This window comes from Bos javanicus, chromosome 6 (genome assembly GCF_032452875.1).
Source record: "Bos javanicus breed banteng chromosome 6, ARS-OSU_banteng_1.0, whole genome shotgun sequence".
Classification (NCBI taxonomy): Eukaryota; Metazoa; Chordata; class Mammalia; order Artiodactyla; family Bovidae; genus Bos; species Bos javanicus.
Window position 1 is genome coordinate 15,267,460 of NC_083873.1, and position 144,179 is coordinate 15,411,638.

At 38.5% G+C, this 144,179-nt stretch overlaps 2 protein-coding genes, 1 long non-coding RNA gene and 2 other non-coding genes across 5 annotated transcripts; 3 read left to right on the top strand and 2 right to left on the bottom strand.

Moving 5' to 3' along the window:
- Positions 1-3,776: 3,776 nt before the first annotated feature.
- On the bottom strand, positions 3,777-83,141 carry ENPEP (glutamyl aminopeptidase). Its single transcript, XM_061419392.1, has 20 exons — positions 82,213-83,141; positions 70,103-70,244; positions 66,962-67,093; positions 55,197-55,317; positions 53,740-53,894; positions 53,447-53,560; positions 50,544-50,678; positions 48,169-48,234; positions 45,400-45,465; positions 45,106-45,257; positions 35,730-35,809; positions 26,137-26,270; positions 25,954-26,009; positions 17,169-17,319; positions 15,938-16,011; positions 15,726-15,830; positions 15,468-15,638; positions 12,529-12,669; positions 5,606-5,684; positions 3,777-4,576 (listed from the first exon to the last, which is right to left on the bottom strand). The coding sequence occupies exons 1-20, from the start codon at positions 82,860-82,862 to the stop codon at positions 4,430-4,432; spliced, it is 2,871 nt and encodes a 956-aa protein (XP_061275376.1). The 5' UTR covers positions 82,863-83,141; the 3' UTR covers positions 3,777-4,429.
- LOC133249258 (uncharacterized) lies at positions 45,462-94,895 on the top strand. The gene is made up of 7 exons (XR_009736895.1): positions 45,462-48,252; positions 50,554-50,647; positions 58,036-58,157; positions 64,608-64,688; positions 65,018-67,024; positions 93,689-93,835; positions 94,149-94,895. It is a non-coding gene; the product is annotated as an uncharacterized LOC133249258 (long non-coding RNA).
- LOC133249257 (cytochrome c oxidase assembly factor 6 homolog) lies at positions 58,210-58,985 on the top strand. The gene has a single exon (XM_061419393.1). The coding sequence runs from the start codon at positions 58,601-58,603 to the stop codon at positions 58,838-58,840; it is 240 nt and encodes a 79-aa protein (XP_061275377.1). The 5' UTR covers positions 58,210-58,600; the 3' UTR covers positions 58,841-58,985.
- TRNAS-GGA (transfer RNA serine (anticodon GGA)) lies at positions 60,374-60,445 on the top strand. The gene has a single exon. It is a non-coding gene; the product is annotated as a tRNA-Ser (tRNA).
- Positions 94,896-129,573: 34,678 nt separating the features above from the next.
- On the bottom strand, positions 129,574-129,681 carry LOC133250129 (U6 spliceosomal RNA). Its single transcript, XR_009737243.1, has one exon. It is a non-coding gene; the product is annotated as a U6 spliceosomal RNA (small nuclear RNA).
- Between the last annotated feature and the right edge of the window lie 14,498 nt (positions 129,682-144,179).

Here is a 144,179-nt window from a genome sequence, read left to right on the forward strand (position 1 = left end):
TCCATGGTCTTTAATTGTTTTTCTTTGTTGCCAGATTTGGTTTGTTAGTAAAAGTATTTTGTTGAGAGTCTTTGTGCATATATTAAAAAAGGATATTGATCTGTAGTTTGGGGGATTTTTTTCTTGTGATGTCTTTGCCTGGTTTTGGTATCATTGTGTTAATGACCTCGTAGAATTGAGAAGTGTTCCCTCCTTGTCTATTTTTTGCAAGTTTGTGAAGGATTGGTGCTAATTTTTCTTTAAATATTTGGTAAAATTCCTGAAGGAAGCCATCTGGTCCTGGGCTTTTCTTTGTGGCAAGTTTTTGTTTTTAACGACTAAATCAATCTCTTTAGTTGTTATAGGTCTGTTTAGATTGTCTGTTTCTTCTTGAGTCAGTTTGATAGTTTGTGTTTTTCTAGGAATTCTTTCATTTAATCTAAGTTATCTGACTTGTTGGTGTATGGCTATGCATAGAGTTCTCTTTAATTCTTCTTATCTCTGTAAATTTGATAGTGATGCCTCCTCTTTCATTCCTAATTTCAGTAATTTAAGTTTTCTCACTTTGTTCTTGATCATACTAGCTAAAGGTTTGTCTGTGTTTTTTTTTGTTCTTTTCAAAGAACTGATTTTTGGTTTTATTGTTTTCCTCCTGAAATTCAGGCAAACAGAACAGCCTCTATCTGGAACATTGCTGGATCTAGTGGCAGAAGAAAAATGGAGAATGTGGCAAACCATGTGCTGACTCTGCACATTTCAGCCTGAGATTGACACACATCAATTTCATCAATATTTGACCAGCCAAAGTAAGTCACATACCTATGTTGAACTATCTCACAATGGGGTAAGATAATGGAATCTCTTCAGGGATTTCTACTTTAATATGTGGGTATGTATGTTGATTCTGGTGATAAACTAGGTTCAAGTCATGCCTCATGCCAGACACTAACTTTTTGGCCTTGGGCAAGTTGTGTGACTTCTCTGTCTGTTTCTCCATCTGTAAAATGGGGATATTAACAGTACCGACCTCATGGGTTTTTGTAAAGTTCAAATATAGAAATTGATGTATGTGGAGTACTTGTGTTTAGAATAGGGCTTGGTATTGGAAAGGAACTTGTTATTATTGTTACTGTCACTATTATTTAGCAGTTTTGGAAGTTTCATTGGTTATTCTACTCTTCTTCCTCTGTTCCCTGCTTATTCTCCTTTTGAGAATTACCATTTGAGATTTCTCTTCCCACCTTGTATTTATCTATTTTTGGAATAACACTTTATCTACATGAAGGGTAAACTGTAGGAGTAACATTGCCTTCAACCTAGCTGTATATCTCTGCTCCCCAGAACTTCCCTGCTTGCTACTTATATGTCCTAGTTTATTATATAAGCTCCTAGTTTACACTTGTGTGGGTGCACAGCAGTGATCTGCAATATAGGAATAAACTGCCTAGAAAGAGGCAATAATTATTACTGGCCCTGCTTCTTGCTACATGACTTTGCTGATCATTTCTTCCTGTTAATTCTTTAAAGTTGATGGTTTATTGTGGTTTAATTTTGGATACAACATACTAAAAATTTTCCCTGTAAAAATCATGACAAAATCAAAAAAACACAGTAGCAAACTCTTCTTGGCATAGATCTATCTATTGGTTATCAGCCTTTAAAAACCAGACATTGTTTGTGAAGGGCCTGATTGGCTACTGGAGTTATAACGAAGTGTGCACAGTTCTTTTTCATATGGGGTAAATAGAACTAAACAATTCATTCTCAGTTTTAATGCTTAGAGTGGAATGAGGCAGAATGACTTATAGGCAAGTTGGGAATCTGTTTCATGTACCATCTCCTTCAAATTTTTTAAAGAATTTATTGCATAAAGCAGAAGGATAAAACATCCCACTTCCTTATTTATCCACTTGGAACAATACATAGACTTCAAGTGCTGGTTTTGATTGTGGTCAATTTGAAGTTAGGGTGTTAATCCCCATGAGGATAGTGGGATTTTTTTTTTGTTGTTGTTCCTGATGATTTATGATGTTAATGTGGTTTTCTTCTGAAGTAATTTAAAACAATAATTTAAAAGTTTTAGCCTGAAAATATCGTCTTTTTTTGTCTTCCCCCTCCTCCCCCCAGTCTACATTTGACTTTGACAGTTTAACTATGTGGATTGAGAAGTAAAAATTAAGAGACAGCAATAGGAAAGTTTACAAAGTTTGAGAGTCCTTGATTAGGGAATATTTTTTATGTAAAGTCAAAGCTAGGGTTTTGATTGTTTCCATATGTTTCAATTATCATCAAACCAATCTTAAATTATACTTCTGAAGGTTCCAAATAAATTTAGATTTTCTAGATATAGCAGATTGGAACATACTAATTTACTACCTTTTCTGTCTATTGGACTTGTGTTGTGGATCTACTAGGCATCAAGTGCCATGTTAAACATGTTCTTGCCACCAGCTCCTACAAAATTGATGTCTTTAGTCAAATCACGAATATAAATTTGATCAGTGCTATTCTGTATGCTCAACATTCAGAAAACGAAGATCATGGCATCCGGTCCCACCATTTCATGGGAAATACATGGGGAAACAGTGGAAACAGTGTCAGACTTTATTTTTCTGGGCTCCAAAATCACTGCAGATGGTGACTGCAGCCATGAAATTAAAAGACGCTTACTCCTTGGAAGGAAAGTTATGACCAACCTAGATAGCATATTCAAAAGCAGAGACATTACTTTGCCAACAAAGGTTCGTCTAGTCAAGGCTATGGTTTTTCCTGTGGTCATGTGAGAGTTGGACTGTGAAGAAGGCTGAGCACCGAAGAATTGATGCTTTTGAACTGTGGTGTTGGAGAAGACTCTTGAGAGTCCCTTGGACTGCAAGGAGATCCAACCAGTCCATTCTGAAGGAGATCAGCCCTGGGATTTCTTTGGAAGAAATGATGCTAAAGCTGAAACTCCAGTACTTTGGCCACCTCATGAGAAGAGTTGACTCATTGGAAAAGACTCTGATGCTGGGAGGGACTGGGGGCAAGAGGAGAAGGGGACAACAGAGGATGAGATGGCTGGATGGCATCACTGACTTGATGGACGTGGGTCTGAGTGAACTCCGGGAGTTGGTGATGGACAGGAAGGCCTGGCGTGCTGCGATTCATGGGGTCACAGAGTCAGACACGACTGAGCGACTGATCTAATCTGATCTGATCTGATTCTGTATGAATTGGTGATGGACAAGGAGGCCTGGAGTGTTCCTGTCCATGGGGTCGCAAAGAGTCGGACACGACTGAGCGACTGAAGTGAACTGAACTGATTCTGTATGGATTAGGATATAAGGGTTTACACATTAAAGTTATATCTAAGAAGATATATCCTCAGATATGCAGAGTCATGTTGGAAACATCCATGGGTTTCCTTATATTCACACTTAAGGATTGCTAGGTAAGATCAAAGCTAAGTTCTAATTCCATTTAGTTTTATGGAATGATCACCCTTCTCTGTTTCCTAATAAGTTTCCAATTATTTAGCCCTTTTCCTCTAAAATCCATGTAGGATTTAAGCAGTATCTTCCCCTTAATTTCATAGCTTATTTGAAGGAACTTTGTAGGGAATGGAGCAGGATGACAAAAAACTAAGCATGAAAAAGACTTGGTTCTTGAATCTTATTGCCTCCTGCTGAAGTATTTGACATGCTGAGATTCATGAGGTTGCAAAGAGCCGGACACGACTGAGCGACAGAACTGAACTGAAAGTATTTGGGGAGTGCTACAGTCATTATTCAAGAGTAAAGGAACACTGGAAAACAATGCATTTTTTCAAGGTAATCATTCAGATTTATTTTAAAAAGGAGAGGAAAATTCTTTTGTTGATTTTATAACAAAGGTAAGAGTCAGGTATTTCTTTGGTTAATTCATGCAATCCTTGAGTAAAATTTAACCCCAGGTTACTTTGATAGGATTTAAAAGAGTAAAACATGTGTGAATACAATGATGTTAGATCTGTGTAATTCTGAATAATAAGATAAAGATTAAGATGGTAATATTGGTCCCTCAGTACTGGTATTTAAACTTTAAAAATCATTCAAGACAGAAGATTAAGTGGTGCTTCTTTGGTACTAAAAATATAAAGCTAAGACCAAATTGTTCTATTTTCACAGATTTAGGATACAAAGAATGATATTTAAAGACCTTAAAATGGCTATTAAATTATCTTCAGTTTGTAAAGAATCTCCTATGAAGTATGCTTAGAAGAAATCCCTGAGTACATTAACTACTCCATTAGTATCTTCCTTCATAAACAAAATGGGACAATTTAAAAGCTTTGCAAGACATATAAACACAGTACTTGGTGAAAGCAGTATCTATATATAAAACTCCCTCCATAGTGCTTGTAAATTAGGCCACCAAATATTTAACAGAGAAACAATAGAGTCACAAAATTAAAATATGATATTTGGACACATTAACCATTCAAATCAAGAAACCAGTTTCTTATGGTGTCCCTGTTTTGTTTTAGCCACTCGATATTGTTTTTCACTGTTTCCAGTACTTGCTCCCTAGGTTTTTGTCCCGCTCCAGCTTCAGGATATCTTTCGAAAAAGCTCTTGATCTATAAAAGAGAAAGCAATGATTAAGAAAGTAATTTTAAGCCCACGTATTCTTCGGGGATTTTATTTACATTCTGGGTTTGTTTCCTTCTTTGCTGGAAATTCAGTATCACTGAACAACATTAAGATACATCTTCTGATGCATCATTCAGATTGAGCCCATCTCTCAGATTGGTAGTCATTACCCATGGCTTTGGATGCCAGGCAGCATGTGCCGCAAAAGAGGCCCTGCTGTACTGGGGAAGGAGAGCAGCACAGTGGTGGCTGGCATGCTCTCTTTGCTTTTGCAAGTTTCTCAGTTTTCTGCACGTTCTCCCAAGGTGTTTCCTGGGAAGTCTGTACTGTGGAATGATGGCTTTATTAGCCTTTTGTTCCAAGAGTCTGGAGTGTTTTATATACTTTCAGTTCACTCACTGAGGGCTCATCAAAAAATCTCTATTAAATTTGGTTTGTTTTCCCTCTTCCCTCCAAAACCCTCTCCCAAACTTAACCATAGTAGTATCTGCTATTTACAAAAATAAGAATTATTTTGTTTTACAGAAGGATGTAACATTCCAATATCTTAAACAGATACTGAAAATTCATACAATCTCTGTCTAACGTTAACGAACATGCCCTTACCCCTCCACCCCACAGGAATTGAGGTATCCGAAATCTGAAAGATTTGGGCTTAGTTTTGAAATTCCAAAACTATGAGTTCTGAAAGGAATCAAATCTTGACCAGCTTATCCCAGGATTACACTTACCTGGAAAGGGGAGATGGACTGCTCATGGCTTGCTAAACTGTATGGTCTCAAGGACTATGAGCCTAAGCCTCCCCAGGCTTCACCTTTCTCAACTTTTAAACTTTATCTCTTGGTTATTTGAAATTTTTTTAGTTTAGAAAAAAATAGATGTACATTTAATTATATATAAGAATTATTACTTTTTCCCAGTCTTCTGGGATCTGAATAGAGAAAATATCATTTCTACTTGAAAAAAAATTAATTCTGTTCCTTCCCTGACAAGTATAGAGGAATTTATCTTCCTACCTGCCAGAGTTGTAGTTCAGTGTTGAATGGCTCTGCTATAGTGACAATCCGGCCAAGGTTTCTGTTATTGAGTGTATACCTGAAGAGAAATTTAGGGGAGGAAAAGGCTACATAAGTTCTCAGAACTTTAAATCTTTCCTCTAGATGCAGACATGTCCTTTTTAGTTTGAGAGTTTTTTTAAAGTAATTTTCAAAGTACAGTAAGTATAAAACAGTAAGTAAACATATTTAATTTAAAATAATTCTATTCAGGAGAAATTCGCAGCAACTTCTTCACTTTTTTTTTTTTGTAGACAGATCCACACCACTTTCCCAGAAATGGTAGGCTGGTTGTTATATTCCCCAAATCTGTTCTCCTTTTTCCTACACACATGAGAACCGTAGTCAGATTACTTGTCTCAGCCTTCCTCCTAGCTAGGTGCAAACAGGTGATCCAGTTCTCATCAATGGAACATAAACAGAAGTGGTAGGTGCAACTTCCATCTTCTGCTTAGGGAAGTAAAGGAAAATTGCTTGCCTTCGATCTTCTTTTTTTCCTTCCCCTTCTTCCAGATTTCAACTACACAGAATAAGGCCTTAGGCTTCATGGAGCACAACCACCCTAACACCTTGGAATGCTCACTTCAGGAGACCGATCCAAATGAGAAATAATTACTTATGTCATTTAAGCTGCTGTATTTCTGTGTTTCTGTTACAGCAGAATAGCTCTGTCACCTTTATCTTAACTAATAATTGATGTGTCTTCCTACAGATACAGAAATTTGAATATAGGCTATTTATTCTGCTTCCATAAAGCTTTATTGGCTACTTGCATATTTGGCATTATGATCTATATCAGCCCGCTAAGCAAAGACATTTGAAGCTAAGTGCAAAGATAGCACTTTAGCGATTATATTCTATTCCTATACCTTTTGCATTTTTCTCTCTTAAAAAGTAAGAATCACAAGTATCCTTACAAACCAAAATGCAAATGACAGTGATTCAGGTAAAATTTCATCCCAGTTAATCACAGTGTAAAAAAAACAATCACAAGAATTATCTATAAACCTTGAATGTTTGGAATGTTGGGAAAGGATAAAGGCAATATATCAACATATAAAGAATTAAACAGGAGGAGAAATTTTACATTTAAAAAGTATCACATAAAAAGCAGAAACCATGAAGATAAAAACTAATAGTTTGTCACATACACATTAAAAAATTTATGTGAAAGGAAGCCTGCCATAAAATTAAAAGTAAAAATTTATTATTTTGTTGTTAAAAGAGCAAATATTTTGACTATATTAAAGAGCCCTTTCAGATTGGTGAAAGTCACTCAGTCGTGTCTGACTCTTTGTGACCCCATGGACTATACAGTCCATGGAATTCTCCAGGCCAGAATACTGGAGTGGGTAGTCATTCCCTTCTCCAGGGGCTCTTCCCAACCCAGGGATCAAACCCAGGTCTCCCTCATTGCAGCTGGATTCTTTACCAACTGAGGCACGAGGGAAGCCCTTTCAGATTGGTAATAGGGAGAAATATGCCAACATGAAATTAGCAAAGGAATGAATCATCAGTTTGCAAAAGAAATGTAAAGAGAAAATGTACCCAATGGAAATAGATGAAATGTTCTAATGATTATCCACAATTTTGGTATCCTAGGTCCAGTGATCACTCTTATCACAGACACCACTGAATTTAAATCCATTATGTCTTTTGTCTTTATTTTCTTAGAAGTCTAAGGCAAACAATTTCCCTTTACTTATGCTTTTGAACTGTGGTGTTGGAGAAGACTCTTGAGAGTCCCTTGGACTGCAAGGAGATCCAACCAGTCCATTCTGAAGGAGATCAGCCCTGGGATTTCTTTGGAAGGAATGATGCTAAAAGCTGAAACTCCAGTACTTTGGCCACCTTATGTGAAGAGTTGACTCATTGGAAAAGACTCTGATGCTGGGAGGGATTGGGGGCAGGAGGAGAAGGGGACGACAGAGGATGAGAAGGCTGGATGGCATCACTGACTCGATGGACTTGAGTCTGAGTGAACTCCAGGAGTTAGTGAGGGACAGGGAGGCCTGGTGTACTGTGATTCATGGCGTTGCAAATAGTCGAACACGACTGAGTAACTGAACTGAACTGAATATCATGAGTCATTATCCAAAATGTAAGACTCAGGCATGACACTGCACCTGTCATATATGTACCTCCTTGCCCCTGACTTGGCCTTCTAGCGTCACCCAACCTCTCAAACCCTTCACCTAGCCCTTTGGAACTACCCCTTTACAGGGAATACCACTACTCATTTGGAGAATGTTTCTTTTCCTGTATCCTCCATAGCACCAGGTCAGAAAAGGAATTGGTGTGATCATGCTCCCTGTTATGGATTACAAACCATTATTCCTTCACTCTTTAAGACCCTCTGCTTCTTCAGGTTATTCCCCTTCATCTCACTTATGATACACTTTGGCATCTGACTCCTAGTTGTCTTTTCTACTCCAGGTTATGACTTCAAGGTCCACTTAGATGAAGATAAAACAGCTTACCTCCTTAGTTTCTTGACCTCCTGATTTCCAATGCTATTTTCTCCACTCAACTCCAGCCACCAATTTCCATCATCATACTTTGTGATCATCCATAAGTACTCTACCTCTAAAATCATTAATTTATGTATGCTCCATGACATAATTTACCCTCATTCTTTGACTTTATCTGGATTTCTGTTCCATTGAGCATCTCTATCCCTACTTTCTTCAGGATCATCAGCTTTTCCTTTGCTTTCACTTTTTTCCTAAAATAGTTTAAATTCCATGATATACCACTTTCAATAACATTTTCACCTAAGCCCTAAGCTTCCTTATAGTTCAGTAATGTGTGTATATATGTGTATATATATACACATACACACACACACACACATACCTGAACTCACTGTTCTTCTGAAAACTTTATCTTTTCTAGAAATCTAGACATTTTATTTTTGTCACCTCGCTTGCCTCCCATTATTAATCTCAGTCAGTTCAGTGGATCAGTTGTGTCCAACTCTTTGCGACCTCATGGACTGCAGCATGCCAGGCTTCCCTGTCCATCACCAACTCCCGGAGCTTGCTCAAACTCATGTCCATCAAGTTGGTGATGCCATCCAACCATCTCATCCTCGGTTATCCCCTTTTCCTCCTGCCTTCAATCTTTCCCAGCATCAGGGTCTTTTCCAATGAGTCAGTTCTTCACATCAGGTGGCCAAAGTATTGGAGTTTCAGCTTCAACATCAGTCCTTCCAATGAATATTCAGGACTGATTTCCTTTAGGATTGACTGGTTTGATTGCCTTGAAATCCAAGGGACTCTCAAGAGTCTTCACCAATGCCACAGTTCAGGAGCATCAATTCTTCAGCACTCAGATTTCTTTATGGTCCAACTCTCACATCCATACATGACCACTGGAAAAACCATAGCTTTGACTAGACAGACCTTTGTCGGCAAAACAATGTCTCTGCTTTTTATTATGCTGTCTAGGTTGGTCATAGCTTTTCTTCTAAGGAGCAAGCATCTTTTAATTTCATGGCTGCAGACACCATCTGCAGTGATTTTGCAACTCAAGAAAATAAGGTCTCTTACTGTTTCCATTGTTTCCCCATCTGTTTGCCATGAAGTGATGGGACCAGATGCCATGATCTTAGTTTTCTGAATGTTGAGCTTTAAGCCAGAATTTTCACTCTCCTCTTTCACTTTCATCAAGAGACTCTTTAGTTCCTCTTTGCTTTCTGCCATAAGGGTGGTGTCATCTGCATATCTGAGGTTATTAATATTTCTCCCGGCAATCTTGATTCCAGCCTGTGCTTCATCCAGCCCAGCATTTTGCATGATGTATTCTGCATATAAGTTGAATAAGCTTTCTAACTTCTAATCTACCTTTCTAACTTTCTAACTTCTAATTCTAAAGGTTGTTCTTATCTTTTCATCTTTATCATTATATCCACAGTATAATCTACCAACCATCTTTTATTAGGATTACTCCAGTAGCTCTATAATTGCTTTCCTCATGTTTCCCATTTAGGCTTTACCACTAGAGCTTTCTTTTGAAAACAAAATTGATAATTTTTACTTTTTTACTTAAAACTCAGTAGTGACTTATCATTGCTGTTAGAACAAAAGTCCAAATCTTAATGTGATCCCCAAAAGCTTAGCCCTTAGCTTTCTTCTTTTCAGCCAGGAACGCTCACCTCCTGTTCATCTAATTTACTCCTGCCCATCTTTCAGAATTCAGCTCAGTCATCACTCCCTTAGGGAAGCCCTTAACCTCCAACTTCTCCTGACTTGGTCAGTTTCCCCATTACACTCTTTCAGTGTACCCAGAAACTTTTCTATCTGTAGTTATTACAGTTTTAATTATACATGTATTTATTTGATTCTTTGCTTACTATTAGGGGCTTCCCTGGTGGCTCAGATGGTAAAGGATCAGCCTGCAGTGCAGGAGACCTGGGTTTGATCCCTGGGTTGAGAAGATCCTTTGGAGAAGGGAATGGCTACCTGCTTCAGTATTCTTGCCTGGAGAATTCCATGGACAGAGGAACCTGGTGGGCTACAGTCCATGGGGTCACAAAGAGTCGAACACGACTGAATGACTAACACTTTCACTTTACTTAATATTGCTCTTCATCATTAGACTCTAAACTCCATGAAAACAGAGAACCAGATCTTTTTCTCCTTGTACACTATTGTACCTTTAGTGCCAAGCACGGAGCCTAGCACATAGTATATGCTCCATAATATTTATTGAATGAAAGAATTATTTAAAATGAGATACCAGTTTTCATGTACTCAATTAATAAGAATATTTTTAAATGATAGCACTGAGTATTGGCAAGGGTTGGAAAATAGGCCAAGTTAATAGTAAAGTTTGTTCTAGAAGACAGTTTTGCAATATTCATCAGAAAATCGAAAAATGAATCCATCCTTTAACTCAGCAGTATTGTTTCTATTATTATTTGTATCCTAAGGAAATTGTCAAGGACGTTCAAAGACAACAAATAAGTTCAGTTTCAAAGATGTTCATTAGTACATTATTTATACAGTGGAAAATTTCAAACAATTTTATTATCCAACAGATGGAGATTAGCTAAATAAACTAAGATGTATTTACATGTTGAAATATGACTGAGAATTTATATAGGTAGTTGCAGTTTTTATTCAATCTATTCATTGCTAGTTTCTAAATATATTCTTTAATTTTTAGTCACAAAGAATAAAACAGAAGAGAAATGTTGTAGAAATTATAGAAAATCACTGGAAAAACCGTTAGCTGTAATAACAGACTTTCTTCAAATCTGTAAAATATCATTACAGGAACTTAATGTGATTTCCTTTTTTAAAATTTCAATTTTCTTATCATAAAATGGGTGTATATTATTTTGCAAAAAATACAGAGAAGTAAAAATAAGGATACAGAAATCACCCATAATCACACCACCTAAAAATAATCCCTTTTGTCACATAGCTGTTTTCCCTTGAGTCATGTTTGTTTATTTACAGAAATGGAGTGATATTAAACATATGTTTTTATAATCTGCTGTTTTTTACATTATCCTATATTGTGGATATCTTTTTATGTCTTTGAGTAGGCTTCTTTGATGTTATTTTTAATTCTCAGTCATATTTCAACATTTAATATAACTATGTTTATTCCAAGAAACTAATACCATATAGAATGTACCATTTAAGGGGAAATATGCTGTATATTTATCATATTGATTATTTTAAAAACTAAAAAAAGGATTTAATTATATCTTAAATATTTTGAAAAATAATTATATAAAAATAATATCTGATTTAATATTTGTTTAGTGGAATAAATAAAAGCAAATAATAATTTCTGAAGTGTTTTTGGAACTTTGTGGTTAAGTCTCAAACTGGAAAGGACATTAGTGGTTGGTCATCAGCTGTCATAAAAATCATGAAGCAAAAGCTTTATAAAAAAGCAGACTATTTTAAGATGACTATAAATTATTTAGAAATAGAGGCAGTAAAACCACTCATTTTGAAGTCTGGAAAATGTTTAAGAGTTTGAAAATATTTGACTGAAGCTTATGTCATTTCTGTTTAATTTGTCTTATCCAATTTTAATGGGGAAATTATACTTTTTCAAATTAACCATAATTAATACTGGGCTTTTTTGTTTGTGTCTGACATATGGTTATTATATGATTTTATGTTTTAGGCTACTTGAAATAATATCACATGAGAATTAGATTATCAGATTATGAAGAAATATTAAAAGCCTTGGGAGAGGGTTTAGAACTAGCATTGGAAATAGTCATTAACTTATTTGTCCTGAAAAAATTAAACTTCATATCTAATAGATTTAAGGTCAACTGTTTTTGACTTTTATGATAATACAAACCTGTTTTTTTCTATTTCTTAATTTTTTAAGAGGTATAACAATGAACTAACTTTTAAAATGAAATATGCATTATTTGAAATAAATCACATGTGTGTGCTTAGTTGCTCAGTCATGTCCAACTCTTTGTGAGTCAATGGACTGTAGCCCGCCAGGCTCCTCTGTCCATGGGATTCTCCAGGCAAGAACACTGGAGTGGGTTGCCATTCCCTTCTCCAGAGGACCTTCCTGACCCAGGGATCAAACCTGGGTCTTATGAGCTACAGGGAAATTCCTTTAGGGGCTTCCCTGATGACTCAGATGCAATTTAGGCATGTTTGAAGATTTCAGAAATCTATTGATCAGTTGGAAACACTACTTTCCAAGAAAGGAATTATAAACTATAATAAACTAGCATATTGCTTTCCTAGAGGGAAAATACCATGATCCTTTACTTCTGATAATACGGCATTTCAGATTTGTATAGATGTCAGAGAAAGCACAAAAAAGAGAAAAAAGAACTTGCAGATGGTATCAGACAAAGAGAACAACAAATCATTATCTAATCACCTCACCTGTTGACTAGATATTCCCAGTTGAGTTGTATCCAATTCCAGGCCATAGTCTTCCCATAGCTGTTGTATGAGATGTATTGAATGACTGTAAACACATCCTGCGTTTTAATAAGGTTTGAGTCCTTGAGTAAATCCAAATACCTAAAAGAAGTCAAATGGAAAAGCAATTCAAAATGAACCTTCAGTGTTCACCCTTAACTAAATTCCAATAGAACTTAGCTTTCATTCCAGTAATTTAATTATTGAGTCATCTACTGAAACAATTAAATAAGAAAAATAATAAAACACAATTTAATATTTTCTAAGATACTTAACTGTTTTTAATTTTGAGGACTAGTGAAGTGTAAACTGTATGAAAATTTCAGTTATTTTGGAAGTACTACAACAGTTAAAACCCACAATTTTAACTATTAATTTAAAAAATTAATTGTATTTATTTAATAGAAGCACTCCATCCATTTGCCTATTATTCCATGAAACTAAAAAAGGAACTAATAAATTAAATTACTGATATTCTTTCTTTTTCATAATTTTATAAATTATAAAATTTTGGCTGTGCTGAGTCTTCGTTGCTACACAGGTTTTTCTCTAGTAGTAGGGGCTACTCTCTACTTGCGGTGCGTGGGCTTCTCATTGTGGTGGCTTCTCTCGTTGTGGGGCACGGGCTCTAGGGCATGTGGGCTTCGGTACTTGTAGGGTGTGGGGTCAGTAATTGTGCCTCCAGGACGCTAGAGGACAGGCTCAGTAGCTGTGGTACATGAGCTTAGCTGCTCTGCAGCTTGTGAGGTCTTCCTGGATCAGGGATCAAATCCACATCTCCCACATTGGCAGGCAGATTCTTCACCCCTGCACCACCAGGGAGATCCTTATATTCTTCTTTTATATGGGACCACAGTTAAGTCTTAATTGATGCTTTTGAACTGTGGTGTTGGAGAAGACTCTTGAGAGTCCCTTGGACTGCAAGGAGATCCAATCAGTCCATCCTAAAGGAAATCAGTCCTGGATATTCATTGGAAGGACTGATGTTGAAACTGAAACTCCAATACTTTGGCCACCTGATGTGAAGAACTGACTCATTTGAAAATACCCTGATGCTGGGAAAGACTGAGGTGGGAGGAGAAGGGGACGACAGAGGATGAGATGGCTGGATGGCATCTCATGGCTGATGGCACCGACTCAATGGACATGAGTTTAAGTAAACTCTGGGAGTTGGTGATGGACAGGGAGGCCTGGTGTGCTTCAGTCCATGGGGTCGCAAAGAATCAGACATGACTGAGCAATTGAACTGAAGATTGTAAAAAACAACTTTCTAATATAATCTGTATGGTTAGATTAGTTGGCTATAATTAGAGTATAAAACAAGATAAATTAAGTGACCAAATAGATTTTTATTCACTTTATTCCATGGCTATACCCAGAGGGAATATCTGAGCATGCTCTAATAAACTTCTGCACTGGAGTGGGGCACTCCTAAATTTTGTACAATTTATCTTTTATCCTCTAGTTCGTAAGAATCTTAGTAAGGCATCTAAGTGGAGCTTCCCAGGTGGCACGGTGGTAAAGAATCTGCCTGCCAGTGCAGGAGATCCAAGAGACGTGGTTTGATCCTTGGGTCAGGAAAATCCCCTGGAGTCGGAAGTGGCAACCCATCCCAGTATTCTTGCCTGGAAAATTCTGTGGACAGAGGAGCCTGGTGCGCTACAGTCCATGGGGTTGAAAAGAATTGGGCATAACTGGACACGCACACAAGGCATCTAAGTACTTGCTAATTTTCTCATCATATACAACAATTAGCACAATGACAACCAAGTAATGAGTCAATATGATGTTTTGTGGAATGTCAAGATGATCAAGTTCTGGGTAGATAGACTATCTTAGGCCAGAGAGAAGGAGACTTCACATATAGCCCTGAGGTGAGATAGTGAAAATATATTGTTGGCCCTGCTAAGTAAAAGCAAACTGTTTCTGGTAGCTCTTACAAATTCATTATTGCACTATAATTTACTATTTATATTCTGCCTCTCCCATGAACCTGTAAGTTTCTCAAGGATAGATATTATTCTTTTTCATTTTTATTCCCACAATCTACATACCTATACATAGAAGGGATATCTTAAGTGTTGGTTAAATGAATGAAGCAAGTAACTCAGAATCTATATAAGCAAAATATGAATAAGGCAGAAACTAGTTGATTTGGGACATAGGTGTGAAGCGGGAGAACATTCATAGATGGGCTTCAAGTGGTCTTTGTATCTTTTGAGTATAATATAAATAACTATTTGTGTGTTCATGCATGTTGTGGTGGACAGTCCTCTGCTGACAGAGACCAGTTTCGTTCTGGGTTTGGATCAAGGTATCCTTGATTCTAGGGAAGGCAAATTGCTACCCCATCCTCAGAGTACCATGGTTGGCCCAAGTCAAAGGAACTCAAGTTCATCGCAGTCAGCAAGTGATCAAGTGGTAAATCCAGAGAATCACCCAGAATGATCAAGGGTGACCTAGTGCTAGATAATGAGAGAAGTGGAGATAACTGACCTCTTATCATAAAAGACAGAGTCTTGTGAGGAGGAGCTCTTTTGCCCCTGTCTTTCTTCCATTGAACATATTTATGTGAAGACAAAATATATGGAGCTCTGGAAGTCATAAAACATCCAACATGTTGAAGATGGCAGAAAAGAAAGAGAAAGAGCCTAGGTCTTGGATAAAATGTTGAATCACTGTACATGACTGGAATTCTACCTCTAGAATTTTTTATATGAGATAATGAGTCTTTATTTTTTAAGCCACTCTTACATGGATATTATGTTTCTTGCCAGGAAAATAATTTTTTAATAGACTTTCTTGGAAATGTATCTTCCATTAATTAGCATTTTAAAGAGACCGTGACATGTAAACTATCGAGTACCATTCATGTAATTTTTTAAAAAGTTCCAGCTTACCTTGACAAAAGAGTAACATTCTTCACTGATGCTAATCCATACAGTAGCTTTTCTTTTTCTTGAGCTAATGAAGTTTTCTGGTATTGCTCGAGAGTGTAATTCCATGAAGTCTCATTGCCAGAGTTCTGCATACCATACCGATATACCAGAAGCCTGAGATTTACAGGAAGACTAGAAGAAGAAACAGTGTTTCAGAGATTTTAATTCCTCATTTCTCAGTTTAAAGTCTTCTATATATGAAAACCTGGGAACAGTCACCTTACAGTCCCAGTTAGCCACTCCTGAAACAACTGGGAAGCGTTGTTCAAGGCATCGCTGTCTCCCATCTTGCACGCCAGTCCTAATACAGAGGCACGGAGTAATCTAAGAAATCAAACACACAGAGCTGGGGCTTTGAGCATTTTTCAACTTATCTTAACACACACAAATATTAAACAAATATTAATTTTTAAAAAGGTAAAAAAAATAACTTTGTGAGGTGGTCTCCAACATCATTCCATCCCAGAGAATCTGCAATGGGCTTCACTTGATCTCGGAAGTATTTCTGAAATAAAAGCACCATGTGCAGTGAGTAATAATTTACTATTTAGCAACAGTCTCCCATTTATTATTATCTACAGTTCCCAGTGGTAATCTTTTCCCCTACTAGTTCAGAGAACTTTGGGCCTGTACTTCAGTTCAGAAAGGTATATATTCCAGTTATTATCACATAGCAATTTTACTTCAGTCCTGAACATAAGAACATTCTGGATCACTCTCTAATGTTTTATAGAACTTTGGGTCATCCCCTTTTAACCTCGACTTCTTAGCTGACATTTTAATAAATAGAGTAACACCTGATAGACTTACCATACTAAAGATTGCTCATGTATTAATGAAATAGTAACTAACATTTGTATATTGCCTTAAGATCTACAAAGTATATTTTTATTATATGATTCTTACTATCCCATTACCATGGGAAGTCAAGTACTAACTTCCTATTGTACAAAGAAAATAAAGAAATATGAAATCATTTGTCCAATTTCTTTCATAAAGAAAATGGAAGAGCTAGAAATTGGAATCCAGAATTTGTTTAAAATTACAAGTGTTCTTGTAATCAGAAAGTGCTACAGAAATCACAAAGCCAAGAAAAGTAGTCTGAATGACTGTCATAATAAAATCTCAATGTGGAAATAACAGCAGTAATAATAAGGAAAATGATGTTATATTTTGATAAGAATAAATTCATTTTAACATAGATAAATCCATTAAAAATAGGATCTAGTTTGTATCTATGGTTTAAAATGTTGTTTTAAATAAAATATTAACTATTATATTTCTTCTAACACTAAAATACACCTTTAAATGGTATACTGAACCAGAAATACTGATACACTTCAAGCTGAAAGAAAATAGCATCTCTTTGATTTGATTAGTCAAGTCATTATAATTTCCTTTGATTTTACTTGGTAGTCAAGATATGCTTTTGTGTTTCCCAGGAGCTCCTTCTCTCAGAAATCTTCCTGTTCTACCAATGGGACTGCTGCTGCTGCTGCTAAGTTGCGTCAGTCGTGTCTGACTCTTAGCGACCCCATGGACTATAGCCTACCAGGCTCCTCCATCCATGGGATTCTAGAGGCAAGAGTACTGGGTTGCCATTGCCTTCTCTGACCAATGGGACTAAACATCTACTTTCATGAAATATAGCATTAGCATTACCTCAATCACAGGGTATAGCTCTTTATCATCTTCAAACATGCTAATAATATAGGTTACAGCTGAAATGACTCTGTGCCATGGTAAATATTCCTTTTCTTCCTTGAGATACTTGGTCAAGTTCAGAGCCTCCTTATAATTTAGAAGCTGAGCTCTAAGAAAGAAAAAAAATTCCACAGTAAATTAAAACCAATAGATTGGTTTCCTTTGACTGAAAGTACTAACATGGGCATCATAGACTTCAACGTTAATGAGAATCCTTCAATTAAACAATTAAGAAAATGCATTACTATAAAGGTCCAATCAAAGAGGTTTGTTCACAATGATGTATTAGTGTTTTCATATGTTCAACAATAAAGGGGAGACAAAACATTAAGGTATGCATTGAAAAATTTCTGTGGCAGAATTTTAGATAAAACAAAAGTCATTTAGTTGTATGGTTAATATTGACAAATAGAAACTTTTAAACATTAAGTTCACTAGCTCATTATAATATACAAATGCACCATCATAAATATACCTTATTGAATTTTTTATATTTGATATGAATAAGAAATATAAAAGTACTTGTGAATCATTAATGCTTAAAACATTTCAATTGAACTTATATTCCCCATAAAACATCTCCTTTTTAATACATTTCCCAGTAATATTTATAAATAAAAATGGATTTTATTCCTCAAAACAATGTGAAATTACTATTGACACTTTATTTTAAAGAGTCTGACTTATTCCTCCTTAGAAAAGATTTTGGAACCTTTCGAAATAATATTCTCAGAAATCTGTTATGCCTCAAATTTTAGCCTAGGTTTTGTAAAGACTCTTAGGTGGGAATCCTGTCTTTCTAAACTACATTTTGAAAGTTTAGGTTAAATAATAAACTTCTTGAGATCATTTTTTGTGAATGAGAAATAATGTAATCATACCTTGATTTCTCCCCTGAATTGATAAGAAGATAAATGGTATTGGAGATCTAGGTAAGAATAAACACTTTCGGCATCATATGATTTATACTAATGTGATATGATATAGAGTTTGTTTTCAGTTCAGAGAGCCGATTTCTCCTATTTTCTCAGATCTTGATCTTATTTGTTGTTGTTCAGTCACTCAGTTGTGTCCAACTCTTTGTGACCCCGTGGACTGCAGCACGCCAGGCTTCCCTGTCCTTTACCATCTCCCAGAACTTGTTCAAACTCATGTCCATTGAGTCGGTGATGCCATCCAACCATCTAATCCTCTGTCATCCCCTTTTCCTCCTGCCTTAAATCCTTCCCAGAATGAGGGTCTTTTTCAGTGGGTTGGCTCTTTGCATCAGGTGACCAAAATACTGGAGCTTCGGTTTCATCAGTCCTTCCAATGAATATTCAGGGTTGGTTTCCTGTAGGATTGACTGGTTTGATTTCCTTGCTGTCCAAGGGACTCTCAAGAGTCTTCTCCAGCACCACAGTTCAAAAGCATCAATTCTTCAGTGCTCAGCTTTCTTTATGGTGCTCAACCTTCTTTATGATCTTTTTAAAAGGATTTATATTTTGGAACATTCAACTTGTCTTAATAGAAGTATAACTAATATTGAGAAATGGAGTACTTTATTGAGAATGTTGAGTAGAAAGTGATTGTAGAATTTTATGTTGCAATTTGAAACTTGAGAATTTTCTAATTTTAATAATTCTCTAGTTTTCTAGGTGGATAGAGCAACAGCTTTGTCCCGTAAGTATTTTCTTAGAATAACTATGAATAGTTGTTGCTCTGAGGATCAAATTGGTGAAGGCTAATGAAAGTTTATGAATAATAGGTAATTCAGAAACCTGAATTGTGGGCTGCACATTTATAACAGGTGAAGTTTAGAGGCCCATTTTATAAATATATATAAATACTCTATATAATGTATATTTTATAAATATATATAAATACTATATATTTATCTTCCCTGGTGGCTCAGACAGTAAAAGCGTCTGCCTGCAATGTGGAAGACCTGGGTTCAATCCCTGGGTCGGGAAGATCCCCTGGAGAAGGAAATGGCACCCCAATCCAGTATTGTTGCCTGGAGAATCCCATGGACAGAGGAGCCTGATGGGTTACAGTCCATGGGGTCGCAAAGAGTCGGACACGACTGAGCGACTTCACTTTCACTTTCACTGTATATTTTATGTTGAAAAATCGATATCCTATCCTAGTGCCTTGTTTTTTCAACATATTTGATAGCCGTGCAATCACTGCACTAGTATCACTTGTTTTTTTAAAGCTGAGTCACTTGGTCAGAATGCTGGGCTGACAATAAATTTTTTTTTGTCAGTTATTATAGGGATAATGCTTCCCTGATGGCTCAGACGGTAAAGTGTCTGCCTGCAGTGCGGGAGACCAGGTTCAATCCCTGGGTTGGGAAGATCCCCTGGAGAAGGAAATGGCAATCCACTCCAGTACTCTTGCCTGGAAAATTCCATGGACTGAGGAGCCTGGTGGGCTACAGTCCATGGGGTCGCAAAGAGTTGGACATGACTGAGCGACTTCACTCTACTCTCTACTCTATAGGGATAATATTTGGAGAATTAAGTTGATGCCCTTTTCATTTCCCACACATCATTGCTATTTTGTGGTATTCGATACTTCCATGGAAGAGTGGTATCATTTAGGATCATGATTCTCAAGTTTGAGCGTGTATCAGTTAGTCAATTCAGTCACTCAGTCGTGTCCAACTCTTTGCAACCCCATGAATTACAGCACGCCAGGCCTCCCTGTCCATCACCAACTCCCGGAGTTCACTCAGACTCACGTCCATCGAGTCAGTGATGCCATCCAGCCATCTTATCCTCTGTCGTCTCCTTTTCCTCCTGCCCCCAATCCCTCCCAGCATCAGAGTCTTTTCCAATGAGTCAACTCTTCACATGAGGTGCCCAAAGTACTGGAGTTTCAGCTTTAGCATCATTCCTTCCAATGAACACCCAGGACTGATCTCCTTCAGAATGGACTGGTTGGATCTCCTTGCAGTCCAAGGGAGTCTCAAGAGTCTTCTCCAATACCACAGTTCAAAAGCATCAATTCTTTGGTGCTCAGCTTTCTTCACAGTCCAACTCTCACATCCATACATGACCACTGGAAAAACCATAGCCTTGACTAGATGAACCTTTGTTGGCAAAGTAATGTCTCTGCTTTTGAATATGCTATCTAGTTGGTCATAACTTTCCTTCCAAGGAGTAAGCATATTTTAATTTCATGGCTGCGGTCACCATCTGCAGTGATTTTGGAGCCCCAAAAAATAAAGTCTGACACTGTTTCCACTGTTTCCCCATCTATTTCCCATGAAGTGATGGGCCCAGATGCCATGATCTTCGTTTTCTGAATGTTGAGCTTTAAGCCAACTTTTTCACTCTCTTCTTTCACTTTGATCAAGAGGCTTTTTAGTTCCTCTTCACTTTCTGCCATAAGGGTGGTGTCATCTGCATATCTGAGGTTACATATTTCTCCCGGCAATCTTGATTCCAGCTTGTGCTTCTTCCAGCCTGTATCAGAGCATGTGTCAGCAACACCTGGAAGGTTTTTTTTTTTTAACACTTGGGCCCCATCTCTAGAATTTCTGACTCAGTAGGTCTGGTGTAGGGCCTAAGAATTCTCATTTCTCACAAGTTCCCAGCAATGCTGATACTACTGGGACCATGTGTGAAGAATCAGTTTTTAATAAAGACATCTACAGTGCCCTTCCCTCCAAGGTCCCCTTACAGTGCTGTTTTGGCTCGTAGCTGCAGTTTTTCTTCAGAGAATAGCCCTTGACCAAATACACCCATCTTGCTTAAAAGGTTATGCGACCCCTCCCCCTGGTCATTGATTGTCTGATCAAGGAATGCAACAGGCCAGCCTGCTTCCCTCAAGCTGGGTCACTGTGTAGTACAACTCATGGATGGCTTCCTACTGGAATCTGGCAAAGCTAAACTCCAGCTAAGCTTTTCCCCTGCCCCACCCTGCTTCTCACACTCCCTACCTCATGAGAATCCTCTCTCAGTAAACCACGTGTTCACGAACCTCCATTTCAGACTCTGCTTTGAGGGAACTCAACGTAAGACAGCATTTTTACTCACTTTGAGCCTCCAACCCTATTTATTAAATCTGTAGACCAACAGCAGTTCTGAAAGCCAGATTTGGTTGAGAATTTTCCTTATTCAAAAATCTTCCATTTATAGTAAGAGTCCAGCCTGAGGAACTTTGAGCCTAGAATTGACCTACAGTCTATATTGTGGGGAGGATGGAGGCTATAATGTAAAGTTCCCACAAAATGCTATGAAGAAGAAAACAAAAAAGGTCTTTTGAGGAAATTCTTGCTCTCCTATCTTAGGCTGAAGTACTCAGAAGTTTGGGGAATCTTGGAACAAAAGGTTTGGTTTTGCTTTCCTGGGTGTGACCTGGAAAGACTGCATAGTCCTCAAAGAAGGTCAAGTTCAGCACAATGTCTTATCAAAGAATGGCTTTTGAATGGGACAGGAGAAATGGTTGAGAGAGGTGGTTAGGTAGAGAGATCTGATGCTATGGGAACTTTTGAAAACTTTTGAAAACTTCCCATGTTAACTTTCGAATTAAATTCAGATTTCTGGCTTAAAACAGTCTCCTTGCAATCAACTAGATCCCTTTTGGAGTCTCCCCAGCAACTCACTTCTCCCTTCTTTAAAAGGCAGTCCTCAGTAGGGTGGGAGAAGTTACTTATCTAGTTCTATGCTGTGGTCTGGTCAGCTCTGTAAGCACCTATAAAGAGGTAATCTGGTGCGCCTAGAGGTCTGTAACTTTGGCATGGCCCATGGCCACTTTGTGGTCTTTATTATTTGCTAACCTGGCCCTCGCCTTGGACATGGTTGGAGCCTCAGTACCTGGAAGTCTGGCAAAAGTCCGTTTACAGCATTAGTTTAGGTGGCCCTGGAAACTGCCTCCTCTGCCATCCTTTCCTCAGCTAGAAACTCCTGCTCCCTTCCGTGTGCTTGCCAGCACTCTCTGCTTTCACTGGTGCTATTCCTGGCCCCTGTCCTGGCTTTGGCACACAGTGGGCTGCAAAGTGCCAAATAAGCTACTGAAAAGATAAAACTCTACTGCAACAGGTAGACAAAAAAGGATTCTTTCTGTCTCAGTTTTGGCAAGGCCCCCAAACCAAGCCCCTTGGCCTATACTCTAAAGTAAGATGTGGGCCCACCCAATCGGGATTGACATGGTCAGGAGGGTCAGCTTTTTGTGACCCTCAGCTGATAGCCCACTACAGCCTGTGAAAGAGATTGGAATGCCTAACAGAGAGAGAGAGGCATTTTAGAAGAGGGCTTTTGGAGAAGGAAATGCCTACCCACTCCAGCATTCTTGCCTGGAGAATTCCATGGACAGAGGAGCCTGGCAGGCTACAGTCCATGGGGTTGCAAAGAGTTGGACACGACTGAACGACTGACACACAGTTTTGGAGGATTCCATCAGTGTACTGCATGCGCTGTCCCTCACAGAGGACAGAGTGAAGGGTGCTTTCCCCTCATACCAGCCTAGAAAAGAGGTTTTAATGCAACCACTTGAAGAGTTTTATCTGTGTATCCTGGAACTCATGTGGACACAGTGGCCTGGTATCTGATCCCCAAGAAATCTAAAGGATGAGAGACTGTAGTTGACTACTGCTTTAACATCAGAGTGAAGAGATAGGACTGCATGAGGTGGCCCGTCTCTCCAGACTTTGTCAGGGGAAAGGATATATGAAAACTTGCTATAGACTAGTTGTGGTTTGGAAATTTTCACTTCCTCACCTCAGGGAACTACAGAAGAAAAGACTGTTGGCCATGGAATGGGCCATAAGATAGCACATATTCCATGAAAGCACCAGACAAGGGAAAGCATCAGTGTTAAACATGTCCAGAGTTCAGAGAGGACCAGAAGTAGACAGCATGTCAGGATCTTCCTTCATCTGCCCTCTCTGTGCTCCTTGCAGTAGAGAATCAGAGGCGACATGGTGAGAAGTAGGAGCTCCTTGTAGCAAAACGGAGAGGAGGTCAGGCACCTTGTTCTCATTGCAGGTGGCTGACCTGAAACTAGCCTGTGTGGGGGCTGGCGGAAACTTTAAATGAACTTAAAAACTTTGAGGGTGTAACTAGGCAGGGCATATGGTTGAGCTGAGCCTGTCGTGGGGACTCAAAGTGACTGGGTGAATTCTTACTCCTTGTCTTCAGCAAATGTGCCCAGCTGGAGAGCAGTAAGACTCCTGGCTCCTCATATTTGGGGGCAGGGAAATCAAGAATATATTTATTTTTAGATCTGTCCTTTTACTGATGAAACATAGTAGTTCATTTCTTTTTGAATATCAAAGTAGAGCTGTGTAAATTCTAATCCTCCCTCATGCACTTACCTATCTATGCAGTTCTATTTTTCTCTGAGTGATTTGGGACAGACTCTAACTAATACAGGTGGGGGTCTGTTTCTCTCTGAGTCCGTTTTTCCTCATGTGTTGCAGACAGAAATTGAGTGATAACTCAATAGTTCAGGCAATGTTTCAGATGACAGCTCAGGTGTTTTCTGGATTGATTGCTGTGTGATTCTACATGCTTTTTGACTTTCAAATTTGTTTCACTTTCTTCCTTTCTGAAGCTCTTCAAAATTTGATGGGGCTATAGTCAAGCAGCTGAACAAATGCAGGAAGATTGTTCAATTGTGTGAGTTATCCACTTTGTATACCATTCCTCAGAGAAAGCTGGTCAAGAGGCTTTCACTTCGTAAAGCAAAACTGTCTGCATTGTGTTATGATGGAAATTAAATGGTAAAGATATTATAATATCTTTATAATCTTTACAGACAAGATTCTAAGCTTTGGAAAAGATCACAGTGCATTCACAGGAGAGTTTTCCTGAAAAAAAATAATCTAATAGTCCTATTATGTTTAAAAAAGATTTTTTTTTTTTTTTTTGGCCACACCATGCAGCTTTCAATTTCTTAATTCCCGGACCAGGGATTGAACCCATGTCCTCAGCAGTGAAAGTGCAGAGTTCTAACCAATGCATTGCCAGGGAATTCCCTAAAAAGTGGATCATTTTCTTTCACCATATCACCACTTAATTTCCCCAATCTACATAGTGCCAGGAACAGAGTAGGTGCTCAATAAATATTCATAAATGAGGGATTGACATACCATAACATAAATAATCTGTTACATAGCCAGGAGATTAAACCTGGAGGTTCACCAAAGAGAATCAAGTTCTATTACCTGCAATAGAGTCTATATTACAAATTTAGAAGAGCTTGTCTAAATGCTTCTTTTGTTTAGTTGCTAAATCATGTCCAACTCTGTGCAAAACCAGGGAATGTAGTCTGCCAGGCTTCTCTGTCCATGAGGTTTCTGAGGCAAGAATACTGGAGTGGGCTGTCATTTCCTTCTCCAGGGGATCTTCCTGACCCAGGGATCAAACCCATGTTTCCTGCATTGACAGGTGGATTCTTCACCACTGAGCTACCAAATGCTTCTTTGCTGCTGCTGATCAATGGTGCGTGCCTTTTTTGGTCAAGCACTATGATCTATTGAGCACTTCCTAAAGACTGGACAACGGTTGGGGTCTTTTGTGCACGTTCTCTCACTTATTCCTCACAAGAGTCTTGTAAGTTCATATCCATTTTACTAATAAGGAAACTAACTGAAGCAGAGACAAGTTAAGAAACTCTCTCAAGGTTATACAGAGCCAGGATTTTAATGTGGTTTGATAACTTGTTTTTAATTCCCTATAAATTCCTCCCTTAAAAATGTCACAAAGGGTTTCTAACTTGCTCTATCTAGGGAGTCCATGTAAAATAGTTCTCCCATGCCTTTAGCGCTGTTATACTATCCTTCCAGCCATATATTCAGTTCCTATTTAATGAGCGTCTACTAGGGGCCAGGCACAGTTAGGAGCTGGGGATAAAATGAAGAGGAGCACGATCCAGGTGCCTACCTTCATGAAACTTATAATTTGATGGGTGAGATGGATAATTAATAAGCAATGACAATTAATATTATTGGAAACACAGGGGCCCTAAAAGGGACACCCAGCTCAGACAAGGGGAACTAGCATCTCATTGTCAGTACGTTGCTTGTGTCTAAATGAGGCTACAGCAAAACAAGCTGGGTGTGCCCCTAGCTCCTACAGAAGGGCCAGAGATTCAGAAAATACTGGTCAAATTACTAGTGTTAGCCTATCTGAAAAAAGAGTCTCAAAGGTGCTATCGTTACTACTCCTACATTACCCCAATCTATGTTGATTTTTTTTTTTTTCAAGGTATAGGTTGTTTTTTTCTAAGTGTAACTACCCTTAGGCCATGAGAAAAAAGTCAAATTTCTGAAATGACACTTTAATTCTATCAATCCTAGAGCACCATGTCTCATTCTTCTTACCCCAGTGACCTGAATGATATTTGGGAACTCTAGCCATAAAATCTTACAATGGGTTTGGGCTCACAGAGATGAGTTCATGAAACACATTGTTTGTCTTTTTATTAAATCAAATTATAACGGTGCACTTTTGAGCATTTGTAAGTGTCGCTTCTAATTAGCTCAAGAACTCAGATTAGTCAAACCTCACTTAAAGTCAATGGGGTAGGTGAGGTTTTTGCGTCTGTTAAGGGCTTGATATCAGTATTTTGGCTATAAGGCTCATATTAGTTTTAAAGAAGAAAGTTATGCAAAATAATAATGTTGTAAATAGTGGTTTTGGATACTTTAAACTATAAATTAATACTCAAACTTTGTTGTAATTGATTTTAAAAAAAATTTATGACAAGATCCGTAGTATTTTAAATAATTGAATCTCATTCTGAAACCTACCGTGCCAAGGCAAAAGCATCATCAATAAAACTTGCACGATCAGCAGAAGAAAAGTCCTGGGAAGAGAAAGAAAAAAAGGTAGGAAACATGAATCTTAAAGCAAAATATATTGAAAAATTAATATCATTAAGGCGCTGTTCTTAGAACAAAAGTAAAACAATTCACAACCATTTCTACTCTTACCGTGTGGTTGACGGAAAGATTCGTAGCTATCCATTCCCAAGTTGACACTTCGTAATTTACACGATAAAAGCCAATATGATCAGGGTTTATTTTGAGAAAAGCATTCCCACTAAGAGTAGATTCCAAAGTGATTCCTGTGGTAGTAAATAAACACTAATGAGAAACATGTTTGCACATATTGTAAACACATAGAAATTAGACCCAGCGGGCAAAAAGAAAAGAAATGTTAGTTTGAGGAGTCAAGTTTGATTTGGATCCAAAGCCCCAAAGTCTAATTCTTATTATTCTTATTGCCTAACTTTAACATGTCATTGTAGTGTGTGAGCTGAAAAAGAAATAATTACAGGGCACTTATTTTTATTAAGTGCCCTGTAATTTGTGACTCATTATTATTTCTTACTTTCAGAAGCTTGTCATATGGGTGAAATAATTTTGTGCTTGTCCATCCCTCAATAAAAATACTAAAAAAAAACAATACTTAAAGACAGAGAAGTCCATACCCTTTGGGGGTAATCCATATATTCTTAATTATGATGGATTAATTACACAAAGAATATTCACTGGGATAGCCTAGGAAGGATATAAAAATGTAAACATTCAAAAGAATACTATGTTTATTTAAAATCAATATTCTAATTGATGGATATGGTAATTGCTAAGCAGAATAATGATTTGAGAGTCAGTAACAATTTTCAAATGTCAAGAAGGCTTGCAATAGGACTAAAATCCAAATACAGCATTTTTGATCTTGTAGTCCATTTCATACTTGTTCTCCCAACTTTATTTATTTTTGTAAAGCCTTCTACTTCCATATTTCAACTGATTATATCAATGTTTTTTCATCAATGGATTTACCAAATTAACTTTATTTCTAAAGTAGTATTTAAAATTTACATAAGGCTCTAGGATATAGATTTTGGAAGCTCAACATTGAAGGAACAAAGACTTACGTTTCAAGTAAAAACTACTCAAAATAAGGCAGGAAGAGAAGGGATCGACAGAGGATAAGATGGTTGGAGGGTATCACTAACTCAGTGGACATGAGTTTGAGCAAGCTCCAGGAGTTGGTGAAGAACAGGGAAGCCTGGCATACTGCAGTCCATGGGGTCCCAAAGAGTTGGACACTGAGCAATTGAACTGAACTGAACTCCAAAAGGAGATCCAAGCAGTCCATTCTGAAGGAGATCAGCCCTGGGATTTCTTTGGAAGGAATGATGCTAAAGCTGAAACTCCAGTACTTTGGCCACCTCATGCGAAGAGTTGACTCATTGGAAAAGACTCTGATGCTGGGAGGGACTGGGGGCAGGAGGAGAAGGGGACGACAGAGGGCGAGATGGCTGGATGGCATCACTGACTCGATGGACATGAGTCTGAGTGAACTCCGGGAGTTGGTGATGGACAGGGAGGCCTGGTGTGCTGCGATTCGTGGGGTCGCAAAGAGTCGGACACGACTGAGCGACTGATCTGATCTGATCTGAACTCCAAATAGTATTTATGCTCTGATATGACCAGTGTTTGTTTAGCATAGCTCATATACTTTTTAACTCCTATACTCCTGTCTGTATGGACAATATGCAACTTAAATAATGATGTGGGAATACTTAGTATATTTAAATAACTTCAGATAGTTTAATGTAATAATAACAATGGATATGATATTAGAAAATTGGATATGAGGCTGGAAGTAAAAGTGGGGCTTCAATGTGAAGAGCCACAGGCTGTATTAAGTCCATCTTCTGAGAGATGGCAAGAAAAGAGAAGATTTTTAGGTAGGTAAATAATACACTCAGGTCTGTTTCTAGAAAGATAATTTTGATGGTAGCATGGGAAGGAGATATTGGAAGGAGATTCTAGAGTCTACTATGTTAATCTAGGGCAAGAGAAAATGAGGGCTTACCTTAATGTGGAGATGATGAAAATAGATGATGTGTTCAAGAGACACATCACCAGTAAAATCAACACTATCTTTTCTGACTTGATGTGGACAGTTAGAGGGGAAAATGGCGTGCATGACTGAATGAATAATGGTGTTGCCATTACAGAAGGAATAGAGGAAGATGAGTCAGTTTGGGAGGAAAGGTGATTTACATTTTGGAAGTGCTCACAAGGTTTGGAAGATGTCCAACGACACAGTAGTTTTTCATAATACATGAGTAAACACTTCAACAAGACAATAAGTTTCTTTAGGAACATTCATAGTAGGTTCTTGACAAATTGTAAACCTTTACCTCACTCATGTAGTATTTATCTTTCTTTGTCATTCTCCCATGGACAGGTTGTTGAAAGGAAGCTAATCTTTTGGCAGCCATACACTTCGAATGTTTGCATCAGGAGGAGAGCCTCTTGCTAAGTACAGAGCCATATGTTACGGGAGAAAGAGCGTGAACTTTCGAATCTGACAGATCTAGGATACAGTCATTGCTCTCTGACTTACTAGCTGTGTGATCTTGGCCAAATCACTTGACCTCTCTGTGTCCCAGTTCACCATGAGGGAAATGGATAAAAATCCCTGACAGGGCTATTGTGAAGATTAAATAAGATAACATAGGCAAAGTGTTGGCTACATAGTTATGTGTCCAACAGGTGGTAGCTATCCCCATTATTATGAAAGGGGATATGCCGCCAGTTCTATAAATAGCAAAGCAAATATAAATAACATTGAGAAGTTCCTGGCAATCCATCTCAATACAGCAGTATTTTAGTGTGCTTTATATATACCTAGTTAAGCCTGTCTAGAGTTACTGTGATTTTTCTCACTTTATGGATGAGGAAGCTGAGGTCCAGGAAGTCAGTAGTTACTGGACTTTCCAAGTTCATGCTACTTCTGGAACAGCTGTCAACAACAAAATACTGTTGGGTTGTTTAGTTGCATAATGAAGTAAGTAGGATAAAATACTGATGCCTGTTCCAGGCAGTACATAGAAGTAAAGGGTGCATGATTCATTCTGTTTCTCCAGTTACTAATACAATTTTTCTGATTATAACAGTAGTATGTGTTCTTTATGGTTTCAAATATGTATTTGGAAAATAAAAAAAGAGTATAATGAAGAATACAAAGATTATCCACCACTGGTTGACATTACATTTTTATCTTGTGTGTATATGTATATGTGTATTTATCTTCCAAATATATGCACATGTGAAGACACAATACATATAGAGAAATTTATTGTGTTTTTGATTGTTAACCCTTTTCACTTGAAATTATATTGAAAACACTTTGCAATTTCATTATATATATATGAAGATGTAGATTTAATGGCCACATAGTAATCATAGAATTTATAAATTGTTTTGTACCACTTCTTGCTAGTTTTATGCATAAGAGTGGTAAATGGATTCTTTCTGGGTAGGAACTCTTTCTAATTTTTTTTTTCCTGTTGTCTGTTAATTCAAAATTTCATCCAGAGGCTAATTTCAACTTAGATAGATTTCAATATCAAAGCATGCATACTAGTTTTTAATATACTGTTTTGTGTAAATAATTATAACAAAATTCAGTCAACTAGACAGCTTGTGATAGCCTAGAAATTTCTCTAGAAATTTCTAGAGAAAGAAACATTTTTCTTTGGTGACATAAATACTGTGTTCCATCAATCCTTTAAGCAAATTATCTTTCTGTGTAAAATTACAGTTCGTATCTATTTTATTAAGTTTGTGTATCTCTTAGTAGTAAAACAGCTGAAAGGTATAAGAATACTATTTTTTACTAATGACATACAAATTATATGTGGAGATCTAAAAATTTCAAGTAGGATGCACTACTTGGAATTTGGGGTAAGGAAGAAAAGTTTAATCTCTGAAACCAACACTAACATGATCCATTCATTGTAAAATTGATTGGTTATCCATTTGTGACAATGTTTTCAACAAATTACTTATTCAAAGAAATAATCATATAATTATTGTAATAGTAATAATTACAGAGTCCCATCTAAATCTAAGCAAGAAGCCTAGAGAACCTCCCTGAAAAGAAAGATATAGGATTAATACATAATACATAATAAGCAGGAATTCTGGAAAAATGCATTGTGACTGTCATGATGAAGAGTTATCATGGGCAGTGGTTTTGGTGACTGGGAAGAAATAACTGCAAAAGAGAGTTGGATAGTGAAGGTCTGTTGATGTGTGCCTAGGGAAGCAGGTACCCAACTAAGCTGGTACATGTGTTCCAGATCATTTGACAGATCTGCTCTTACAGAAAACAGTGTATGTGGAGAAATCTGTTGGTTGTTTACCACACTGTTCCCTTTTCTTCTAGGTACACAGCTAGACTATATTTATTAGCCTCCCTTGCAGTTAGGTGGCAACATATGATTGACACTGGGGCATAAAGTGTGGGCAGAAATAATAGATGGACTTCTAGGTCTGGTCCCTCCATTATCTTCTTCTGTCCTCTGATCAGATGCAAAATATCCAGCACAGAAGTCTAATATTAGTTTGGAGAGAGAGAGGAAGTGGAGCCATAAGAAGGAAAAAGACAGGAATTCTAAGTCATTATCTGGGAGTGAGCTACCTAGGAGAGATGGCAGTCAGGAACATCTCCATTGGACTGTTGCATGAATAAGAAATTTTTATTGCATTGAACTACTACTGATAGCCAATATATGCAATAATTAGGCTTCCCTGGTTAATGCAGTATACAAAGCTGTCACAGCTTGATTGACATCTTTAAAGTAATTGATGTAACTTAGCTCTCCCTTTACCCTAATTAAGTAAACTTTCTTCCTGGAAGAGATACCTAATTAGCTGAAGTGAATATTCTAGTTGACGTTAACCAATATGTTTTTATTTGTGTAAATTAACAAATTAGCATTCTTATATGTATGGTTCATGTGAATAAGCCTTTCAAGATTTTGTTAACCAGTGCTGAATTAAACAAACTGAGCTTCTGAATCTGCAAATCTGAATCCATAATGAATGATTATGGATTTCTTTTCTTTTTGTTTTCTTTCTCTCTCTCTCATTAAATTAGAAAAATATATGTCCATCATTATTTTGATATGAAATATTTAAATATAACTACCATAAAATTTTAGGAATATTTATATGATAGAATTTGGTTATCTAATAATACATAATCTGAAAGAGTTGTGAAAACAGTCATCACAAAGTCTATTCTACATCCTATGCCCTAAAACTGTCTTTTAGACCTTATATGCTCATGAATGCCTATTTTTAAATGTGTTTTAGCAAGATTGGTTGTCTGATATCATATGCTAATCTACAAGTCTTCTAAATGTTGGAAAGCAGCAGATTAAAAACAAAAAGGTGGTATAATACTAAATGTAGATGCGTTGACAGTAGACAGTATAGCAGCTGATGCTAAAGATAGAGGCATTCACTATACATAGGCACCCTCTAGAAGCACAGTAGTCTTCAGACAAACAAGCCTTAATTAAGAAAGGACTTGCTGAATTCTTAGTACATCTTAAGATGTACACAGTGCCTTGAGGGAATAGGGTGAACAGGAGACAGGGAGTATGATATGCAGTGTGTATCTTCAAAGAGCTTATAATTTACATAAAAAGAAAAGACAGAGAATATGAACCTTAATAATGATGTTGCTTAAAATCTAAGGACTAATACTAAGGACTGATGAAACTAATAGCATAAAATATGCTCTCAACAATAAGAGGAGCGATTATTCAGGGTAGGTTAGAATTGCCAGAGAAGGCCCTGAGATGGAGATCTTCTTTTGTTAAAAAGTACATGATTAACTGTTTTCATGTTTAAAATACTGTGCACAACACAAATGTGAATAAAAGACCTTAGGGGAAGCCCCACTATTGCCTGGGAAATTTCTAGCTGATGAATCACCAAAGAAACCAAGAAGGAGGAGGTGGGGCTGGTAACCTGAGCTGGTTGCCCATTCAGTACCCTCAGGACGTGCTGTCATCTGCGCTCTGAGCTGGGAGTTGAAGATGTCCCTAAACAGGAAACAGGAACTTATTGCATAGCCTAAAAATGGAGCAGGCACTTTGAAGTAGGAAGAGATGTCTAATTTGCTTCTGGCTAAATGACCAGTCATGATTCTGAAATTGCAGATAAAGATAGATTTGTCATCAAAGCTCTGTGGACATTAGAGCCACTTCATTCATTCCTTCAATTAACAATTACTAGGTATCTGCTGGAGATATGGAACAACCACACAACAAAAAATAAGCTTCATTCTCAAGGAATATTCTACAGGGAGGGGAGGGACAGATAAAAGTCGGTAGTTACAGCAAAAGAAATGTCTCAAATCTAATGACAGAGGGATTGAGGTTGCCCTGCAAGCCTTTGCTCTCTCCCTTTCATACTAACATTTTCTGTCCATAGCACTGTTTGAGTCTATACGCAGTCCTATTATCCACATAAACTCTACCTGTAGTCCCCCTAACCCTCAGACAGATGTCCCTTTCTTTACTAACTTTTCTCAACTTCCAGATCTCCACTTGTATTTCTCCTGTGAGCCCCTTTGGCTCTTACCACACCAGGCCCTTATGACATGGTGTTATATTTGCCTGCTGACTCGTCCACACCCTCCCTAGACAGTAAGTGCTGCTGCTGCTGCTAAGTCGTTTCAGTCGTGTCCAACTCTGTGCGACCCCATGGATGGCAGCCCACCAGGCTCCCCCATCCCTGGGATTCTCCGGGCAAGAACACTGGAGTGGATTGCCATTTCCTACTCCAATGCGTGAAAGTGAAGTTGCTCAGTCGTGTCTGACTCAGCGACCCCATGGACTGCAGCCCATCAGGTTCCTCCATCCATGGGATTTTCCAGGCAAGAGTACTGGAGTGGGGTGCCATTGCCTTCTCCGAGACAGTAAGTGCTACAAAGTAAGAATTGTGAGGATTTTTCCCTCGGCATTGTCTCTATACCTACCCCTGTGTCTGGCCCATTAGTTAATGTTCAGTAAATACTTGTTTGAAAGTTATTTCAAATTAATATTTTAATTAATTAAGGACTAAGTTCATTATTAAAATATTGTGTCTAATAAGGACATAATACATATAAGAAAAATATTTATTATTAACTCCTGAAATCTATTTTCTGGACCACTGGAATTTTCTGGACCACTGGAATAAACTTCAGTTACCTGGAAGTTTTTCTTTTATGAAAACCTCAGTTTATGAAAATTCTGGAAAGATAGTGTTAGTGAAAATATATTATCCATGCTTTTAAATTTGTAAACATCAAATCAAGAAGATTCCCAGATGTTCCTCCAATCTTCAGTTAACCAGTGGTGACCAATGGGGAAAATATGTAGTAATATTTCAGCCAAATCCACTGAAAATTTCCCAAGGGTATCCTAGCCTCGTTATGTTGTTTATTGGTGCTATCGAACATTTTTTTTTTTACTGTATTTTTTTCTGTCTCCATTTTCCTTTGGCTTACGTAAGAAAAAGGTCAGAAAAGATCTTGGTATGCAAACAAAATTATCCTATATAAAATACTCATCTGGGTATTCTAGAAGAATTTCGGAGAAATTGCTGACTACATCAATTAAAGTTAGTATAAATGACCAAGAGAAAGTTTTTGTCGTAAAGGCAACAGTAAAGGGTCTTACCTTGACAATAGCAAAGCTGGTAGAGCTTTCAGTACAAACTAAAAATCACAAAATAGGGCTTCCCTGGTGGCTCAGTGGTAAAGCATCTGCCTGCCAATGCAGGAAACACAGGTTGGATCCGTGATCCGGGGAAAATCCCACGTGCCGTGGAGTAATGAAGCCTGTGGGTCACAACTAGTGAGCCTGTGCTCTAGAGCTGGAGAGCCAAAACTATCGAAGCCATGAGCTGCAACTACAGAAGCCCGAGAGCCCTAGATCCCCTGCTTTGCAATAGGAGAAGCCACCACAGTGAGAAGCCCACACGCTGCAACCAGAGAGCAGCCCTGCTCAACGCAGCTGGAGAAAAGCCTTGCAGCAATGAAGACCCAGCTCAGCCAAACATACACAAATAAATAACATTATTTTTAAAATCACAAATAATTTATAATAAAAATAAAAAAAGAAACAAAGCTGAAAGAACCTTATGGGAGCCACATAGAAACTTGTACACAAATGTTTATAGAAATATTATTCACAATAGCCAAAAGACAGAAACAATCCATATGCTCATCAACTGATGAACAGATAAACAAAAGGTGGTGTATCAATATGATATGACTATAACTTGGCAATAAAAAGGAATGAAGTACTGATACATGCTATGACATAGATGAATTTGAAAGCAAGCTAGGTGAAAGAAGCCACTCACAAAATGCTATAGATACCATTCCATTTATATGAAATGTCCAAAATAGCCAAAGCTATGAAGATAAAAAAATAGATTAGTTGGTGCTTAGGGCTGGGAGTATAGGAGATTAGAGGAGTTGATAGCTAAAGGGTGTGGAATTTCTTTTTGAGGTGACTGAAATGCTGTAAAATTGATTGTGGTGATAGTTACACGTATCTGTGAATGTAAGAAAAACTGGATTGCACACTTTAAATGGGGGGATTTTATAGTACATGAATTGTATCTCAATAAAGGTGTTTTTTTTTTTATTTTTAATCTGCTGGAAATAGGGTAAAAATTTACTTGCCAGAGGAAATGAATTACTATTTTAGAATATTTTGCAGGAGCAAACAGGCATATGTAAATAGAGGGTAGATGATCTGCTTTTATTCTTGAGAAGCAATGGGTGAAAGTCCATGCCAAATGCTATTTGGAAACCAAGTCCTCATGGGATGGGGTGAAGAGTCTCATTTTGATTTAGATAAGAAGCGACTTTGAAACACAAAACAAGCACAATAGCAGAAGTATAGAAAGCAGGATTCTTCTTGGATAGTTGCTAAAACTTGCCTTTTTTTTATTATTTTTTCAGCGATCTGTAGTAGAAAACATGTGGTAAGGTCTTGTTTTCATATAACTCTAAAATTTTTCAAGAAAAGAAAATACAAATGAATGGAGATAGAATACAGAAATATATTTCTAGTTGACTTAAGTGGGTGGAACAGTCACAGCTGAACTTTAACACAGGCCAGGGCCAATGCATTCACTTAGGGATGCGGATGGGTGGATGGGTAGATGAATGGATATAGATATAGATAGTCCCTTGAGCTACTGGTGACAACTTACAGCTTAGAAAAAATAATTCAGTGTCATTAAAAATTCTAGTGTCATGCTGGTTTGAGGAAAACATTAGGTCTGATTTAATGGCAGTATTTAAAAAGTCAGGCTTGTCACATAACATTTTAAGAAATTCAGTGACATTTGATATTTAAAAAAAGAAAGGAAGAGAGAAGGAAAAAAGAAGGAAAAAGAGGGAAGAGAGGAAAGGAAAGAAGAGAACTGATATACTGATCTTCTAGTGGTTGGGTGTATGACGCTTCTCTTTGAATGTAGGTATTTATTATTGTGTCAGTTATGGTAAATCGTTACAAAGAATTTCTTAAGGCAAAAAATTCTCATTATTATAGATAAGGATTTGGGCTCATCAGTTAATTAAGAGATTTCTTTTAGCTGAAATGTACATCATAAGTTCCAGTTTTATTGTTGTTTCTTTACACATACTTATTTAATGTAGTACTTTAATTCAAGGAAGAAATAAATCAATTGACGATATTTACCTCCTGTTTCTGACCTATTGTATAATGTAATCCTTTGTTCATCATCTTCAGTCCATTTAATTGGAATATTCCATGTGTAACTAGTTTTTAAAAAGAAAAATTTAACTTTGATTACTAAAACATAAAAACATTTCCCAAGTAAAAATAGACAAGCATAAAAGGCAATAGACAAGCATATTTTCCTCATAAGCAATTATCTAGTGTATAGTATACAATTAACACAGTTAATACATTATACTCTTTTATGGTAAGGATAGGCTATGTAATTGCTTTCAATTTATATACATCTTTAAAATTTGGAAATCTGTTTCAGAAAATTAGCTAAGGTGAAGAAGATTATTTCAATAAAATGCCTTGAGACTTTGGGATAGAGGTATTGCATAAATATAAGAATTATATATATTATGTAAGAAAACTGAACATTCACATACATATTCGTATTCACTCTAATATGCTATAGTTCCCATCAAGGAACATAATACATTGTTAGAATTCAGAAGACAATCTTAAAATGCTGTAAAGGAAATAAAACATTTTAGAAATTACATTGAAATGACACTACCACCATCATCCCTTAAAATGTCTCATGCTCTTTAAATATCTCCTATTTAGAATCATGTGAACCAGTGTGCTGCAAAGAAAATCACTGGGCAAGCATGTTTCAGGGATTTTTAGTGTTTTCTTTAGCTCCTTAGTATTTTCTCATGGTGCCAAGGGAGGAGATGAGCTTTGTATTTTGATACAATATGTACACCTAATATTTACTCTTGAAATCTCTTAAGAGAGATCATAAGTATCTTTTTGGTTGTTCTCATTATCATACCTTACCAGTCGAAAAATACAGGAAATCTAGAGAAAAGATGAATCTGAGTTTGGGTTTAGGTTTCACCTCATAGTTGACCAATGATCTGTGGTCATTCAAGTCCCTAACAGAGAATGGGGGAATGATATTTCTCCCTTTCAAGATATAATAAAATGTATATAATTCAGAGAGATGTGTTTGTCATCTGCATGAAAGAAGTAATCCTTTGTTTTATAATTAGTGAAATGTTTTATAGATTGAGCTTTTACTAGCTTTCTTGAAGGATTTTTTTTGCATTTGAATATTTTCGGCTGTAAGTTTCACAGAACCAATACATGAACTGTTTCTTGGATCTTAGACATTGTCAGTGGTCCATCCTTATCCCCTTGAATCCCTTTGTCGTGTTTGTACTTCCAGTTGTAGATCCCAACGTGCTTTCCCTGCCAACAGCCAGCACCGGCTCTGTCTGTCCGAGGACTGCCCTCTGGCTGCCTGATCAAGGAAAGCCAGAAGTTCCTGAAAATGTACATCCTTGGGTGCAGTCTTTAGCCAATGATGGCTGGGCGTGAGAGTGTTCTTTGCCCCATCTTGGCAGGACCACGCTGAAGCACGGTCTAGAAGTTCCTTACAGGGTAGTTGCCTTGGACAGCACCTACCTGTTGTATTTTGCTGTTTGATAGCCCACCGCCCAATCCCCCACCAGCCTTTCCTAGATTTCCTTATGAGTCACTCTCACTTGAATGATCAGAGTCTGATTTTAGTGAACCTAAGAATGATACCTTATAACTTCTTGACAGATAGACAAAGAAACGTTTTTTAAAAGTCATATCCTACCTACAGATTTCACTCTCACTGCTCTGCTGATTTGGTGTTGCTATGTAGACTAACATTGCATTCTCCTCAGCTTTCCCCCTTGCCAACCCAACTGAAACAACTGATTCTGCAGTGTCTGGATACCCTATGTATACAGTTAGGATTTCACACTTCCACTGTCCCCTCTAAGACATGGTGTTTGGGACTAGGCTGTGCCTGAGAGTAAGCATAAGACATATTACTAAGGTCATATAAAAAAATATTACTCTGAGGTCTGTAAGAGCATCATAAGACAAAAAAGTTTAGAGGGTTGAGGCTATATAATTTTATAGTTTTGGAACCACTTGCAGGATCTAATATAATCTGAGTAAAACAATAGATTTGAGAGTACAAAATATCAAGAAATAGAAATTACATAAATGAAATGATAGAGTTTCTTATATGTTATCTAAACTTCAAAAGTATATTTTTAAAGGTATAATTCACTTTTTAAAAGACTGGCTGATATGCTTAGTTCCATTGGCAATAATGTTTTTTTTTGTTGTTGTTTGTTTGGAGAGGGATCCATAATGCAGGAGTAGTTTTAAAGAATCCAATTCCACAGGTTTAAAAACACCATTGGCTGCCTTTGACTTAACAAATCAGTGGATGTGAATGAGAGAAGGGAACAACTACTGTGAAACTTTCCCAATGGCAGTTTGTTTCTCAAGAAAGAAGTATATTTAAAAAATTTTATATGTGCAAAGACTATTAAATAGCAGTATTAAAGATAGCCAATCTGATCTGCTAGAACATAAACAGTAACTGTAAAAAAAACAATTTATGGTTAATAAAATGATCACATAAATTATGTAGGTTTATATAATTGAACTGTCACCTGATAACAGATCAGGTCTAAGTATCAAATCATTCACGTATTATGAAGAGGAAAGGATGAAAAACAAAGTCTTCTCCATCATAATCTGTCCTCTCCAAAATAAAGCATATACAGACACTCCCTGACTGACTTCATTGGGCCTAAAAACTCAAATTTTCCTATATTTTGGCGTGAACTATTAATTTTCAGAACCTGCACTCCAGCAAGATATCCAGTTTCTCTGAATTTCATTTATGGTGGGAGAGCTGAGTGTCTGAGGCTTTCAGGGGGTTGTGGGGGTGGGGAGGCTGGTAACAGGTTTCAACAAGGTGACCACCACTGGCTTCTCCAGTTTAAGTGCCAATCAGTTTATTGGAAGTAGCTTATTTAATAATTCTGAGTGTTCTTCATCCTCCATGCCTTAGACAGAAAGTTTTTGGCAATTTGAATTTTTGGAAACACCTGAGGTGCTACTCATGTGACTTAATTCCCAAAGTCCTGAATTGGAAGCCAGGAAACAGATTATGTTCCCTACTACATGGAATATGTATCATAAAGTGGGTCTATAAAGCTTTTTCAGTTCTCTAGAAATATGGCTATGACCCCTATAAACATGATGAAAACAATGTTCTAAAAGGAGATTGTTCTTTGCAAATTCATCTGAATCAATTCCCTGTACACTGTTTATTCTTTAACTGGAAATTTTAGCTCAAGTCAATCTTTGGAACATCTGCCACATGCCCCCAGCCCTAGCCCCTCTCCTGGTGCAGGCCCCAGCAACTCCATCACCTCTCACAGGGGTCACCCGCTATAATATGATCCTAACAGGTCTCCCTGAATCCACACTGGCCCCACGTGATCTGTCCTCCATAGGACACTAGAGGGGAACTTTGAAAAATGTAAACGTGATCCTGCCTGTTCTTGCCTTAACTTCCTTGAATTTGCACACTCTTTTGTTCAGAATCTTTAACGTGCTCTGCACGCCTGGCCCCCGCCTTCCTCTCCAGCTTTATCCCACCACCCCCCCGCCCAACTCTTCCCAGGGCCTCTTTGTCACCCAGTTCTTGGAGCCAGACTGCCTGCATTCAAATTGAGGGTCCATCACTTGCACTCTGTGCAACCTTGAATAAGCTGTTTAATCATGTTCTGCCTAAATTTCTCCATCTGTTATAATAAAATACTCTAAAGGACTTAAGATTGTGGCAGCTACTTAGTAAACACCCGATCAGTATTGCATATCATATGTATAATGCTCCTTTTCAACGTTAGAGACTTCATACGTGTTTTCTACTTTGACAACCCTGACAGTCACCCTCAACATCAATTTTTACTCAGTTTAAGAATCACTTCCTCAAGACAGAAAGTCTTCTGTAGCCTTCTCTACTCCACCACACCTCTTGCCTCAGGCTCAGTGTATCAGTGGACACATATGGCAGGAGAGAATAATTACTGTGAAACTTCCAAATGCAAGCTTGTTTTGCGAGAGAGAAATGTTTCTAAAATTTTAATATCCAGAGGCTCTAGCAGTATTAAAATGGGCCAATCTATTGATAATTTGCTGGAACATACAACTAACTATAAAAGAACCAGCTTACGGTTATTAAATTAAACACTTCCTGAGACACTTTCTTTGCACTCTGTAATTCTCCTTCCTCATATTATCCTAATTGCTATTGAATAACTGATCTTGTGATGCTTTACATATGTGACTGTAAGATAAGGTCAGTGAGACTATTCAAAATGAGAGGAAGAAGGTGAAGGGTCTTTACAATAGAAATCAGGCAGTGGCGATTAGAAGCCACCTGGAGTGTGGTGGGTACAAAATTGTCTCCACCCAAAGCAAGTGTTAAGCTAAAAGACAATTAAAATCAGCATGGATGAAATTTGAATGGTGTCTAGGGGATTTAGTGTATGGCTTTGGAGAAGGCAATGGCACCCCACTCCAGTACTCTTGCCTGGAAAATCCCATGGACAGAGAAACCTGGTAGGCTGCAGTCTATGGGTTGCAAAGAGTCGGACACGACTGAGCGACTTCACTTTCACTTTATTTAGCCAGAATCCTGTCTAGGAGGCGCTTCAGTTGGGTAGGGGGTCAGTGGCTGGGAGATCCTACGGTTGTGGTTTTGTTCTCTTCAGTTGGGAGCAGTTGGTACTCCATTAATGTCTACAAAAATAACTAATTATACAGCAATGGCTATAGTATTAACTCTTTTGTAAAAGTTGTTGTCATACAAGGGTGATAAGTTTGGAAACCACTGGCTGTGTGGCTCATATTTTGTCAGCTTTTACAATAGTTGAGATGTTTAAGAAATCTGGCAAATTAGAGGGAATGACATATTGGATTTGTAATTTTAACTGAAATTCTTAGAATATCTTAACGCAGTAGTCATGTGTAAATGTCTAGAAAAATCTGATTTTGCTGGGGTTTTTTTGTTATTGTAATTCTATTGGACTGTAATTGACTTACAATGTCAGTTTCAGGTATATAGCATAATGATTCAGTAATATATATGCATATATCATTCTTTTTCAGATTCTTTTCCCATATAGGTTATTGTAGAATATTGAGTAGAGTTCCCTGTGCTATACAGTAGGCCCCTGTTGGCCATCTGTTTTATAGAGTGTGTGTAAGTTAATCCCAAGCCCCTAATTTATACTCCACCACCGTGTTTCCCCTTTAGTAACCCTAAGTGTATTTTTGAAACATGTGAGTCTGTTCCAAATATAATTCCATATATGTGTGATATCATATGATATTTGTCTTTCTCTGAATTCACTTCACTTCGTATGATAATCTCTAGGTCTGTCCACGTTGCTTCAAATGGCACTATTTTGTTCCTTTTTATGGCTGAGTAGTATTCCATTGTATACACATACCACATGTTCTTTATCCATTCTTCTGTTGATGGACATTTAGATTGCTTCCGTGTCTTGGCTATTATAAACAGTGCTGATGAACACTGGGGTACATGTGTCTTTTCAAATTACGGTTTTCTCCAGATATATGCCCAGTAGTAGGATTGTTGGATCATCTGGTAGTTCTATGTTTAGTTTAAGAAAACTTCATACTGTTCTCCATAGTATTTGTACCAATTTATGTTCCCACCAAGAGCATAAGAGCATTCCCATTTCTCCATACCCTCTCCAGCATTTATTGTTTGTAGGGTTTTTGCTGCTTGTCATTCTGACCAGTGTGAAGTGATACCTCACTGTAGTTTTGACTTGCATTTCTCTGATATTTAGTAATGTTGAGCATCTCTTTATGTGCTAGAAGAGTCTCATTATGTAAAGTTAAAGGTTTGAGGATTCCCTGGTGGCTCAGACGGTAAAGCGTCTGCCCGCAATGTGGGAGACCCAGGTTCTATCCCCGGGTCGGGATGATCCCCTGGAGAAGGAAATGGCAACCCACTCCAGTATTCTTGCCTAGAAAATTCCATGAATGGAGGAGTCTGGTGGGCTATAGTCCATAGGGTTGCAAAGAGTCGGACATGACTGAGCAACTTTTCACTCACTCACTCTTTTTGTTGTTGTTGTTTTTAAAGCTTAATGTGTTGAAAATGTCCAAGAAATTTGATATGCCATATTTATGAATTTTAATTTGTTATGTCCATAAAAATGTATAGAAAAGTATTTTTAATTAGATTTATAAATCTGTGTCTTTAGGTGTTTATATTTGAAATTGTAAATGGAATTTAATAACATTTTCAGTAGTATTGGGGGCTTCTCTGATAGCACAGTTGGTAAAGAGTCTGCCTGCAATGCAGGAGACCTGGGTTGGGAAGGTCCCCTGGAGAAGGGAAAGGCTACCCACTCCAGAATTCTGGCCTGAAGAATTCCATGGACTGTATTCTCCATGGGGTCGCAAAGAGCAGGACACAACTGAGGGACTCTCACTTTCACTTCACTAAGTAGTGTTGTTTAGAAGTTTCTTATAAATGAAATATACAAAATAATTTGATTGATTGAGTTTGTAATTGTTAAAATGTTCAGGAGAATTTCATTTATGCATTGTAAATAAAGACATCCTCAATCAAAAACTAGGGAAACTGCTATTGAAAAGTCTCCTCTACTCTACCCACAGGCCAGCACCTCTCTCAGAAGCACCCCCTTCTAAATACTTCTGGTTTTGGTTCTTCGGATGTCTAATCCCGTAACTGTAAATACCTCTATATTTTTTAGGTAGTATTTATTAACTCACCCACGAAAGAGGGTGATTTAATTCACTTTCACTGCTTTCTTTTTCATTCTCCCTTTAACAGTCAAATTTTAATAAAGCAAAATTGTTATTGTTATTAGACTGTGTATAAGTTACAGTTGTTCCTTTAGATAATATACTCATACTGCCGTTTCTTGTTTTATAAATTTTAGAATTGCTACTCTCTCCTAACTGTAGAATAAGGTTCTCTTGTGCAGTGCTGGTAAATGCTCAATAACTGGTTCTCAGGGTGGAGTGGAAGGTGGGATGTATTATTTGCTGATTTCTATTAACTCACATCATGACCAATTTCAGGCTACTGGAATGACATCTCTGAGTTGGGATTAAAACCAGCTTCAGTCCACCACTGAATCAGTATACCAACATTCTTCTACCCTTTCTTCCTTTTCCACCTCCTTTCTTCTGTCAACTATTTTTTTTTTCTTGTTACAGTGTTAAAACTGTACAATCTAACCTGCCACCAGAACAGAATTTTAACATGTTATCCATTGGTTGATTATAAAAACTAAAAGACAATAAATAACATATATGGAGTTAAGCTGTATACCTATTGTTGGCCAAGAAGTGTGTTGAGTTATATTTCCTTTTCTATGGTTTGATTTCATGGCCCTTGAGTCACTTAAGTAAAAATTTCCCCTAAGAGTAAAATAGACTCCTTGTTGGGTTTCCCTGGTAGCTCAGTGGTAAAGAATCCACCTGTCAGTGCAGGAGACTCCTTTTCCTTATACTTTATCAGTGGCATAAAATCATTCTACCTACTTCTTTTTTTTTTTTTTTTTGGATCACAATTTTTACATACGGCCTTGATTTTTTTTTTTTCTAATTTTTCTTCTTTATGGTTGACCACACTGATAAGCCTTCACCAACTCCTCAATTTTGCCATCCTCCCAATCATACTGTCTTTTTTCCTGCAGATCACCTAACTCAGCTCCAGTCCTCCTGCTCTTAGGGCACTGTGAGCCCACTGGATGGGTGCTGGTCTGCATTTCCTTTCATGGATCTCCTAGGACAGATACACTGTTTCCTGGTTCCTGTGTCTTCCTCTTTTTTTATATATTCGTATTTTTTCTCTCCCTGCTCCAGTTCACCTGGAGTGTAGCCTTAGTAACTTTCTAAGTGCTGTGTGGAAAGCATTTTCTGGGGCTGCATGTCAGAAAATGTCTTCACTATGCTGTTACATTTGGTTTAGGGACTGGGTAGAGAATCGGAGGTTGAAAATATTTTTTGCATCTACATTTCAGATGTCTGCTTTATTTTCTTCTTGTGTTCAGAGTTGTTGTGAAGAATTCTAATGTCACAGTAACTCATGTACCCTTATTCTCTGAAATTTCATGAGGCTGTAGCTAAGAATGTTTTGGTTTTTATCATTTTGTGCTATGGACTCAATGGGGCTTTTTAATCAGAATCCTTGTGTCTTTTATTATTTCTTTGATATAATATGCCCATTAAGTTTCTCTGTTTTCCTTTTTTGAGAGACTTCTATTAGTTGGTGCTAGGGTTTTTTCATATTTATCTTCTCTTTCACATTTGCCAGTTCTGTGTATGCTTGTTCTGTACTTTTAGAGAATTCTCCAAATTTATTTCGAATTGGTCTATTAATTTCTTTGACAACTGAAATTTTAATCTTTTTCATAGCTCTTTTATATTTTTAGTTTGTCCTTTCAAAAACAATCTGCTCTTAGTTAATGTGTATAAGAGCTTTGATCTCAATATATTTCATAAATTTTTTATTTCAATTATGTCTCTTATTGAGATGGGTTTATTGTTTATTCATGTAAGATTTTAACTTTTATGTTTTTTAGATTTTTTTCATGCATCTTGTTATCTTTGATCATTCATGTTTAAGAAGGACTAAATTGATTATTCTTGGTGTCTTGTATGTAACCCCTCTACTGTTGAGAAGAGAGGTGTATTTTTGAGACAGACTTTTCCGCTGAACAGGAAGTCTGACTAGAGGCTCTGTGTATGTATGAGTGGAGCTGGCAGCTCCAGCCCATTCATCCTACAAATGCCACAAGGAGGAAAGCTTTACTCTGAGTGTACCCACCAAATGGAAATTCTTAGCTTTCCTCCACTGTTTTAGTCAATTTGTTCAGGGGAAAAAAAAGCCCTCTGGGTTTCGCTGGGTCATTGCCAGACTTTTGAGAGCTCTGTGCAGAGGAAAGAAGGGCAGTCAGTGAAGGGAAAGTGGAGGGAGAGGGGTCTGGCTAATGCAATGGTCCCGAGTGCAGACTTCAAGTTAACGTCCCTTCTTTCAACCTCGCTTTCACTCCTGCCATCCACTCAGTGCTGACACTGAGCCCAGGCCCATCTAGGGTAGGGGAAGTCAGCTTCCACCTCTGCTCAAGCCTCTTTTCATCTGGCTGCACCTTCTCAGTTTGTTTTCTGTCTATATTCCTCCCTCTACTTTTCTTCATCTAGGAACTTCAGAGTTCCTCTCTGTTTTCTTTACTTCTCTATTTCTTTTAGTACTTCTATTTCCTTTTTCAGTCATTTCCGGGAAGAATAAGACTTGCATGCACATGCTCAGTCCACCATTTTGAACCAGAGATGACTGAGCTATTTCTAAATGTCTATTTCCATAAAGACACTGTGCTTATGAATCAGGTACCAAAGAACAAGTTCTAAATGAATTGCTGGTATTTCCATCAAATTTCTGCTTCCCCTGAAGTGCATTATAGAGTCTTACCCAAAAGCTGAATGTGGCTCAGAAGCATTAGCTCTCGGGTCCAATAGAAAGCGTTTCTGTGTGATGTTCTTCATATTGTCCACATTAAGTACAGGGTAACCCATCTGATTGGTCCAGGTGTCCATTACTTCTTTCACTGGGAGATTACTTGCCTAAGATTAAAAAAAAAAAAGAAAATAGAGAACAATCAATCAACAAATAAGGGGAAATAAAAGGATAGAATAATCAGATAAAGAAATGATTGATAAATCATTTGTTAATCAAAGAAATTTTTGAGGATATACTTCTCATTACCTCTTCAAGTGCTGCCCAGAAATCTGAAGTTTTGGCATTCTCAAATTTGTGTTTTTTCAAGTAATTCTGCATGTGAAAGATAAATATTTCAGAAGTCAGTGTTTGCTTTTTCCATACCTTCACAACATGAGTGAACCTTTCAACAATCTCATTCTAATGTATAATATAGCAAGTATACCTGGAATGAAAATCGAATGATATTCTGTATGTAAAACATTTCATAACCTATAAAAACACTGTACAAATAATGATTTATTTGTAAAGCATAAGAAATACTTTTATTATTAATGAGATAATTTTTTTTTTTTAGTCTAATGGAATTGTGAACAGGAGAGGGAAAGTTTAATTTGTTCAGGATATACAATGCAAGGTACTCAGCAGACAGTCAGCAGACCGTAACATTTTTGATCTGCTAGGGAAAAAAGACTCATGATTCTGTGATGTTCACTTATTAGTGTTAAACTGTCCACTACCAGCTGTATCCCTTACCTTTATTTACACCAGTAGGGTTTTCTCATCTCAGACACTAGACGGCCCCATCACTCATGAGTGGTTTAAGTGATATGCAAAGATAAAAACTGGTAAGCTTGGCTGTAAGCCAGGGCTCTCAGCAAACTTCTTCCATAAAAAGCTGTAAAGATTTTAAGTGTTGTGAGCCATATAAGTCTCTGTCACAACTACTCAACTCTGCCTCCATAGCCCCAAAGCAGCCAAGATAATATGTAAGTGAGTAATCATGGCTGTCTTCCAGTGAAGCATTTATGCACTGATATTTGAATTCCATGCAATGTTCACATGTCATGAAATATGCTTCTTTTGATTTTTGCCAGTCATTTAAAAATGTAGAAATGATTTTCATTTGCAGACCTTACAAAAATGGGTGGTGGACTGGATTTGGCCCAGAAGCTGTATTAGTGCTTTGCAGATTTTTGTTCTAAAGAAATGAATATACAGTCTTTGGAATAATAATCATCATGATGATAATGGATAAATTGGGGAAATTACTCACTGTAAAGTGTAAGCCTTCATTTTTCAAATACTTTTACAGTACAGATACAAAATATTTTTAACTAGAAGGTCCCCCTTTTGTCAGTTCTGGTCCCCAAAGCTCTCTGCATATGAGTTTTCAGGGATACTGTGATATCCCTAAAGAAAATTCCTAGTCTTCTAATCTCATAATTGGGCACTACTTGTGGTTCTCCAGGAAACCTTCCAAAATTCCTGCTGTAATTACTTCTGTTATGCTCTAGAATTGTCCTGTTTAAAATATGGATGTCTTTGATGGAAACAGAACCTTCTTAAGTGGTCTTTGAATCTTCAAAGAAAACAAACCAGTGGTTGACTTTGCACATAATCATTTTCACTCTAAGTTGCTCTAACTTTCAAGACATGCTATTCCTAAGTCATGTTATCTTCTAAATTCCTTTTTTAGCCATGGAGAGATACTACAATATTACCAGGACTGCTCCAAGATACCTGGGAGAGGGTTGAAAACAGTTTGAAACACTGCCTTCCTGTTTGTTCTTTTGGTTGGTTGCCTGCTCAGCACTGCCGCTGGAGGGCAGGCAAAGGAAGGGAGAGGAAATGAAAGGCACATCAGTTCAGTTCAGTCAGTTAAGTCGCTCAGTCATGTCCGACTCTTTGCGACCCCATGAATCGCAGCACACCAGGCCTCCCTGTCCATCACCAACTCCCAGAGTTCACTCAAACTCGTCCATCGAGTCGGTGATGCCATCCAGCCATCTCATTCTCTGTCGTCCCCTTTTCTTCCTGCCCCCAATCCCTCCCAGCATCAGTCTTTTCCAATGAGTCAACTCTTCGCATGAGGTGGCCAAAGTACTGGAGTTTCAGCTTTAGCATCATTCCTTCCAAAGAAAGGCGCATGTTCTTTATCAAATTCGTTCCAGAGTTTTGTATAGATCATTCTTTCTTAGTAAAATAATTGGATCCTTGAAATGGTAATGAATATAATCGTAGCTACCTGTTGATGATTTTTAGTGAATAGTATCTTCTTAAAATTAATTTAGAGGAACTTCTTTGTATAGTCACAGTGTCTTGTGCTGAGAAACGTGCAATCTTGGGACTGAAAGGAACCTTAAATACTATTTTATACAACTCTCACATTTTGGGGGTGAAGGAAACTGGTGTCTAGAGAGGAGAAGAGATTTACCTGAGATTACAGTGAAGAGACTTCTGAGTCCTGGATCAGTTTGTGTGGTTTTCATCACTGTTGTTACTGTTTTTTAAATTAGTTCCTTGCTTCTTCTGAGTGAGAGGATTACAGCTTATAGTATACTAAAAGTAACTAATTTTACCTAGATTAGTGCTTTTGACTATTCTATACTGACATTTTCTTCTTCACTTTAAATAATCACAATATAGTCATTCTAGTCAAAAGTTCATGATGACCTCGATCTCTCGATAATAGTCCCTCAGTTGTTACTGGTAAGAACAAAATGAAACAAACAGTGTTTCTACTACTAATATCTTAGGAAGGGAAAGGGCATTTTCCAAGCCCTAGCTCTGTAAAGGATATCAAAAATAACTAGGTAATTTAACTTCTCTGTGAAACTTTGGCTAAATGACAGTTACAGACCCAATGTATGTAACAGACTGTATGTAAAATCGCCTTTTTTGAGTTTGTAATATTATCTATTCCTGAACGAGGAAAGTAAAAGGGGAATTGTCCTTAATTAATCACATATCTTAACATTCATCAGCCACATACCAGTGTAGTTTTTTCATAGTATTAAAAGTAATAAATCATACCTGACATCCTATTTGAAATGTCTCTCGTGTTATCCAGTTTTCAAGCATTCTCAGAATGGAAGCTCCCTATGATGTAAAAGAATGGTAAGTAAAACTAATATAGGATATATAAAAGAAACAAATATCAGTGATCTCTATTGGGACCAGTATCCCATGACCATATTTGTGGGATAATGTCTTCAAGATGACTCTGCTAAATGGTTATCAATCTGTGATTCTAGGGTGAAAATACCATCTGGCATACCTCCATATCTATGCTTCTGAAATAACTAAAGGGCAGGAAGAAAAGGATACAAGGGCCATCCTTTCACGAACCTGAGGTTCAAATAATTATTGCACTTCACCACATGAACCAGTAGATGGGGCTTTCCTAATGAAAGAGAAACTTGGGGGAAAAGTATTAAGTCATCTTTGAACAAGGAAAGCATAAAATTCTGGATAAAATTCAGGATAAAATTCTGGCTGCTTCTTACGTATATTGGAATATTTGGGGAAATTATATTTAACAGAGGGGAATAAACAGTTGAGGGATTAATCAGGTCATATAGTTTAATATAGATTAGACATATAATTTCTAATATAGATTAGACATATAATTTACTGAAGCCCAGGTGGTGCAGTGGTAAAGAATCTGCCTGCCAATGCAGGAGACACAAGAGACGCAAGTTTAACCCCTGGGTTGGGAAGATTCCCCGGAGAAGGAAATGGCAACCCACTCCAGTATTCTTGCTGGAAACATCCATGGATAGCAGAGCCTGGAGAGTCTATGGAATCGCAAAGAGTCGGACACAACTGAGCACTATCCACACACAAAGACACATGATTTAGAAATCCTTCTCTTCCAAAATGGTTTCTCTCACTTGGTTTTATTTAGTCTGAAGTATCTGATGAATACCTCTGCTCTCTACTTGCTTTTCATATGTTATAAGATTAACTCTAAAACACTTTATTGGTAGATTTAAATGGCTTCCTGGTGGCTTAGTAGTAAAGAATCCACCTGCCACTGCAGGAGACCCGGGTTCGTTCCCTGTGTTGGGAAGATCCCCTGGAGAAGGAAATGACATCCCACATCAATATTCTTGCCTGGGAAATCCCAGGGACAGAGGAGGCTGGCGGGCTATAGTCCATGGGGTTGTAAAGAGTCGGACACAACTTAGTGACTAAACAACAACAATAGCCAAAATAGATTTAAAAATCAATTTTCAAGTAGCTGACCAGAGAAACATTGCTTCCTTATTTAAATTAGCAATTTTTACTGTAATTTATTAAAATATAAGTTATTTTTGTACCTAGTGGAAGGCTAAAGGCTTAGAAACATGTATTTATTTCTGACCTAATACCTTAAACCCATGGAATATCTGGGACTTAGGAAGAAGGTCATTTAATAAATATAAATGTCTCTCCATGAACTATTAGAATATACTATAAATAGATTCAAAGTTTTCATTTTAACTGAAAGATAAAAAGAATCATTGACAATGTAAAAGAAAAATGAATAAAGGAAGCCTAAAAATGCCATGAAAATATATGAGAGGGAAAGCCAAAAAATATGGTGCTGTATGCCTCAAATACTAATATATGGTATTTTTCACTCAAGCCAATTTTATCTACTATTCATTTTAATAATTATCATAGTTTGTCTTAAGTAAAACTTTGGGTATCTCCTAGAACAATAAAATGTATTAGTTTACAGAGGTTTTTGGACAACTTAGTATAGTTGGTAAACCATGAGAAGCTGAGGTAGAAAATTGACTAAAATATGCTGCATACAGCTGTGGAATATGTTTAGAGGAGAAGCTACAGGAGAAAAAGTTGAAAGAGAAAATGGGTAGCATGAAACTGCATCACTGTGGATTTTCAACACCTTTCATGGAATATTAATGGATAAAAATGCCCCATCTATGACATGCTAACAAAAGTCATTCATCTTTACATCTTATATGAAACTGGATGAAAGTAATTCCTTAAATGGACTTGGATTTAAATACTTACTGGAAGCACTCTACTAGAAAAGCTGTCCATGTATATGGCATTTCTCATTGACTACAGAAAAAGATTTATTGTCATTCAAATAATCAAATCAAATAATTTTAAGTTGGACGTTTAAAGTATAAATGTTCAGTTATCAGAATGAGAGCCATTTTAAGCAAAAGTGAAAAGAGAAACTTTAAAAAAAAATCTGATTCAGAATTCTGTGACTATGACCAGCATTGATCATTTCCACTGAAAATTGCAAACTGTGGAATATTCAGCACTGGCATAAGCTCTACACTATTTCCCCAAACACATTAACATAATCTATCCATTCTTACCATTTTTAGGCATTTGCTAAGGAAAAAACAGGAAGACATTCAAAACAGTGTCATTTTCCCCACCTTACTATAGGAAATTCCATCAAAAACAGATGTTATTTCATCAGGAGTTGCTACAGTGACTACTATTGGGTGTGAAGACATCAAAGAATCATCCTCTTGCACAGGTAATACATCATCAAGTATCATCTGATCACGCTGAAATGACAATGAACCAAAGAAATATAGCACTTTATACTGGTTTATATATAAAAATATGTATATAACACAGATTGACTCATGTTATTTAAAGGAAGCATTAGGTGTTCAAGTAATCATATTTTGCATTGATTTTTCTACACTGATTCCATTCCCTTCCCTTACATATAATTCCTTTGACTTTGCCCCTATATGGCTGGCCAAGAAGACACAAGCATTTATAAATTCTGTTTCTGCTATTTCTTTATGACTTTCAGACATGTGCCAAACTTTTCAGGCTCTGTTTCCATATCTGTGCAACAGGAATGATGGTATCACCTCACAAATTTGTCTGAGAAGTAAGGAAGAATATTGATTTGCCAAAAATGGATGTTTTAGGAGTCTTTTCTGCCAACTTATCGTTGGAATTTGGATGATTCATTGTTGAAGAAAATACTAACTTTTGCATTAGTTCTAATAGTTACCTTCTCATTCCAACCCTAGGTTTTCACAGCAAAATAGAGTGGTTGAGAAGTCTAGCCCTATAGTCAAGCTTTGTGGATTCAAAGCTCATTTTTCTCGACATGTAAGCTTAAGTAATTTCCCTCACTCATTAAATAGGAGTAATGATGGCAGCTACTTTTCAGAAACGTGCAGAGGATTTGATGAGACAATGCATGCAAGCATTTGACATGGTACCTGGCACAGAGTGAAATCTTAGCACATTAGCTGCTATTATCATTTTGATTCTTAGAATCTGAAATCTAGCTCTAATAAACCACGACTAATAAAAAATCAAAAGCTTTATTGGTCTTACTTAATCAAAAAATATTTCCAAAAGGGAGGATGCTATATTAGTGTACATTTTCCAAGGTTGTGAATTCCATTTATAATAGGCAGGATACTATCGTCAAATGATGACTGTCAATCAAGGTAATTTGATTTAAATTTTGATTTTTGTGCCCCTAAAATGTTTTGGTAAGAAGAAAGAATCTTATTCTCAATGTCAGTAAATTTGACTCTAGTCTTGGTCGTGTTACCAATTGTCTATGTAATATTGCAAACTTATATTACTTCCTGGGCATCAGAGTTTTCACCTGTGAAATGAGGCTCCGCTGTTGTGGTACTTAGCAAGCTTTCTTACAATGCATCTTTGTTCATCTATCCCTTCCACCACCTAAATTGGGAGTGTTTATAAGGGCAGGAAGTGTGTGTGTTTTATTTAGTTTTGGGTCCTCTATAGTGTTCATTGAATGAAGAATGAATGAATGGATGAAGAATGAATGAGTTGGATCATATGATTACATTTCATTTAAGAACTGAGTACTAAATTCTTCTAATATTTAATTGGTGTTTTTGAAACATTAAAAATTAAATGTTAAAATATTACATATTATGCATAATATAGCAATATTAAAATGTTATAATTTCTTATATCTTGATATACAGAGGGTTACTTTATAAAAAGTAAAGGAGAAAATAACTTTTAATTTATATAGTTTAATTTCAACAAATTACAAAATCAGCATTTTTCAACATAAATGAATGGTCTTCAGCTAGGGGAATTTTGTCCCCTAGCTGACATATGAAAATATGTGGGGAAATTTTGGTTTTACAACTGGGATGGAGAGTTACTTGAATCTAGTAGATACAGGCCAGGGATGCTGCTAAATAGCCTACAATACACAGAACACCCTCACTACAAAGAAATATCTGGCCCTATAGTTCCAGATGAAAAATCCTGATGTAGATTAAATTTTAAGGAAGCAATTGTTGCAAATTAACTTTTTTAGTTTTTAAACCAGGTTATGCAAAGTTAGACTTCAAGCATAAAACGGTCTTCTCATTCTGTCCAGGAGAGGGCAGTAGTCTACACAGTAGACAGCCTTGTGTAACTTCTTTCACATATCTACATGTTTATGCTTTTATATATACAAACTGATAAGCATACGCTTCCCTGGTGGCTCAGATGGTAAAGCGTCTGCCTGCAATGTGGGAGACCCAGGTTTGATTCCTGGGTCGGGAAGATCCCCTGGAGATGCTTACACCATCTAAATACACTTGAAAACAGATATAGCTTTTCAGGAAAGCAGTATCTGTAGAGTTCATAGAAGGCTCTGTTCCAGGCCCCGCGGGGACACACAGTTAATGTATAACACACAGGTAATTAATAGTACCTGTATAACACACAGGTAATTATAGTAGTTACCTGTACATTTTTCGGGCGCTTTTAAGCCTACAAAATAGAGAACAATGTTCTTCTTTAATGGAAGAGAGAACGGACTCAGAGAGCGTATGTAACTTGCTCCAGGTCACATTCCCTGTAACACACCTTAAAATGACGCATCCAGGATTTAAGCCTGAGTCTAACTACTACGTTTATGTGCTTATCTCTTCGCCACATCATTTCAGCAAACTGTGTAAGGGAAGTCATTTTTAAAATTAGGCTTAGACGTTTTTCAAAGGGTTAGACCTACAGATACTTTCTTGAACACACAGTTCACATCGTTTAAGCTAGATATTTTTTCCTGCCTTGGTGTATGTTCTTGAATGACTCTACCAATGACATCCTAGGCTTGTGGTGTTCAGTTGCTCTCTAGTGCTTGGGTGTAGGCTCTGAGCATGGTATAGTCACGGGAGCCAGCTGGCTCCACCCCATCCTCCCAGTACAATTCCCAGTTCAGTACCGCACATGGTCCCTAACTCAGGGCCACTGTCATAGTCCAAAGTCTCCAGTCTGCTTGGCACGAGCATAATAGAGATTTGAAGTTTATGTGTTTCAAGCTCACCATTTGCCAGTCTTTTTCTGCATAGGCTACTCCCAGGTACTCAAAGAAAGAAGCAAATCCTTCATTTAGCCACAAGTCGTCCCACCATTCCATGGTCACAATATTTCCAAACCACTGCAATTATAAGCAATAAAGAGATAGTTAAATTCCCACGCCTGTGGTACAGAGGCTGAGAAATTTTCAATATAATAATTTGTTCATGTAAGTTTTGTGATGACACAGAAGTAGCAGACATCATACTCAGCATTTATTTCCTGCTTTATTTCTCCCTAGTTGATGCTAAGATTCTATACCTGATGCACAAGCTCATGGGCTATCACAGCAGCTACCCTCTGTTTGTTTGATGAGGCAGATTCATCAGGGTCATAAAGCAGGTTTGTTTCTCTGTAAGTGATGAGTCCCCAGTTCTCCATAGCCCCAGTGCCGAAATCTGGAATAGCAATTTTATCTATGGAAAAAGAGTCCAGTGAGAAATACATTCTTTCCATTTTGTTCATAACATTTCTTACCAAATTAAGTTCTTTAGATGAATGTTTTTTAACAGGCTAAAAATAATTTTTCAGAGTGAAAAACAATCATCTATTTGTATAACTTTTTAGTCTTTAATGTGCTCAAAATTTCCATGGAACTTTTCCTGTTGACTCCAGAAATCAGTGTCTTTTATTTTTTAAGAATATGATTGGCAATGCTCTTTTCAAGTCCTCTATAATTTTATGTCTTCTGTTTCTTTCTGTATTTCATTTTTATTTGCTTTTTTCCCAAGCGTCTGTTTTGGAGGATATGCTGTAAGAAATAAATTGGTGAGAATTCCACTTTCCAGGTTATCAAGAGTGGTACAAGAGAAATAAACAGAAAAAGACTTTTAAATTAATGTGCTTAATATTTTATTAGATATTAAGCTGATTTTTGTGAAGTATTTCTCTTTCTGTCTCCTTCTCTGATAGTTGTGAAGCAATCAAAAGAAAGTGGGGAGGAGCTTTCACAAAGTTTTTCACAACCATAGCCATTCCCATGTAGAGAATTTGGCATTCCAATTGCTTTGCATTGGTAATTTATTAAAGTAAAGGCAGAAACAGAAAAAGAGAAAGTCAGTTGTTGGTGGTTGGTTTTTTTGTTATTGTCTTCATTTCATCCCTATAGTCATCTGTATGGGTGTTACATTTACAGTCTTTGCTGATACCGCCCAAACTTACTAATAAAGAGTTTCTGATTATAGCACTGTTTTTATTTTCAAAAGAAAACATGTTCCCCTATCCTTCATATTAGAAAAAATATTTATAGTAGGAGCACCAGTTCATTTTAACTGCTGGAGAATCTAGAATTAGTCTTGTACAATAATGGAAAGACTGGAAGTCCATAAGACTGACTTATGTATTTATCCCTATTATTTATTAACTCACTGATGGTAGACAGGCAATGTAAGCTATTGGGATGGGTACTAATTTTGAAATCAACAAATCTAGGTTGTTCTTTCTGGCTCCACCATTATCAGTGTCTGTAGTTTAATCTTTATTTGGAAATAAAATACTGTACATTTATCAGGTAAGAAGAGAGAATAGACATTACTCTTGGAGGAATCCAGAATGAATCTTTCAGCATCCAGTAAATATTAGACAAAGAGTGTAGGCATATGATAAAAAGACTAACGAATAACCATTAACTCAGGATGCTAAAAGTGGAGGAAGTGAGTTAACTTAGATGAAAACAAAGGTAATATTAAAAATAAGAAAATAAAAAAAATGGTTCTCACCTAATTTAGGAAGAGAATAACTCATAGCAAAGTAGTCTTCAAAATAGTCAAACACACTTTTAGTTATGTTTGCAGCATATTCAGCTGTGTGCTTTTGCTCTGGCTGGACATATATAGTGAGCTATTAAAAAACAGAAAAATTCAGTGAAAATTCTTCATTTGGTAAAACACAAAAACTATGATACATGACATAGTAGAAAGAAGGTGGGCTTTGGAGCCAGACAAGTCTAATTGAATCCACGTTCTGCATGGCCTTGGGCAAATCACTTCACATCTCTGAGACTCGGGTGTAAAGGAGAAGAATACTGCCTAACTCACTGAGTAATTTCATCAAGGACTGTAAATAACGTAAGACACAATGGTTGGCGTAGTGTATGATATATTTGTAAAATATTATTACTTTTTTTCCACTTAGAGCATATATTGTCATCTTAATATTTATGTATCTATCTATGTATCTCTGTGTAATTTGTCTTTGAGGAAATAAGGCATATGATTTTTCTTATCTAAAGAGGCCTTACATACATGTTTTCCATTTATGCTTTTCTTGGCCACCAAATTACCCTTTTGATATTTTAACTGCTCTACTCCCAGAGTCCAAAATACAGTGATTCAAAATTTTCTTGAGAGGGAGGCATCTTGATAAGCTACATCTCTAAATACCCAGGATATTATTTTATGCCATGACATAATTTATAAATCAAACCAAGGATAGACTTTTGACTCCCCAGTTCTAAGCATGTATAACCCAGAGTAGCCAGCACAATATTGGAGGAGAAAAACAATATTGAAAAATTGAAACTATCTGACTTCAAGACTTACTGTAATGCTACAGTAATCAAGACAACGTGGTATTAACAAAACAATAGAAAAATAGATCAGTACAACACAATAGAGAGCCTAGAAATAGACCCACACAAAAATAGTCAGCTGTAGTTTGACAGAGGAGTAAAGGCAATACATCAGAGCACAGATAGTCTCCAAGAAATGATGCTGGAATAACTGAATATCCACATGGAAAAAAGTGAATCCGGACACAGCCCTTACGCCCTTCACAAATATTAACTTAAAATTGATCGCACACCTAAATATAAAACTTCTTAAAGATAACATACAAAGTCTATCAATAGATGATGTTGGATATGAAGGTGATTTCTTAGCTTCAACAGCAAAGGCATCATCTATGAAAGGAAAACTGATCAGCTAGGCTTCGTTAAAAGTTTTGCTCTGTGAAAGGCAGTGTCAAGAGAATGAGAAGACAAGGCATCGACCGGCAGGAAATATTTATGAAAGGTCCACCTGATAATTAATTATTATCCAAAATATACAAAGAACTCTTAAAGCTCAACAAGAAGAAAGCAAACAACCTGATTTTAAAAAATGGGTCAAAGGCCTTAATGGACACCTCGTCAGGGAAGACATACATATGGCAAGTAAGTATGTGAAAAGCTGATTCATATCATATTCATCAAGGAGATGCAAATTAAAATAACAATGAGATACCACTACAAACTTACTAAAAAGCCAAAATTCAAAACACCGACAGCACCAAATACTGATGCGGATGTGGAACAATAGGAACTCCTATACGTTGCTGGTGAGAATGCAAAATAGTACAGCCGCTTTGGAAGACAGTTTTGGCAGTTTCTTATAAAATTAAACATACTTTTACCATATGGCCCAACAATTGTGCTCCTTTGTGTTTACCCAAAGGAGTTAAAACATACCTTGCACAAAAATGTTTATATCAGCATTAGTCATAATTGCCAAAACTTGGAAGCACCCAAGATGTCTCTCACATACCACATAAACTGTGAACAATGGAATATTATACAGTGCTAAAAAGAAACTAACTATGAAACCGTCACAGAAAAACAGTGAGGAACCTTAAATGCATATTTCTAAATGAAAGAAACCAATCTGAAAGGGCTACACACTGTATGATTCCAACTATATGACATTTTGGAAGAGTCAAAGCTATGGAGACAGTAAAGAGATCAGTAGTGGGCAGGCTGAGGGGTGAAGGGTGGAGAGATGAATAGGTAGAGCACAAATTTTTAGAGCAGTGAAAATACTCTGCATGATACAGTAATGTTGGATATTTGTTATTATACATTTGTCCAAATACATAGAATATACAACACCAAGAATGACCCGTAAGGTAAACTATGGACTTTGGGTATTATGATGGTTCGATATAGCTTCATCCTTGGTAGCAAATGTAGTGTTTGGAGGAGGCGTATTAATAATGAGGAAGGGTATGCATGTGTGGGAGCTGGTGGCAGGGGAGGTTATATAAAATCTTTGTACCTTCCTCTTCATTTAGTTGTAAACCTAAAACTGCTCTAAGAAAGCAGTCTTTTTAACAAAGTTTGTGAGGAATTCAAATGAACTGTATTTGTTGAACTTGAGGCCTGATTCTAAAACCTCAAATAAAGCAAAAGATGCAGTCATCTGGTAAGTTTAAGCCTGTCTACCTAACTAGAACTGGGGCCTCATCACTCTTTAATAAGGAAAAATGAAAAATTATGCCTACTCTTTTCCTTTTTTATTATTTCAAATGCATTGTTAGTTTTGCTCTTCTTTTAGGCTCACCCCTTTAGCCGTCTTTTCTTAGAAGTGAACAATAAGAAAGATCCAATAATTTAAGGGGTGAGTTTCTAAAATCATCTTAAATTACCAGTGGTTAGTGTTCTCCCAGATACTGGGTGATTAACATGCTTGCTTTATATGCATAAAGTTGTATTCATCTTCATCTCCAAAGCCTACAAAGTTCACTCATTTATCATCCTTTCTTTTAAATTTCATTTTTATTTATTTTTAAGTTTTTGTTTTCCAGAAGAGGTGGTACATTTCCTTACTGCCACTGCCCTCCTGTTCTCTTTGTGAACAACGGCACGCGTTTTCCAAAATGTTAAGTAAAACCGAGGATCCCGCTGGTGGTCACTGAACAAAGCGAAGGTAATTGCCCCCTATGAAATCAAAACCATCATGTTCATATAGCATGACCATGTCATAAACTGAGATTCTCAGAATTTTTCACCGGTGAACTGATTAGTACGTCAGGACTTCCTCAGACTTTCTGTTCTCTTATGTTAAAAAATTTCAGAAATGGTAGTTTCTCTTGACTCACTCTGCTGTCATCTACACACTCTGGACATTTATGTTCCCATAATATTTGGAGAGTGAAAGAGGGTTGAAAAAGAGGAAAAGGAGATAATAGGCAGGTCTCCCCGTTAGGAGGAGAAAGGCTCTGTGGTTTTTCTGCCAGTATGTTCCTACTGCCCATGCTGGTAAATTGACTGCCTTCAATCAGAAGGCTTCTGAGACCCTCCTGGAACAGAACGGTAGCCCGTAAGGGTCATTCCAAGGCCAGCGAATTCACTAGCTAGAGCCCGCTAGGAATGGCAGCCCCATCTATGAAAGAAAGGCAGGCTTGTTGGGGAGCCCGCGATGAGTACTGGAAGTGTTTAGATGAGAACACAGAGGATGCTTCTAAGTGCAAGAAGTTAAGAAGCTCATTTGAATCAAGTTGTCCCCAACAGTGGATAAAATATTTTGATAATAGAAGAGACTACTTAAAATTCAAAGAAAAATTTGAAGCAGGAGATTTCCAGCCTTCAAAAATGACTGCAAAGTCCTAGGCTGTTCCTGAACACTTCAGAAAGGTTGAAATTACTTTTTCTGGACATTCAAAAATACTTTGACTCTGGGACAATAGTAGTTTGAAAGATGGCAGACACCAAAACCTGTTTCATATATATGGTTCTTAATTTAAATGATCAAATAACAAGATTCCATTATTCAAAGTATGAAGAATTGAAATAAAATGATATGAAATATGCTTAATTTAGTAAATATATATTTTAAGAAAAAATTAAACGTAATTATAAAAAAAAAGAAACCTTCTGAGACAATGTAATCAGGTTTTCCTTACTCTCCATATTTCTCTTGTCAGCAGCAACAGGAATGCAGTGTCCTTTAATAGAGTTGTGTTCATGTAAATCCAATAAAAATAAAAGTAACACCTTCTTTTGTTTCTGAGAAACTCAGTATCACAGAGAAGTATGTTCTGTCTTTACAGTCTTGCCAGTCTGCAGATCACCTGTGATTGATGACCTTTATTTTGATGCGTCATCTTTTGTGACCACAGAGATATGGTCATATTTGATCAACTTTGATCAACTGAGATAAGCAATTTGATCAACTGAGATAAGCAATCACAGAATATAAAGACATTAACCTTGTAAGAGTATTAGCCAGAGCATATCTGTGTGTCCTATCTGCTATATATCACAAACATATTTTTATTTTAAAGAGTCCTTTCTGCAGGCTTTGGTAGGAGTAGCTAACTCCCCTCCACCATCTGCTAAGCCTCAGCACTTCTGTCATGACAAAGTTCAGTCAGTTACTCCCGAATTGTCATTGCTTTGTAATAAACTATTGTTCTAAGTTTACATGCTTGCTTCACTGAGAGGATTTTTTTTAAGCATGTGACTAGCCATATTGAAATAGCATGGGTGAGGAAGGAGATATGCATGTATATTCTTTCTTCTTAACTTCTAAAAAGTCACAATGCCTTTATTATTTAAAGATTTTATTAAAGGTTAAATATAAAGGTTTTATATTAGCTTAGTAACTATAACTATCTATGAAGTTTGTAAGTCTTCAAGAACCTACCTAACTTGAATGCATATATTTAGTTTTTAGATACTAAATCCTCTAAGTGGACTAAATTACTGAGATATACCACCGTTGGATACTATTGGTGTAGTAGTGTTAATCGCTCAGTCGTGTCCGATTCTTTGCAACCCCATGGACTGTAGCCCACCAGGCTCCTCTGTCCATGGGATTTCCCAGGCAAAAATACTGGAGTGGGTTGCCATTTCCTTCTCCAGGGATCTTCCCAACCCAGGGATCAAACCTGGATCTCCTGCATTGCAGGCAGATTCTTTACCATTTGATCTACAGGGAAGACCTGTTGGATACTATTAGGCATAACTCAAAGCACTGAATCTATTGAGCTAGCATCAGATGTAAAATCTATGCTTCCTGAAGCCTGGATGCAGTTGATTATTCTTTTGGGAGGTGTGCTTCATCTGTTTTATCAGTGTTGTTCTTGTTGCTTTTCTCTTATCACATGGGAAGCCTACCCAAGAAGGCTTTTAGAGGGGGCTTCCCTGGTGGCTCAGAGGTTAAAGTGTCTGCCTGGAATGCAGGAGGCCTGGGTTCAATCCCTGGGTTGGGAAGATTCCCTGGAGAAGGAGATGGCAACCCACTCCAGTACTCTTGCCTGGAGAATCCCATGGAGGGAGGAGCCTGGTGGGCTACAGTCCATGGGGTTGCAAAGAGTCGGACACAACTGACCGACTTCACGACACGACAGGAATTTGAGAGATGGACTTTGAGTCCACAAGAATTTATTCTAATTGGTTGCCGTTACTTCTTTTTTTTTTTTTTAATTTTTTTTAACTTTTTTTACTTCTTTTATGTGTAATCATTATGGTTAATTATTAGTCTTACTGAGTACTTAAAAATTTCCAGGTAATGTGACACTTACCATGCACATCAATCCTATTAATCTGGCACTATTAATAATAATAATAATAATAATAATAATAAGTATAGTATTTCGCATCAGTAATGATATCTTTACTCCAATGCTTTCATTAGCCCAGTTTGCACGATTACAGAATCCAACGAGTTTTGAAAATCCAAAGTTTTTTTTTTAATATGTTCTCAGCAAATTAATTTGGTGGTATCATCTGACCTGAACTGAGAGAAATTTTTAAAAAATAACTTATTTTACTACAAAAGTATTGCTGTAGAAATACTACTATTTGATTATAAGGAGCTGCCCCAAGATCCCACTGCAGTTACTCAATAATACTCAATATGTGTACATATTTCTGAAAATTTCACAAATCTGAAAATTTCTGAATTCCAACATACAACTAATCACAAAGATTTTAGATAAGGATTGTAAACGTCTATCTCAAATTTTAGAGTTTGAAGAGTTTTGAAAGTAAACTTCCAGTTGTATGTATGAGGAAAATGTATACACAAGAAAAATTACGACAAAACGGCCACTAAACTTCAGCACAAAGTTTGTTTTTTACTATATTGTACTGCTTCTTTTCTCTGCTCCTAAGAATGACGCCTGACTTTCCCGAGTTACAAAATAGAGACAACAACAGTACGTAACTAATAGTTGATATGAGCGTTAAATAAGCTACTGCATAAGCAATACTTGACATGTAATAGTTTTTATGTGTTCCATCAAGAACATTAGTATCATCAGAGATAATACATTGAATGATTATCCCCTGTAATTTTCCTTGTCCGTACTTCCTTGTATGTGGGATATCCACACTGTGGTACCCACGTTACCATTAGGAATACTAGGAGAATGAAGAGGGAAAAAATAAAATGTTAAGTTTTTGAAGTCCAGAATAGGCTTTTCACACCCACACAAATAAATCTGAAAGCCAAAACCTTTTGATTTGCAAGAGCCTGGTTGGAAAAGGCTTTAGCAATAAAAACAGAAGGCAAGAAAAAAAGTAAACCACAGAGTTTATGCTTTAACAATAGATCGGAAGGAGAGTGGAGGCAAGTCCAGAGGGCTGTGTGTCAATAAATGAGCACCCCAGGAGAGGGGTAGTAAGGTTGAAGGGGCAAGACTCTGGAAGGGTGTCTTAGAGTCTGAGATAAAGGCACCGAACTTGGAAAGACCATGTGAACAAAGAGGAATCAAACTGAACAGATGCTACTAGCCACTGCCACCTAGTCAGAAGTCCAGCCAGTGCCTGCCGGGTCCCCACCGCCACGTGTGAGCCCTGCAGCCGCTGGGCCTGGGACCGTGTTTCTGTTGTCCTTGTCTGCTGAGTGTCTTCTCTGGACAGAGGTGACCCAATATCCAAGTTTGCCCAGAAATGTCCCGGGATTCTAAGTCTGTTGTTTATCTATTTACACCTCTTACCCCAGCATAATTAATAACACTTCTATTATTTATATTCTATAAATAATAAAATATTTGGTCACTCTACCCATTGACAACAGCCTGCCTTTCCACTGCCAATCATCCGTCAGACTTAGCGCCTGTTCATCTCTTGAGGTTTTTCCATCTTATCTGAATTGTCCCAAATAGACACACTCCTTTATGTGGCCCATGACTCTTGCAGAGCCCCCTGTTTCTGTGTTTTCTGTTTTAGAAGGTGAGATCTTTGGCACCAAAGGGATGGTGTGATCAAAGACCTTAAAACGCAGTTGGGTGATGGTGGACAGTGGTGACCACCTATGTTTCACATGTCCATTGAGGCACAGATGTCTTAGCATAGTTCACTCCCTTTAGGACCTAGCATACTATTTGTGCACATAGTAGGTGCTCAATAAAGACTGACAAAATGTGGGGGAACCTCAGTTTTATTATCAATGCTGATGTAGCCAGGATGAGAAAGAGAAAAGAATTTGGTATTGTTTTTAATTCTGTAAATGCATGTTTAAGTTAGTATTACTGGATGCCATCAATGTGTTTAATTTTATAACTTTGCATGTGTGCTAATTTGCTTCAGTCATGTCCAGCTCTTTGTGACCCTGTGGACTGTAGCCTGCCAGGTTCCTCTGTCCATGGGATTTTCCAGGCAAGAATACTGGAGTGGGTTGCTTGCCATGCCATTCTCCAGGGGATCTTCCCAACCCAGGGATCTAAGCCATGTCTCTTAGTCACCTGCATTGGCAGGTGGGTTCTTTACCACTAGCACCACCCGGGAAGCATGTCCTTCTAAATATTCTTCCAGCAGTAGATAGAAATTTGGGGAGGAGGAATACTTAGTAGAAAGGAATTGTGATATTTTGGTTCTTTTCAAGTTTTGGTTGTGATCCTGTTTTATCACAGGAATGTGACAAATTCTTCCTAAATTTTAGATTGTCCCTTATCCATCGATAAATTATTATAAATATGGAAAACCTTGGCTTGAAGTCTGGGTGACTTAGGACTATATTTTTGCTATGGCTTTGCAGTTTCAACGTGTATTCAGATCGTTGAGTCCCAGAGCTCAGCAGTCATGAGGTACTGTTTGAGAAACAGCCCAGCATCATCACTTAGGTTACACGGAACACTTACTGGCAGCTCACTTCTCATTCAAGTCAAAATTTGAGTAGTTTGATGCGTGGTGATTATCATGACTGCAGTAGAGTTTTTTTCCAAACAAATAACGTTAAAAAATCTAACTTCACAGAATCTTATATACTTCTTTGTTCATATTATTTTTGTAAATTTAAGAATAAGAATCATTAGCAATCTTCTGTGGCTTCCTGAATTAAATGCATTCTTTCAGGGAAGATTGATAGCCCTTAATTTAGAATAGTCCTTCCAGGAAAGAAATAAAAAAAAAAAACATTGAAATAAAAATGTTGTAATAATCAAACTCATTCTGAAAATGTACCACAAATAGCAAATATTTTTGAGAACGTGGAGAAAAGAGAAGCGTTGTTCACTGTTGGTGGGAATGTGAGTTGGAGCAGCCACTGTGAAAAACAGTGTGGAGATTCCTCAAAAAACTAAAGATAGGGTCACCATATGGCCAGCCATTACACTGCTGGGCATGCAGTCAAAGAAGACAAAAGCATTGATTCAAAAATATATACGCACCACAGTTTTCATAGTAGCTTATTTACAATAGCCAAGATATGGAAGCAAACTAAGTGGCCAGCAACAGATGAATGGAGACTGTGTGGTGTATGTGAAAGTGAAGTCGCTCAGTTGTGTCCGACTCTTTGCGACCCCATGGACGGTAGCCTACCAGGCTCCTCCATCCATGGGATTTGCCAGGCAAGAGTACTGGAGTGGGGTGCCATCACCTTCTCCGATATCTGTATCTGTATCTATATACAATGAAATACTACTCAGCCGAAAAGGAAAGAAATTTTGACATTTGCAACAACATGGATGGATTGGAGCGTATTATGCTTAGTGAAATGAGTCAGACAGAGGGAGACAAATACTATCTGATATCACTTACATGTGGAATCTGAAAAATGAAACAAACGTGAATATAAGAGAAAAGAAACAGACTCACAGATATAGAAAACAAATTAGTGGTTACCAGTGGGGAGAGAGAAAAAGGGAGGGGCAAAATATAGGTAGGGGATTAAATGGTACAAACAACTATATATAAAATAAATATTGTACAAACCCCAGGAATATAGCCAATATTTTATAATAACCACAGAGTATAACCTTTAAAATTATGAGTTGCTATGTTGTACATCTGAACTTTATATGGTATTATAAACCAACTATACCTCAATAAAAGTGTAATGCAACTGACAGTGACAAAAGGAAATATGCAGAGTTAAGTCTTTTGAACTACATTCCAAACTTGGTTACCTTTTTCCCTAACAATTTTTTAGGATTGGATCGCTAATCTTCATGAGCAACAAGGACATTTTAAACATAGTGAGTGGCTCAGGTACTAATATCTGCCATTACAGGTAAGCAATTAAGAAGAACATAGGCTTCGATTTGGTTTTTATTGATGTAAAGTAGTTCTTGCCAGAATGGTGACTTCAGTCAGGGTATTATAGAGTCTTGGATTGCACAGTGTAACCTGACTGTGAAAACAGGTGATACATGTTACCAGAATAATACTGTCAGAAGTGGAGTGGATAAGAATGGTTTTCTGATTTATGAAATTTCTACTAAAAATGTTGTATTACACAAAAACCAACTTCATTTGTTAGGGGGACCAGTAATATGGAGACTTTGGTTCTAGAGCATACAGCATATTAATGCTTTAATATACCCCTCCTTCTCCTGACAGACTTCCCTGGTGGCCCAGCAGTAAAGAATCCACCTGCCAATGCGGGGGACGTGGGTTCAATCCCTGGGTCGGGAAAATCCCCTGGAAGAAGAAGTGGTAACCCACTCCAGTATTCTTGCCTGGAGAATCCCATGGACAGAGGAGCCTGGTGGGCTACAGTCCCTGGGGTCGGAAAGAGTCAGACGGGACTTAGCAACTAAACAGGAACAACACTGCTCCTACCAAACAGAAATGACAGTTGCAACATAAAAGTGGAAAGCCCACAAGACATATCGGGGCTTAAAACAACATAAGCATCTCCGTGGAGTGGATAAAAATACAGAGCAGTTGGCAGGAACTAAACCTATCGGCCTATTGGGCTCTGGGTTTGGAAGGAATTCACAACGAGCTCCTGGGGGTTAGAGCCATGTCATGCTTTGAAAGTTATGTTCTTAAACTCTGACTACTATTTCTGATTGTTTTCTCATAGTTTTCTGTTTTTATTTTATGGTGGTCATATCTTCTTGAATCTCTGAGGGTAATAATTAAAGGTTGGGTGTGTGAGAATGTTTAATCTTTACGGCTTTTTTGGTTTCTAACTATTACTATTTATTCACACTGTGCTTGGCTGTTTATTTGTCTTGGATTTTTCTCTTTTATGTTGCTTGTTTTCCTCATATGTTGTTTGTCTTAGGTTGTCTGTTTAGCTATAAGAATGTAGTACTGTGAGAATAGTGTGGGTTCCCACTGATGTTACTTTTAAGTAGATAAAAGTGGTGTGGTTTTCTTGTAATTCTCTCTGTAGTGGGAAATTGTACTGGAGCATCTGTGCTTGGGTGTTAAGTGCTAGATTTCAATCTAGAGTGAATGGGTAGGGAGCCAGTCAAATGCCAAAGAAGCAGAATTTACCTTGAATTGACATTCACACTAGATGCCTTTAAGTTCTCCTGCAAGGTTCTGTTCAATTTTGAAGAAAAGAGTCCCACAGGTTTTTGCAGGAGGGAAAACTCTGGCTACCTGTCTTCTATAGATAGGATGGAAGAAGTACCTCTTCCCTCCAGTGACTGGTGAAGAGGTAAAGGTATTTTTCAGGATATCATATTTCAGAAGGTTTACAGCAGAGTACATTGTTTGAAAAGAATTTGGAATTTGAGTCTCCACACTTGCTGGTTGTGTGATTTTGAGCAAATTACTTAAACTCATTATTTCAGTTTTCTCAATTGTAAAGTGGGAGTGATGGTTTCTTCCTTATAAAATTATATTACACAGAATAAAATGTTTCATATGTATAATATATAGCACAGAGGCAGACTAACCATTAGATAGCAAGTTTAGGCCATGAGCAGAATGGGGGCCTCCCAAAAGAGAAAAATAATTAGGTAATAATTAGGTTAAAGTATTTAGTACTTAATTTTTCAAGAGAAAATTATTAAGTTCATCATATTGATTTTTTTAAAAAAAAGCTTATTTGTATTTTCTTACATTTTTAAGAAGATGCTTTTTGAGACCTCGCTGCTGTCTTATGTTGAATTACATATTGGGATGGCACCACAAACGTCTCAGTGCTTAGCTACTTGAAGGATATTCATCTACCTCTGATCTCCTCCTTTCCCTCTGGCCTCCATCTTGGACGCCACCCAAACACAGAAACCCAATCATTTTACTGAACTGAGCATGCTCAAATATTTAATACCTTTGTGCTGATATCCTTAGAAACTAGCTTTGGATTTATAGTGAATTTTCTCCTGAAATAATTCAAGGTCATTCATTCCTGTGGCTATTTTGTTTATTTTTCACCTGGGTCCTCTCAGCTTACATTTTTCTATATTGTTCAGTGTTTCATCAGACTCACAGACCTTAGTGACTAATGGGCTTTTCTAGTGTGGGGTTAAAAAAGACTGTTAAAAAAAGTAGACAATCACAAATGCATAGGTGGTAAATTTTAAAAAATATAATGGTACTCACAGGTATCCCCCTGTTTGATATTCTCGTTACAGAGTCAAACTGATGCACTGCAAAGCACACCAGGTAAGTACTCATGGGAACAGACTTCTGGAAAGTTGTCCGACTCCATATATCATCCACCGACTCTTCTTTCTATTGAAAGCAAAAGATAATCTTTTATTTATAAAACGATCAATCATGGACAAGACAAACAAATAGTTACTCTAAACCTGGCTTTCCAGTGAGGAAAAAAAAGCTTGTCAGAGCTTAATGGTAGAAAGAAATTTTACCCCTAAATGGTGATGTTGAAAAGACTGGAGGAAAATTCATTTTATTTTTAGTACTGTGAGAGTGTGATTGAGCTATATACTGTATGAGGTTTTCTTAGGGAGAGATTCAACTTTGTGATATAAACTAGACAGGAGTTTATCTTTCTGCATTAAACACAAAATCCTGACCATAATATTTGAGCATGCACTATGACCCCTTAATGGAGAATAGGCTAGTGCTCACTCCAGTGTTCTTGCCTGGAGAATCCCAGGGATGAGGGAGCCTGGTGGGCTGTCATCTATGGGGTCGCACAGAGTTGGACATGACTGAAGCGACTTAGCAGCAGCAGCAGCACACAGGTCTTGCACACAGGAAGAACTAAGCAGGTATTTGCTAATATGACTACATGCAAGAGGGCAATAGCTGTGCCAGGCATAGCAGGAGGTCAGGATGTCTTTTCCATCTCTGGTTGTCTCCATCAGAGACCTAAGGTATGGTCACTAAAGTCACTGCCTTGGTTACCATGGAGAGAGAAGATTGTATTACTTGCTGCAGCTACCAACTCCATCAGTCTGTTTTTCTGTCCATGCCACTTTGCCTTCCTCACTGCCAATCACCAGTCCTAATACTTCATCCATGAATACTTGCCTAATTCCTGCTGCCCATTGTGTAAACACTTCCACATGCCCTGCAGACACCCAGTGAGTCACTCTACAGTGGGAAGCTTTAGAAAAGGATTAAGAGAGGGAGGCTGCATTAGAGCTTGATGTGCTTGTAGAGTGGAGAAGGCAATGGCACCCCACTCCAGTACTCTTGCCTGGAAAATCCCATGGACGGAGGAGCCTGGTGGGCTGCAGTCCATGGGGTCGCTAAGAGTCAGACACGACTGAGCAACTTCACTTTCCCTTTTCACTTTCATGCATTGGAGAAGGAAATGGCAACCCACTCCAGTGTTCTTGCCTGGAGAATCCCAGGGATAGGGGAGCCTGGTGGGCTGCCATCTATGGGATCTCAGAGTTGGACACCACTGAAGCGACTTAGCAGCAGCAGCAGCAGTGCTTGTATAGAAGAGTTGAAGCCCCAGCAGTTACTCTATGATAAAAACCTAGTAGCAATTCTGATCCCCTAAGGCTATTCACCCTCCTCCAGGGCTAGTTTCTGGAACTAGGTGAAGGTGAAGAAGTGTGTACTCAGCAAGACAAAAAGGTAAAAGTTTGCTTTCTTCCTCCTCCCACCCTCACTTTATCTGTTCCATGCCAAGAATCCTGACTGCATTGTACTCTGACCCAGTCGTCTGGATGAGTGTGTCCTTTGAGTTCATCTTTTCCTCTTTCTTCTCCAGTCAAAACCCCCAGTTGCCTAAGAGTCTGACACTAGAAGAAAATTTGATAAGCTTACATTAACCTTTTTAAGCTTACATTTACTTTTTAACCTTAAAGCTTTTGTTTGCTTTTTTGAGGAATATTTGTAATTAAAGAGGATGATTTTAGTGATCATATTTCAGATAGTGGATCAGAAAGATCCACGTTCTTTTCTGGTATCAGGTAGGTATCTGCTTTTCTGGTATTGGGTGCTGCTGCTGCTGCTGCTAAGTCGCTTTAGTCATATCTGACTCTGTGCGACCCCATAGACAGCAGCCCACCAGGCTCCCCGGTCCCTGGGATTCTCCAGGCAAGAATACTGGAGTGGGTTGCCATTTCCTTCTCCAATTTTGGTATTGGGTAGGTGACAATTATATCTAAGGATGAGCTTCACCCTTTTACATGTCAAAGATATAAGGCATAATTAACCTTAACCTTGAGGTAATGATACTGTGTTACCCAGTATAGGGTTGAGGAGCAGGAACAGAGGGAAGAGTCATGTTAATAATTATACAAACAGAATTTATGGTAGCCTGTTTTTTTTTTTTTTTTTTTTTTACCTTTAATGAGTACTTCTTGTTCACTAGAATACCTATGGGCATGGTGATCCCTGGAGTTGGTAGCTGTACTGCAACATTTAAGTGATGATTTTTTTGTAGAAGCCTGGTGGGCTACAGTCCATGGGATCTCGAAGAGTCGGACAGGACTGAGCGACTTCACTTCACTCACTTTTTTTGTAGAAACCAAGATGACTAGGCCCCTGAGTATTTTAAAATCTTTAATTCCATTCATTTGCCTTTAATTTGTCATGATTAGGGGATTCTTATTGGAGAAGGAAATGGCAACCCACTCCAGTATTCTTGCCTGGAGAATCCCAGGGACAGAGGAGCCTAGTGGGCTGCAGTCTATGGGATCGCACAGAGTCAGACATGACTGAAGCGACTTAGCAGCAGCAGCAGTAGGCAATTCTTTCATTTAAGCAGAGCCTAGCTGACATATGTCTACTGTATCCATTCTTGCTTAGAAAACCCAACATGGTATTTTGACTAGATTGTAAAATCTTGAATTAAAGACTTCTAGTACTCAAAGCGGAGAAGGCACTGGCACCCCACTCCAGTACTCTTGCCTGGAAGATCCCATGGATGGAGGAGCCTGGTAGGCTGCAGTCCATGAGGTCGCTAGGAGTCGGACGAGACTGAGCGACTTCACCTTCACTTTTCACTTTCATGCACTGGAGAAGGAAATGGCAACCCACTCCAGTGTTCTTGTCTGGAGAATCCCAGGGATGCGGGAGCCTGGTGGGCTACCATCTCTGGGGTCACACAGAGTCAGACACGACTGAAGTGACTTAGCAGCAGCAGCAGTACTCAAAGACAAGAGGTTGCCCAAATGTATTTTCAAGCCTCTAAATAAGCTATTAGAGCACATTTATTTTAGAATTCAGTAGGTTCTCTCATAACAAATTAGGAAATTTACCTGATATTATAAACAAACTATCTGCATTAATTTTAAAAGAATTTAAAATACTCACCTCCACTGGCATATTCGAAAGCGCCTTATATTCTTTGGAGTGGACAATGGATATTGTATACGTTGCCTTTTTGTTGGGCTCATCAAAACAAGGGAAGGATTTCCTGGCATCTGTTGGTTCATGATCAGTGGCTGCTATGCTCCTTGGAAACAAACACACAAACAAAATATATGTTGCCTCTTCTGACAGCCTCTATTCTTATAGAAAACAATCAACTATGTAATCAACTCTTGCATTTCTTAAAGCAAGTGTCCATCCAGAAATCTATCAAATAGTTGTCAAAGTCTTTACTGGAATTTTTAGGTTAACAAATGAAAATTCAGAAACTGCTTTGGGCATTTTATATGAATAGTTAAGTATTTTGGTCCCATAACTAAAAATCTGTGATGAGCAAAAATCAATCCAATTTATGTGCTATCATTCTTTCCATCCTACAGCTATCAAGTGACAAGTAGATAAACACAAAGCCAAACTCAAAGGCGTGCTTGTAGCTGCCCTTGTAAGTGTGAACAGCTGTGTTCTGTCATGGAGTAGAGGAGTATATTCTGGAGTCTACAGATCCTGTCCCTAACAGCACATTCTTTCTTACTTATGTTACACCAGGGACAAAACCCTTAGTTTCATTTCCATGCAAAGCAGTCCCTGAACAACCTCCCAGTGAAGCAACCTTTGGCCAGATTTAAAACCCTTTTTGGAAAGAGACAGTGTTCTTTTATGGCTCTAACTAGGCATATGCGTTATTAAACTAAAATGTTACTTTATAATCTTTCCATCATTTCAAAGTGGGACTATTTTTTTGAGTAATTGCTCAAAAAAAATCAATGAATATATACTTTTTATATGTAGTTATAGTACAGTAAGATTGTACATTTGCTCACTTGAAGACTAAGCAGAGTACAAAGTGTAAAATAGAAATGTTGACATATTCATTAATAATTTGTATAAGAAAAATATTTTGTGCTTCAGAATTCTCCAGGACTAATTGGAGGTATTTCATAGAGAATAACAAATTATTACATCCTTCATTCATCCAGTAAATATTTGTTGAACCCACTCTTTCATATTCAGACACACACACATTTACCAGGTATCATTCTACATACTGAGGAAATAACAAAGAATAGATAGACAAGGAGAGTGATAAGAGCTGTGTAGGAAATAAAACAAGGGAAGTGACAAAGAATGACCCAGGAAAAGTGGTGGGCAATATTAGGTAGAATAGTCAGGGACAGTCTCTTGCAGTAAGTGATGAGAAAACCCCAGATAGTTGAAGATTAAGGAAAATATGTTTCTTTATGAACAACAAGTACATAGTTGCTAAAGTGGAAAAGAATTGACTGTGGTTGAGGACCTGAAAGATGTCCAGAGTAGCTGAAGTACAGGGAACTGGAGGGACTAAATGATCAGCAGAGGCCATGGTAAAAGTCTGCACTTTATTTGGATTCAAGGATGCAATATATACATAATTTATCTAAAAACGAATATGTCATAGGTCAACATTCATCTACAAGACATTAAAATATTTTTGAAGTTCCTTTAAAAACCCTCTGGATATAAAAATTACTTGTTAAAAACTTAGCCAAGAAAACTAATCTGTGAAAAATAAAACTGGAAAAGGGCTGTCTTTTGGGATACTATTGACTGATGGGGACAACTTTCTGGTATGATTGAAAAAAATCTATATTATGGGGTGTGATTAACAAAGATCTGTCCATTCCTCAAAATTCATTAAATTAGTTCCCATTAGATTTGTGCATTTAATATATATAAAATCTATCTTAAAATAACTGTAGATCAATATTCAGTTCCAGTAAGTAGATTTGGATTGTTGCAGTGATATGAATTAATGAAAAAACAAACTTTTCTGTGTTCTGAGCTTGAGCAAATGAAAAAAAAAAAAATGAAGATAACAGAAGGCAGGTTTCTCACTGTTGGGGAAGAGAGTTATAAATTTGTTTTAAAAAAGAAAGGAGACTAGACCTTGATACTGAACTGTAACTGAAGGATCTGTGTAAATTCAATGATTTTTTGGTAAATATGTAAATGGATATAAAAATATACAAGACATGTATTCCCTATCTTTGTCTGCTGAACAGGACTAGAAGAAATAACACACGTGTAGCAGTGAGCACTGGACAAGGAAATGGCAACCCACTCCATTGTTCTTGCCTGGAGAATCCCAGGGACGGGGAAGCCTGGTGGGCTTCCGTCTATGGGGTCGCGCAGAGTTGGACACGACTGAAGCGACTTAGCAGCCGCAGCAGCAGTGAGCACAACTAGTTCCCCGTCAGTTCAGTTCAGTCTCTCAGTCGTGTCTGACTCTTTGTGACCCCTTACCACTCTCCAATAAAAGGAACCAGAACACGTCACAAAAATTATATCAATGCTGTGGTTTATGTTAGAAAATGTTCTGTACTTAAAAAATATATACTGAATGTGAAGAGGTAAAGAGAGACAATGTTGCAAATAGTCTAAAGAGAGAGACAGAGATGTGGGGCTGTGGGGAAGAGAAAATAGGACAAAAAGTAAACCATTGGTTGTGTTCCTACAATTCCTTGTATTATTGTTGTAACTTTCCTGTTAAGTTTAAAATTATTGCAAAACAGAAAGTTATCTAAAAAGTCCCAGTATTACTGATTAGTTTTTGTGATGATAACAGTTTAACTAGTCAATTGAAGTTTCTAACACCTGAGACTGTTAAGTGTTAGTAGCTCAGTCGTGCCCGACTCTTTGCGACCCCATGGACTGCAGCCCACCAGGCTCCTCTGTCCATGAGATTTTCCAGGCAAGGATACTGGAGTGGGTTGCCATTTCCTTCTCCAGGGGATTTTCCCAATCCAGGGATCGAACCTGGGTCTCCTGCACTGCAGGCAGATTCTTTACTGTCTGAGCTACAAGGGAAGCGTGAACCTCAAATACATCAGAACATATGGAAACCTATACACTTTCCCAGAGTACTGAGGGTTTATAATAAGATGCATTAGCTCCAACTCCACGTTTAGTCAGCTGCTTTTTTCTTCTGAATTCTTCTGGATTCTGATTTCTTTCTCAGACAAAAGAAAAGGAAAAGTTACCCTCTGCAAGAATGTTTCAGTTTAGTCATATCTCAGAAATAAGCCAGCCCACTAGTTTGGGAATATGAGAGAGAGAGAGAGACCGTGTGTGTGTGCACATGTGAGCATGTGCGTGTGCATGCACCTTCATGTGTGTGGGAGGTGACGTGATGAAGGAGTAGAATAATACTGTTCTAAGCAACAGCCATTGGGTAGGTTTTCAAATACTTGGTTTCAGTGTCTGTGCTACAGTGTGTACTCCTAAGCATCTAAGAGAAAGAAGAATTTTCCATCCTTTAAAAGAGATTGTGCTTGGTTGTAGGGGAAAGATGCCTTATTAGATTACAGTACCTCAGAGCCTACCTTTGGAAATGGAATGGGACGGTATTGGTGAGATCTCTGTGTGGTATGCTTGATCCATGTTGGTGGTCCTGTCAGCAAATGTTAATTACAGCAAGTCCCACTCAATCATAGTGATCTGGACTTACACTGGTATACATATAGTGACATTCATCAACCAGAAGGGCTATGAAATGTGGATTTTTTTGGTTTGTTTTTTAAGTTCAGAGCCTATGTGATTTTATGGGGAAAACCCTCTTCTAAAAGTAAAAATTCCTAGATTCAACGGACAGTCATTCAGATAGGATCATTAGAAAACCATTAAGAAATCAGTGATCTTAAATGACACCTTGTACTAGTTGTGCTTAATATGTATCCGTAGGCCATTACATCCAAAAACAGGAACACGTTCTTCTCAAGAGTACATGCAATGTTCTTCAGGATGTAGTTAGGCCACAAAACAAGACTAAACAAATTTAAGAGGACAGAAATTATATCGAGCATTTTTTCTGACTACAGCATTATGAAACTATAGGTATAATTTACAGGAATAAGAATGAGAAAAAAACACAAACAGGTGGAGACTAAAAAACATGCTACTAAAAAACCCCCAATATTTCAATCAGGAAATCAAAGAGGAAATCAGAAAATACCTTGAGACAGTGAAAATAAAAACTATCTAAAGTCTATGGGATATAGCAAAAACTGTTCTAAGATAGAAGTTTATAGAAACACATGCCTGCCTCAAGAAACAAGAAAAGTCTCAAATAAACAACCTGAAAGAAAAAGAACAAACAGAGCCCAATGTCAGCGAAAGAAGGAAATAATAAAGATGGAAAGGAAATAAATAGAACCTAAAAATATAGAAAAGATCAAGAAAACCAAGAGCTGTTCCTTGGAAAGATAAACAAAATTTATAAATGTTTAGCCAGATTCACCAAGAAAAAGAGAGAGGACACAAATTAACAAAGTAAGAAATGAAAGAAGAGAAATTATAACCAATATAACAGAGATTAAAAAACATGAGAGAATATTATGAACAGCTATAAAGCATAAAGCAATAAATTGGACAACCTAGAAGAAATGGATAAATTTCTAGAGACATACAATCTTCCAGACTGAATCAGGAACAAATAGTCTGAACAGACTAAAAAAACTCCTGGCAAACAAAAATCCAGGACTAGACAGCTTCACAGGGGAATTCTACCAATATAGAATATATATATATATATATATATATATATGAATAGAATATTCTCAAAATATTCTAAAAAAATTAAAGAGGAGGGAACACTTCCAAATTCATTCCACAAAGCCAGCATTAATTTGATACTGAAAATAGGCAAAAACAGTACAAAAAAGAAAATTATAAGCCAATATCTCAGATGAATATAGATACAAAAATCCGCAACAAAATATTAGCAAACTGAATTCAACAATAAATTAAAAAGATTAGACACCATCATAAAGTAGGATTTATTCTAGGGATGGAAGGATGGCTCAAGATCCATAAATCAATCAATGTGATACACCACATTGACAACAGGAATACAAAAAATACAAATAATAAATGTTGGTAAGGATGTGGAGAAAAGGGAACTCTGGTAAGACTTTGGAGGGAATGTAAATTGGTACAGTCACTATGGAAAGCAGTATGGAGGTTCCTCAAAACAATAAAAATAGAACTACCATATGTTCCAGTAACTTCAGTCCTGGGTATTTATCTGGAAAAAAAGTGAAAACACCAGTTCGAAAAGATAGATGCACTTCAATGTTCATAGCCAAGATATGGAAACAGCCTAAGAGTCATCAACAAATGAGTGGATAAAGATGATGTAGTGTGTGTGGATACAGTGAATGTTGTTCAACCGTTAAAAAGGATGAGAGCCTGCTATTTGCAACAACAAATACAACAAAACAGAAACAGACTCACAGATACAGAGAACAAACTAGTGGTTACCAGAGGGAAGAGGGAAGCAGGGAGAGGCAAGACAAGGGTAGGGGATTCAGAGGTGTAAACCACTATGAATAAAACAGGCTCTCAGGATATATTGTACAGCACAGGGAATATAGCCAGTATTTTATAGTAACTTTACATGGAGTATAATCCATAAAAATATCGAATCTCTATACTATAAACCTGAAACTAATGTTATAAATCAAGTATTCTTCAGTTTTTTAAAAAGACCCTATTTGTATATGCTAAATTCCACCAGAGTTACTAAAGTTTTCTAAATATATGCAAATTTGAAAACAATGTGTATGAGCTAGCCGTACAAAACCATTTCGGACAATGACTTCTTTGGAGGGGTTTTATTTAGCAATAAAAGCTTCTTTTTAAAATTAGATGAATTGTTTTGCAAATTTAATGGAAAAAGCCTGGCTAATCACAGTATGTTTAGGAGTAACTCTTGGGTATGTCCTGAATAATTATAATACTAGGCAAATGTGCTGAGGTAAAGCGTTTTTCTACAGGGGCCTCTCCACGTCATGTTAATAAGTCACTTACTAGACCCAGCCCATTAAAAATATAATTCTGTGTTGCTTGTTAGTTTTACAAAAAGGAAGGCATTCCTCTGACTTCTCTGAGTGCGTGAGATTAAGGTAACCTCAGAGAAAGCTGAAGGGAGAGGAAGTGACGATGCAAGCACCAAGCCGTTCACTTGGAATCAACTTAAAACAACTGCTTGACTGCCTCATAAATCATCTGGCACACTGTTTCCAATGAAGACTCTCAGGCTACCTTCAGTTGTTTAATAACTTGAGCCAGCAAATGAACAGCAAGGTCTGGGTGAAAACTTAAACAAAGGACTTCTGATGCAGGTGAGGCCGCCACAACTAAGTATCATTGCAGACTTAGTACGGGGTTCCAGAGTTAAGTACGGGAGCTGATCGGTGCAAAACAACCCATTTAGATTATTATCCAGACTCCAACCTATTTTTATGGTGGTTTGAACCAGTTAATTATTTTAATTTATTTGCCAACAGCTCTTTTTCTAAGTGGAGGATACTCAAGTAAAATTTCTTTTTGTTTCCTTGCTTCCGACATAAAGGAAATTACTATGCATCCTGCAACAAGTAAACAAGGCCTCCCCCCACCCCGCCCCCACCAAATCTGTTCTTTATTGATAATGGGCATACCCATAACTTGATGTATCAATCTAAGAATATAATGACTAAACTGACATACAGTTAAAATTTCAAGATCAGAACTACAGTGAGGATACATATCCATGTGTGAGGATATCACACACATACACACGCACCCTTAATTATGACCATCCCACTAATTTCTTTTCTGCCATGTTTCCACTTAACTCTTACATCTTTATCCCAAGTCCTAACCTTGTGCTTCAGATTTATTTATGCAGATGCCTTCTAGACATCTCTTCCTAGATATGTAACATTCAGCACATCTGACACCAAACTCATGACCTCCCCTTCTAAACCTGGTTCTTCTATTTCTAATATCAGTGAAAGGTGGGCTATCAGATCAGACTTCTGGAGCGTCCTTGATCTGTAACTTTAACTCATCTCTTCCCCATAGCCAGTTAGTCTGCCAATCCTGACTATGTTTCTCCAGACCGTTTCCTTCATTGTATTCTCTTCTGTCTGTCCTGAAGTCACTGTCCTACCTGATCCTTATCTCTTTCCTGGATACCTGCAGTTTCTCTCATATACTCATGTATAGATTTAGTTCTTTTCTCCCCATGTAAATAGTCATGGGTTAACCTTTTCTGCATAATGCTTTTCATTAATTAATTATCCTTACTTTTTTTCCCAATGGGTTTTCCAGACTTATCTCTAGATAGCATCTTCAAATAAACCTCTCCTACAAAGGTATTTCTTCTTCTTAATCTGCTTTTTTGACGTAGTGCCTTTCCTTTTTGCCTGCTTTTTACATTACTTGTTACTGCCTATTGAAATCCCACCATTACATCAAAATTCAGCTTCAATCCCAGAAATACTGTTGTTTTTCAGTCGTGTCCGACTCTCTGCAACCCCATGGACTGCAGCACGCCAGGCTCCCCTGTCCTTCACTGTCTCCCACAGTTTGCTCAAACTCATGTCCATTGAGCCAGTGATGCTGTCTGTCTCATCCTCTGCCAAAACCCCAGAAAACCCAAACTGAAAACTGTCCTTCTTTTAAGTTCTTGTTGTAATTCCTATCAATTCCAATGATTCTCAGTCCTTAAAGTATGAAGATGACATTCCTAAGTCAAAAAAAGAGATTTTACCAGCTCCTCTTGCCTTTGACATGAGATGGGGAGAAAAAGAACCAAAAGAAGTTTTCCATGCTTAGTGGGAAAGTGAAGGTGTCATTGGTGGAAACTGGATTCCTCTACAGGAAAGAAGCTGTGGCGATGGATCCCAATATTTGCCAGAGCATGCTAGTCATGTGACAGTCTACATGAAAATGCTTCTATATATTCATTCAATAATAGTTAAGTTCTCTCTGTGGGCTAGGTTGTGAACAAGAGACACACAGAGACCCTACTGTCAGGGACCACGGAAGATTCCACAGTCATGTGGTTGGGAAACGGCATACTGTGGCAGCTTCTAGAGGTTTGTCATGAACTTTATCATATAAAAGTCTCTGAAGAGTCCCACCATTAAAAAAAAAAATCATTTTGTATTCAGTATTATTTCCCAAACAACCTTGGCCACAGAATAACTCCTCTGCTTTTTTCTGGCAATATCTATGAATACCTTCATGCAACTAGAACTCTGTGGAACTGATAATTAGGAAATGCTGTATAAGAGCAATCCAGATGTAGAGAAGGAAATGCTGAACCTTCGAGAGAAGGGAATGTTGTTATGTACTTTGGAGATGTGAGTAGAGGGGAACTCTGACAAGAGAATAACTGGGAATTCTACGTAACTGTTGAGAGTGTTAAGATGGTTTAGTGGTGTGGGCAGGAAACCATTCCAAAGATTTCAATCCTTTGAAGTGGTTTTCCTCAGACCCAAAGGAACAGACCAGACGGTAGAAAAAGTGGCTGTCAAGTTTCTCAAACTTTCTCCGCCCAAGCCTCACTACAACTCTGTCCCCAGTGAGATGGTATGGTTATTATAGCTAGGGAACTCTGAACTGGTTCTACCTTCTTCTCCAAGTCTCCATTTGCCTCTGAATTTTGACAGAAAGAAGCTCAGATAGTTGTCTCCTTTCTGTGAAGTCCAAGTCTCAGTTGTATTTACAGAAATCAAGTAATTTTGGTTACTATTGAGTGCACTTACGTTTAGTTTGCACTGTGGTTCCAACAGTAATATCCCATACCACACATACTCAATCCCAGAGTTAATTTTACGATAAGGCAGAAAAGCTAGAAAATATAATCTTGACAGTATACATAAAAATGTATTGCTCTGATGGCATTTGAAACTGTATGAGCATCAAATATTACAAAGTTCACTATATGATATGAAAAAGAATGCTGCTATTCCCCCTGAACTCACTGTTGTGGCTCTTCTCTGCATTTTGTAGATGAAACCCACTGGAGACCTGCATTGTCAAAACGTTATTCACAAGCTTGAAAGAAAACAATACATTTTTCTCATATGCTTGAAATATTTCATAATAAGAAAAACAAAAAGTATTCCATTGAGCCTAAATGAGGTTACCGAGTATGTGCCAGAATCGTTCCAAAACTATGAATGCAGTACAGAACTGGCTGCATCCTGTGTAATGTGAGAGCCTCAACTGCTACCAATGAAAACAGACAAACTCGGGGACACCAGTCCTCCAAGGGAGCCTAACTGACCACTGGCCTTCCCCCACCTTGCTGTCACTTAGTATTTCAGAGTATTTTCTCAACTAAAACAGCTAAGTTTCAAAACATCAGCTCTCAAGTGTATATTTTATCATAAAATTAACTCATATGGTAAAATAATCCAAAGAGTTATACTTATGAAATACATAACAGAAACTTATGAATGGAACTGTGTTCCTTATTTTTTGCCTTCCTATAGTGTATAGAATTTTTATAAAGTATTTTGATGGCTTTACTCAGATGCAATTTTTGTTGTTTTCACAACCCAAGAAGCAGTTTTAAACTCTTAGCAATAATCATTTAAAAGTTTTGACTTGTTTTCACTTTACACTAACAGATTTTTAGAATCTCTTGAAGGTAGATATTCTTTAGAGGTAGATATATCTTTAGATATTCCTTTTCCTCTACCAAATTGCAAACACTTAAATCATTTTATTGTTAGAGAAATAGGTATTTTATTGTTTGTGAAAATGTAATTTGGAACATATTTGTGAAAGTCAGTTTGGAGATACATACATATACATAAGTACATGCACATGTGTTATATATGTGTAGATGTGTGTATATACACACACGCATATGCTCATACATATTTTGAGCCAATTTCCTAAGAATTTTCCTGTAGAAATATGAGAAAATATTATTCCTAGTTTTTTAAAAGGCTGTTTACTACATTTTATAGGTGTTTATAGGTAAAAAAGTGGGAGCAATTTAAGCACCCAAATCTAATGGGAAAGTTGAATAAATTACATTATATTCATATCATGGACTATCATGTATCCGTTAAGTCATTTGCAGAAAAACACCAAATAACATGGTAAAGTGTTGATATATTGTAAAAACATGTTACACAACACTATATAAAGCATAATAATGCTATGTATGTGTCCAGAAAAAAATGACTAGAAAACTATCTGCCTAAATACTAACAATTACTATACTTGAGTGATGGGGTTATAGATGGATTTTTTTTCTTATAATTTTTTTGCTTCTCGAGTTTTCTGTAGTGAATGTCTCATTAATATATTTTATGAAATAACTAACCAAAATAAATGTTACAAGTTTCTTGACATATTTATACTTTGACCCAGCAATTTTATTTTTCAGACTACATCCTAATATAAGGAAATACACTGTAAGTACACTTACAGATGTACTTACAGCTTTGTTCTTTCTGACTTGTTTATAGTAATAAAATACTGGAATCTACTCAAATGTCTAGCATTAGTGAATTGGTTTTAAAAAATAACAATGCATTCATGCAATGGAATATTGCTCAGTCTTTAAAATCAGATTCTTGAAAATATTTAATAAATGGAAATGCTTACAATATATTCAGTTAAAAGGCATATGGATAGAGAGATAAGTAGAGATAATTTAATTACAATTTTGATTACCTAAAAAAATTAGAATATCCATTAGCATGTTAACAGGGCTTACCAATGGATGGTGAAATTATTTATACGTTCTTTTGATTTCCCTTTTTATAATTTCTATGCTTTCAACATTTGTAATTTTTATAAACAGAAAAATATGTAAACAATAAAGAAACTTTATTCTATAGTGTATAGAATTGTTTTATTGCTAGTAATATTAATATATGCTATCTATATAAACATGATCCCTCCAAATATTTTTTCAAACTATCATTTCTAGTCTACTCAGTTTAATACTATACCACACAATAAGAATGTTGAAATATTTTATTGTAATCCCTTGGTCTTTCTGATAAACAGCAGGTAGCATTTTGACCTAAAGATTTGCTTTGCTCTATAAAATGCTTCAAACAACATAGGGATATTCAGAGGGCTGGCCTTAAACTTTCTCTAAACAGTGACATAAGGTTTCTTTTTTTTTTTTTAGAATATAAATACTTTTTATTGTATATACCAAGTTTGATTGAGTGTCAAAGATTTGCTTGTACGTTTTTAGTTGCCAACTTTAGTTTGAGTTGCCAAATTTTAAGGTTTCTCCATTCTTCACTTGTTCAGAATCTAAGTAGGTAAAAGTCAAAACAGTTTCAAGTTCAGTGGTGCCTCAGGTGTAACCTTCCTCTTCTGATGCAAGAACCATACCCACAGGGTGAAGTTTTTTTAATTCATTGAGAGAGTTTATGTCTTTGACATAGCTCTAAGTAATGGCCTCTGACTAAACGAAAGACAAGTAACTATTTGTCTCAGGGAATGCAAATATATATATACAGGTGTACTTGGAGGGCTCTTTGTGTGGGGATATTTTTATGTCTTTAATTGCTTGATATATCTTTTTTGTCACAAAAGACTGAGCATAACTACTGCATACTGCATGATAGATAATAAGCCCAAAGATTTATCCATGTGCTGCTACTGATGCATGGACTCAATGAGTATTTATTGAGTAAAACATAGTTCTGGCCATTTGAGATAAAAAAGACACAGCTGTTCCTTTCTTAAGTGAAAACACAAAGACAGTTACATGAATTTTATATACTCTTTTTCAATGTTTAGTCTCCAATAAAACAAAAAATTATAATTGATATTTACTGATTTTCACTTAAATTTAGTATGATATCATTTTAAAAGTTCAGCTTAAAATCATTGCCATATAACCCACAAATATCACCAGTGAAAGTTACCAAAAACATATTTTTAAAGGTTCAGGTAGTTTATATAAATATTAAGGATAAAATGCAGTATATTATGATTTTTCCTGATGAAAAGAAGGACTTACACTGATTTTTTGGACTCCGTGCAGCTCATTCAATAGTTTCAAATTTTGTGATAGGCTTTGAAAATACAACAGGGCAAGAGTTTTTGCTTCCCAGAGGAACAGGCAGAAATGAAGTCAGGTTTAGATAAAGATCAGACCATGAAAATAATTGAAAGGTGAAAAGAGAAAAGGAAAGGAAGAGAAACGGAAAGCAAAGATAAAAGCTTTGGAAGAACAAAGCAAAAAAATTTTTGTTTACTTGGTTTGTCCTTTCTCCACGTATGTCGTTCTGTAAAATCCCACGAGCGAGCCGTTCAGCCAGCCGGCGAACTCCAGGATCAGGTGGTAGGGACCCTCGCCAGTGTTGGGCTCAAGCTCTTCTTCTGCTTCCACCACCACATACTCCTGCTTCTTGTATTCGAAGCACTGCCTGACTTGAACCTGCTCCCCAGACGGCCTCCTCAGCACCGGGAGCCTGGTGATCCTCGTCTCCCGGAGATGTAGCCACAGGTACCGGGTGGATGAGCTCACGTTGATGGAGATGTCCACGCTGCCCGTGTACGTGTCCTGCTCCATCAGCGGCTTCACCTCCAGATCGTAGTGCACTGGTTTGATGAAGTCCGGCAGCCTGAAGTCTTTCCAGCCTCCGCTTTCATCCTCACTGGCAGGGCAGACCCCCTGGTCCTCTGGAGGGCTGGTAATGGGAGGCAGGTGGGAAGGAGCCTGGGTCGTGCCCTGGGTCGTGCCCTGGGTCATGCCCTCTGTAGAGTCACATGATCTGGTCAGACCCACAGAAAGTCCTACTATTAATCCGACAGCCACCACCACTGCGCAGATAATGGCCACATGTTTCGTCTTAATGCAGTATCTCTTAGAGCCTTCCCAAGATGATCTCTCCTCCAAGATCATTTTTGTTTCCAAAGTCAAATGTTACACATGAAAGGATGTTAAATTTAACTAACTAACGTCAGCAGTCCTTTTCCAGTTGGAAGTAATTGCCTGGCTTGGCAGCCTGCTTTCGCCTTTCGCAAACCTCTCTGTGGCTTCTTGCGTCTTTTCCTCTCCCTTCACGTTCCCACTAGCCACTCCAGGATGAATGTGGAAACAAGGGGGTGGAGTAAGGACTCCAGAAGAGGGGCTGAGCGGGAGGAAGAAGACTGACGAAAATATTGTCACGGCTCCTCTTATAAACAACGCATCCCTCACCCCACCCCTCCTGCACCGGAGTGAGTTAAATATAAAACAGGGCTTAGCTTATCAGCCAAGGGGAGGATGATCTTTTGCCAAAGCTCTGTCAGCAGCTTTCAGGGAGAGAGCATTTGGGAAAGAGGTGTGCTTGTGATAGAAAAATTCAACCTTTGCCACTGAGTCTATTGTGTGCACAATCTCTCACTCCTAATCAAAAGGCTTCTTGAATTTAAGCTATTTTTCAGGTAACTTGCTAAAGAAGCTATGTTTTCTTTTCATTTATTTTTTTTCCCTCATGTAAGCATTCAGATTCTGCCTTTTGCCACTGGAATTCGGTGCTCAGTATGATACATAAATTCAGGGACCATGTAAGTACTCAGTAAATATTTGTTGAATTGGTGGATTAACAAAACATGGCCAGGTCACCATAAATCAGTTGATGCTGGATAAAAGAGAGAAGGAAACATAAGATTAATCAAAGCAATACTGGAGCTGAAATGCATTAAAAGAAAGAGAAAGGGAATCGGTTGAAAGGACAGAAGGAAAAGGAAGGTAAACTTGTTAGCTTAGATAACTAAACTATGTTAAACAGATAGTCTGGTCTCAGTGACATTGAATTCTTTAAATATGGTAGATGACTTCCCTAGTGGCTCAGACGGTAAAGCCTCTGCCTACAATGCGGGAGACCCGGGTTCGATCCCTCGGTCGGGAAGATCCCCTGGAGAGGGAAATGGCAACCCACTCCAGTACTCTTGCCTGAAAAATCACATGGATGGAGCCTGGTTGGCTACTGTCCATAGGGTCACAGAGAGTCCGACATGACTGAGCGACTTCACTATCTCCTATCTATGGTACATGACATTTGGAGCAGATTCCAGATGCAAAACTTGGCCTTTTAGAAAGATCTATTATCTGCCCAAACCTATTGCTTATATACAAAAAGGTCAAGATGATGGAAATCACAATAATCGACTCCCATTGTTGTGAGTACCTAAGATGTATATACACCCAAGCCTTCTCTAATAGTAACAGTACAATCATAAATATAAAACTTTGAGAGCTTTCTACATGCCAGGCAGTGTATTAGGTACTTTAAAGAAGATCTGTCTTACCAACAACTCCATAAGATTGGTACTATTATGATGCCCATTTTAGAGACAGAAAGACTGACATTCAAAGAGATTAAGTCATTTGCTCAAGGTCACAGAATTGGAGTTAGAACTCAGGCTGTATGAGTCTAAAATCCAAATAACTAATTATACTGCCTCTCTTTTCTGAAGAGGAAATAAGAGTGGTAAATAACTATGAAAAACTTGGTCAGTATTTCCCAACATGCAATCCATGGATAGTAGCAGATATACTTGCAAAGCAGGCAATGCTGGGGAAGATAAAGTTAAGAACATTCTTTCATTACCTTCCATTCTTACAGGGCCTCCAGTTTGCATTACCATCACACGGTGAGTCTCCCAGACAGCATACACTATTGAGTGATTTCCTTTAGTTAACGAGAAAGCTTTGTTTGGTGAGGTACCTTTGGGGCAGTCTTGAAGGTCTTGTGTTCCTTGAACACACTCTGAGGGTCTTATGTTCCACACTCTGAGAAATTCTACCTTAAACGATTCCAAATTATAAACACACGGAAAAAGAAGATTTTAAGAATGAAAGGGTCCATTTTGCTCTGTACATTTCTATTGTTTTCATAAAAATAGTAGTAAAAGAAAGAGGAGAAGGTATATTTTTCTAAATTATAGGGACATCTTGTTATTTATTTCACATTCTGAAGCAGTCCTAAACTTTTAAAATTATAGTCTGTTTAGCTTTGGTAAGTCAACTTCCTGAATTTTAGGCTTAAAAAAAAATCCCTTTTTTTAATCAGAAAGATCATCTGATGTTTCACTAAATGTTTCAGAAACATTTTGATGTGTTCTCCATAAATTAAAAGGAAGATGTAGAATAAATTTATCTCAGCATAATGACTGAAAATAAGGAAAAACAGTTGGAAGGATGTACATAAAATTATATTAAACTGGAAGCACTTAAAAAAAAAATCTCAGCTAAACTCTTAAACTCAGCTAAAACTCTTAATCTTGTCTAGAAAGATAGCAATCTTATCTCCATCTTATTTGGGCTCAGCTGAACAAAGAAGATAATAGACTTTTGAAATAAGGTACACTTCAGGGGAATTGAGAATGACCACCTGAAATCAAGTATCTCAGGGTTCCCTGGTGGCTCAGTGGTAAAGAATCTGCCAGCCAGTGCAGGAGCCACAGGAGATGTGGGTTTGATCCCTGGATCAGGAAGATCCCCTGAAGAAGGAAATGGCAACCCACTCCAGTATTCTTGCCTCATAAATCCCATGGACAGAGGAACCTGGTGGGCTACAAGTCCATGGGGTCACAGAGTAGGAAAAGACAGCACACAAACACTCAGCATTTCTCCTACTTTGCCTGAAATTCCACCATAAGGAATTCATTATTTAAATGCATTTTTTTTTTTGTTAGAAGAAATAAAATAACTTAAATCCACATAGTGTGTCTGCATACATCCATAAACTTTTAGTCTAAGGCCCAGTTCTGGCCACAACATCTTACTAGTACCAGCCTAAAAGAGCTGCCTACACCCACTGAAGGGCTCCACATCTTACCCACATCAGCATATTAGGGGTGCCTGATGTGCCTGATGTGATCGAGATAAAGTGTCCAGCCAGGCAAGTTGAAGTAGCAGAGCCAACAAGTGCACTAAACACATTTAGGGTCAACACACTAGGGTTTACCAAATATAAAGCCCCAGCTTTCATAATTAGTAATGCTGCACTTTGCTGCAGCAGTGCCTGCTGACCTTCCTCTCCCTGACCCTGGGATGTGGAGTCTGTGGCAGGAGACTCTTGATCTTGAAAGCCCTTGTTCCAGATCCAATCCACAGTGAAGGTCAAGGTAGCCACTAGCAGGACAGAGAGAATCTACTCCTGCAATAAGATCAACAAACCATCATCGGCACTCACCTAGATTAAACAATTTATATTGACTAATGTTGTGTCAGAGTCTTCATTACATATAATTAATTTGAAAAGGACACCTCTAGTCAGTTTCCATTTAGGTTCAAGCCAGTGGAGTGAATGAATGCACAGCTGTTCCTTGTTGACCCTAGATCACACTATCCCTCCTCTACAGCTTTTGACAATGGGTGTTATCAGCTTGTATCCCAAGTACAAATCCAATCTTCCAAATATGACCTCAATAAATGTTCATTGATTGCTTGTTGAATAAACAAATGAATGGATAAATTAAAAAATGAGGGAAAAGACTCCAAGAATACAGAATGGGAAAGGTCAGTGGGTATAACATAGCAGAAATGTTGAGATAAACTCAGTTCAAATTCCAAGAATGACTGTAAGGGAATTCCTTGGAGGGGAGGGCTTGAAAAACATTCCTGACCTTGAGAAGATGGGCAACTTCTTGGCTAATTCCTTCCCATAGCAGGTAGATCGATGCAAGAGTCTCAATACTGAATCATGCTTAGTTGTTCAGTCATGCCCACCTCTTCATGACTCCATGGTCTATAGCCCACCAGGCTCCTCTGCCCATGGAATTCTCCAGGCAAGAATACTGGAGTGGGTAGCCATTCCCTTCTCCAGGGGATCTGCCCAACCCAGGGATCAAACCCAGGTCTCCTGCATTGCAGGCGGATTCTTTACCATCTTAGCCACCGGGGAAATCCATAATACTGAATACACAATGTGTACTCTCCCTTTTCACTTGGAGCTCCAGTTTAAAGCTCTTCTGTTAGATCTCAGAAAATACACATACCCCAGAGGCTACTGGGTTTTCTGTGTATCTTGAGTGCTAACAGCTCACCTAAGAACTAGGAGCATCTCCAGAAATACTGTCAGCAATTTACACTATGGTGTGGTTGTTTGACTGACTCTCCTGTTTGTCAATGAAAGCTGAATGGTTCAGGAAAACAATAAACAAAAATGTCAAGATAGAATCATACTGGGTGGAAGAAGCAGAATCTGTGAATTGGGCTATATTATATAGGGAGCAGGGAGAATCAGAACCAGTTTTTTTCCATCTTGCCACAGCATCTCTATAATCAACCATGTCAATTCTATAAACCTCATGGTCAATCCAAGTATTTCTAAACTTTAAAGGTTTAGCTGGAATTTAAAAGGGGGAGGGCCATTCCATTTGACTTCACCAACCATGCATTCTAAATCCATATTGGTAATGTTTGTTGTGATCCTAGTCAATTATATTTTATTCTCCTCAGGAACACCATCTTTTGTTCAGCTTTAGGAACTGTTTTAAAAGGTTCAATTGGGTTTTTTTTTCCTTTCTCTCCATTTTTTTTTCTTACTCATATCCCTCACACTTGAACACCCCTCCACCCACCCTTCTCTCCATTCCACTCCTCAACTAGTTTTAAGACTAAGTGATCTCAGCTAACTTTTTCCATGAGCTGAAAATAACTGCGTATGTCAGGCAGAAAGTGTTCATGAGACCATCTAACTTTTGTTGGTTGGTAATGATGAATTTGTCCAATGACTAGCACAATAAGAAAAAATACACAGTAGGGAAGACAAGGAAGAGAGAAGAGAAAGTGGGTCAGGAGGTGAGGAAGAGTAGGAAGAAGAAAAATTTTCAGAGAAACTGAGGAGGAGAATAAATTTCCAAAACATATTCAAACATAATTCAATAAAAAATGAAAATCAATGAAACAATATGTTTATATCTTCTCTATTTTTGTTTCCAAACTGATTTGAGAATCCTTCTGTAGGATTTTCTGGACACTCAGACTTCTCGTGGTATTCTCCACCCACGTAGTCCATGGACACCAGGATTTCATAAGCTCTGAGCAAGAATCACATTCCTGTTTCTCATGTGGATTATCCTACGGAAAATTGGTGCACTTTACCTGCCTCTGAAAAAGTATCTATGGGCCACTTTTTTCTTTCAGTCATTCAACAAATATATACTAACTCTATAAATATTTACTTTTCAGCAAATACCTACTGGATAAGGAATTCAAGGATAAACTTTAAAATGTGGACATGAACTGTGAATAAATACTCTTTAAGGCATGTGTTTGAGAAGGCAATGGCACCCCACTCCAGTACTCTTGCCTGGAAAATCCCATGGGTGGAGGAGCCTGGTGGGCTGCAGTCCATGGGGTCACTAGAGTCTGACACGACTGAGCGACTTCACTTTGACTTTTCACTTTCCTGCACTGGAGAAGGAAATGGCAACCCACTCCAGTGTTCTTGCCTGGAGAATTCCAGGGACTGGGGAGCCTGGTGGGCTGCCGTCTATGGGGTCGCACAGAGTTGGACATGACTGAAGTGACTTAGCAGCAGTAGCAGCAGCAAGGCATGTGTTTAAACCCCTGCTTTGTTCTTAGAATGTGAAAGTTTTGAAAATATTCATGAAAGCAAAGAAAATAAAATGAAATGATTTTTATTATTATAGTTTTATTTTTTCTGTATTTCTATTAATGCTTTTATTCTTATAATTTTAAACTGCTTTTATATTCGGTTCTCTAAGGTACAGTAATGCATTGGGAGACAGTGGCAGGACATAGAAACAGCAGGAGAAGAATAATAGTGATAATATAGTTTAGATTTCTGTTCTGATAACTTCAAAATTATCCTTATCTATTTTCTCAGTGTACTAAAAAATAGCTTTATATTCTGAGTTTTAAAACTTCCTGAAATGTTTAATTCACTCAACATTTCCTTTCAGCCTTTTGTGGGCTTCCCTGATAGCTCAGTTGGTAAAGGATCCACCTGCAATGTGGGAGATGTGGGTTTAGTCCCTGGGTTGGGAAGATCCCGTGGAGAAGGGAAAGGTGACCCACTCCAGTATTCTGGCCACAGCTCTATATTCTGAGTTTTAAAACTTCCTGAAATGTTTAATTCACTCAACATTTCCTTTCAGCCTTTTGTAGCATCAAAATTCTTGGCAATGTCTTATCTCGCTTCTCTCCTATCTGCAGAAATCTGCAAAAATAATGTTGATGTAGAGAAAATATCTTACATAATGTTCTTTTATTCCATAAGGAATCCAAGTGAATTATACTAGTAATGATGATTTTGGATCACGTTCCCCACAGAAATTTTCATAGATTAACTCTTCATCTTAATATTAATCATTTCTTTCAGAGAAAGAGCATGTGATTTTCCAATTTTTATTTATTAGCACTGGCTGTTTGGTTTGAAATTTTCTTCATTACTACATTAATTTTAACAAAGTTGTCTTTAATTTTTGTTTCCTCAGAAGTAAAAAATTTTAACTGCATTAGGAGTGCTCATGTCTGATTCTTTGTGACCCCACGAGGCTCCTCTGTCCATGGGATTCTCCAGGCAAGAATACTGGAGGAGTTTCCATTTCTTCCTCCAGTGAATCTTCCCAACCCAGGGATCAAACCCGTGTCTTCTGCATCTCCTGCATTGCAGGTGGATTCTTTACCACTGAGCCACAAGGGAAGCCCCTTTAACTTCACTAAGATGATCCCAGTCATCCATGTGATAAACAAACATGTTATTTCTTTGTTAGACTCCCTTTTCTTGGTATATCTTCTGTTTTTCATTTATTACTTTATTAGTATGCTTTTGTATTAAGCTGAAAAATTGTCCCCCTAAAAGATATCCACATTCCTAATTCCTGGAACCTAGGAATGTTAGCTTGCACTTTTTTTTAAAGTTTTTGTAGATATGATTAAATTAAGAATCTTGAGATGAGGGCATTATTTGGGGATTATTGATATTGGGATAGGTTTTAAATGTAATCTCACATATTCTTATAAAAGGGAGGCAGAGAGAGGTTTTTCCCACGGACATACAGGTGATGTGAAGATGGAGCAGAGGAAAATTTGAAGATCCTGGTCTTAAAGATTATAATGATGTAGTCACAAACTGCAGAATCCTGGTGGCTACTAGAAGTTGTAAGAGGCAAGGACCAGATTCTCCTCTATAGCTTCTGAAGGAGGGGTAGCCTGCTGACACCTTGATTTTGGCCCAGTGATACTGATTTTGGACTTCTGGCTTTCAAAAATGTGAGAGAATGAATTTCTGTTATTTTAAGCTACTAAGCTTGTGGTGATTTGTTACAGCAGCCACAGGAAATTAATACAACAGTCTTTAGATATTCATTCAACAAATATATGTTGAGATCCACAACATGCCAGATATTTTCAACTGACGGAAAGCACTAAATAAGAACACAAAAGCAGTCTCAGAGCAGAAGGGTTTTTCTCAAGTAGGAATAAGGTTGGAATAAGAGAGAATATTGGCTTTTTCGACAATGACATACTCTCTTCTTTCATCTACTTGTGATTTTCTAGAGATACACTTCAGAGGTCTGTTTTTATTCTTCAAGACATATGTAGATTTTACTCAAGGTTTTAAAGGATTTTTAAAATATTTACTTGACTGCTTCGGGTCTTTGTTGCAGCACGCAGGATCTTTCTTTGTAGACTCTCTAGCTGTGGCTCCATGACATGAGGGATGCTAGTTTCCCGACCAGGGATGAAATACACATCCCCCGCATTGCAAGGTGGATTCTTACCCACTGGACCACCAGGGAAGTCCCCCTTTAAAGGATGTTTATGCATTTATTTTCCAATTGCCTTCACCATGGAACATTTGTTAAGAGGATTGATAAATAGTTTCTTCAGTGAATAGAATATATGTGTTTCTGTATAAACATTATAACTCCCACTGAATTTATCTGAATCATTTATTAAATTACATCTTGGGAAAATTTATATTTGCTTTTGATTTGGAAGCTTTAATTCTAAATCCATTTTTTGGTCAGTGATGTTCCAAATCCGAGACAAAATAATACTATATCTTGTGGATGGAGTGATTCCCTTCTATCTTCTGAATGCTTTGCCTCATTTATTTCTGCTTTTGTCATTGATAGTAATCTGGTGAATTGTTTAGCTTCTGCATTTAGATACTTTCCTTTGATATCTTGATTTTCATTAGCTTTTAAATGGGTTCTAGTGAGTTTTATTCTTGGTTTATCTGCTATCTTTTGCATTTGTGGCTAAGATATTTTATATGCATATGTTGTAAGGGTTGGACTTTGCACATGAATCAGCAGAAAAGAACTTGCCTGCAGTGCAGGAGACATGGGTTCAATCACTGGTTGGGAAGATCTCCTGGAGGAAGGCATGGCAACTATTCCAGTATTCTTGCTGGGAAAATCCCATGAACAGAGAAGCCTGGCTTGCTGCAGTCCATGGGCTCGCAAAGAGTCAGATACGACTTAGTGACTGAACCATGATGCTCTCTAGTAACAAGAAGTCTGGAGTTAGAGAGTAGCATCATGATTTGGAAGCTCAATAATGTCTTCAGGAAACTAATATGTGCTTATCTATTCATTCCATAACCTTTATTGTGTGGTCCCAAGCTGGTTGTCACAATTCTGGCTATGAAAATCATTTTCAAGGTTAAGAAGTGGATGGAGGAAGGAAGAGTAACTTTTTTTTCCCCTTAAGAGTATCTTTTTCTTTTATCAGTGAAGACAGTAATTTCCCAGAAGTCCTCAGCAGTCTGCATCTAAAATTTCATGCAGGAGTCCTGATTCACTTGGCCCTTCTGTAGCTTTACCTGCCGGAGAGGAATGTGGTAGAAATTACTGACCCGAATCAACACCAACTTATCTCTACAGCAGCACACATTGCTGGTGCAAACTCAGGATATTTGTTGGCAAATAAGAGGAGAAACGGCCATTGGCGAGGCACAAGCACAGCCTCAATAGATCTTATCTCTGGAGAAGAAGTGTAGTCGCTCAGTCGTGTCCGACTCTTTGCAACCCCACGGACTGTTGCCTACCGGGCTCTTCTGTCCGTGGGATTTTCCAGCCAAGAATACTGGAGTGGGTTGCCATTTCCTTCTCCAGGAGATCTTCCCGACCTAGGGATTAAACCCGGGTCTCCCTCATTGTAAGCAGACGCTTTACCATCTGAACCACCAGGGAAGTCCTCTGGAGAGGATCAGGACAAATCTGAGAAGGGCAAAGAGTTTGTACTTCTTACTATGTTCTATCTGCTGCCTCTATCCTCCCAACATCTTTATTGGTTTTCTGGTTTGTTTTTGTTGGGGTGTTTTTTCTGGGGGGAGTGCAGGGCGAGGTGGGGGGTGGGTAGGCCAAGGTGGAGCAGACTCTCCTATTTCCTATCTCCTCACAACTTTCTAAAGTCATCTCATGTTGCCATCGCACTATGCAAAAATCTTCAGTGTGTCCCATTCACTGACAGGATCGAGTTCATGGCATGGTATTCCAAGCCCCAGTTCACTTAACTCCAGAAGGTTCCTGACATCTTACAATCCTTTTTCAAATTTACCCCCAAGCCAGACTGGCCAATTGATTGTTTTGCGAACACACGGTACCCATGGCTGTCATGATGCATTTGCTGGTGCTGATGCTCCTGCCTCTTCTCCTTTGAGTCATTCTCGGGACCCAGCTTACCTCTCTTCTCAAGTAAACAAACATTCCCTGATCCAAATGGACCAAATTGGTCAATCCTTCTTTACCTCCTGTAAACGCACTTGATGTCATTCATTTGTCATTTATTTTTAGTACAATCCCCAAATGGCCACTTACGCTGTGTATTAGTAAACGAAGTCCAACTACCCAAACAAGCAGTACCCATCTATCTGCTGTGTTGTTTATTTCTCACTTAGGCTATATCCAAGGTGGATATTTTTGTTCGTGACTCCCCTGGATGGCACTCCATTAAGCACTAAGTCAGGAATTTAGGTTCCTTCCATCTTGTTTTGTTTCTCTCTTCAATATGTGACTCCAAGGTGGCTGTAGGAAGAGAAGAAAACATGAGAAACTCATATTGGACTTTTAGTTATCTTAGCCTACCGCCTTCATTCACAACCATTGGCCAGAATTAGTCACATAACCGGAGAAGGCAATGGCATCCCACTCCAGTACTCTTGCCTGGAAAATCCCATGGACAGAGGAGCCTGGTGGGCTGCAGTCCATGGGGTTGCTAAGGGTCGGACACGACTGAGCAACTTCATTTTCACTTTTCACTTTCATGCATTGGAGAAGGAAATGGCAACCCACTCCAGTGTTCTTGCCTGGAGAATCCTAGGGACGGGGGAGCCTGGTGGGCTGCCATCTATGGGGTCGCACAGAGTCGGACACGACTGAAGCAACTTAGCAGCAGTCACATAACTCCCTGAAAAACTAAAGGGACTGGGACAAGCAGAAACAACTCAAGCCTTCAGGAGAGGAGCTTTGGTGGTCAGCTAGCCATGACTGCCTTCTGCTGGCCTCCCCTCATCCTAGGTTGAATGTTGCTAGTATGGCACAGTGACTCAGAAGGAGAAGAAGGTCATATGTAGAAAAAAAAACAAAAAAAACCCACAGTTGCTATTATTTTTATTAAGTCCTCAGGATATATCCAAGGCAAAGTGCCTTCTTTCTTCATGCACATATAAAAATTATTCACCTACATGCTCATAGTTTATGCTTATTTCCATCACTGCTGCTCTAAATATTTACTTTAACTTGATTTCTCCTGAACAGACGCGTACTATGAACGGGACGCACACTCGAGTGATTTACTCTGGATCCTGCTCTGCTTCTAGGGATGGCTGAGGTACAGCAGCTCCTATTTTCCAAAGGTCATTTTATTGGCACTTCAGAATACCATAGAAACAAGTGTAAGTAAAGGTAATTGCATTCAGGTGGAAGGAAAGAAGAAGGAAATGGAACGAAAAGGAACTAGCGTTCATGGTACATACTTCGTGCCATATGTCTTTTATTTGCTGTCTTTTTAATGCATCCAGAAATGCTATGAATTAGTTATTATGGGTCCCAGCTGCTACTAACAACCCATGCTGTCTCCAAATCTAGTCGAAGGAATTTAGTACTATTTATGGGCTAGTCCAGACTTCTCCATGAATAATTTTGTCTTTTAGGTACATCGTGGACTATCTTTGCAGCTAGCCTAAGTGACAAATCTTATTTATAATATTGTTTTTAGGTGCGAATGTTCCACAGGAACCAACACATGAGACCTGCTTGCTTATCCGGTCCTCAGGCCTGTCAGGACACTGGGAGAGTCCCCTTCCCACCATGCGCATAGCATTACACAGCGCCAAGTTCATATAAGATATTACACAGGTAGAACGAGTGGCTAAGTGATAATTACATAAAATTTAACTTGAAAGAGAAACTAATTTCCTCTTTTAGTCATAAATTTAAAATTAAGCTGTTTATAAAACAGCATTTTCCCAGATTTTCTCTCTAAAACATTAACCAATTTTGCTGGAATACAACATATAACTGTTTTAGTCAGAATCTAACATAGGTTTGTGACAGAAAAAAAAGAAAATGCACAAAATGTAATATATGTGTCCTTACATGAAATGATAAAAGCAAGATAACAAATGATATATACAATGTGAAATTCCTGTTGTAAAATATATATACACAGAAAAAGATTGGAAAGCATAAATCAAAGTGTTAAAAACAGTGATTTTCTTTGGTGATATATAAAATTATGGGAAATTTCTTTTGCAGTTTTGTGTTATCATTCTTGTTTTATGTAGAGTATTTTCCTGAAGATATGTTATTTAGTATTTAGGGGAAAAACACACATATACAGAGTGTTGTACTAGGTCAAGTCTTTCATGGAAAAATCTAGATGTTTATTTGTATCTGTTACTTCCCTGTACTATCCCTTGAAATCTTGATCCATTAAATTAAATAAACTGAGAAAAGATGTTTATACTGTCTCTAGAAAATACAACTCCATTTTCTCTCATCATTTCATATTTCCAGTTCATTAGGATAAGTTAAATTATTATGTGGGGTCCCCTTTTTGCACTTTTCCATAAATTGTAATTTTGATTGGTGAGTTTCCAGTCCGTGGATCATCCACTTCCTTCCAATCTTCTTTCCCACATCTCACCCATCCTGCCCATCTGGGAGCCCTCGTTCAGACATTATTAAACATCATTCTTTCCCTTGGAGGTTGTGTTTTACAACATGGATTACAGATCAGACAAATAACAAATAAGCCTTCTTAAGCCTTCATTAGGACAACTGACATTCAGACACACATAGAGGAAACAAATATTGCACATTTTAAAACTGGATTTTATTTTTCTCTTAAAGAAAAGTTTTATGAATTTTTATATAAATTTTACTTTTCTCTTTCTATTCCCAAACAATATGGTTTACACCACAGCCATAGTAACCTTTTAAAAAGATAAATCATGTTACTTCCCTGCTTATAACTTTTAATGTCTTCTCAGTGCAATTGAAACAACATTAAGATACTTTTTTATGGCCTTCAAGTCCTCCAAGATATCTTTTCATTTTATCCCATAGGCTCTGAAAAAACAAGAACTTTCTTTCTGTTCCTTAAACACTCGAGAGTCCCATTTTGGGCTTTTTTTCTTACTTAAAATAGGTCTCCCAAACACCTTTGCAAGACTGCCTCCTTCTCGCCATTCACGTCTCATCTCAAATGCCTCCTCCTCTGAGGGGGCCTCACCGACTGCCTTACTTCATTATTACTGCCCTTCCCCCTCTCCTGTGACACTGTCTATCCCGGTACACTACATCAGAGTTCTTACAGCCTTCTCTCCCCCTGAGGTTATTTTACGTAGTTTTTCGTTAATGAGTATTGTCTGTCTCGCCAACTAGAATGTAAGTTCCACAGAGTAGGAACTTTTTCTTGTATCCCCATTGCTAGAATTATGCCGGGCACATAGTAGGCACAAAATAAATATCTCTTGTTTAAACAAAAATTGGCTTTGAATAATGCACAATACCGGAGAAGGCAATGGCACCCCACTCCAGTACTCTTGCCTGGAAAATCCACAGACGGAGGAGCCTGAAAGGCTCCAGTCCATGGGGTCACGAAGAGTCGGACAGGACTGAGCAACTTCACTTTCACTTTTCACTTTCATGCATTGGAGAAGGAAATGGCAACCTACTCCAGTGTTCTTGCCTGGAGAATCCCAGGGACAGAGGAGCCTGGTGGGCTGCCGTCTATGGGGTCGCACAGAGTCGGACACGACTGAAGGAACTTAGCAGCAGCAGCAGAATGCACAGTACCGTGTCTTCTTTGCTCCTAAAAACGGCTATAGGATCTGAAAGAACACACCTTTCATCTTTGAGCAGAGAATGTCCTTTCTCCCAGGTCCTCCAGTCTCTTTTTATCTCCATTCGTGAACCATCAGAGCCTTTTCAGGCCACCACTGGAAGGGCAATTTTCTTGATTCTGCTTTCACCTTCTGGCTTTCACCAAATTCCTGAAAACTCCTGTGAGTTTCTGTAATGGAAAATCAACCTAAATCAGAGAGTCTCACTGTTGTTCTTTGGTCTATGAAAATAAAACCATGGTGCTATCCTCAGCACAGTGCATGCTTTCAGTTGGATTGTCACTTATCTGTCACACCCACGCCTTACCCCTGAATCAGAGCATTTTTCTGCAAGGCTGGTCAGTAGGACTTGGAATGATCTGTTTTTAGAACTTAGGTCAAAATGGGAATTACGGTAATCACAAGCATGGTTTCATTAGCATCACAGCCTAACCAATTTTTCTAATTTATCTTAAAATGTTATTCAACCATAACTTATTGAAAAATAAAGACAAATTTATCTTTTATAAAATCATGGGAATTTAGAGCTGCAATGCAATTTAGATACGATCTAGTTTAGATCATATCTAATTAGATGTGATCATGGTTTTTATGATCTAGTTTATCAAACTAGGTGTGACCTAGTTTATCAAACTAGATATGATCTAGTTTATAGTTTTAAATATTTAAATATAGATATTTTTAAAATATATAAGAATATTAAAACCCAGGGTGAGGCTAAGTAACTTTTCAAAGGTCACTGAGCCAAGCGAAGGCAGATCCACATGTAGACACCCAGTCCAACACTCTTTCTACTACATATAATGAAGTTCAAAGTTTATTAGTTGTAGGATTAACTATTTTGGAATAGTTAATAATCTTTTAAATATTTAATAATCTTTTATGAGTCTGAGTGAACTCCGGGAGTTGGTGATGAACAGGGAGGCCTGGCGTGCTGTGATTCATGGGGTCGCAAAGAGTCGGACACGACTGAGCAACTGAACTGACCTGAATAATCTTTGTCTCTGTTACAGTGCCTGAAACATAGAAGGCAATCAATAATTACAAAGGATTTTACTTCAATTTGGAATAGCAATTATAATGCCTTGTTGCTTTTCATTTATCTGTCTTTTGAGATTGTGTTTTCCAACAGTCATGACTGTTATACACAATGAGTTAAGCAGTATTAATTTACATAGTTAACTGACTCTCGCATGCATCATTTCACACATTTCTACCTGATGAACACACCCTGTGTATTGCGTATGTATTTATAATGCATGTATATAATTCCATTTCTGATGTGAATAGTATAGAAATGTTACTTTATTTACTGATAATTATTTATAAAAGGAAAATAAATTAAGGTGGAATTCTTGGATTTAATTATCCGTACTTATTCATATGGAAATGACTTTAAACTATTTGGCATTGAAATAATAGCACAGATTTGGCATTATAATTGAAAATGTCTGAATCCTCTGTTTATGAGCTCATAGTATTTGAAAATTTATTTTATAAAGTCATAGCAAGTTGAGAAAAAAATTCTATTTGACATTAAAAGTGAGAAGTAGAAAATGGAAAATGAAATAAGGAGGATTTCCTGAAACTTCAATCTGAAGAGTAATTATAATGGTGACTACAATTTTATGAAATAAAATGCCGAACATCATATAAGATATTTTGAAATTACACTTTATATTTTGAATAGAAATCGAGCCAAGTGTGGAAACAGTCCCATGATCCATGAGAGTGTTTTGCTTTCACTTACAGGCCGTGAACCGGAGGGCTCATCTGTTCATGCTCTAAATGTAATTCCCACTTTCACTGCTTCACCTCCCTGTTTGCGTGTGCCTCTAACTTGCCCCAATGTACCTGTGTGCTGTACAAGAGTACACAGCACTATATTTTCCTTCTTCATGGGTTTAATTGTCTTCATTTGTCTCCTATGAGTCTCAACTTTGACTAGCTCTGTTTATCACTTCTGCTGATAGATGTAGAACACTATTACTTTTCTGTGACCTGACAGGAGGGAAGAATAAATAGCATACTCCTCTGCTTCACTGACAAGCAGTTCTACACTCAGCAGTTTTCTAGCATCCAGTCTGGAAGATGCTTCCACAGACAGCAGAAACATGATGCTACCGTTCTTGCATGAAGATACAAAGCAGTACTGAAAACAACTGTCTCATTAGTTCACGGAATCGATAATGATCAAAATAATGGGTAATTCTTCGCACTATTATGTGGTACTCAATGACAGAGTACCTGCCTTATGAACAATGTCTTTCCCTCCCCACCTTGGTAAAGTAAGAGTTTAGAAGCTATTTTTGTGGGAGCACTACTGATGGAGAGCCCAGGAGAAGCAGGGATGTGGTTCTCTCTAGGATATAATGTTTCAGAGTTTCTACTGTGGGGAATCCTGAGTTTTATAATTATTTGCAATTATTTCCCTTTCTTGATGCATGTGTGGATGGTGCACGGTAGCTCAGACAGTAAAGCGTCTGCCTACAATGCAGGAGACCCAGGTTCAATCCCTGGATCAGGAAGATCCCCTGGAGAAGGAAATGGCAACCCACTCCAGAACTCTTGCCTGGAAAATCCCGGGGACCGAGGAGCCTGGTAGGCTACAGTCCATGGGGTCGCAAAGAGTCAGACACGACTGAGCAACTTCACTTCACTTCCCTTTCTTGAAATTTCCCTCTATCTTTGAAGGTGAGTCTGTGAAATGAAAGTTATAATAAAATGAGTCATAATGAATCTTGTAGAAGAAAGAATTCATAATCTGTTCACTGAAATCCTGTCAAGCACAACACAAGTCCCACTTCTTCCATGACACCTTTTTAAACCAACCCAGTTAGTGGTTACACAACCCTTTGAACTTGTAAATACGATTGTTTTCTCTACCATGTGTTTTATGCCCATGAAATTTATTCTGTTGGCACTTTATATTGTTATTTGCCTTTCTTTCCTTTGTGCTCAGTTCAGTTCAGTTCAGTTGCTCAGTAGTGTCAGACTCTCTGTGACCCCATGAATTGCAGCATGCCAGGCCTCCCTGTCCATCAACAATTCCCAGAATTCACTCAAACCTATATCCATTGAGTCGATGATGCCATCCAGCCATCTCATTCTCTGTCATCCCCTTTTCTTCCTGCCCCCAATCCCTCCCAGCATCAGAGTCTTTTCCAATGAGTCAACTCTTTGCATGAGGTGGCCAAAGTACTGGAGTTTCAGCTTTAGCATCATTCCTTCTGAAGACCACCCAGGATTGATCTCCATTAGAATGGACTGGTTGGATCTCCTTGCAGTCCAAGGGACTCTCAAGAGTCTTCTCCAACACCACAGTTCAAAAGCATCAATTCTTCGGCGCTCAGCCTTCTTCACAGTCCAACTCTCACATCCATACATGACCACAGGAAAAACCATAGCCTTGACTAGACGGACCTTTGTTGGCAAAGTAACATCTCTGCTTTTGAATATGTTATCAAGGTTGCTCATAACTTTCCTTCCAAGGAGTAAGTGTCTTTTAATTTCATGGCTGCAATCACCATCTGCAGTGATTTTGGAGCCCCCCAAAATTGAGTCTGACAATGTTTCCACTGTTTCCCCATCTATTTCCCATGAAGTGATGGGACCAGATGCCATGATCTTCATTTTCTGAATGTTGATCTTTAAGCCAACTTTTTCACTCTCCTCTTTCACTTTCATCAAGAGGCTTTTTAGTTCCTCTTCACTTTGCCATAAGGGTGGTGTCATCTGCATATCTGAGGTTATTGATATTTCTTCCAGCAATCTTGATTCCAGCTTGTGCTTCTTCCAGCCCAGCGTTTCTCATGATGTACTCTGCATGTAAGTTAAATAAGCAGGGTGACAATAAACAGCCTTAACGTACTCCTTTTCCTATTTGGAACCAGTTTGTTGTTCCATGTCGAGTTCTAACTGTTGCTTCTTGACCTGCATACAGATTTCTCAAGAGGCAGGTCAGGTGGTCTGGTATTCCCATCTCTTTCAGAATTTTCCACAGTTTATTGTGATTGACACAGTCAAAGGCTTTGGCATAGTCAATAAAGCAGAAATAGATGTTTTTCTGGAACTCTCTTGCTTTTTCCATGATCCAGCGGATGTTGGCAATTTGATCTCTGGTTCCTCTGCCTTTTCTAAAACCAGCTTAAACATCAGGAAGTTCACGGTTCACATATTGCTGAAGCCTGGCTTGGAGAATTTTGAGTGTTACTTTACTAGCGTGTGAGATGAGTGCAATTGTGCGGTAGTTTGAGCATTCTTTGGCATTGCCTTTCTTTGGGATTGGAATGAAAACTGACCTTTTCCAGTCCTGTAGCCACTGCTGAGTTTTCCAAATTTGCTGGCATATTGAGTACAGCACTTTCACAGCATCATCTTTCAGGATTTGAAATAGCTCAACTGGAATTCCATCACCTCCACTAGCTTTGTTCATAGTGAAGCTTTCCAAGGCCCACTTGACTTCACATTCCAGGATGTCTGGATCTAGGTGAGTGATCACACCATCGTGATTATCTGGGTCATGAAGATCTTTTTTGTACAGTTCTTCTTTGTATTCTTGCCATCTCTTCTTAATATCTTCTGCTTCTGTTAGGTCCATACCATTTCTATCCTTTATTGAGCCCATCTTTGCATGAAATGTTCCCTTGGTATCTCTAATTTTCTTGAAAAAATCTCTAGTCTTTCCCATTCTGTTGTCTTCCTGTATTTCTTTGCATTGATGGCTGAGGAAGGCTTTCTTATCTCTTCTTGCTATTCTTTGGAACTCTGCATTCAGATGCTTATATCTTTCCTTTTCTCCTTTGCTTTTCACTTCTCTTCTTTTCACAGCTATTTGTAAGGCCTCCCCAGACAGCCATTTTGCTTTTTTGCATTTCTTTTCCACGGGGATGATCTTGATCCCTGTCTTCTGTATAATATCCATAGTGCATGCCCATAGTACATGTCATGAACATCCGTCCATAATTTATCAGGCACTCTATCAGATCTAGGCCCTTAAATCTATTTCTTACTTCTACTGTATAATCATAAGGGATTTGATTTAGATCATACCTGAATGGTCTAGTGGTTTTCCCTACTTTCTTCAATTTAAGTCTGAATTTGGCAATAAGGAATTCATGGTCTGAGCCACAGTCAGCTCCCAGTCTTGTTTTTGCTGATTGTATAGAGCTTCTCCATCTTTGGCTGCAAAGAATATAATCAGTCTGATTTCAGTGTTGACCATCTGGTGATGTCCATGTGTAGAGTCTTATCTTGTGTTGTTGGAAGAGGGTGTTTGCTATGACCAGTGCATTCTCTTGGCAAAACTCTATTAGCCTTTGCCCTGCTTCATTCTGTATTCCAAGGCCACATTTTTGTGTAACCCCAGGTGTTTCTTGACTTCCTAATTTTGCATTCCAGTCCCCTATAATGAAAAGGACATCTTTTTTGGGTGTTAGTTCTAAAAGGTCTTGTCAGTCTTCATAGAACCGTTCAACTTCAGCTTCTTCAGCGTTACTGGTTGGGGCATAGACTTGGATTACTGTGATATTGAATGGTTTGCCTTGGAAAGGAACAGAGATCATTCTGTCATTTTTGAGATTGCACCCAAGTACTGCATTTAGGACTCTTTTGTTGACCATGTGGCTACTCTGTTTCTCCTAAGGGATTCCTGCCCACAGTAGTAGATATAATGGTCATCTGAGTTAAATTCACCCATTCCAGTCCATTTTAGTTTGCTGATTCCTAGAATGTTGACGTTCACTCTTGCCATCTCCTGTTTGACCACTTCCAATTTGCCTTGATTCACGGACCTAACATTCCAGGTTCCTATGCAATATTGCTCTTTACAGCATCAGACCTTGCTTCTATCACCAGTCACGTCCACAGTTGGGTATTGTTTTTGCTTTGGCTCCATCCCTTCATTCTTTCTGGAGTTATTTCTCCACTGATCTCCAGTAGCATACTGGGAACCTACTGACCTGGGGAGTTCCTCTTTCAGTATCCCATCATTTTGCCTTTTCATACTGTTCATGGGGTTCTCAAGGCAAGAATACTAAAGTGGTTTGCCATTCTCTTCTCCAGTGGATCACATTCTGTCAGACGTCTCCACCATGACCCACCCATCTTGGGTGGCCCCATGGGCATGGCTTAGTTTCATTGAGTTAGACAAGGCCGTGGTCCGTGTGATTAGATTGACTAGTTTTCTGTGATATGGTTTCAGTGTGTCTGCCCTCTGCTGCCCTCTCGCAACACCTACCATCTTACTTGGGTTCCTTACTTGGGCTCCGTCTTCCTTTGTGCTACTCTTTAATAAATACATGACTTACTTCCCTACTAGAGCACAGGCACTTCCTTGTGAGATATTGTTGTTGTTGTTTAGTTGCTAAGTTGTGTCTGACTCTTTTGTGACCCCATGGACTATAGCCCGCCAACCTCCTCTGTCCTTGGGATTTCCTTGGCAAGAATACTGGAGTGGGTTGCCATTTCCTTCTCCAGGGGACCTTCCTGACTCAGGGATCAAACTCATGTCTCCTGCTTGTCAAGTGGATTCTTTACAACTGATCCACCTGGGAAACCCTTGTCAGATACTTATATATATATTCCTTGAAGCACATAAAACTGTCATTTTGTGAAGTTATATTAAAAATTAAAAGATGGGTTTATTTCCAAGTAGGTAAGTGTAGGTTCTTGAAAACGTTGTCTGCTTTAGATAGTAACCTTTGTAAGAACTCAGGTGAGGAGAAAGGGTTTCCTAGATGATTGTGTCCTCATTCATTAAGGTGGGATATTCTATCTTTTCTGACTGTCTCTGCAACCCTGCCCTGGAGAGTCACCCAGGCTTCATGTAGGCATGTGCTTGCCTGCTTTGTATCCACTTGAAGTATGGTTAATGAAATAAATCTGACAAACATGACTACATATTTTCAGAATGGTGTCTTGCTAGCTTCATCCCACTCCTGAGTTAGCCCGCAGTGTGCTCCCTTTGGTATTCCATGCCAGATCCACAAGTAAGCAGGCAGACTGTGCAAAGTTCCAGAGCAGAAGGACCTGCTATGTTTTTATATTCTACAAGGCATTCTCCTTCCCATTATTGAACTGTTGAGAAGAGGTGGGTAGAATTTTAATTATGTGTGGGTAAACACTTTTCAGCTTTGGTGTTTGAACCTGATGTGGAGATTAAGGACAGATTGGCATAAAAATCTCAAGAGCTATTTTGGTTAAAAAAAGAGACTGAGACCCCAACCCAAAGGCAAAACCAACCAGGCTCAGCCCCCTCCCCATAATCTCCCTCATTTTTGATAGAATGTGTATTATTTACATACTATGTAATATGCTATGCAAACACAGCTTTATGTAACTTCTTTCAATAAGATTGCCATCTATAAACATCTCTTGTTTAGACATTCTCATAGTACCACTTCTTCAAATCCTTTCCCTCAAGGTGGAAAATTATTGAAGTCTGTCTGATATTCAAAATTGGGGTGTACTTTCATTTATAGCTAGTATTAAATAACAAGGACCAAATTTATCCTTCCACCTGAAACTGCAAAGAAAAGGAAAATAAGGTATGGCATATATGATTTCCAGGACCCAAACATCAGGCAACATAAGACAGTTACCTTGAGAGACAGGAAACAAATAGGTGACTTTTATTTTTGCCCAAGCTTACTGCTTTAAAAGAGTTTCCAGACTGTAATGCAAATAGGAGGAACCCAGGAGGAGTTAGCAGGCTCTTTGAGTTGAATAGAACCCAGGGAGACAAAGTCAGCTAGAGTTCGAAAGAGCAATAAAGAGGAAGGGAAATCCAGAAATATACGGTGTGTTCCCCTGACCATGCAGCATGTACTCATTAGTGTATGTCTGTGAGGAAAGTATCAGAGGCAAGGAAATCTCCCAGAAGAATTAGAGGGAACAATATGAGCACTCACACAGGGCTGGGTATAGTGGCTGTTCTAGCCAGTCTATAAAACCTCAATGTGCCCAGGGTGAAAATAGATTGTTCAGGAGGGTTTAGCCTCAACAGTGGAAATTAGCCAACCAAGACCCAAAAGGATGAAAGTGTTTCCTACGATCTCAACTGTATCTTAGCATAAAGCTCAAGAATATTGATAGGAATACAAAAATATCCAGCATTCAACATGATAAAATTCACAATGTCTGACCTCCAATCAAAGATTACAAGGCATGCAAAGAAGCAGGAAATAAGAATCTCTAAATAGGTGGAAAATAAATCAGTTGAAACCAGATCTGACACACATATTAGAATTAGCAGATAAAAACACAAGAACGATGACTACAATTGTATGTACAAAACGTTAAGCAGACATGGAGAAAAGTAAAAAGTGCCAAATTGAACCTCAAGATAAAAACTATAATGTCTGAGGTGAAAAATACACAAGATGGCATAAATAGTAGTTAGACACTGCAGAAGAAAATGCTTAGTGAATTTGAAGGAATGGTAAAAGAAACTATCCAAAACTGATGGATCCATGTATTCTGACTGGAAGACGGGCATGGAAGCCACTGGGGAAAAAGTTTCCAAGAGAGTAGTAGGAGAATAGATGAGCTGAGTCATGCTCTGAGTGTGTAGTCAAGGCGGGGGAGGGGGCATATATGGTTTTGAGTCTGTAGAGTGGCAGACACTAGAACCACTCCCGAATCAGCCATCCACCTTGGAGGGGTGAGAGATAGGGAGCCTTTGGACTTGGGGTGGGCTGAGTGAACAATCTGTCACACTGAGGCTGAGACCAATTTTAACGCTAACATTTTTGGCTGTGGGGATAACTATCCTATCTTGTCCCTGAAGAAACACTCTGGTGATTGCAGCAACCATCACCATGGAGGCAGCAATAACATGTCTAATGCAGGCTGTGATGAATGAATGGCGCATTTCCCTGAGCTCTACAGGTTTAAGCTGCATTCACAGGCAGGAGCCGTGTAGTGTATCCTGCGCACTTAGCTTCTCACAGCCTCTGTGGAGTTCATCGTTGTCAGAGAGAGTACAATCAGTTATGGTTCTGTCTGTAAGCCAAAGGCAAACATGGCTGGTCTTTCATAACAAGGAAGCATTCTGAGGGATTCTAGGATAGCTCAAGGGAGGGAGAGCCTAGTACAGAAGAGACTCTGGTGTCCTTTTAACATGGGCTTGAGTGCTATACTTTAAAGTGCTCCCAAGGAATTGTTATTATGGTCCAAATTGAAACTTGACCACTCCAGTCACATGGGAAAAGTTGAGGTGTATTTCTTAGCTTTTTATCTGCTAAAATGTTTCTAGAAAAAAGTACCCCAATAAAAAGGAAGAAATAGTCCTATAATAGAGTTTTTGGAAATTCTGCCCAATTTAAACTTTGCCTTTAGATTCCACTAAACCTCGTGTTTAAAACTGTACAAAAAAGATCTTCATGACCCAGATAATCACGATGGTGTGATCACTCACCTAGATCCAGACATCCTGGAATGTGAAGTCAAGTGGGCCTTAGAAAGCATCACTACGAACAAAGCTAGTGGAGGTGATGGAATTCCAGTGGAGCTATTTCAAATCCTGAAAGATGATGCTGTGAAAGTGCTGTACTCAATATGCCAGCAAATTTGGAAAACTCAGCAGTGGCTACAGGACTGGAAAAGGTCAGTTTTTATTCCAATCCCAAAGAAAGGCAATGCCAAAGAATGCTCAAACTACCACACAATTGCACTCATCTCACATGCTAGTAAAGTAATGCTCAAAATTCTCCAAGCCAGGCTTCAGCAATATGTGAACTGTGAACTTCAGTTGTTCAAGCTGGTTTTAGAAAAGGCAGAGGAACCAGAGACCAAATTGCCAACATCCACTGGATCATGGAAAAAGCAAGAGAGTTCCAGAAAAACATCTATTTCTGCTTTATTGACTATGCCAAAGCCTTTGACTGTGTCAATCACAATAAACTGTGGGAAATTCTGAAAGAGATGGGAATACCAGACCATCTGACCTGCCTCTTGAGAAATTTGTATGCAGGTCAGGAAGCAACAGAACTGGCCATGGAACAACACACTGCTTCCAAATAGGAAAAGGAGTTCGTCAAGGCTGTATATTGTCACCCTGCTTATTTAACTTATATGCAGAGTACATCATGAGAAACGCTGGGCTGGAAGAAGCACAAGCTGGAATCAAGATTGCCGGGAGAAATATCAATAACCTCAGATATGCAGATGACACCACCCTTATGGCAGAAAGTAAAGAGGAACTAAAAAGCCTCTTGATGAAGGTGAAAGAAGAGACTGAAAAAATTGGCTTAAAGCTCAACATTCAGAAAACAAAGATCATGGCATCTGGTCCCATCACTTCATGGGAAATAGATGAGGAAACAGTGGAAAAAGTGTCAGACTTTATTTTTCTGGGCTCCAAAATCACTACAGATGGTGACTGCAGCCATGAAATTAAAAGACGCTTACTCCTTGGAAGGAAAGTTATGACCAACCTGGATAGCATATTCAAAAGCAGAGACATTACTTTGCCTACAAAGGTCCGTCTAGTCAAGGCTATGGTTTTTCCTGTGGTCATGTATGGATGTGAGAGTTGGACTGTGAAGAAGGCTGAGCGCCGAAGAATTGATGCTTTTGAACTGTGGTGTTGGAGAAGACTCTTGCGAGTCCCTTGGACTGCAAGGAGATCCAACCAGTCCATTCTGAAGGAGATCAGCCCTGGGATTTCTTTGGAAGGAATGATGCTAAAGCTGAAACTCCAGTACTTTGGCCACCTCATGTGAAGAGCTGACTCATTGGAAAAGACTCTGATGCTGGGAGGGATTGTGGGCAGGAGGAGAAGGGAACGACAGAGGATGAGATGGCTGGATGGCATCACTGACTCGATGGACGTGAGTCTGAGTGAACTCTGGGAGTTGGTGATGGACAGGGAGGCCTGGCGTGCTGCGATTCATGGGGTCGCAAAGAGTCAGACACGACTGAGCGACTGAACTGAACTGACTGAAACCTCTTGTGTTATTTTGCTTTGTTGTTAGTGACAAGGAAGTTATTGAGATAAATTTCCCTTACCCAATTCCATAACCCATTTTCAAAATTTTTATTTTATTGTTATTTTTGACTGTGCTGGGTCTTTGTTGCTGCATGTGGGGTTTGTCTAGTTGCCACAAGCGAGGACTACTCTCCTATTGTGGTGGGTGGGCTTCTCATTGTGGGGACTTCTCTTGTTGAAAAGCACGGGCTCTAGGTGTGTGGGCTCAGTAGTTGCGGTGCGTGGGCTTTGTTACCCTGTGGTATGTGGAATCTCCCCAGCCCGGGAATCAAACCCATATCCCCTGCAATGGCAGGCAAGTTCTTAACCACTGGACCACGAGGGAAGTTGCCATAGCCAGTTTTTATCTACGATCACTGTTCTGAATGGTTATGGCTAATACATGTGTAGATTTATTATATGCCAAGCAGTGTTCTACACACTCATTAAATATAGTTCACTTAAGTCTCAAATCTAGCCTTCTCTAGTCATTAAAAAAAAAAAAAAAACACAGTTAGAATGTGAAACATTTCCTGTGGGAAAAAAATATGGGTTGTAGTACAAATAAATGCTGTCTGTACAAGACTTAACTCGATGTAGAATTAAAATTACTTACTTGCAGATTTCACGTGATGAAACTTTATTTGGATTAATTTTTGCAAAAAAAAGAGAAAGAAACCTTATTATTCAGACATGCTTATACTTGAATATGATGATTTAGGGCCTGTTACACAAAAATAGTTGTAACTGTATGTAAAGCCATGTAAAACATTAGACCTATGAAAATGCTTTCCCCTAAAGTGTTCGTGAAAGAAATGAGACTGAGAAGGAGTGGAAGAGATCTTCCTAATTTGAACAGAATTGCCCTTACATGCAAATCTCAAAACTTCCAAGTTTGTTATTTTCAAGTAAATCTATTAACGGATATACAGTCTCTTCTGTCTCATTGTAATGAAAATTGTTTCCAATCATTTTGTCAATAAAAAAGTTCTGTACTCCCCAATTGTGACTTACGTAACTATATATAGATAGTCCAAAGCAAAAATGTCAACTATACCGTCCTTTTATCTATTTTTTAAAAGTACCAATCTCAATGTTTATTTTGTACTCAAAGGATAGCTTTCGATGTAAATAATTCCAAAAGCATGAGAACTGAAAGTACAATAAGTTTAAAAATACGCCAGTGTTTGGAAATTAATGGGCTTCAGTTCTTTGTAAATTGCAGTTTTAAAAGAAATGCCTCTTCACTGGGTGTTCTTAAGTTACTATGCTTTTGATACAAATGAATTTTATTATCATAAAACACTAAAATTAAAAGGAACTTTAAAAAAAATATTTTGATTAAAAAATAAAATTCTCAGGTAATATAATTTGCCTATTGCTAGTCTTTTCACATGTACAGATAATGTTTTAAAAATCAGGCAATATAGTATTTCAGATTTGAGGAGAAAACAAGTATTCAATTCTGTGTGCTCTTCTTGTAGTCCTCAATAGGGCCAGAACTCATTAGATAATGTATTTAATGGATACAAAGTAAGTTATGTATGAGTATATTCCTTCATTTAGTCCACTTGGATTCAATGCTAATGTACCGAGTGAAACTTTCTTTTCCTGAAAAGTGTATGTAACATTAGGGAAAATAAAAAGCTAACTTTGCCCTGAGAAATAGTTTATTCACTCATGGAAATATGACAAAAAAAACCAAACCCTAAAAGCCATAATTTTACTTGTCAATCATCTTTACTTTAAAATATTGATATAAACAGTTCTAAGATAGTATGCTTTAATCTCTAGGAAAAATAACATTGAAAATAGCACTGAAGCAGCAAATTGTATTGAATAGGTAGTTCCTCAAAGTTGATTATTCTAAGTTTCAGTACCAAAAGAATTTTTTTTAGAATATCAAGTCAGAAGTCAGTCTTACATTTTTCAGGAAAGATCTTCTTTCCCTGTATATGAAAATATCATTTATCAGAATGAAAAATACTAGATAAAAGCTTTTAAATTTGTTGCTCTTTTTAAAACATGAATAATAGCATTAGTTACATAGGAATCTGATGCTAGTGTATTGACCTGGTCTACATAGACATACTTATTGACCAACACCAAACACTGGGTTCTGAAGATGCCACTGTTGTGGAGAGCTCAGCTAAATTTACTCGAATGTAACAGAACTTCTTGAACTTATCTCAGTGAGTCGGGAGACTGAGGACTGGTGGTACGCACCTGCCAAGAGCCCACTTACATCTGAAATGAATTACCATCTTGAAGAAGAATTTATCCTAAAAGAGTGGGGCCCTTAAAGTGTGATCATGGTCAGTACTCAGCTGTAGGGGGAGGAGGACTTCTGAAGATAGCAGTGTCTGCCTCTTGGCTCAGCTTCCCCACCTCGCCTTTTGACCGAGGCCATGGGAGTGGGAGAGAGACAGAGGCCTGGCTCAGCCCAGGACGCCTGCTAGCATGTTGTGACCTTTGCCAGCAGCAGCAGATTTTCACAGCACGGCCCCTGCTGTGTTGGTGACTGCATGCAAGCCAGCAGCTGCAGCAAGGCACAGAAGACCGTTGGCAGGGGAGGGCCAGCAGTGGAGTAGCAGCAGCATCAGTAACTAGTGCTTTCATGAGGGGGGTTGGCTGATTCAGAAGTGATAATGGGGTGGGGGTGGGGAACCAGATCAGAGCCAAGGACATTAGAGAAGACGGTGGATGTGACACAGCAGCTAAAATTATCATGTGCTCGTGACACACACCTGCAAGGTCCTGGGTATAACTGCATGATTTTGAAAGCGTCTGGAGGAATCCAAACAGTGGTTACTATGGAAAATACTGTTTGGGATGCGACACAGACCATAGGAACAGACGGTGTTTAAATCCTACCTGCTCTGCTTGTCAGCTATGTCAGCAATTTAATCTCTGTTTCCTTGTTAGTAGTATTTACTTACTCCGTCAAGTTTTATGGAGAAAGATGAAATACAGTCTTTCTTTCTGCATAGGAAACTTTAACAATTTTATCTCATTTTAGGATTGCACTGCAGCCAACTGTGCTAGTGAATCAGAATATAAAATTTTAGTGATCAATATTTCTTCATAAACACACATCTTCCCTCTCAAGCTGTCTTACATAAACTACTTTAATCTGGGCATTGTAAAGACTGATTTTTTCTTCTTTTAATTATTGAAAATATAATTGTGTGAAACTATAATGATAAAAATGTATTGTTGGGCAAATAGCACATAAAGATCTTATATGTATGACAATAATAGTACAAAGTGAGACGGGTGATGGAGATATATCCAAACAATGAGATCAAACAGTAACTAAAACCCATAGACAAAGGGGGCATCAAAAATGTGAATTAATATAAAAGACTATGTTTTCTTCTTTCTTCTCTTCTTTAAAAGACATAAAAATGTACAAAGAAATAATCATCACACATAAGAATAGCACAGAAGAGGGGAGAGGGAATCCAGTTACAACGGGAAAAAAATTAATTTTTCCTGTCCTCCTCTTAGAACACTGCCTCATGACCATGACACAGGGATGATAAGAAGCTACCTGGAGGGGCTTTTGGAAGACTTGTGTTGGGAAAATATCATCAGTTTGGAGTAAAAAAGGAAAGATAGACAATGCACAATGAAATGAGGCCTTTGGTCCATCAGTTTTCTGAGCGCAGAAAGCAGCAGCCGAATTGAGAAACCTGCACAGCTATGAACAGATGTGTTTGTTTACCATAAAGGAAGGATGTCACAGAAGCCAGAGCCAATAGTCTAGAGGGGAGAGCCACGGATAACTGAGAACAATGGATTAGGAAGCTACCAATAAATTAATCTAGCTGGTTGTAGGAAATAAGATCAACAAGCAAAAATTAATAGTTTTTCTATAAGCCAACCATACAAACTAAAAAATAAAAATACCTTCTCTAGGTGAGGGTGGGATGATTAGAATATCTCTGAAACATGTATATTACCATATGTGAAATAGATGACCAATCCAAGTTCAATGCATGAAACAGGGCACTCAAAGCCGGTGCACTGAAACAACCCAGAGGGAAGGAACAGGGAGGGAAGAGGGAGGGGGTTCAGGACGGGGGGGACACATGTACACCCGTGGCAAATTCATGTCAATGTATGACAAAAACCACCACAATATTGGAAAGTAATCAATTAAAACAAATTAATTAACTTTAAAAATACCTTCTCCAACTTGCAGATATATTATCAAAATATTTTCAAGATCTGTATACCAAAAGCTATAAAATTTTGTTGAGAGAAATTAATGAACTGCCAAAAAACTAGATAGATACTCCATGTTCATAGATGGGAAGATTCAATATTTTTGAGGCATCAGTTCTCTCATATTGATCTAGGATTCAACTCAATCCCAGTCAAAATCCTAATAGACTTTTTCATTTAGAAATTTATGTCAGTTCAAAATGTAGTTATGAAAGACCCCAAATCTGAAAGAGCCGTAACAATTTTGAAAGGGAATCAATAAGATTTTCAAGAACTAAAGACTACCTGATTTCAAGATTTGTTGCAAAGTTACAGCAACAAAAAACATGAGGTATTTACATAAGAACAGGTATGTAGAACTTGCAACCCTATGGACCGTGCTCCACTGTCCATGGGATTCTCTAGGCAAGAATACTGGAGTGGGTTGGTTGCCATGCCCCACTCCAGGGAATCTTCCCAACCCAGGGATTGAACTAAGGTCTGCTACATTGCAGCCAGATTCTTTACCCCCTGAGCCACCTTGGTGCCAGTGGTAAAGAACCTGCCTGTCAATGCAGGAAATATAAAAGATGAAGGCTCAGTCCTTGAGTCCGGAAGATACCCTGCAGAAGAGAATGGCAACCCACTCCAGTATTCTTGCCTGGAGAATCTCATGGACAGAGGAGCCTGGTGGGCTACAGTCCATAGAATCTCAAAGAATCAGACACTGCTGATGCAATTAGGCAAGCAGATATGTAGAACAATTTCAGTTCAGTTCAGTCACTCAGTCATGTCCAACTCCTTGCGACCCCATGGACTGCAGCACACCAGGCTTCCCTGTCCATCACCAACTCCCGGAGTTTGCTCAAACTCATGTCCATCGAGTCAGTGATGCCATCCAACCATCTCATCCTCTGTCATCCCCTTCTCCTCCCACTTTCAGTCTTTCCCAGCATCAGGGTCTTTTCCAATGAGTCAGCTCTTCGGATCAGGTGCCAAAGTATTGGAGTTTCAGCTTCAGCATCAGTCCTTCCAGTGAATATTCAGGACTGATTTCCTTTTGGATTGACTGGTTTGATCTCTTGCAGTCCAAGGGACTCTCAAGAGTCTTCTCCAACACCACAGTTCAAAAGCATCAATTCTTCAGCACTCAGCTTTCTTTATAGTCCAGCTCTTACATCCATACATGACTACTCGAAAAACTATAGCTTTGACTAGACAGACCTTTGTTGGTAAAGTAATGTCTCTGCTTTTTAATATGCTGTCTAAGTTGGTCATAGCTTTTCTTCCAAGGAGTAAGCATCTTTTAAATTTCATGGCTGCAGTCACCACCTGCCATGATTTTGGAGTCCAAGAAAATAAAGTCTATCTCTGTTTCCATTGTTTCCCCATCTATTTGCCATGAAGTGACGGAACCAGAACTGTGGTGTTGGAGCAGACTCTTGAAAGTCCCTTGGACAGCAAGGAGATCCAACCAGTTCATCCTAAAGGAAACCAGTACTGAATATTCATTGGAAGGACTGATGCTGAAGCTGAAACTCCAATATTTTGGCCACCTGATACAAACTGACTCATTGGATAAGACTCTGATGCTGGGAAAGATTGAAGGCAGGAGGAGAAGGGGACAACAGAGGATGAGATGGTTGGATGGCATCACTGACTCAAGGGACATGATTCTGACTAAACCTTGGGAGTTGGTGATGGACAGGGAAGCCTGGTATGCTGCAATCCGTGGGGTCAAAGGAGTTGGACACGACTGAGTGACTGAACTGAACTGAACTGATGAGCTCAGATGCCATGTTTTCTGAATGTTGAGTTTTAAGCCAACTTTTTCACTCTCCTCTTTCACTTTCATCAAGAGGCTTTTTATTTCCTCTTCACTTTCTGCCATAAGGGTGGTGTCATCTGCATATCTGAGGTTATTGATATTTCTCCCAGCAATCTTGATTCCAGCTTGTGCTTCATCCAGTCCAGCGTTTCTCGTGATGTACTCTGCATAGAAGTTAAATAAGCAGGGTGGCAATATACAGCATTGACGTACTCCTTTTCCTATTTGGAACCAGTCTGTTGTTCCATGTCCAGTTCTAACTTGACCTGCATACAGATTTCTCAGGGGACAGGTAAGGTGGTCTGGTATTCCTGTCTCTTTAAGAATTTTCCACAGTTTATTGTGATCCACACAGTCAAAGGCTTTGTGTAGGCAATAAAGCAGAAGTTTGATGTTCTTCTGGGACTCTTTTGCTTTTTTGATGATCCAACACATGTTGGCAATTTGATCTCTGGTTCCTCTGGCTTTTCTAAATACAGCTTGAATATCTGGAATTTCATAGTTCATGTACTGTTGAAGCCTGGCTTGGAGAATTTTGAGCATTACTTTTCTGGCATGTGAGCTGAGTGCAATTGTGCAGTAGTTTGAACATTTTTTGGCATTGACTTTCTTTTGGATTGGAATGAAAACTGATGAAAGAGAATGAATAGAGTAGAGATAAGGTCACGTACATATGGACAATTAATTTTTCACAAAGATACCAAGGTAACTGATGAGAAAATGATAGCTTTTCTTTTTTTTTAAGCAAGTGATAGAAGACACTGGTTGTACTGAAGGAAGTGAATTTTGATCCATGATTCGTCACTATATTAAAAAACAGAATTGATTAGAGACCTAAATGAAAAATTAAAACCATAAAACTCCTAGAAGAAAATATTTAGGACAGGCAAGTTTTCTTAGGACACACAAATATTAAATATGAAAAGTTTATAAATTAGACTTTACCAAAAACCTCTGCTCTTCAAAATACACCGAAAAGTATATGATAAAGCAAGATATAGACCATAAGAAATAAAATTAGAAACAATTTGACTTTGTTTAGTAAATTTGAGTATTTGCCCTTCCTATAATCCAACAGTCCCACTCCAGGATTCTTGCATGTGAAATCCCATGAACAGAGGAGCCTGGTGGGTTACAGTTCACAGGGTCGCAAAGAGTCAGATAGACTGAAGCAACTTGGCATGCATGCAACCGTCTCATCTTAGCGATAAGGCAGCTGAAATCCAGAAATCCAAAATGATCCAACAATTCCTTTCCTAAAGACTATCTCCTGGTTCAGTTCAGTTCAGTTGCTCAGTCGTGTCCGACTCTTTGTAACACCATGGACTGCAGCACGCCAGGCCTCCCTGTCCACCAACACCCAGACTTTACGCAAACTCATCTCCATTGAGTCAGTGATGCCATACAACCATCTCATCCTCTCTTGTCCCCTTCTCCTCCTGCTCTCAATCTTTCCCAGTATCAGGGTCTTTTCAAATGAGTCAGTTCTTCCAATGAGGTGGCCCAAGTATTGGAGTTTCAGCTTCAACATCAGTCCTTCCAATGAACACCCAGGACTCATCTCCTTTAGGATGGACTAGTTGGATCTCCTTGAAGTCCAAAGGACTCTCAAGAGTCTTCTCCAACACCATAGTTCAAAAGCATCAATTCTTCAGTGCTCAGCCTTCTTCACAGTCCAACTCACATCCATACATGACCACTGGAAAAACCATAGCCTTGACTAGATGGACCTTTGTTGGCAAAGTCTCTGCTTTTGAATATGCTATCTAGGTTGGTCATAACTTTCCTTCCAAGGGGTAAGCATCTTTTAATTTCATGGCTGCAATCACCATCTGCAGTGATTGTGGAGCCCCAAAAAATAAAGTCAGCCACTGTTTCCACTGTTTCCCCATCTATTTGCTATGAAGTGATGGGACGAGATGCCACGATCTTAGTTTTCTAAATGTTGAGTTTTAAGCCAACTTTTTCACTCTCCTCTTTCACTTTCATCAAGAGGCTTTTTAGTTCCTCTTCACTTTCTGCCATAAGGGTGGTGTCATCTGCAAATCTGAGGTTATTGATATTTCTCCCGGCAATCTTAATTCCAGCTTGTGCTTCATCCAGTCCAGCGTTTCTCATGATGTACTCTGCATATAAGTTAAATAAGCAAGGTGACAATATACAGCCTTGATGTACTCCTTTTCCTAATTGGAACCAATCTGCTGTTCAGTGTCCAGTTCTGCTGCTTCCTGACCTGCATACAGATTTCTCAAGAGGTAGGACAGGTGGTCTGGTATTCCCATCTCTTTCAGAATTTTCCACAGTTTATTGTGATCCACACAGTCAAAGGCTTTGGCATAGTCAATAAAGCAGAAATAGATGTCTTTCTAGAACTCTCTTGCTTTTTCCGTGATCCAGCAGATGTTGGCAATTTGATCTCTGGTTCCTCTGCCTTTTCTAAAACCCGCTTGAACTAAAGAGACTCTTAAATGCTCCAGACATGTGTGTGTGTGTGTGTGTGTGTGTGTGTATAAGTGGTGTGGGTTTATTTCCATCTTAAAATCTCGTTCCATTCCTACCTTCCACTCCCAACCTTCTCCTGCCAAATGCGCGCACACACACACGCATATTCAACTTTGTTAGTAGAATCTTCTTATTTCTTTTTAGTCTTTCTTTCAGAGTTAATGAATTTCTTTACCCTGCCCCCTACCATGCTCATGCCTTCTAATCTCCAGGGGTCTTGAAAGTGTGCCCTAGACAAAATCCTTTTGGTGTGTGTGTGCTCTATTGGCAACAGGAATGGGGATGTATGACAAAGATAGAATAGTATTCACAACGTGCTCAATGTATCATTTGGTGAAATGTTCTTAAATTTGGCTTTACTGGGCTTTTCAGTTAATGTCTTGTAAATTTATTCCTAGTGAACTGCCCAGAGTTGACAACAGGACAGACCATATTCCACAGCACAACTAACTAGGAGAAGTTTCATTCTCAGTAAGAAGGGGAGTTGCGTTAGTAATGATATTTTGATGGTCTGATGGAAGTGGCTTCATGTTCTTCTGCAACATATATATGTACATTCTACACACATACACATATATAAGTACATTCTATCTGTAACAGGAACATTATATATTCACATATGTATTATTATATATGATATTAAAATAATGACTTTATCTGTTTGAACAGTTTTAGGTTTACAGAAAAATAAGCAGAAAATACACAGAATTCCCATATACCCCATCATCCCCTCTTGCCCCCAGTTTTCCCTGTTATTAGCATCTTGCATCAGTGTGGTATTTGTAATAATCAATGAGCCAGTATTGTTCATTGTTAATAATTAAAGCCCATAGTTTACACTGAGGTTTATTCTTTATAAGTTCTATGGATTTTGACAAATATTTAATGAGGTGTATCCACCATTACAATAGCATACTGAATGATATCACTGCCCTAAAAATTCTTTATGCTCTCTATCCATCCCTCCTTCACCCTCCCTCTGAACCCCTGCCAACCACTGATGCTTTTGTTGTCTCCACTGTTTTTCTAGTGTCATAGAGCTAGAATTATACGGCATGTAGCCTTTTTAGATTGGAGAAGGCAATGGCACCCCACTCCAGTACTCTTATCTGGAAAATCCCATGGACGGAGGAGCCTGGTAGGTTGCAGTCCATGGGGTCACAAAGAGTCGGACTCGACTGAGTGGCTTCACTTTCACTTTTCACTTTCATGCATTGGAGAAGGAAATGGCAACCCACTCCAGTGTTCTTGCCTGGAGAGTCCCAGGGGCGGGGGAGCCTGGTGGGCTGCCGTCTATGGGGTCGCACGGAGTCGGACACGACTGAAGTGACTTAGCAGCAGCCTTTTTAGATGGGCTTCATTCACTTGGCAATATGCATTTTACAGAGTTTTAAATAAAAGCATTTGACTACAAAGTTTGTTGAAAAAGAAAGTAAATATCACTAAGTGTAGTTTCATCACGAACTCCCCACATTGGTGATTAAAGAAAACAGATCTATGGTGTTTAACTTGTTGCTGAGGTAGATAATTTTTTCAGTTTTTCTTAAGACAGTAGATTAATGTTTATTGTTACCACACCAAGTAAAGAGTGATGGAGCACAGACCTTTGTGGACAAACTTGGAGTTTCACTGCAGTTTCATGTGAGGTCCTCTCTGCTAAGCTACACATTCTGGGTACATTTTCATGAACCAGTTATATTCCTGAGATAAAATCTCAAGGATTTTCACCATCATTGCTTGTCAAAATATTTTTTGCAAGGATTGAATGAGCATGTGTGTAGCATGATTAAAGAAAACCTACTTTATGGAGTAAGTATGAGGATAAAATGTAATAATACATTTAAAATACTCAGAGCACTTCCTGGTACACAGTGTTTGGTAAATATTACCTATTATTCTTTTTAACACAACTGCTGATTTCCTCTCCTCTGTAAAGGCTGTTGTGGAAGAAGGAGGGTGTACTTGAACACTGATGGGGAAGCAGCAAGTTAAAGAGGCAGTAGATCAATGATCAGGTATTAGTGGTGAAGAACCTGCCTACCAATGCAGGAGACGTGAGTTCTATCCCTGGGCCAGGAAAATTCCCTGGAGGAGGGTATGGCAACCCACTCCAGTATTCTTGCCCCGAGAATCCCATGGCCAGAGTAGCCTGGCAGGCTACAGTCCATAAGGTCACGAAGAGTCAGACAGAACTGAAGTGACGTAGCATACACACCGCACAGATCAATGATTAAGAGTTCTGCCCATAGCGTAAGGTCATATGGGTTCAAAAGTCTAGTTTTGCTTGTTACTAGCTAACTTGAAGTTACTTAATCCCTCTGTAAGACTACCTCCGGTATAAATGAGGAGACTAAAAATTCCTATCTAAGTGGTTCTTTGCCAGGGCCTGACACTGGCTCTGCTCTACAGCAGTGATTCAGGTGCCATCACGAGTGGGTTACAGCTTACACTCTGGACCGTTTGGGTAAATCCTGGCCCCTTTGATTTTTGGGAATGTGATGGGGCAAGTTATTTAGTACTTCCTTGTTTCTGTTTCATATTTGCATAAGTGAAAGTGTTAGTTGCTAAGTCATGTTTAGATTTTTTTGTGACCTACCTCATGGACTGTGGCCCATCAGTCTCCTCTGTCCATGAGATTTCTCCAGGCAAGAATACTGGAGTGGGTTGGCATGCCCTCCTTCAGGGGATCTTTCCAACCCAAGGATGGAACCCAAGTCTCCTGCATCGCAGGCAGATTCTTTACTGTCTGAGCCACCAGGGAAATCCTGCATAATGCATAATGAGTTAATAAATAATAGCTTTAATAATTCTCCCCAATTGGAGAAGGAAATGGCAACCCACTCCAGTGTTCTTGCCTGGAGAATCCCAGGGACCGGGGAGCCTGGGGGGCTGCCGTCTATGGGGTCGCACAGAGTCGGACACGACTGAAGCGAATTAGCTGTAGCAGCTTTAATAATTAGAAAAATGAAAAAAAATCCAAGAAAAGGATGTTTGGAGAAAATGGGCAGGGCATTTTGTGATAGAAACAAGTGATTGAGATGTTTTTTTCCCATTCCTAGAAATCACTAAACCACTGGATGAGCATCATTGGAATTTATTCTTGAGTAGCGATTGTGGTATAGTCTGCCATCACTGAATAGGAAAACAGCCTCCTGAAAACAGGTCAGTTCACCTCTCTGAGTTGCTCTTCATATAAAATAAATAAGGGACATGTGCCCTACTTACCTCTCAGGGGTTTTGTTAGATGATGTAGAGAGATTGTGTGTGACTTCAATGTTAATTCAGTATGCATTGGGCATCGTCCTAGATGTTATGGGTAAGAAAACCAATAAGAAAAGCTTTCTATCCTCCCTGAGCTTATCCATGAGCAGGAAGTGACGGTGTGTTAGTCACTCAGTTGTGTCTGACTCTGCAACCCCATGCACGGTAGCCCACCAGGATCCTCTGCCCATGGACTTCTCCCAGCAAGAATACTGAAGTGAGTAGCTGTTCTCCTCTCCGGGACATCTTCCTGACCCAAGGACTGAACCCGGGTCTCCTGCACTGCAGGCAGATTCTTTACTGAGCCACTAGGGAAGTCTGAAGGAAGTAAATACAACCAAAATTGTGTGTAATGAAGTGTCAGAGGTGCTCTGATGAAGGTTTGTACAGGGCACAGCTTGGGCACAAATGAGAGTGATTATCTCCATCTGAGGTTAATGAGGAATGGCTCCCTGGAGGCAGTGACACCCAACGCAACCTGTGAACATGCTCAGCTTACCTCATGATGGGGTCCAGTTGAAAATGAGCTGAGGTCCTGAGATATCTCAGACACTTTTGGGTCATCAATCTACATCTGAACTTGAAAAACTTAGTTGAATTGCTTGGATCATTTTCAAGAGTACTAAGACCTGATGATGGAATTTATAACACTGTTTGGTTGATCAAATTTTATCATTTTATTCAGTGTTTGTTTAAAGCATACTTCCCCCCTAATAAATATAGAAAGACTGATAGCTTAAGAAAAATCACTATTTTGTAACCTCCAATGTAAAAACTGATTCAGATCACCAAGAATAGATGTTTCACCTTAAACAGCAGGTGAAAGATTCTTGGAGAACTGGATAGTCTCTCAGTTTGGGAACTTGCCTGATGGTTCAGATGGTAAAGAATTTGCCTGCAGTTCAGGAGACCTGGGTTCGATCCCTGGGTTGGAAAGATCCCCTAGAGAAGGAAATGACAACCCACTCCAGAATTCTTGCCTGGAGAATTCCATGAACAGAGAAGCCTGGCAGGCTACAATCCATGGGGTCACAAAGAGCTGGACACTACTGATGACATTAAAGTATCAGCCCACAGATAACTTATTGATTACAGAGAGACAAAATATGTCTTTATAATGGAGAGGTGACCACATTAACCAAGTGATGGAGCTTGACACTGCCAGTAGTGGGATAGCCTGAAGTCCTGCCTCCTGATGGTATGTGACAGGAGGAATATAGCATCACCTACAGTGTGTTCTGCCAGAAATGTTCAATCTGAACCTAACGCAAGGGAACAGACAAATCTTGGATATGGAATGTTCTGTAGGACCCTTCAAATAGTTTAATATTATAAACAGAGGGAGCAAAGGGACAGATGAAAACAGAGGGAGCCTAAGCAGGCATATTCATGGGGTTGCAAAGAGTCGGACACAACTGAGCGACTGAACTGAACTGAACTGAAGCAGGCATAACAGCCAAATGAAATATATCAACCTTGATTATTAGAACCTGGACTGAAAAAATAATCTAGCAAAAAGGACATGATGAAACAATTGAGAAAGTTTGGATATGACTGCTTGTTAGGTGTAGTACTGGTGTGAAGTTGTGTAAAGGAATCAGATTTTCTTGAGAACTGAAATATTTAGAGGTGATGTGTTCTGATGTATGTATGCAGCTTAACTTTTGGATGGTTGAGAGAAGAATATTCATGTGTGTGTATAGGGGGAGGGGATGAGGGAAGAAAGGAGATCAGATGTGGCAAAAACATTACTACTCGGTGAATTTAGGTGAGGTTGTATGGGTTTTACTGCATTGTTCCTTGACATTTTTCAGTAACAAAATAAAACATACTTCTTATTTTAAAACAAGGTTTAAAAATGGTTCTAATATTATGTTCTGCTTATTAATGTATATAAGTATGCATATAGACATATGTAGTTTGTACAAATCATTTGCTCTGCATGTTTTTAATACAATGGAAAACATACCTTCTAAGCTTGCTTATAGTAACATCCTGCATTAGGATATCACATTTCTTGATACAAAATAGTGCTCAATAACGGCATGAATATGTGATCCTAAAAATTATTTAATCATTAAATAATTTAATTAATATGTGTATATAATTAATATAAGTGTATGCTGCTAAGTTGCTTCAGTCGTGTCCGACTCTGTGCGACCCCATGGACTGCAGCCTACCAGGCTTCTCCATCCATGGGATTCTCCAGGCAAGAGTACTGGAGTGGGTTGCCATTTCCTTCTCCAATGCATGAAAGTGGAAAGTGAAAGTGAAGTCGCTCAGTCGTGTCTGACTCTTAGCGACCCCATGGACTGCAGCCTACCAGGCTCTTCCATCCATGGGATTTTCCAGGCAACAGTACTAGAGTGGGGTGCCATTGCCTTCTCCGATATAAGTGTATAGTTATATTCAATTTTGCACAAATTATGTAGTAAACTGAAAATGTATGATTAACACCAAGGAGACTGAAACTCACATATATAAATGTGTATGTGTGTGTGTATGCTTAGTCACTCAGTCGTGTCCGACTCTTGGCGACACCGTGGACTATAGCCCACCAGGCTCCTCTGTCCCTGAGGATTTTTCCAGGCAAGAATACTGGAGTAGGTTGCCATGCCCTTTTCCAGGGGATCTTCCCAACCCAGGGATTGAACCCAGGTCTCCTGCATTGCAGGTGGATTCTTTACCATCTGAACCACCAGGGAAGCCCATAAATGTGTATACCTAGATGCATACACAATTGTAATGTATAAGTTTTGGTGTCTCTACTACTTTATCACTTCTATCATCCTCCCCTTTTCACATGTTATGCAGAGCTAGTGGTAGCACAATTTCTGAAGCACTTCCACTGGACTAATTGATTGAACTAAGATACCCTATACCACAAACAATAGAAACGTAGAATACAACGGTTTCTATGATTATCACATTGATAAATATTCAATACTATCTCAATAACTTAATTAAAACTTATTTCTTCGAAATGTGTATAGACAGCCTCAATATTTTCTTTTCCTTGACAATCTTTTGCAGAGGGAAATCCTGACTATCTCTGTTTGTCACTAGATCACATTGTAAAGTGTTCTGCGTAATACGGGCATAACATACACAGTAGTACTAATAGTAGTAAAAATGATGGTAAGATAGGAAGACATTGCATGCCTGCATGCTAAGTCATTTCAGTTGTGTCCAATTCTTTGGACTCCCATGGACTGTACACAGGCTCCTCTGTCTATGGTGTTTTCCAGGCAAGAGTACTGGAGTGGGTTGCCATTTCCTACTCCAGGGGTTCTTCCTGACCTGAGGATTAAACCTGCATCTTCTGTGTCTCCTGCATTGGTCGACAGATTCTTTTACCACTAAGCCACCTGGGAAACCCCAGATAGACATTATTTATACTCAAAAAGTCTCTGAATACCTCAATAAATTGTTTTAACTCCCAATTTAATAGATGCTGTTTTGCACATGGTAGGCACCAGAAATACTTGTTTAATAAGGATTATTTAAATGAACTACCTTAGACTGAGCGACTGAGCATGCACACATGAATACACAAAGGACTTCGGTTTAAGTTGATTTGATCAATCAGAAACACTCACTGAGCACATTCTGGGTGCCAGCACTGTATCTGGCACTGGGGAAAAAAAATAAATAAAAGTCCTTATTCTTGAGTGGATCACAATACAGATTGGGTGCCAGCATATAAGTGTATGTCAAGCAATACATTTTGACAAGCGTTGTGAATTTCTGTGGTTTTGTGTAAATGCCAAAAGCAAAGTATCCTGACACAAATAGTATTTCCTTTCATTTTTGAGTTTTCACTGGATGGACAGTTTTCTTCATCACCATCATTAAGATGTTGCTCTACTGTTCTCTTGTAACACAGTTACTGACAAAAAGTCCACTTTTATTTTTCTCTTTGTTATTCTCTAGGTAATGATTTTTTTATCCCTCTGGTTGCCTTGAAGATTTTCTCTTTATTTTATTTTTATTTTTTTGCAGCAATTTGACTATGATACATGTGTGTGCCTGTGTGTGTGTATCCTACTCAAGGTTCTCTGTGCTTTTTAGGTTTGTGGGGTTTTGTCTGTCATTAATTTCAGCATTATCTCTTGGAGTGATTCTTCCCTGTTCTCTCTCTCCTCCTTGTAAAAGTGCACTTACACCTGTGTTAGATGGTTTTACATCATCTCACAGCTCTTGGATGCTCTTTTCTCTTTCGTCACTCTTTTTTTTTTTTTTTTTTGTCATTTTGTTTCATTTTTGGTTAATTTCCACTTTTCTGTCTTCAAAGTCATTGATTCTTTCCTCAGCCATGCTTAATAAAGGGACTGTTGATTTCTTATATCATGATTTTTTTCCATTTAGCATTTTATTATAGTTTCCATTTCTTTCTGATTCTGTCTGTCCATGCATGTTGCCCACTTTTTCCAGCATCTATTTTAACAAATTATTTATAGTTATTTTAAAATCCTTAAGTGAAGTACCACATCTAGGTCATTGTTTCTGGTTCTGTTATTTGATTTATCTCTTGACAGCATGTTGATTTTTTCCTTGCTTTTTTGAGTCTTATTTTTTTTTAATGCACTGTCTACATTGTGTGTTGAAGAATAATAGACCTTGAATTAAATAGTTCCAGATCTAGGAATAGCCACTCTTCTTCTGCTAGGTTATTAGCATGGGATATTGAATCAATCTAGTCAGTATTCAGGGCTTCCCTGGTGGCTCAGACAGCAAAGAATCTGCCGTCAATGCAGGAGACGCTCGTTTGATCCCTGGGTCGGCAAGATCACTTGGAGATGGAAACAGCAACCCACCCACTCTAGTATTCTTGACTGGGAAATCCCATGGACAAAGGAAGCTGGCAGGCTACAGCTCATGGGGTTACAAAGAGTTGAACCCAACTTAGCGATTAAACAACCAACAGTCGGTGTTTAAGCAAGATTTGGATTTTGTTACCGCTATTGTCATCCTCAGTGAAATGAGAGGCTTCAGACTCTTCTAACAGTGGGTTATCTTCATCTTGTCTTTTGTATAGGGCTTGGGGTACTGAGGAGTTTTTTGGTATTCTACACTCACAGCTTTTATTCATTCTTGGTCACCTGCCTTGGTCCATGGTCTTGCCCTTTTCCCAGTTGCGGTTATATATAACTCAGTGGTGGCTTGTAGAAGTTCTTGATTTTCCTGGTCCAACCTCAGCTCCAGGCAGTATGCCAAGGCTTCAGAAGTGTTCCCTTGTGAGTATTCATTCCCTCTGCTTCTGTGGCAGCCAGACTCTGCCTCGAATCTGTGGTGAGTTTGGGGCAGGAGAAATACTCTCTCCCCTCCCCCAGCAGAGGCAAATCTTTTTTACTGGTGCAGAATAACTGGTCCAAGAGTGTTTCCTTCACATCCTCCAGGGAAGATATCTTTTGCTTCTACTCTCCCTACAGAAGCAATGGGTCTGTAACTAGTTCCTAGGGACAGGAAGGAGCATTTCCTACCCACTGCCACATGCTGGGGGGAAGGGCTGCTATGACTGTTGTCCTTCTTCCAATGGCTTAAAGCTTTTGCTTCTTTTGAAAATAAGGTCTTCAGGAGTAGGCACTGTTTTGTACCTGTTCCTCAGAGTCACCAGGTCACCATTGATGAGGTTTGATCTCATCTCCTTCCCTGTCCTTGCTATGCTATGCTATGCTAAGTCACATCAGTCGTGTCCGACTCTGTGTGACCTCATAGACGGCAGCCCACCAGGCTTCCTGTCCCTGGGATTCTCCAGGCAAGAACACCGGAGTGGGTTGCCATTTCCTTCTCCAATGCATGAAAGTGAAAAGTGAAAGTGAAGTCTCTCAGTCGTGTCCAACTCTTAGCGACCCCATGGACTTCAGCCTACCAGGCTCCTCCGCCCATGGGATTTTCCAGGCAAGAGTACCGGAGTGGGGTGCCATTGCCTTCTCCGTCCCTGTCATTATTTCTCTAGGAATCTAGGGGAGGCTGGTGCAGAAGAGCATGCAAGTGTGTGCAAACTTCCCTATGCCTGGCACTCCTGTCATTCTAAAGTGATATGCTAACCCACTCTCAGCCTTTAGGGATTTGTTAATTTTTTCTCTTGTTTCTTCTTACTTAACGTCTATTACAGCCACTTTTCCCCCATGCTTTGACCAAGATGAATCCGTTTGTGTATCCTTATGTCCCAGAGGGACTCTTCACTGTGGAATACAGTTCCATTGTTGCCTCCTTACCTCAACGCTCAAGAAAAGTTATGACTTTGTAAATAATTCTGGTTTTTCTTATTATTATGGTGGGAGCAACATTTGATTGTTTTTAAAAATCAATACATTTGTTTGTTTGCTGTTCTTAAATATTTACTTATCTATTTATTTGGCTGCATCCGATCTTAGTTGGAGCATGCAGGGTCTTCCCTGCATCATGCAGGGTCTTTTATGCAGTGCACAGACTCTAGTTGTGGCACATGGGCTCAGTGGTTGCAGTGTGTGGGCTTAGTTGCTCTGCAGCATGTGGGAGCTTAGTTCCCTGACCAGGGATTGAACCTGCATCCCCTGCACTGCAAGGTGGGTTCTGAATCAATGGACCACCAGAGAAGTACCAATACATTTGCTATCTGTAATATACTCATCAATAAAACGAGAGAAGGTTATTTAAAAATTGGACATCTCTGTAGTTGGTTGACTAAAGTGCAATTACTGAAACCTGAGAATTTGATTTTAGGATAAATAAATAAGTTATGTTGGGGCTGGTATCCACAAGTGGGAAGTTTTCTTCAGGAGTAGTTAGAGACATAGAGCATGTGAATTCCCCATTAGCAGGTCTTCCTGGGATTCATATTGTTGTTCAGTCACTCAGTTGTGTCTAACTCTTTGCGACCCCATGAACTGTAGCATGCCAGGTTTCCCTGTCCTTCACTATCTCCTGGAGTTTGCTCAAACTCATGTCCATTGAGTCAGTAATCCCATTCAACCATCTCATCCTCTGTCACCCCCTTCTCCACATGCCCTCAATCTTTCCCAGCATCAGAGTCTTTTCCAATGAGTCAGCTCTTTGCATCAGGATTCATGTAGAGAAAATATTGTTGCTCATTCTTCTAGTCTACCTGCTGCTGCTAAGTCACTTCAGTCATGTCCAGCTCTGTGCAACCCCATAGACGGCAGCCCACCAGGCTCCCCTATCCCTGGGATTCTCCAGGCAAGAACACTGGAGTGGGTTCCCATTTCCTTCTCCAATGCAAGAAAGTGAAAAGTGAAAGTGAAGTCGCTCAGTTGTGTCCAACTCTTAGCGACCCCATGGACTGCAGCCTACCAAGCTCCTCCGTCCGTGGGATTTTCCAGGCAAGAGTACTGGAGTGGGGTGCCATTGCCTTCTCCATCTAGTCTACCTACTTTATCTAATCTAAAATGCTGGTTTTCTTCTAGGTACTGTTGTGGTATTTTGGAGAATTATCAATACAAAGGTATCCTCCATTTGCTTTCTGTGATCCCAGCAGAAAGAGATGTCACACTGAAATAGGGTAATTTGAGAAGAGGAGTTTATAAAGTTTACAAAGGCATAAGAGGTGTGAAGAGTGATGTATTGCCATGCCAGTGACAGTGGGACTCTGCTATCATCAGGGGCTGAAAGGGAAAGAAGAGGAGCAGCTGGAGAAAATTTGAAGAGAGCTGTGTAGGCAGGGCACACAGGTGGCATTGTGACCTTTGATTTATGGGTACAGCTTGTCCCTGGTGACCCCAAAGAGAGGCATCCAAAGGAATAAATACTTCAACTTCACTGTCCTTCTTCCTTATCTTCTGTCTGTGGTCTCTGTGGATTGTCATCCCACACGGAACAGATGAACATCCCAGGGCACAGAGCAGGTGGGAAAGCTGGAGAGTGTCACGTAAGGAGATCTCCCACACATCTGGGGACTCTGCATGGGCATGGAGACTCCCTTTTTCAGTTTTTCTGCCTTATTTTGTAGATAATAGCACTTTTCCATCTCTTCATTATTTCTTAGAAAAACTTTTAACAGGGTTTGTTCTGTTGCCTAGATATTACTGATTAAAGAAACTCTGTAACATTTTACCAGAGGACTTCCTTGAGAAGAGAGCAAGTGAATTATAGGAGACCAAAATCACTGAATTAGGATGAACTAGTAATTCACTAGTGGCCAAGTGACTCTTCCTGAACTCACTGGTTCAGCCTCTAAGCTGGCTGCAGAAGCCTCAATCCTCTCCCCTTGGTGTTTGGGAAGCTTTGTGAGGAGGACATTGCAGTAGGCAGCTGAGTTAGGCTACGGTATGGTCAGGATCTGCTTGTGAGTGACCTGCTCTCTCCGGTACTTCATTCTCTGTATTCCCAGTGTGGGGGTGGAATGAGGAGCATACGTTTCAGAAACATCAAAATGAGCTCCTCAGCAGGAATGGCTGGAGACCCTGGAGAAGATTGGTCAACGTCTCTTGCTGAAGTCAGAGAAAAGGTAAGTCATTAACCCATGAGGAAAAGAGGCAGAACTGCAAACAGCAATGGGCTCTGCCAGGAATGACTAAGCCTGGTACGAATCATGCAAGAAACTATCGTGAGTCACAAGGCAGATTTTACAGCCTCGCCTGTGCACCTGCATGATCAGCAGGAACTTCTGAATATGATATGATATGAATAAGATAATGATATAAGCATGTGCAGGGGACAGGGTGCCCAGAGATACAATATGCTCCTCTAGTGGATATATCCAATCTGTCTTGACAGATCTACCATCTCACCTTTTAACCAATCTGATTCTCACTTCACAAAACTGCTATAATCAGTGGATATAAGAATGTGTGCTAGAAACACCTGAAAGATAACTGGGCATATTATACAATGGAAATGTATCCATATTTGTTTTGCTCCATGTACTCCTATATTTTTTATTAAAATATTGTGCAATTAATTGTGCAAAAAATTTAATTGCACAATTAAATTTTTATAATTTACATTTTAATTAAAATTTGTATAGTATTTGTGTAATTAAAAAGGAATGCTTCTATATCTCTACAAGCACAGAGAATATAGTAGTTCCAAAGACTCTTGAGAGTCCCTGGGACTGCAAGGAGATCCAACCAGTCCATTCTAAAGGAGATCAGTCCTGGGTGTTCATTGGAAGGACTGATGCTGAAGCTGAAACTCCAATACTTTGGCCACTTGATGCGAAGAGTTGACTCATTGGAAAAGACCCTGATGCTGGGAGGGATTGGGGGCAGAGGAGGAGGGACAACGGAGGATGAGATGGCTGGGTGGCATCACTGACTTAATGGACATGAATCTGAGTAAACTCTGAGAGTTGGTGATGGACAGGGAGGCCTGGTATGCTTTGATTCATGGGGGTTGCAAAAAGTTGGACACGACTGAGCGACTGAACTGAACTGAATACTGGTTATGCCCCAGACTTACCTGTTCTTATGAACTCAGTGTTTGTGTCCCCCCAAATTCATATATTGAAACCCTACCCCCCCAATATGATTTGATGAGTCACTATAGAGTTAAACTGCCTTCTTTGAATCCTGGCTTGGTCAAGTATTAGCTGTGTGATGTTAGGTTGGTTACCTAACTTCTCTGGCCCTCAGATTCTCTTCTGTAAAATGGGGATAATAACAGTACCTACCTCATAGGATTGTTGATGTTGTTTAGTAAAGTGCTGAGACCAGATTCTGGCACATAATAGAGTGCTGTAGTGAGTATTTACTGTTTTATTATTTATTCATTCCAAGTGTAGACTAGTCCAGCTGGACAGTGAGGGTCTGAGTTATAGAATGCAATTCAAGAAGCAGGCATAATTGTATTCTGTACCACAGAATTCTGTTCTAAACTACTAGCCATAAACATTTGTCTTTTATTTCTTTTCTAAGTTTTTATTGGAGCATAGTTGATTTACAATGTTGTGTTAGTTTCAGGTATACAGCAAAGTGAGTCAATTAGACATACACTTACATACAGTCTTTTTTTTTTAGATGCTTTTCTCATATAGGCCTTTACAGAACACTGAATAGAGTTCCCTGTGTTATGCAGTGGGTTCTTATTAGTTTTCTATTTTATATACTGTTGTCGTTCCTCAATCACTAAGTCATGTCTGACTCTTTGTGACCCCATAACTGCAGCACACCAGGCTTCAGGTGGCCAAAGTATTGGACCTTCAGCTTTACCACCAATCCTTCCAGTGAATATTCAAGGTTTATTTGCTTTAGGATTTATTGGTTTGATTTCCTTGCTGTCCAAGGGACTCTTAAGAGTCTTCAGTACCACAGTTTAAAAAGCATCAATTCTTTGGCACTCAGCCTTCTTTATGGTCCAATTCTCACATCCATACATCACTACTGGAAAAACCATAGCTTTCACTGTTATGGACCTTTGTTGGCAAAGTGATGTCTCTGCTTTTTAATATGCTGTCTAGCTTTTCTTCCAAGGAGCAAGCGTCTTTTAATTTTATATGTGTATATGTCAGTCCCAATCTCCAATCTCCCAATTTATCCCTCCCCGCTCATCCCATCCCCTGGTAATAACCGTAAGTTTGTTTCCTACATCCATGACTCTACTTCTGTTTTGTAAATAAATTCACTTAGCAAGGGCCATGCTTATCTTCTCTGTATTGTTCCAGTTTTAGTATATGTGCTGCTGAAGTAAACACCTTTATTTTCTATTAGTATGTTCCTTATTTCTACCTGCATCCCAACTCTGGCTGGGGTATAGAAAAATCACAAGGGATGCTACAGAACCTCAGAGCCATTAGCATGGGGGCTTGTTACATTACATCCAGAGGGGTAATGTTGGGCACTGGATGGGCAGAGACTTCATGGGGAAAGTTGAATTTATACTGAGACTTAAAAAATGAGTAGCATTATGATATATAGTGATGGGTATTTTATTCAGAGAAAGTGAGAAATCTTGGGACAGAGTCAAAAGATCCAATGAGAAGGAAGGTGTTGATAAGTCAGTTTAGAAATGTTTTGGGTCACAGTTTTAGATGGTAAAGTTCTAAACAGGAGATTAGTTCATCTTCAACTTGGTGATGGGATTGTAATGCTTATATAAGTAAAGACTAAATAATTTTTGAAATGAGTTAGATAACCCACTAAGCAGAATGCTCAACTTTAACCCAGAACTATTTTAACACCAGAAGGACGTGGATGAGAGGGCATTTGTTGAATAAGTTTCTTTCACATTGTATTGAACAAAGAATAACTTTCAAAATCTCCTCTTCTCTTGTTATAGAAAACTGAATGATATTTATACCTTAATAGGTAGATGAGGAAAAACCTGGGTTATAAGTTTGATCTTTAGTTGGAGCAGATTATACTAGTCTCTTATTTCTCAGGATTTCAGGGCAAAAGGAGCAGAAAATAGCTGAAGGGATTGATGAGAAAAAATTGATGGGACTGTGGAGTGGGTACAGTATGGTACAGCAAGTTATGTGGAAAAAAAATGTTAGCTTTGGAATCAAGATCCACAAGCTTCACATTTCATCAACATATGATCTTGGGTAGTTCCTTAACCTTTCTGAACCCTAATTTCTTCTAATGACCTATGAGTGGGGGGCTAACAGGTGCCTGCCTATGGTTGTGCACACCAAATCCCCAGGGATGCACGCCTCCTGGGGATGCAATGCCCATCCTGGTTTAATGGACACCCAGCAGGGATGACAGGGCTTCCCTGGTGGCTCAGTGGAAAAGAATCCGCCTGCAATGCAGGAGATGCAGGTCTGGTCCCTGGGTCAGGAAGATCCCTTGGAGAAGGAAATGGCAACCCACTCCAGTATTCTTGCCTGAAATCCCATGGACACATGGGATTTCATGGGGTCACAAAGAGCTGGACATGACTTAATAACTGAACAACAAGCTGGGATAATACCCGCAAAACAGAGTTGTGGTGAAGCCTCACCCTAATCTAATCATCATATTCTTAAAATCTCAAATTGCTTTCCATTTCCTATTAAAAAGATTTCAAACTCATATATTGGAACAGTGTCTGAAGTGAAACAAAAACTACTTTCTGGGAATTCCCCTCCACTTTGCCCCCTTTCAAAGTACACCTTTCTTCAGTTTAATAAAGTCACTTATCACTACATTCTTTTCTATTTCTATAGCTTTATCCTGCATTAGCAGGTGGGTTCTTTACCACTGTGCCACCTGGGAATCCCTGTACCTGTCTATACCATTTTCATGCCCCTAATTCCCTGCTTTTCCATGTTGACTTATTCCCCAAATTTACTGGTTCTTTAAAGCTCAATCTAAAGTCTACCCATTCATTGAAGTCTTCCCTGATTCTTTCTCAGCTGGAAGGCATTTCTTTCTCTGAATTGCCAGACATTGTCACTGCATCTGCCTCTACCTGAGTCTTCTGCCTTGAAACAGTGTTTTCACTCGGGTGTCTTATCACCCTTGCCAGATTGAGAGCAGGGTAAGAAGAGTCACACAAGTCATACTTGTGTTCCGAGATCACGAAGCCCAGAGTCTTGCCTTTAGTAGGCGTGCTGGATTATCTGGACTCATTTTGGCATCACTGCCACCTTCCTAAGGCCTCCATTGCGAGAGAAGTTGAGAACTGTGTTTCCCAGAATCCTACTGAGATGGGAAATACCGGCACAGAGTTTAGGAGAAAAGGAAGCCATTATTTTCTAGAGGCAACTGCAGGCAGATGACTGAGCATATGAGAGGTTCTAATCAGCCTCTGGTGAACTTTCTGAGAATCACCTGCATCAGTCCTGCAGCCTGAGGGGTCAGAAGGAAACTTCCAGAGGTTCCTGGTATTCAGAGAGTCTTTGGTGCAAGCCTCTTGAGAACCTTGTGGTACTACAGGCCGATATTGTCACTGACAGCTTCCCTGGTGGCTCACATGGTAAAGAGTCTGCCTGCAATGCAGGAGACCCAGGTTTGATCCATGGGTTGGGAAGATCTCCTGGAGAAGGAAATGGTAACCCGCTCCAGTGTTCTTGCCTGGAGAATTCCATGGACAGAAGAGCCTGTTGAGCTCTAATCCATGGGGTTGCAAAGAATCAGACATGGCTGAATGACTAACACTTCACTTTCTAATTCCCTGCATTGAAAATATTCATACTTGGAATATATTGAATGACACCTATTTACATACCCAAATGTTGACGTGTTTAATATTTGCAGAATAAATGAAAACCAGTTCTATTCATTGAAAAGTCAGTAAATATTCCACTTACATTCATTATTCAAGGGGAAAGAAGCCGACATCTATTGTGAGTTAATCATATGGCAGACAATTTCCTAGGTGTTATTTACTACTTCGCAATAATTCTGAGATCAGTATCATTGTCCACATTTTATATGAGGATGTGCAAGAAGAGAGTCAAACATACTCTGGTTCACAAGCTAATACTTTTCCACACTATGATGTTGCCTTTTTGTGTGTCAACTTAGTGTATGCTTTTGTGGATAATCACAAGCAACTTAAAAAAACATTTGAAACCCCAATATCGGCCAAGTATTCCAGAGCAGTTTTACCTGCTCAGAGCAATAAATCTTAAGTTTCCTCTAAATTATACCACTGAGGAGGCTACCTATAACTAATGGATTTGATTTAAATATTTGAGTCAATTTTCTTCAGTTATTTAGAAGAAATATTTAGTTATTTAGCATACAGTTGTACGCTCATACATTGCTAAGAATGAGTACTTTTATACCAGGTAAAATAATAAAGTTAAAATTGTTTTAAATATCTGAAATTTGGGGTGAGGCTGGTTTATATATTCAAACTAGAAGGACAGTGTACAATAAAAGACCCAGCAATATACTTTATCAGTTACAGTTTAATTACCCACCAATATCCATTGAGCTCCTTTGGAGCGTAATAACTACTACTTCTTGACCTTTATGGGAATGCTGAAGACTTTGATCTGGAATACAATCACCTGGAACACTTTTTCATGATTTATTCTTCATTGCAAATTATTTGGAAAATTTTATATTATGCAATGTTACGTCTGCTTATAAACATTATAGTCACATTATAAATAGTTTTCTACATTTAACAATAATGTTTAAGTGCTTAAATCATGAACAGATGAAATTATCAAAATTACAATGGTAGAAAATAGTAATAGTAATGAATTTCATAAAAATCTTATTCAAAAAGAAAATTAGTATTTATGAGTTAGCAATTAATATTTTGCTAAAATGTTGGCAGTCCCACCAGGGATTATTTTTTGGCCTTGGTTATTATCTTCGTACTAGTTTTAGATAAGTAAAGGATGCTTCCTTGAAGTAAGAAAAAAAGCTGGTAATATTTCACATGGCAAAGTCCCTATACTTGCAGATAAACAACTATGGCTCAGATTGAATACGTGATTTTTAAATTTTTAATTCTGTTAGATGTTTGTTGAGAAACAAAAAATGTAAATTTAAATTTCCAGACAAGTGACAGGTAGTTGCTTAAAAGTCTGTCTTATTTTATTATAATGATTCCAAATCTATTTTGAGCTTTCATCTGCTTCAATTTTTTAAAAAGTTGCTATGCCTTAGCAGTAAATTTGGGGTTGATAAAACAGTCTCATGTTTAAAAACAATGTGGTTAATTAATATAACTTACCAGCAAAACACACAACCATTCAGAATTTAAATCTTCAGAAAGCAAACATACCACCTTGCCTTATCAGTTTCTTTTTGAAAAATAATGATGACATTTATAAAATAAAAAGAACACTAAATCTACCTGCCTGCACTAAAGTAAAATAGATCAAGAAATGCTCCAATCATGCTGTTCAGTTAACTGAACATTATCTTGGCCTAGAGTTTGGTGTGAGATCCACTTTGAGGCCCTTTTAAGTTTTTTCCCCTTGGACTGAATCCCAAGTGGTTGTTTTATTGACATATATAATTTAGATAGTTCTGAATAAGACTGGATCTTTAAGAGACCCAAGATAATGAAATAAATATACACATTCAGGTTTATAGATGAGGCAAAGAGCATTATTTATTTAGAAAGAGAAATCTTATCCCTTTCTGGTGGAGAAAAAGAAAGATTAAATGGAAAATAAAATTAGTAGTAAAAGAAAATGTAGCCATTTATACTAGCTTGCTCATGAAAAAGAAGCCTGAGAATACAGATCTGCTAGAAACACAGTGGACTCATATGGAGTAAGGTGAATATAGGAATAAAAAAGTATATTTTTCCTCCTCTCTGTTTATAGTCAGTTTATCCTTAAAGGCTACTCTTCCAAAAGCACAAACTTTATAATATATTTGCAGGCCAGGCCCATTCACATATTACTTTTCTGTATTTTTTAAGAACAGTATATGTTCATTACTGGAAAACAAGCAGAGACCAAAAAAAAAAGAGAAAAACAGAAAACATCCATACTTCCACGAAAAGATCATTATCTTCAATTTGGTGCACCCACTCTAACACCTGTTGTTTTCTTTACCTTTTCATAATAATCTTTTATTTCAGAATGCAGGTATAAATGTTCATTTTCACCATGAATACGACATCAAACATATTTTCTTGTAAAATGTTTTCTTCCATATTATCATGATGTGAAGGCCACAGAATGTTGAGCGGCAGACAGTGCAGGGTGAAACCACAGGCTCTAAAAACAGGCTGCCTGGCACTGTGTTGGCTCTGCTGTGTGCTAGCTGTGTGATCTTGGACAAATACCTGCTTTGCACCTCAGCTTTATCATCTGTAAAATGGGGGCAATAATATTATTACATTATTAACATTTTAAACTATATTATATTACATATGTTATAAAGATTAAATTACATCTTTTGAAGTGCTTAGAACATTGTACATAATAATCCTACATAAGTGTATATAGTTTAATCAAAATCTCTTAATAAGTTTTTTAATTATTACCACTTTTCTACTAATATAGTCAGTTTTGTAATGAATATTTTTTACATATGTCTTTGCACATTTGTTGTATTTTCCTTGAGATAAATTCCTAGAAATAAAATTGCTGTGTCAAAAGATGTGCATCTTTATAATTCTGGCAGAACAATTTGCAAGAAAAAAATTGGCATATTGTAAAGGACATGCCAATTTCCACTCTGAGCAGTGATGAATCTAAATGTGGTTGTATGTTTTGAAACCTAGCCTGCAGACTTGAATTTTCATAAGGATCATCTGGGAGCTTATTAAAATTATTCTTAAAACTCACAGAGATTCAGTATCTCTGGGGTGGATTCTTGGAATCCGCATTTCTTAAAAACAAGCTTAGGTCATTCTGACATAGATAGCCGATGAATTTAGAAATACTGAATCTTCTCTTTGGCCACTCTTCTGACACTGACAACTACAACCCCATTGATGTGATAGGTTCAGCAAAGACAAGTCTATAGGAACTTTCAGCCAGAAAATATATTTTACAAGCCAACTACTTTACATCATATTTTACAAGTCAACTAGAAAACATATTTTTTTTCTTTGTATGGCACAAAAATTTAACCTTTCTGCAGCTATTCTCAAATTTTCAACAGTTAAAGCAGATTTTGCTAATTTGCCAATTTGCATATTTCCATTAATGACAAATGGTTATGTTATACCTCCAAATCTCCTACATAATTTTTCCAATGTAGATCTCATTGTTCCAAATGTCCTTTTTATTCCATGAGTATGTCAAACTTCTCTATAGTATGCCAAAGTACAAAACAGAGCAAAACAAAAACAATTTTCCAAGTGTGACATAAAGTCTGAAGTTGGCAGTTTGGGATGGTTGGGCAAGCCTAAATGCTTGGTTTTGTGCATGTAAGCCTTTTTGGTGTGGGTGTACCACCATCTATATTTTCTTAAGCTGCCTGTCTAATTAGTCTGTTAGCTCCCCCTTCTCATAAAGGTTGGCTGCAAAAGGTCGGAAAGGAGCCACTGAGTGCCAACAACAGGAGCAGCTGTTCAGGAAAACAAGGCTCCCTGAGGGGTTGTTAAAACTAGCTGAACAAACAGGAAAATCCATGGACGGAGGAGCCTGGTGGGCTGCAGTCCATGGGGTTGCTAAGAGTCAGACACGACTGAGCGACTTCACTTTCACTTTTTACTTTCTTGCACTAGAGAAGGAAATGGCAACCCACTCCAGTATTCTTGCCTGGAGAATCCCAGGGATGGGGGAGCCTAATGGGCTGCTGTCTATGGGGTCGCACAGAGTCAGACACGACTGAAGCGACTTAGCAGCAGAACAGGACAGCTCAAGTGAAGGAAGCCAAGGTATCAAATTAAAGTAATTAGTAAGTCAAGTAGGAGGTAGTCTGGAGGGTTTCCACCAATCAAGCATGTATTTGTGGAATCTTCTTCATAGACTGATGAGCCATTTAGAGGATGAATGAGTGGTACTTGATGTTTTGCCCCTGAACCACAGCTAAGAGGTTTTGACTTTACTACCTTTGATAAATTTTTCTGAAATTGACTTTCAACCTTCCTACAGAGGCAGGGTACCTTCTGCTCTTAGATTTCTCATTATGATGCTCCACCAGTTTCATTTGGAAGCTAACACCTTTTCCCATACATTTGGGTCAGAATGCTTTCTTTTCCAGTTCCCATCTGGGGGTGGCGGGTGGGCTCTATCTTGCTTGACTGTCACTGGGTCACCTCAATCTGTTCCAGGTGACTGGGATGTGCCAAAGACAAGAAATATGATGGGAACATGCAAAGGTGGGATATGACATCATTACATCCAGCAAATCACAAAGACTGTGAATTAGAGGCAGTTTGTCACATTCTGAATAGACACTCTTGGAATCTCAAAAGTGGTCATTTAGATCCACTAAAGTACTGTTTTTGCATAAAGTAATTATGTAAGAATTACTGGTAGAGATTTTATGAGTCAGTGGTAATAGCTCAATATTAAAAGAAATTTATGGCAGATCTGAGAAAATTCATGTATGAAATCTGCATAATAGATTACTAAAAGAAATTAAGGTTTATTCTTGGTAATATGTGAGGTTAATGTACCGAAGGACAACTGTGTATGGACTTTTCTTGACTTTGTGGGGGAAGTGGCATCTTAGCACCTATTTGACCTTGCTAGAAGCAAGGTCCGATGCTGTAAAGAGCAATATTGCATAGGAACCTGGAGTGTTAGGTCCACGAATCAAGGCAAATTGGAAGTGGTCAAACAAGAGATGGCAAGAGTGAATGTCAACATTCTAGGAATCAGCGAACTCAAATGGACTGGAATGGGTGAATTTAACTCAGATGACCATTATATCTACTACTGCGGGCAGGAATCCCTCAGAAGAAATGGAGTAGCCATCATGGTCAACAAAAGAGTCCAAAATGCAGTACTTGGATGCAATCTCAAAAACGACAGAATGATCTCTGTTCGTTTCCAAGGCAAACCATTCAATATCATAGTAATCCAAGTCTATGCCCCAACCAGTAACACTGAAGAAGCTGAAGTTGAACGGTTCTATGAAGACCTACAAGACCTTTTAGAACTAACACCCAAAAAAGATGTCCTTTTCATTATAGGGGACTGGAATGCAAAAATAGGAAGTCAAGAAATACCTGGAGTAACAGGCAAATTTGGCCTTGGAATACGGAATGAAGCAGGGCAAAGGCTAATAGAGTTTTGCCAAGAGAATGCACTGGTCATAACAAACACCCTCTTCCAACAACACAAGAGAAGACTCTACACATGGACATCACCAGATGGTCAACACCGAAATCAGATTGATTATATTCTTTGCAGCCAAAGATGGAGAAGCTCTATACAGTCAACAAAAACAAGACCAGGAGCTGACTGTGGCTCAGATCATGAACTCCTTATTGCCAAATTCAGACTTAAATTGAAGAAAGTAGGGAAAACCACTAGACCATTCAGGTATGACCTAAATCAAATCCCTTATGATTATACAGTGGAAGTGAGAAATAGATTTAAGGGCCTAGATCTGATAGATAGAGTGCCTGATGAACTATGGAATGAGGTTCGTGATATTGTACAGGAGACAGGGATCAAGACCATTCCCATAGAAAAGAAATGCAAAAAAGCAAAATGGCTGTCTGGGGAAGCCTTACAAATAGCTGTGAAAAGAAGAGAAGCGAAAAGCAAAGGAGAAAAGGAAAGATATAAGCAGCTGAATGCAGAGTTCCGAAGAATAGCAAGAAGAGATAAGAAAGCCTTCTTCAGCAATCAATACAAAGAAATAGAGGAAAACAACAGAATGGGAAAGACTAGAGATCTCTTCAAGAAAATCAGAGATACTAAGGGAACATTTCATGCAAAGATGGGCACAATGAAGGACAGAAATGGTATGGACCTAACAGAAGCAGAAGATATTAAGAAGAGATGGCAAGGATATACAGAAGAACTGTACAAAAAAGATCTTCACGGCCCAGATAATCATGATGGTGTGATCACTGACCTAGATCCAGACATCCTGGAATGTGAAGTCAAGTGGGCCTTAGAAAGCATCACTATGAACAAAGCTAGTGGAGGTGATGGAATTCCAGTTGAGCTATTTCAAATCCTGAAAGATGATGCTGTGAAAGTGCTGCACTCAATATGCCAGCAAGTTTGGAAAACTCAGCAGTGGCCACAGGACTGGAAAAGGGCAGTTTTCATCCCAATCCCAAAGAAAGGCAATGCCAAAGAATGCTCAAACTACTGCACAATTGCACTCATCTCACACGCTAGTAAAGTAATGCTCAAAATTCTCCAAGCCAGGCTTCAGCAATATGTGAACCATGAACTTATAGATGTTCAAGCTGGTTTTAGGAAAGGCAGAGGAACCAGAGATCAAAATGCCAATATCCGCTGGATCATTGAAAAAGCAAGAGAGTTCCAGAAAAACATCTATTTCTGCTTTATTGACTATGCCAAAGCCTTTGACTGTGTGGATCACAATAAACTGTGGAAAATTCTTCAAGAGATGGGAATACCAGACCACCTGATCTGCCTCTTGAGAAATTTGTATGCAGGTCAGGAAGCAACAGTTAGAACTGGACATGGAACAACAGACTGGTTCCAAATAGGAAAAGGAGTATGTCAAGGCTGTATATTGTCACCCTGCTTATTTAACTTATATGCAGAGTACATCATGAGACACGCTGGGCTGGAAGAAGCACAAGCTGGAATCAAGATTGCTGGGAGAAATCCCAATAACCTCAGATATGCAGATGACACCACCCTTATGGCAAAAAGTGAAGAGGAACTCAAAAGCCTCTTGATGAAAGTGAAAGTGGAGAGTGAAAAATCTGGCTTAAAGCTCAACATTCAGAAAACGAAGATCATGGCATCTGGGCCCATCACTTCATGGGAAATAGATGGGGAAACAGTGGAAACAGTGTCAGACTTTATTTTTCTGGGCTCCAAATCACTGCAGATGGTGACTGCAGCCATGAAATTAAAAGACGCTTACTCCTTGGAAGGCAAGTTATGACCAACCTAGATAGCATATTCAAAAGCAGAGACATTACTTTGCCAACAAAGGTCCGTCTAGTCAAGGCTATGGTTTTTCCTGTGGTCATGTATGGATGTGAGAGTTGGACTGTGAAGAAGGCTGAGCGCCGAAGAATTGATGCCTTTGAACTGTGGTGTTGGAGAAGACTCTTGAGAGTCCCTTGGACTGCATGGAGATCCAACCAGTCCACTCTGAAGAGGAGATCAGCCCTGGGATTTCTTTGGAAGGAATGATGCTAAAGCTGAAACTCCAGTACTTTGGCCACCTCATCGAAAGAGTTAACTCATTGAAAAAGGCTCTGATGCTGAGAGGGATTGGGGGCAGGAGGAGAAGGGGACGACAGAGGATGAGATGGCTGGATGGCATCACTGACTCGATGGATGTGAGTCTGGGTGAACTCTGGGAGTTGGTGATGAACAGGGAGGCCTGGCGTGCTGCGATTCATGGGGTCGCAAAGAGTTGGACACGACTGAGAGACTGAACTGAACTGAACTGAAGAGCACCCTTATTTCTTTTGGGGAGAGTTACTTCTCCCAGGGATAAGCAGTCTTGGTACTACTCTAATCAGGATCTGTGTCTTCCTGAACAAAAAAATGCTAGCCAAGGAGCAGGTAATTCCAGCTGGACCAATAGGAATCTGTCTCTTGAGACTTTGAATTATGAGCAACCTGAATTAAGATGATGACAACAACAACTTTTGGAGCTTTTCATTCTAAAGCAGAACCCAGAGTATGTCCTGCTGTCTAGATAGCTGGGGAATATTTGAGGTCCTCTCTTGGTTCTGTGGTCCCACCCAGCTGTGTAACTTTCCATCCACTCTGTGAGTTATCCAGCATAAAAATCCTGTTGGCTCTGATTCCAACACCAGAATCTCAGGTGATAAGCCTTCTGCAAAGTACCATAGGGCAACCTGTCTGTCAGAGCATGGCTATTAAGTTAGGAACCAAACAAACTTGAGGACTGCTTGCTCTTCCACTTTTTGTGATTCTGAAAAACTTGCCTCACCTTATGGAGCCTTAACACCCTTACCTGTAGAACAAGGAATAAAATCTTCCTTCTAGGTTGTTGTTGGAATTGGGTTAGCATTTCTGTGAAGATTCCTGGCATAGGAAACTTTCTGGCATAGTTCCTGTGTGCTGGCATAGGCACATAGGAAGAAGACCTGGGAATTTCCATGTCAGAGTGGTCCGTTTCTAATGAAAGATTCAACATCAGTGATTTGGCCAGTGATTACTAGGTGGAGTGTTGGGCAATCTTTTAATGTCATAGATTCTGTAAAGAAAGTTATACTTAATAATCAGAATACCCATTCCCCCTTATTACTCTGCTAGACAAAGATCAGAATTAGTGATTCATGGATCTTTTAATTCTGGCAATATTTCTTCTTTGTTGGCAATAAAGCTGGCATAGAATTTCCCAAATGAATATTTACAAAGTAAATTGCTCTGGAGTTATATCGTGTTTGCATACTTATTACTTCAGTTCTTGGCAGATTTAAACTGCATCTCTGTTTACAATTAAATAAAAATCATTTGCTGCTTTACACAAATGTTACTTTCAGTATGAAATAAAGACAAGATAGCACCAGTTTAATGAAAAGAGAAATTTCCTCCTGGGAAATAGCAGCAGACAGAACTGGAATATAGTTCCTAGTTTTTCCAGGAATAACTAGAACCATGACTGAAGGTCTCTCCTTTCTGCATCTCCAGTGCCTTGTGTTAGTTAATATTCTGGGAAGGCTTCAAGTCCTACATGAATTCTTGACAGAATCCAGGAAAGCAAGAAAGCCACTTGACATACTGTCCTGTAACTGAAGATTTTAAAATCTTGCAATGATGTAACAGTGAATTTCTAAAATGAAATGGCAATAAAAGAAAAGCTATCCTATAATGCACCCCGCTCTGTGCTAGAGCATTTGGAGCTGTGGGTCTAAGGAGGCCAGTTGTCACAGCCCCACCTGTACTCCCGCCCATCACGGGGAGGAAGGAGCACTGTGCAAAACGGTAGTCTTCTTTGTCTATGACCAGCCTAGGTTGAGTAAGCACATTTGTTTATGGAAATCTGTGTAAACTGAATAGTCCATGGGACCTTTCCAACAGAGAAAAATGGTGGAACAACCACTACCTTAAGGAAGCATTTTTCAATGTGTCATACGGGATCATTCTTCAACAAAATCATCCTGAGATTGTAAAAAAGTGTGTATCTAGGATTTATCCTTGATAGATCAAGGTATCAGAATCTCTGTGAGTGAGACCTTAGAAGACTCTTCAGTTCAACTGATGTTTAAGAAACACATACCCATTTCTTAGCTGTGTTTCTGATCTGTGGGGTACAGACACACAACGGTCTGTTACTCAGCCATATAAAAGAACAAAAAAATGCCATTTACAGCAACATGGATGAACCTAGAGACTGTCATACTGAGTGAGGTGAGTCAGACACAGAAAGACAAATAACATATGATATCTCTTATAGAAGCAGTCTTTTTAAAAGGAGTACAAATGAACTTGTTTCTGAAAAAGAAGGAGTCACAGATGTAGAAGAAAAACATATGCTTACCAGGGAATAAGGAGGGGAGGGGTAAGACTGGAACTGATATATACATACTTTGTTATTGTTCAGTTGCTAAGTCATGTCTGACTCTTTGTGACTCCTTGGACTGTCCTCCACTATCTCCTGGAGTGAGTTGAGTTGAGTGTTAGTTGCTCAGTTGTGTCTGACTCTTTGTGAACCCACAAACTGTAGTCCGCCAGCCTCCTCTGTTTATGTAATTTTCCAGGCAAGAATACTGGAGTAGGTTGTCATTCCCTTCTCCTGAGGATCTTCCCAACCCAGGGATCGAACCCAGGTCTCCTGCATTACAGGCAGATTCTTTACCAACTGAGCTACAGGCAAGTCCCAGAGTTTGCTCAAATTCATGTCCATTGATTCGGTGATGTCATCCAACCATCTTAATCTCTATCACCCTCTTCTCTTTCTGCCTTCAGTCTTTCCCAGCATCAGGGTCTTTCCCAGCGAGTCAGCTCTTTGCATCAAGTGGCCAAAGTGTTGCAGCTTCAGTTTCAGCATCAGTCCTTCCAATGAATATTCATGGCTGATTTCCTTTAGAATTGACTAGTGTGATCTCCTTGCAGTCCAAGGGACTCTCAAGTCTTTTCCAGCACCACAATTCGAAAGCATCAATTCTTTGGCACTCGGCACTTGTTATGGTCCAGCTCTCATATTCGTACATGACTACTGGAAAAACCATAGCTTGATTATATGGACCTTTGTTAGCAAAGTGATGTCTTTACTTTTTAATATGCTATCTAGGTTTATCATAGCTTTCCTTCCAAAGAGCGTCTTATAATTTCATGGCTGCAGTCACCATCTGCAGTGGTTTTGGAACCAAAGAAAATAGAAACTGTCACTACTTCCACTTTTCCCCTTTTATTTGCCATGAAGTGAATGGATATGCACACTGTGCTGTGCTTAGTTGCTCAGTCATGTCTGACTCTTTGTGAGCCCGTGGACTGCAGTCCACCAGGCTCTTCTGTCCATGGGGATTCTCCAGGCAAGAATACTGAAGAGGATTGCCATGCCTTCCTCCAGGGGGTCTTCCCAACCCAGGGATCAAACCTAGGTCTCTCGCAATACAGGCAGGTTAATAAGGACCTGCTGTAGATAGCACGAGGAACCCTACTCAGTACTCTGTAGTGGCCTATATGGGAAAAGAATTAGAAATCTTAATTATATCGAATTGGTTCATAATGCTTTTCAGGTCCACTGTATTCTTCTACTTCTCTATACATTCATTCTATTAGTTTCTAAGAGATTGATATTGAAACTTCAACTGAAAATCTTAATTTTTCTCCACTAAAATAAACAATTGTAATATGTAGTAGAACTATATGTAGCTTTCGTTCTGTATTTTCCAAGTCTCCTGATAATGTGTTATATTTTCATAATTTAAAAAATAAAAAAGAAAGATAAAAAAGAATCTGAAAGAGTAGAAATATATATATATGCACACATATATAACTGATTCACTTTGCTGTATACCTGAAACTAATACTACATTGTAAATCAACTATATTCAATACAAATTAAAAAAATTTTTTAATGTTTAAAAAAAAATCCAGGCCTCTCCAAAAGTCAACATTTCAGAAAGATACAAAACTGAAATTTGAAATAGCTAATTTTAAGTCAAGAGTAACTTTTTAAGAATTTTGTTGTTTTGCTTCACTTTAATAATGTCATTGTTGGTTAACCATGAAGAAGGTTCCCAAATTAACTTTGAATATAAGAAAAAAGACTAATACATTTTACAATTATGACAATAAAAGAAAAGAAAGAAACACTGACCCAGAGGTCTCAGAAATCTAATTCTTGCCCCACCCGATTTACCTTCAAATTAAGAAGAGAAAATAACTGTACATTCAGTTTTATGAGAGCTAAAACAAGAGAGAAAGAATTCTGATGGATAGGAAATGTAAGAGAGATTTTATTAATGGCACAAAATGTTATGTTTTGCCCCAATATCATCTTTCTCTAATCTGAGCAATCATTAACTGGCCACTGGAAGCCAGCACAGGACGCTTCCACCCCCGCCCCACCAAACATTATTGGTCAACACAGTGATTTTTAAAATTTAAAACTGGGAAATATATCATAAAAATCAAGATATACAATTCTTCCTGAAGAATCAGATTGGCTTTAGACAAGCATTTAGAGTTCATTTTATACCACCTCCAGTATTGTCTTTTTTCCCAACCAACCAAAGTGC

Coding starts and splice junctions, on each gene's coding strand:
- ENPEP (XM_061419392.1), bottom strand. CDS start 82,862: ATGATCTTGGAGGAGAGATCATCTTGGGAAGGCTCTAAGAGATACTGC. Junction 55,318..66,961: donor TATCAAACAGGGGGATACCT/GTGAGTACCATT, acceptor GTTTTTTAATAG/CTCACTATATATGTCCAGCC. Junction 45,258..45,399: donor TCTGGGCAGCACTTGAAGAG/GTAATGAGAAGT, acceptor TTTTAATCTTAG/GCAAGTAATCTCCCAGTGAA.
- LOC133249257 (XM_061419393.1), top strand. CDS start 58,601: ATGGCAGCCCCATCTATGAAAGAAAGGCAGGCTTGTTGGGGAGCCCGC.